Consider the following 144,179-nt stretch of genomic DNA (forward strand, 5'->3'; position numbering starts at 1 on the left):
GATGCCATTCCTGCTGCGAGCAGTCAGGAAGCTGGCAGCGCTTCTTGAAGGTGGGAGTGACCTCAGGTTCCCTTCTGCATCAGGGTGGCAGTGCAAACCTGACCTTTCATCAGCTTGCCAGCATAACTTAGAGGAAAAAAGGATGTGTGAGCCTAAGGAAGAAGAGGAGGAAGTGGTGGAGAAGTTTTAATCCTCCTTTTAATAAAGCCTTGCAGGAATTATTATGAATAAGAACAATTAATAAAAACATGGTGCACAGCCTGGGCTTTTTCATCAGAGTGGGACAATAGGGTCCTGAAAGGTCTCTGTTTTGTTTCTATAACAAATCGGTAATAAACATGCAGGTACCTAGAGAAAACTTTTATGAAGCTCTTATAGGAAACCCACCACCAATTAAAGTCCCAGCATGATGGACATCGAGTCCTTGGGCAAAAAGGGGAACTGTGGTTCAAACACTTTCCCATTTTGCAGAAAGCAGCCGGATGGGGAAAGGTAAGTGGGTATGGAAGATCATTGCCAGGTCAGATTTAGTGGCTAGATGGAAAATGTAATGACCTGGCTCTTGCTGGGGTGTTTGACACTCCCTAGGGCTTGGCAGCAATTGGGAGCAGCCTGTGAAAAGGAGCATTGGAGAAGAGGGAGATATGAAACCCCGTGTTCTTTTGCCGCTGTCCTGCCAGGGAACTTGGGTTGCTGCTGCTTTTGCATTTGCCACTGCTTCTGCTCAAGAATATACCTACAAGTGAAGGGGTCTGGGAGTTTAGGCCATGCTGAAATGGCTGAAATGGCTCTTAAATCGAGGAGTTTGAATTCAGTCATCTAAACTCATTTATTTGAATGCAAATAAGAAGCCAATATAAATTAATCTGCAGCCAAAATGGTGGCTGTTTGGAAAATGTTGCAGAAAACCAACATCAACTCTCCAATAAATCAAACCAGCATCTCTTCATATCCACAATTCATTCAAAAAATAGTCTAGCTTTAAAAAATGCTTTTTTCCCAAGTGTTGGGGTCTCCCCCCCTGCCATGGAGCCCTGAGAGAGGGGCCCTGGGGGGGAGGCACGGGGTTTCCTTGCCTCTGGTCAGCCTCATTCCCCATTGGTTGGTTTGTGTTCCCCTGTGTGGCCAAGGACCCTCGGGTCCTGTGATTGCAGAGTTCCTGAGCAGAGCCCCAGCCATGCGGCTGGAGAAATAAAGATCTCTGAAACATCTACCACGAATCTGTCCATATATACTTCCTTTCCACGGGACTCCTGGTTTGATATATGCGTGTTACAGTAATCCCCGCTGTAACAAACTGGTGGAGGAATGCGGGCAAGACACCGATCCCTGAGGAAGATTCATGAGTAAAATAACCACTCTAGACCTCTCTCTTCTCATCTTGGTTTGGATATTCTCTCTGGACTATGGAAGAATCGTGGGAAATGGGGCTCTCTGAGACACAGAAAAAAATGTATCTAGAAGTAAAAGGAATCCTTGAACAACAAAACAAAAAAGTAATGCAACCGGGAGATCTAGAACATTTTTTCATCTGGCTTTTCAAAAGGTTCTCCTATATTTCTCGAGACTTACTTTTTGATATCGAACCTCCTGAATCTTGTGAGGGGTTTTTCTGGGACAAGATCTGGGATAAAGTAAGGGATCAAAGAGAAGCTTTCCGTGCATACCTTATAATCAGGGAAGCTCTTGAGGAGCATTTGTATGGTCCCATTACCCCTAAAGCAGAGGATCATACCAATCCCGTGGCTGAGACCACGCGGCCGCCATCCTGGGAGCACATGACTGCAGCCGTGCCGGCGGAGGTGCCTGTGCTGGATGTGCCCGGCCCCCTCAGGAGCCCGCATCTTATTGCAGACCCCATCCCTGTCTCGGGGTCCCCGGCCATGCGACCGCGAGTGAGGGAGCGATGCCACAGGCGCCGCGGGTGCCGTGGGCCACGAGCAACCAGGAACCGGGCATCGGCGTGGCAGGCCGCTCTGAGCACACGGCTCGGAGAGCCCTGCGGAGGGAGAAGCGGCGGCTTCCACAGCGACACGAGAAGCCGCGCAGCGCAGCGCTGAGCCGGAACGGGGCCGCTCTCAAAGCAGCGTGGAGTTTGCGGAGCAGAACCGCTCACAGGGCACGGAGCCGGCGGCGATGGCAACGCGGGGCCGCGCAGAGCCCAGACACGCACCGGAGCAGCGCCGCTCGGAGAGCGCGGAGCCGCCGCAACGCGGGGGCCCGGCCGAGATGTCGGAGCCGGCGAGGCAGCGGCCACGCGGGACCAGCAGCCACGACGAACACGCAAGCACGTGATAGGAGGAGTTGTAGCCACGAAAGTCACAGGAACTGTGAAATGGTACAATGTAAAAAACAACTATGGATTTATAACACGAGATGATACAGGAGAAGATCTATTCATCCATAGAACTGCCATTAAAAGGAATAACCCTAAAAATTACCTGCAAAGTGTAGGAGATGGGGAAGTTGTACAATTTGATATAGTGCAAGGAAAGAAGGGTTTACAAGCAGCAAATGTTACTGGGCCTGGAGGTATTCCCATCAAAGGCAGCCGTTATGCACAAAATTATGAAAAATATCCATCCCAGCAATTTCCCTACCCACAGCCTACTTTCCCCTTTTACCCTATACCCAGTATGAACCTCTTCCTAAGTTTACCCTATCCCCAGTTTATTCCTAATCCGTTTTTCACCCCATGGCTTCCCTATACAATTCCATTTCCCTACAATTCCTCTCCGATGCTGAGGGGGGGATGAAAAGGGGGAGGGAAGAAATTAAACCCTCTCCTGCCTCAGTTTCCCCACAAAGCATGCCCGGAGAGTTCTGTCTCCCTTCTGTCAGCCCTAAGATGTTCCACAGAATCTGTTTGGACATTTAAAGACTCAGGAGGGTGGCTTGTTTTGTCTTGAAACTGTTCTTGTTACGTTTATCCAGTTGTTTTCATTCTCCTTTTATTAAAATAAAACGGGTGAGATGTTGGGGTCTCCCCCCCTGCCATGGAGCCCTGGGAGATGGGCCCGGGGGAGAGACACAGGGTTTCCCTGCCTCTGGTCAGCTTCATTCCCCATTGGTTGGTTTGGGTTCCCCTGTGTGGCCAAGGACCCTCGGGTCCCATGACTGGGGGAGTTCCTGAGCAGAGCCCCGGCCATGCGGCTGGAGAAATAAACATCTCTGAAACATCTACCACGAATCTGTCCATATATACTTCCTTTCCACGGGACTCCTGGTTTGATATATGCTTGTTACAGTAATCCCCGCTGTAACACCCAAGTACTGGTAAAATTAGTGAGAGAGGTACTCAGTGCTTTTGGAAACAGATCTGCATGGATATAGCAAAATGTAAGTTCAGAGCATAATGATGATTTACATCTTTGTCATATTCTGACTACCTTTGCTGTTCAGAAGCCTCTCTCATTTTGCATAAAGTGAGCAACCGCAAACCCCACAGGCCTTCATCTCTGCAAGAGGAGCTGAGTTGATGATTTGGAAAGCTTGAGTGACAGAATAGTGGAATAATAATATGTGATTGGAGGATGGCTAGTCTAGGAGACAAATGTATAGGTGAAATAGCCTAACTTAGAATGATTTATATATGTAAAAAGATGACTTCTTTAGACATCTTAGAAAAGTCATTCATCAATTATAATTACTGAACAGGTCTAGCTAATCTTTGGTTTTGTTTTAAAATAACCTACCATATTAGTGACCACATTGAAAGCAGGACTTTATAAGTAATTGAAAAAAAAGACTATAGATTAAAGGGTTTGGACTAGAGAAAGGTATATATATATACCTTTGTACCTAATATGTATATATACCTATATACCTAATATAGCTGTTTAGTTCAGTGTTTAAAACACAAGAATAGCAATACCTATTTCATATAAATGTTTTTAAAATCTTTCTTTGGTAAATGGCTGCAGAGACAAGCAGTGCTATTCAGAAATGTGTATCTGAAATTGTTGGTGAAAAAGTTGGTGTCTTAGAAGAAAAAAAAGAGAGAGAGACCAAAATTTAGAGCTTCAGATAAAGAGAAGATCTGGCAACACTGCCGTGGTACTGCTGTTATGGCAGACTCATCATCTCTGTGATGAATCACTGGCTTCCTATATTTTCTTTCTAGAAAAGTTTCACTGTGTGATTCTGAATGACATATACTAGGATTTTTTGGTGTTTTTTTTAAATAACTGGTTTTTTTAAATTTGGTATTTGTTAAAAAGTATTTAGCAGGTATGTATCAAAACTGTTTTGGTAAGATTGTATACATTACAAATGCTAAAATTAAAAGTACTTCAAGTTGATCAAATTATAGAATTATTGTTACCATACTGTAAATGTCACTGTGTCAGAGCAACAAATTTCAAAATACTGAGCCATAGACACTGTTAGTTTCTCAACTGCTATCATTATTTTGCTGCAGTGAATATGATTCTCATTTTTCTGTACCTTTTTAGGTGTTTTTTGTGCCATATGGTCATATTTGATATTTGGGAAAAACTTAAAATAGAGTTACTTTGATGCACAAAACTTGATATTGAATGTATTCTTTGTTCTCCCTTTATTTCTAATTTGCATGGAGTGTGATCCATGCATGCAGAAGGAGGACAGAAAATGGGCAGTGCTTTCTGTATTCTATATAAGGCACTGGCTTCTGTTGTACCTTGTACCCTTATGAAATTGTTTAGGATCTCCCTCCAATTGTTTGCAAACAGCAATTCCAAAAAATAGTTAAGAATCTCTGCCACTCTGGCAGTAGGGTGAGCAGGACTTTATCCAAACTGTACCGCCCTAAGGAGTATTCCTCCTTCTCTTGGCATCTCCAGTGCCCAGCAGCACACCAGCGCTGGTTTAAATAATATTAATTCTCCTCATGCTGGGAAGTGATGAGTACAAAAAGCTCCTCTTCCCTGATGGATAGAAAAATATTAGGATAAGATGCTCCAAGCCAGATCCTGGGCTTGTATTGGTAGGCACATTTACATCAGCTGAGCTCTTCCTTCTTGTCTTCACCAATTAGCTCTTGTGGAAATATCCTACCATAAAGACAAATGGCTAGTTGAGAGAATGGGGTGAAGGAGACAAGGGTCTTCACCCCCAAGATGTTCTCTGTGCCCCTACTCAATTCGGTGTCAGCCCATGTGAACGAGGGGGGATCAAATTTTGGGGACCCACTGGTCACCCAGCTCTTTTGAGGAGGTCAGAGCAGTGGCCTGGTGGACACAGGTGCTGGGCACTCGTCCTGCCAGGGCCAGAGGGGAGGGGTGGGACTCCTGCCCACAGCGGTGCCTGGAACCTGCTCTGGCCTCGCATTCCCTGGTCGCAGCTTTCCTGCCTGCTCTGTGCCCGTCCCACATCACACAGGTCAGGCTCATGGCTGGGTTGTTGTGATTAGTGGGCCATGAGCCAAACCTTCTCATAATTGTTAAATTAGTGTTTACTTTGTAAAATATTGGTAACATTCAGAAGTGACTGAAAGGTCAATTTTTCTTCTCTTCTATAGAGTCTTTGTTTAAATCTAGGTTTTTTTCTCAAATCTATAATGTTAAATTCTCAGAAACACATTTTCTCCTATATTCTAAGCCTAACTAGAGAGCATTGGCTTATTTTTTTCACAAGGAAATGTGCTTATTAGAATGCTTATCTAATATACACAGTTCATCAATGATTTCCAGTTGTCTGATTCATACGATGGAATCAGATTCCACTGAAGTAAGTGAACTGCAAAGCATAGCCTTCTTCCTACAACATGTATCTCCAGGCATTAGAAATGTCCTGACACTGAAACAAAAATATGTGTAAGCCCCTACTGTGAACAGGGGAGAAGCCAAGCATGTTTTTGCTCAACTGACAAGCTTGGGAAGTCAAGAGAAAACTTAACTGAACCACTGATTCATTGACTGGATGAAGTCTTAAGTTACATGAATGACAAAACTATCAATTATTTTTGTCAAAACACATGGTATTTCTTGTGGCAGAGGCAGCATGTAGTAATTAGGGGTTGGGTTTTCTTGCTTTCACAGCTCAAGAGAAGGGCTAGACTCCAATTCAACTGACACAGCATAAATGAAGTGTACTTTCTCATAATGTAACTTTAGAAATCCTTTGCATCTTACATGTGACTTTGTATTTTTCATGGGTTGTAAAGAACAGTTGGCAAAGAATAGCTGTCCTACTCCAGACAAAAAACCAAAAAAAATTCTTAGTCCTCCTCTCCATCTCCCCTTTCTTCCTTAGAGTTATTTTTCTTCTTTGTTTGGGTTTCTCTGTGGTTGACAGGCAGGACGCTGGTGAACGGATCAGGTAAGTTCCCAGCAGAGGTATCAGGCAGCAGCTGAATCTCAGCAATGGGTTATTCCAAGTGATGCGTCCTGAGTTCCTGTGTGCTGGGTTCCTATGTGCTGCCTTGAAAAACAAGACTCCCAGACTGCAGGAAAACCCAGGAAATGAAGGACTAGGAAAGTAGTGAGAGGGAGATTGGGAGAGTAGTGTCTCCTCTCAGTTCTGCCACTGACCCTCTGAGCTTCTGCCAGTTACTGCAAAGCTCTATCCCTCACGTGGGTTTACTTGTCTCTAGTGCTGCTTCTGACAGCTCAAGCAGTGCAACTCCAGAGCTGAGTCTTCAGCAAAATGAGAACTTGTCTTCGAGTCCACAGGTTTCTCCTTATCTACATAAATGTACCTGCTCAGTGTTACCTCTAATTATTTCTAAGGGTGAATAGAAGCCCTAGGCCTCTATTCTACCTGTCTTCTGATTTATTCTATACAAGGGCCTGCCCACAGGTCTCTAGTATCTAGGTTTATATCCCCTTGATGTATCCCAGTGTTGACTTCAGGCTCCACAGAGTAAACACTACTGAAAATAAACCTTTCAGACCCCTTGGCAACAGCCTTTGAGCTCTCTGTGGACAGCAAGTTAAAAAACCCACATATACTTAGTGAGATCTTGGGCTTGTTAATGTTATGATCCATGTGGTAAAGGAAATTCCAACATTTTTCTCTTTAAATCTTGCCATAAATACAGGGAGAGCTGTCTCACATCTCTCTGAGAACTCTGGATACTGGCGATAATATCTAAACAGAAGCACTTGCTAGTTCATGCACATAAATGAGACAGATTAGAACAGTATTTTTTTGTGAACAGGAAAAATCCTGAAATTTTGAGCAACACCCCCAGTCTACTTCCTGGCCTTATGCTCTTCTCAGTTTCAAAATTTCACCATTTGTAGTGGGTTGACCATGGCTGGACAGCATGTGCCCACCACAGCCACTCTTTCACTCCCCTCCTCAGCTGGGCAGGGGAGAGAAAACGAAAATGTCAAGGTAAGGACAGGGAGAGATCAGAGTAGGAAACTGAGAAATAAAACCAAATCTTAAAACACCTTGACTGCAGGCAATCTCAGCTCTGGTGCCTGGAGCACCCCTGCCCCTCCTTCTGCACTGACCTTGGTGTCTGCAGAGTTGCTGCTCCTCTCACATGTTCTCACTCCTCTCTTCTCTTGCTGCAACTGCTTCTGTGCAACAGCATTTCCTCACTTTCAATCTGTTCTGCAGTTGCTGGGGGGCTCAAGCTTGGCTGGCAGCAGATCTGTCCTGGAGCCAGCTGCTGTTGGCTCTGTTTGACATCAGGAAAGCTTCTAGCAGCTTTTCACAGAAGCCATCCCTGTGGCTCCCCCCCTACCAAAACCTTGCCATGGAAACCCAGTATACCAGTTACCATGGATTTGGGAAACTGACAGGCAGAATGAAGAGCACCACAACTTTAGCAGTTTATTTTTAAGGAAGTGGTGAGAACTGGGATGCAGAGATTATGTACACTACCAGTTTAAGCAGTGAAGGCTACTAACTGATGGAACATCACTAGGATCTCAGTATACTCTTATATTTACAAGCAAATGGAGAGAATAACAGTGAAAATGTTCACAAAAATTAGAAAACTATCCAGAATATTCTAAAAGAATTGATTGTGAAGAGCCACAGTGAGATCTCCAGGCCTCACAGTAACATGTCAAGAAAGGCAGATGATACCCAGTGCTGATAAGGGCAAAACATGCACATGGGGAAAAGGAATTTCAACTATATCCATGCATACTCTACTAGAAAGAGATTTTTGGGAAGCTGCTGTGATCTTGCAGAGTGTCAGCTCAGGACTCAGTGGTGATGCAAAAGATATGCAGATTATCAAGGGTCTTGGAGGCACTATTGAGAGATAGGCTTGTTTTCATTACTGTTATTGCTAAGCTGCAGAACTCTCTTTTATAGTGCTGGGGATGCAAATAAACGGCAGGAAATTCATCCATTCTGAAGCTCATGAGCTCTGAAGAGAGAAAGCCAAAGTAAAGTCCTTTGAAATGTTACTAGAAATCTGATTTTGTAAGCATATTGACTCTGAAATCTGAAATTAAATACCAATTTATTTCAATATCTGGGGAAATTTTATTACAGAAAAAAAAAATATCTCTTTTGGGACAAAGAGGCAGGGGCTTTTAGTGTCTGAAGTGGATCACAGTCTTTCTCAAGATAGATTGCAGCCCTCTTTAAAAGAAAAAAGAAAGGAAAAGGGGGAATTTAAACACTTGAGCCCAGTTGTAAAACCATTTTGGTTTTTGCTTGTCTTACTGATATCTGTGGGAGTTCTGCTTCAGCTGCAAAATCAATAAGCCAGTGGGATTAAGAAATAAATACATTATATGGCATTTTAATTATAGGTAAGAAGACATGAGAATAATGCATAAAGAAATGAAAACTGAATACAGGGTATCCTCCTTGTTGTTTATGTCAGAGTTGGTCTGACAGCAAAATATGAACTGAGACACTGTTTCCACATTTTTTTAAAAAAACATATTAAGTGTTCCTTGAGCTGATTAAACGGTTTCCTTTTAGATGTACAGCTTGTGAGCTAGAAGTCTGTATTTACATTATAGAGTTGCCAGCCCTAGATATTAAAAATGCATGAATCAGAACATTTAAATGATGATATTTTGAAATAGACTAAAGTGCTGTATTTCTTTTTTCTTTCTGGATTTTGAGTTTGAAAATACCATATTTTCCTTTTTTTTTTTTTTTTTTTAATAAAATGCAATTGAGAGGCTTCAGGAGTTAAGTCTCACTGTCTGGTCCTAGCAGATATGAATGAAATAGCTGTGAATATGAAATACCCCAAGACTTGCAATAGGAAAATGAGAGCTGACAGCTGGATGGTTGACACACAGGCAGTGTAAAAAGAAGGCAGGAGTCCAAAGCCTGAGAGGCTGATGTGGGGTTTGACATCTGGACTTCTTCAGCCATCTCCAGGCAAGGCTCAGGTAGATCCCAAAGACAAGGTGTGAATTGCTCCATTAGTGGCCATGACCCCAACATGCTCCTTAGCTGTTCTCCTACAGACTTCTCCTAAAAGTTCATATTTAACTCCACAAAAATATGCCTACAATAGTAATTAAACCTGAGGATTTGTATCCTCAAGTATCAATCTCTTCACTCTCGTGAGCAGTGACAGAGCTTGAGGAAAGGGCATGAAGCTTGGGGAGGACTGGATTAGATATCAGGAAAGGTTCTTCACCAGAGGGGGTTGGGCACTGGAACAGGCTCCCCAGGAAAGTGGTCACAGCACCAAGCCTGTATGAGTTCAAGAATTGTTTGGACAATGCTCTCAGGCACAGGGTGTGACTCTTGAGGTGTCCTGTGTGGGACCAGGAGTTGGACTCGATGATCCCGATGGGTCCCTTCCAACTCAGCATATCTTGTGATTCTGTGATTCTATGATTTTAAATGCTGTTGTTTTTTTCAACCCCTGCAGTCAGGAGAAAGCCATGGTTTATATTTCACTGTGGATGGACATTTTTTGAGAGATTAAGTGCATTTAAGTGCAAACTAATGGTAGAAATGCATCCAGAGAATGTTTCACTTCATCCAGAAAAAGGTGTTTTCAATTCTTAGAATGAGATGCCTGATGGAGAATCTTCTCTCTTCTCCTTTGTGTCTTTGGAAGGACAACTGACACCTCACTCGGCCTCAACTGCTTGGGCTATGGTGTTGCAGGCAGCTGACCAGACCTTCAGAAGTTGGGTACTGCTTTTCTCCCTAATTCCTCATACTTTCCCCCAAAGCTAAAATAAAGCTGGTCCCACTCTTCTTCCATTTTTGGGATTCAAAGATAAGCACATTGTGCCTCTTGGAATTAGTTTGAGGTGAAGCTCCCATTCCTGTTGAATTTTTCCTGTTAGCTTCCAGAAAGCCAGCAATGTAGACTTCTGTAGGAAGCTGGCAGTGTGCACTGGGAAATCAATCTGACATTGATTTACCTTCCCAAAAAGCACTCATTTTCTATTCCTTTTTGTTTGGTGGGTATTACCTTCGGGTTATTTCAAGAGAGCTATGAAAATCCCATTATATGATCCTGCCAGCCCCCACACGAGCCAACGTCCCCGAGCACTGAAGTGACTTGCAGCTCTGATCCCAACCCTCTAAAGCAGGAGCATGTTTATGTGCTGCCCAACTCAGACTGTTAATCTGGCTCAGCAACACAACTTTCAAAGCCTGGCAATACCAAGATTTTGATTCCTTGTGGATGTTTGGTGATTAACTGCTTGTGTCCCCAAGTGTGTTGTTGAACAAGGACTGCACATTTGATTCCAGGACAGTTATAAAGAGACTGAGCTGGGTTTGGCTGAGGTAGAGTTAACTTTCTTCACAGTAGCTGTTATGGAGCTGTGTTTTAGATTTATGCTGGAAACATAACACAGGGATGTTTTTGTTATTGCTGAGCAGGGCTTACACAGAGCCAAGGCCTTTTCTGCTCCTCACCCCATCCCACCAGCAAGGAGACTGAGGGTGCACAAGGAGCTGGGAGAGGGCACAGCCAGGACAGCTGACCCCTGACCAAAAGGATGTCCACACCATAGGGCATCATGCTCAGCATATAGAGATGGGGAAAGAAAGAAGGGAAGAGAGATATTGGGAATGATGGTGTTTGTCTTCCCAAGTCACCATTATGTGTGATGGAGCTCTGCTTTCCTGGAGGTGGTTGAACACCTGCCTGCCTGTGGGAAGATGTAAATTAATTCCTTGTTTTGCTTTGCTTGTGTGTGAGGCTTTTGCTTTACCTACTAAACCGTCTTTATCTCAACCCACAAGATTTTTGCTACTTTTACCCTTCTGATCCTCTCCCTCATCCTGCTGGTAGGGGTGTGAACAAGTGGCAGTGTGAGACTTAGTTGCTGGCTGGAGTTAAACAACAATGGTAGCAACGTGCTGCATTTTGTGGGAAGAGCATGATTTGGGGGCACAAAAAGACTTCCCACTGGGCATGCAGCACTGCCCAATTATGAGATGGATTTATTCAGATTTCTGCCTCTGTTTGTCTATCCCTTACACTTACCACTTAAATACACCCACTTCCAGAAAGTAATGCATCAACAGATTGAAAGCTCACAGCATCCTACGTAACAATTCTTGTCAAAAAGTACCAAATATCACATTAAGTCAAACCTGCTGCAAGAATAACGCTACTGTTACGTGCAGAAAAATTTTGGCTAACATGTATTCTCCATTTTTGGGAGCAGCGTCATGAGATCTATATTGATGACAACTGCCAGACTTCAGCGTGGAGTGATTGAGATTTCTTATCTTCAGCATCTGTTCCCCTTTCTTCCTAAGCAGTACTTTCATTCAAAGTAAGACATGGAGATCTGAGATATTTTATTAAGTAGCTTGATTTTTGCATTATATAGGAGGAATATAGAAAGAAAATGTTCAGAAGTTGAACACCTTAGAGGAAAGTAAAATTCTCAAATCACAAGCCCAGAATAAAACTTGATCAATGGTTTGCAAGATTTCTTTATCAGATGCTCTGTCACAAGGTACAGAAGAGATAGTACAAGTGACCTTTCAGCAAGAACCTCCTGCTTACTGGACCTGCTGAAAAACATCATCATAAGACAAGACTTTTTAACCCATCCTTAGCACAGGCCTGCTTATGAGGATGTATTTAAACCATCTTTCGTCTTGGACTGGTCATTTACTCTGCTTGAGTGCTCATTCCAGTGAATTTAAAGCAATCTCATCTAAAATGTGTGAACATTAATGAGTTTAGACATTACAAACACTGGGGAGGTTTGGGACCAGGCTGAGCAGATGCCCTGGAAGTAGCATAGGTGCTGCTAGAGCAGTGGGGTTGTAGCTGCAAGAAATGGGCATGAGCCTCCTGAGCTTACCGGAGAGATCCTTGGCAAACTGGTTTTCTGTGAGGCACCCTGATGGCATCACTTTGATGAGCTTAGAGATAGTAGCTTTCAGCTGAACCTGTCCTGGGTTCCCAGCACTAATCTCCGTGTTTGTGAGTGGGAGATGAGGGTAAAGGCACCTGTGCTGGCTGGAAGTCTAATTATGTTCCATCCTAGAGTGATTTGCAGGAGAGTTCAAACTACAAAACTCATAATTCTTTGTGACAATACCATCTGCCATGGGTGAACCATATAATCAGGGAGAGTTCACTTAGGACCCAGTCCTTTCTATAGCTAAAATTAAAATATTCTGTTTTATTCATATAGCAGTTCTTTTATTTACTTCATGGCAATACATATGGCTTCTAAAAGAATTAAATGTGTAGAGAGATTTTAGTTTTTGAGATGATACTGAGGAACTTTCTAAATTATGTTCAGATTGATTAGCTGACACTCATTTAGGAGGAGATCAAATAGATGGTAACTTAAATGTAAATATATGCTTGATGAAATGGTCAAAATTATAAAGGTTTTTAGATTCCTCTGGTCTTAGGATGTCAATGACTGTCCATACAAGAGGAATGATTTTCTTAAGTCTTGAAGGGACTGAAAATGTATGTAGTTGTTGCAAAGAGGTTCCTTGCAATTATTGTTTTCATGGGAAACAATTTGCTAAATATTATATTTAAAATGGCCTGATATTCTTTCTCTCTTCTGCTAGCAGCATGAGCTATTCAGCTTCCTGCTGAATACATATGTGACATGGATTTTGCCTATCTCATTTTAAATCGTGTCAGAACCATATAACTCAGAGACACCAGAAAAGAGCCTGCACTTTAACACTTGTGTAGTCATTGGCAGGACTACTCAAACCTATTCAGGTATATTTAAAAATCCAGAATGTAGAATATATAATTTGGTCTTAGAATGATAAACTTGGGCCTTTTTTTTTTGCATGATAAACTTAGTCCAAGTACTTACAGTGTTGTTATAGACTCTAAAGCTTTTATGGTTAATTTGCAGATCTCTTAGGATTTGCTTTTCATAGCTAAATGCAGACTTCCTATGAGGAGAAGAGACCGTGTCCAATCACATCATCCAGATCAGCTGATGATCCAATTTCTCATCTCAGTAATGGGAATGCCACTTCTCTGAAGTCCTTAATAGCCTTGAGATGAAAAACTGGCTTAACAGAGCTGCCTGTGGTTTGTTCATTTGCCTGAACAGTGCTACATTGTGCCTGACCCTCAGGATGCCTTGAAGTTAACAGAGAGTATCAATGAAGTAATGATAATTGAAATAGTGGTTTAAATTCACTAATTATTCCCAGTACTAGATAGCTATTTTGCTGAATATATGTAAACCAGAATGCAAACAGACAGTGCCAATTATTTTTTTCCTTCCTACTATAGCTGTCTTGATGCTGATGTAACTCTGTAGAATGATGATTCTGAACAAGCAGAATGAACAGTCTGAACTTACAAGCAGTGAACTTAGAGCTCTGGTATGGATATTGTGTCATCCTGTAGGGTCTCAGCCGGAAGATACTCTTCATGTTCCTTCTATGCCTGCAGAAATATTGAATTCAAATCAAACAAGTCCTCAAATGGGACCAGAGCCTGTTTCTGCATGTTCACTGTACAGCACCCTCACAGGGAACTGGGGAGCTGCAGGCAGGGGATCCACCAGGGACACATGTCTGGCCCCAGCTGGGAGCTCCTGTAGGGTGTTTGGTATATGCTAAGTATACTTTTTTCAGACAGATAAATCTAATGGCAAAAATACCCTCCTGACTCCATTATTTCTAAGAAGGGAAGCTGCGCTTCCAGATCCCTCAATGGGACCCCAGAGTGCAGTGATTTCAGGACACCAAAGAGCTTGGACACTAATTTCAATCTGCAATCTTTCCGGTAGAAGAGCTTCTTGGGTTTGGGAACAATGGTGCCCGTTTGCTTAGATCACCAGATTTACACCCTCCCCTCTCCCTGTCTCAGGGCTCCATCTGTTTCCCTGATTTCCTGCTTGCGTGCTCTTCTAGGCTGGGCCTTAGCCCTGCCCCAGCCATCCCACTGGGGAGAGCTCCTTCAGATGTGTTTCCTCCAGCTCAGCCTCGCTTTGCAGTAGAAGAGGTTTTGGGCTGTTTCCTGACAGCTTCCCATCCTTCTGGATCTTGAGGCATTTTTACAAGTAGGGTGGACTGGCAGTCTGGTAACAAAAATATGAATCCGTTGTTTCTCAGCTGGAAAGGGATAAAGCAAAATTCTACTGGAAAGAAAAAAATCTGCATCTCCAAATAGATGCTAAGTGATGACAACAAAGAAACATACATTATTTATTTGTGAGCTCTACAAGTGAAGTATATGCTGTACAAAATACAAGTATTGAGTCAGCCCCATCTTGTCCCATCCCAGAGAACTTGCCTCTACTACTGCTCTGCACATATGGCTGCTTAGCAGGGCCTCCAGTAGCAACAAAATCATCAGTGAGGTCTCCCCTTTGTCAAATATAAAACACCAGCACTCTGTACTCAAAAATCCAGTGTGCGTGCCAGCTTAGCAAGCACCCAGGTTTTTGTTGCTAGTTCTTAATATTTTTTTTTAATTGTGGTGCTGGCTGTGAGAATGTAGCCTGTCATATGTCAAGGGAACTGCACCCTTTTATAAGTTATGCATGTTCTAGCAATCACTAGTTGGCATATGCATTTGTCCCATTCAAATAAATAAAAGTAACTACACTCCAAAAACATCAAAGGGAGTTAAAGTACAAACCAATGTGGATTTCTCTCTTTCAGTATTCATCCTTCTCTTTTAAAATTTTATTTTAGGGCACAAAGTGAAAAAATTTACTGTTGGTTAGCTGGTTGGTAACAGCTGGTGATACTTTATTTCAGTTGTCCTATCATTATTAACCTAGCAGATAGTCACCATAATAGCATTCATCAATAAATTCATTAAATGTTTTCATCTTATATGCTTCAACTGGAATTTCATTGTAATTTAGCACAAATGAAATGTTCATTTGAGACAAAGTACTGTTAATACCCGAGTTAAACAAAACAATTCTCTTTATGCCTAAGCTCTGGGATATTATTTGCACTGTTGCTTTAAAGTTGCATGTCCTGAACTAAATATTCCAAAATGCTGAAGAACTTCAAAGGGTTCATAATACTCAAGTAATCCAACAAGTATTAACAGTCTCTCCTCCCTAAAAAGAGAATAATTACATAACTAATTAATTTGCCATAGTAAGTAATCCGCTGACATTTACAGTTAGCACCCCTATTGGAGATTGAAGTAAATATTAAGTTGCACGTAAAACTATAAATAGTATGAATTCTGATGCCAGGCAGTTTCAAAATACTATGGAAAATACACGAGCACTGGCTACATGAAATAAACTTGAAGGTCTCAGCAACATGACCACAGAAGAGCACAGCTATCTGCAAGTGTAACCACAGAGCAGACCTGCCCAGAGCCCTCTAGCCATGCTGGCAGGGAGCACTGGTCAGGATGTCCTATGAGTGACTAAAGTGGAGGGTCTAAAGTTTGGTTTTGAAAGCTTTAGCTTGTCTTAGCTGGAGGGAGTCTCAGCATGAAGTCTCCATTTAAAGGCTGAACCACACTTGTGTGTGTGATGGGGTCTCCCCCTCGACTGCCATGGATGGCACGGACAGCCCCTTGCAGGATGGTGGCAGAGTAGCTGTGGTGTGAGACCTTCTGGGCAGGGGTTTCATGCAGTTTTGGTTGCTGTCACAGCTGCTGCTCTCAGCTGGCCTGAGGCTGCTGGCCAAAGCTGCCCATTGTGCCCCCTTCCCTCCATAGAGGTTACGGAACCCTTTGGTTCCATGGCTTGGATGGGCTTGTTCTGTTACTGTGCAGTGAGTGCTGGAAGCAGGAGCCTCTTGGCTCAGCTTCAGGGCAGGTGGCAGGGCACACAAAGTGATTTAAAGTGCCAAGGATGGAAGCTGCAAGCAGAGAGTGGGATATGCTGTGCCAACTCCAGCGCTTTGAGGTGCTGGAGCAGTATTGCACCTTGACTACCAATTACTGCAGGTCTGGCACACGCCACGTAGAAGTTCGCAGCTCTCTCCTTGCAGTGAAGTGCAGGTCCCTTTGCAAATGCTGTCTCAAATTTGTTAGCAGAAGGGCTTCAGTTTCTATGTCAAGGATGAGCACCCCAAAGTTTACCACAGCATATGGGCTCCTCAGTGCAAGAAAGATAAGGAGCAATTGGAGAGGATCCAGCAGAGACCAAAGGGGGCTGGAGCATGTCTTTTATGAGAAGAGGCTGCAGGAGCTGGGTCTGCTCAGTCTGCAGAAGAGAAGACTGAGAGGGGATCTCATCAATATAAATACCTCAAAGGCAAGTGTCAACAGGATGCTGCCAGAGTGTTGTCAGTGGTGCCCAGTGACAGGACGAGTGTAGTAAACTGAAACACAAGAAGTTCCATCTCAACGTGAGGATGAACTTCTTTACATTGGGGGTGGCAGAGCACTGGAACAGGCTGCCCAGGGATGTTGTGGAGCCTCCCTCTCTGGAGACATTCAAAACCCACCTGGATGAGTTCCTGTGTCACCTGCTCCAGGTGACCCTGCCTTGGCAGGGGGCTTGGCCTAGATCTCCAGAGGTCCCTTCCAACCCTAAAATTCTGTGATATGCCCAGAGCCTTGGATTCTGCAAAGCTTTACTTGAATTTCACCAAATGTTAAGAAGCAGATATATTGAGGATTTATCTTACAAAGGTGCTAAAAAAACATTTAATAAAAGATAGATTAATTTTGTTTCATTGTTTCATCTTAATTGAGAAGTTGAAGATTGTCCTGCATATGTCCCTTCCTCCTGAAAAGACAGTGTTCCTGATTCTGGATGAATGTTTATTTACTCACTTGTTGCAATAACTCTATAACTAAGCAGATGTTAATTACATCATTAATGCAATTAAATTATTGTAATAAATGATCACCTATCTTTTTATTAGATTCCAAGTAATTATTTATGTGCTTGTGATATTCTGTTCACATGGTGTAAGAGCTTAAATTTCCTATTCTTCCTGGTAAAAACAGTAAATTCGTCAGTGGGAGAAGGTAAATCACCTAATGTGCTGGTCTGCCTGAACTTTTCCAGTGGGTAGTATTGATTTTGAAGTCATACAATACTGACAAGAATCATGTTTGTGAAGCCAAAGAGAAAAAACATGCAGCATCTCTCTGTCCTTAAGCAAACAGTACATTACAGTAAATATCAGAGATTTACTGGTGAGCCAGAAGGAGAAGAAGGAAAGGCTAAGGTTAAGACTACCATTTGCAAATTTTAAATCATTAATTTGAAATCAGGATGACAATTTGGACCTCTGAAGTCTCCTGGGTAGAATGGTGTGAATGTTCAACATCGAACCCTTCTGCTGCCTCTGTTTGGAGCTGTGACAGTGCAGCACATTTTGCACCCATATCCTGACTGAAATTTCCTTATCAGTGTTAAAAAGGAAAATCCATGTGGAGTGGAAACTATTACATATTCATTAATAAAATGTTACAATTCGGATTGCTGATTCACCTTTGTCTTAAAGACCAAAGGGCCAAATTGTGTGAATCTCCGAAGAATATGGAGATTCTTAGAAGAATAAAGAAAGCTCAGGTGAGACAGACAGACCTTAGCACGTCAGGAGGAAACAGGCAGCTCATGTTTCTGGCCTGGCTTTTCTACTTGCATCATTTATCCAAAGTTGCCAGTCAAGATTCTTTCAAGATCAAGTAATTTTTCTTGTAAGAAAGCAAATCAGCTTGTAAGAGCTCCTCTCCAGCTATACAGTAACTTTGTTTATTGCCATTGAATTTTCTACAGTTTATAAAAGGTATGGGTTAATCACCATGACCACTGAATTAGTATATTAACTATCTACCTTATGTGACTTGAGTAATGCAACAAAGGTAGGTTAAAATGGTCTCTCTGCTGTAGATGTGCCACAAGCAGCACCTGTGGCTTCCAGGAACAAAGTGTCTCATTTAAGACACACAGATCACTAAGGATTCAAAGGTTGTTCTGAAGCAATGTGTGACAGACTGCTCTATCAGATCTGCTCCTATGCTTGAGTTCGATTACCTCTGCTATGGGAAGTATTAAAGTTAGTTGGAGTGGCATTTAAAAAGAAAAACAAAACACAAAAAGGAAAAATTAAGGGTGGCAGAGAGCAGGGCTTACTCTATTCCTAGTTAAAGCAGGTCTATAAACAACAGTGGTAGCTCAGTTCTGCAAAATTTGTTCATCTTTTTCATCAATTCTGGAAATAACAGTTATTTTCACATTTTCTTACCTTGACTTTTCCCAGATTTTCCCACTGTCTCCATAGCATGCATTCCAGATCCATTTCAGGTCTCCACTGCTGTTACTATTTGGGAAAATATCCTATATGCAATCCTACTCTAGTTAAATATGTTAATAAAATTAATATACTGCAAATATATCTGTAACTACCCTCTTGGAATATTTGGTGTGCTCTGAAACAGGCTCCTGTTTAGTCCCCTGATACAATGGGAAGGTCTAGAAGAATAGGAAATAAAACACTGCCTGCAAACTCATGTCATGCCAGCTATTTCATGCCAAATGTTGTTCTCAAGCACCTGGCAAGCACAATTCATTCATTTTCCAAATGTCAGTGGCCAGCCAGCTCCTCAGGACGTTCCCTCCCAACACAGGGACACTCGATAGGCACAGTCGGGCAGTTTTGGCTGCCAGCCTTATTCCCGAGTCACGTGCGCGAACTGTAAGGACGGAAGCACCTCTTGTTTCTGTTTCTGTCTTGCAAGTGGCAACTTTTTCTGCTCTCCTCCCAATTTATTTTACTCTGCCATCAGTATTTTTGCAGTATTTTTGCAGTATTTCAACAGGGCTTTGACAAAGGCATATCTGGAATACTGAAAATACCCCCTAGGTGCCCAGATGCAACAGCTGGTTCCTGCTGTGACATTCAAACCATTAATGGCACGCTGCAAGCACCGAGCTCTGGGGGGCTGTGGGAGCCAGGCACGTGTGCAGGTGTCCTGTAGGCACCATCATTCACCACTGCCCTCTCCAGGATACAGGGAGTGCTCCAGACCCAGTGCTAGTGGGGCAAGTGGAGGTGTCAGGAGGCCTCCGGCTGAGCCCAGGGCGCTCCACCACCTCCAGCTTTCCAGCCGTAGGTCACATCACCAGTTCTCTGCCCTAAAGCTCGCAGCTACAGCTGGCTGGCAGCTGGAATTCTGTCCGAAGAGTGAACTGAAAGAAGCCTTGTGCCCACACAGAGGGTGTCCTCAGTAGGGTGTTTGTGTGCAGCCCGTCTCGCCGGCCTTTGAGACACAGGCTTGGCCCCTGTGTACATAATACCTCTGTACACAAATGGGCTTTGAGGTTCTCTGACTCATAAATGTAACCAAAAAGCACTTTTCATTTCCATCCAAAATAAATTCAAATTATGCTTCTTCTTATGCCTGAAAATACATTTTCTTCAGTGTTTTCAATTTCTCTCATTTAGTGTGAAGAATGTGAGATGTGTGAACACAGGGTTTTGAAATGTCAGCCAATTAGCTACTAGTCATAAGGTGAATTGAAAATATTTTGCTTTCTGCTTTTTTTCTTCACAAGATGACATCTCACCTATCTGAACACTTAGCAGTCCCTATTTCTGGCAGCCAAAGCCAGTGATTGACATTTTTTATGTCAATCACTAAAGACCACTGAATTTATGCAACCAAAAAACCTACCCTAATGCTTAAAATAATTAAAAAAAAAAGAAGTTTTTAGAAGTGGCCAGAAGCACTAATGATAGACTTTACAGCTGGCTATGTGCTCCATGCATCACATATTTTTATCTATCTGGCAGCAATGGACTATAGAAGTGCTCAGTCTCCTGGGTAGAGGATGAAGTTCACATGTCCACACTGAGTCTCTGAAATGTCTCTGCTACCTTCAGGCTGCTTGACAGAGAGAAATGACCAATTACTGGCAGAAAACAGCGAAACAGCTGTTTCTTGTGGCATGAGAAGGATGGACACCAGAAAACAAGTGCATGCACATGTGTGTGTGTGCAAAAACCCCAATGAACTCCAACCCCCTACCACCTGACACCACCTCCCAGGAAAGAAGTGGGCCTTGGATGAAGCCCTAAATCCTCAGAGGTGTGCAAGTGCTCACACAGCCTTTTAAGGACCTGGCATAAACTAATTAGCACTCAGGTATATCAGAGGAGATTGAGTGAAGTCTGGCTTACTGGAAGGGGTCTGTGGCTAAAAGTTGTCCTTGATCCTGCATTTGTTCACTTATAGGGAAAAGCCCATCTCTCCCCTCAGCGTGGCCAGGAAGGAGACAGGTCAAAAGCTGTGTGGCCAGGAGGGAACACTGGTGCTTTGGAGAACTGTTGTTTGTTTGGAAGGAGGGCTTCGTTACTGATCGTGCCTTTCACTGGTTATGTTCTCACCCTGTTCCTGGTGACACTTGCACTATGGAACAGCACTCTGGATGCAATTAAACCCCAATGCAACAGATAGCTTTGTCAAGGAGGAAGGGATGGCAGCACCTGATTACCAGCACATATGGCCATTGGTGTCAATGGAGCATTATCGTTTACTCTCTGGCTGAGTCATCTCCCCTTGAGGAAGTTGCATGAAAATAACATTTAACAAGGGTGATAAAGACTGTTGAGATAAGAGAGTGAAGAATCTGTGAGCAGTATTTCTGTAGCAAGCAGATGACTGAATGTATTTCCAAATGTTACGTAATTTCTTGTGTGACTCACAACACCACAGTCTATAGAGCATATGCAACATTTGGTACAGCAGCAAATCACTGTAAATACCAACAACATTTCTGTGCTCTGAGGAGATGCTCAGGGACATAAACCTGCAAATCTGCTTTAGGGTTCTTTTCAAATGGGGAGCTAATACGATTAAGCAATGGTTAAATTTTTTGTTTGGTTGGTTTATCACATCTTTAGGAACAATAGGAAACTCCCATCGTATGAAGTATTTTTCTTGGAGAAATTTTACACAAGTAGTTAATAAAATGTATTGGTACCATGTCTGCATAACTGACTCTTTTCAGTGGAACTCAAGCCAGCCTGCTGTAACAGCAAGCTGTTGTTTTCTGCAGGTTTTGGACACAGATGTTTCCCTGAACATTTAATTATTAAAAGGAGGCCTCCCGATAACTTCAATTATTCCCATGATTTAAAAATTGTATCAAAGTCTACTAAGTATCTTCAACTGAGAAAATGATGGACACCTGCGGTGCTGCTGAACACCTGGTGCTTCCTTGGTCTTGCTTTGTCTCCTAAGCCATCTTAGCTGTGCTTCAGTGTGCTGTTCTTGCAGGACTGCCTAGGGCTTCCCAGCCCACTTCCTGCCTGTACTCCTTCCTGCATTGCGACCCTGCATTTGTGGGTTTTGCCCATTTATTCCCTTCGCTCTTGTGTGCCCTTTTTCAACCCCCTGACACTCTTCTTCACTCTCTATGGCTCATGTTTTCTTGTTCCTCTCATCTGCCTTATCCAAACATCCTCCTGCACTACACCCTCATTTAAGTTTCTTTTACAAGTAAAGAAGAACTCATTCTCTTGTCTCCCAGATCTTTCCCATCCCACCTAATTTTCACATTCCATAATAATTATCATAGAATCACAGAAAATAGGCCATTAAGGGACATTCAGCAATCTTGCTTGTTCAGAGTAAACATATTAAATCCTCTCATTCCTGTGGTAATCTAATTCAAAGATATTATTCTTACAATTAGAGAATTTTTCTTTATGCCCAACCTGGATCTCAATTTTCATGCAATTTAAGTCCATCTGTTTTTTTCTTAATCCCCGTGGGCTTGGAACGCAGCTTTCTAGAGCAGCTGTTTGAGTACTGAGGATGGTTACTTCTCAGTCTTCTACCCCATTCATATTCCTATCTAACAAATGCCACTTTCTTCTGTACAATATTGTCTATTTCCTTAATATTTTTTCCCTATAAACAATCTCTTCCCCTCCCTTTTAACACATATAGGTTCCTTACGGCTTCTGCTTTCCCCTTCCTCCCTTTTCCCCATGCTTTCCTCTTTCTTCTGTTTTAGATTCCAACATGTCTGTACCTCCTTGTTCCTAAAGATTCATTTCCAATCCTTCTGACAATGCCTGTTCTGCTGAGTATCTCTGGTGCATGTGGAGGCCTGTTGCAGCCTATGCCAGGAATGTGTTGTCTTGGTATGGCAGGAATGCATGGAAGCCATCCACTGTGATGTAAATGTCTTTCAATTACCTTCTCTTTGCAGAATGTCTTTTTTAGTCCTAGCCCCTGTGAAACGCTGCTGGTGCTCTTCTGTTTTCACTGTTTCCATGGTAGCCGATCCCATCCCTTAGTGACTTTCTCATCAGTGGCCTAAACAAAATCTAGAACTGAGCTGTCGTAATGAAATGGAAGGCAGTTTACAGTATTTTTGAAGACTTGGTGGTATTACATGATTACTTTGCAGCTAAAATTGAGTAAGTAATTAAGCACCATTACCTTGAATGATGATAGTTTCTGAGGTATTCTGTGGAACATGTCCCGAATATAGTAAAATTGCAATGTTAAATAAAGTTAATGACACTGTTCCAGAAGTACAGAATGTAACAGTTTAATTAACCCAGAGTTACAGCAGCCTGGTTTTAAGTAACTCCCTCTCCCCCCAGCCTCTTCCTTAACAGCACTCCTGGTTCAAGTATTTCACTTGTATGCCTTTGGAATCAGATCCAGATTTGGATTCTGACTGAAATCCCGAAATCAGAGCCCGTAGCTCCAATGACTGATTCAAAACCCAAATCTAAATGCTTCCAACCTTTGGCATATTTATAGGCCAGATCTAACATTTACATACACCAGTTTTCAGTGTAGTATCTGATTTCCCCCCTCCCCTCCCACGTCTGAATAATAACCATTGGGTGTTCAGAAGTTAGAAAATTTTTACATTTAGATCATTAAGTATAGATGAAGAAATGTAAATATAGGCAGCCATTCTCAAAACTCTTGGTCAAGATCTGTCTTTTGTGGTCTAATACAGTCTCTGTCAAGCTGCTATTCAGTGAACCAGTCTGTAAAGTTGAGAAAGACACGTCTCTCTCTCAAATTCAGGTACTGTCATGGATTAACATACCTAATGTTGTGAAAGACAACACCTGAAATTCTACTCTTTGACTATATTCTGTATTTTCTTCCAGGCTGGAAAAAACAGCATAAAAAAAGAGCAGAGTTCAAACTCCATGGCTTAAAGCCTATGATTAACCTCTCGATCATTTATTGCTCTTTACTTAACTAGTATTGAAGGCACTCATGAACATAAAATCTAGTCCTTGTCTCAATGTATGTGCCCCAGCTTCCACAGAGCTGCCTGATAAATCAGTACAAGACATGGAGGAAGACATACGAAAGCTCAGGCAGGACAGCAGCCCCAAACTTCCAACACAGGATGTATTTTATTCAGTCCAACAATCGGCATGTATCTGTATCAGGTCGAGAAATTATCATACTGCACTGTCCCAATAAATCACAACCCTCAACAAGACTCCTTGCTCTTCTGATTTGAGAATCAGCTTCAGCTGCACGGCCAGTCTTTTTCACAGTCTTAATGTGGGCATTTGTAGAGCAGTTCCTAACCCAGCTGATACCAGATTTTGTTCTCAGTAATGTCACCACTACCTTGGTTTCTATGAATTCCAAAGAACCATCAGAAATCTCTGTGTATGGCATCACTTTCAGTATTTTTCTTTTCAGTTCCCACACACTGTATTTAAATCACTGTCCTGACACTGGAGACAATGACAGTAGATTTGAAATTATAATACAGTTGCATAAACCAGCATCGACAGTGCAAAGAGAATGGACCCAATGAAAACTGTGATATGACACGTGCAATTTGCTGTGGGGCAAACTGCAGCAGAGATGGGCTCCACAGCCACACAGAGCTAAATACACTGAACAAGCGCCCCACAGAAAACACAACTTCCTGGAGTGAGTGGCTGAAGTCTCAGGGAAATGCCCAGATTCAGGGCAAAACTGATTATGTTGAATTTGTCAAAACTGGGAGGTGGGTGGGCAGTGAAGGACAGAAGATAATTAGAAAACCAGTGATGGCACAGCAGAAGTACCACCAAACCCATTTTCACTGGTGGTAAGGGAAATCCTGTTTTTTTCATTAATGAGAAGAATTCAAAACCTACTTGAAGAAATGACATAAAATATACTGCCAGTTTGCACCTAAAATCTCCTAGATAACCAGTCCTAATGGATTGTGAAAAGCATTAGCAGAAGCAAGCACATACTGACATGATGAAATTTAGATTACTGGGTTAAAAAAAGCTGTCTGTTCCCTGTTCTCCCCCCCACCCCCTCTTTGTAGCAAATAAAAGGAAGAAACATGAGAGATTGTTATCAAATTCTGTTACCAGCTTTATTTTTGTTATTGGTTTTAGGGGGGGTGAAGGATTTGTTCTGCTGTTAGTCATGGTCACAACATAAACTTTTCAGATAGATGAAGTGGCTTTTTTCCTTCTAGCTTATAGCCATTGACATTTTTTCTGAAAGATGTTGAGTATGGAAATTATATTTATCTCCTAAAATAGTAGGAGGTGTAACGTCTCTTAGTTTGTAGTTTCTGTGTCCAGTAGAAAAAAAGCAGAGACAGATACTGTAGATGGCTCAGCTACAGCACATTGGCATGCACAGCTTCTTGCTCAGATTTAGCCTAATTTCTATTTTCTGCTGTTTCTGTGAATATTAAATGAGAGAATGAGAAGACTACTTCATTTGAAACTTATTTAATCTCCCTTCTCTTAATTTGCTTTGTTTACTGAATTACATTTCCATATGAGAATGGCCTGTAGAACCGTCTCCCCTGACTAAATGGTTCAAATGAGCTATGAGTAAAACCATTTAGATACAATTCCCAACCATGTTTTATTAATTACAACTAAGGATGTTAGTGAGGCTCAGTATGTGCTGAGTTCTCCAGGCTTTTATCCTTGCATCTATGTTATTGTCAGAATCTTTTCATACTGTGTATTTTAACAGAGCACTTAATAAATATGTAATCACAGAATGTCATTAAAAGTTATGTAAATAACTATTTCAAGGTTTTTAATTTAACTCTCATAAAGAGGTTCTTCTTTTAAAGTCAGCACTAGGCTGTATTAATGATTTTTTTAACATATGTCTGTATCTGAAGGGCAAGCTGTAGCCATATGTCACAGAATTTCTACTTTCAAAGTGAACCCCTCCTTTTGGGAAGCAAATGCCAACAAATCCTCACTCTTCATGTTCCTTATTGCTTTTCTGATGGAAAAGCCAACTAAGATATATACTTAGATATATATATACTAGGTAAAGCAAGGCCTTAAAAGCTATGACAGATGATTCTTTTTTTCTTCAGCCGATGGCACCTCACCCTTGTTCACTTGCTGTCTTTCTGTGTACACTGTACATACAGTTTAACCGGATAAATGGAGCTGTCCAAGAAACCAAGCCTCACATGAGTGTGGTGAGAGAGCTCACTGTTTACCTGTGGGCAAACACACAGCTGTGCCAGGAGAAACTACTTTGCCTGAGAAGCTTTCCTTGCTGGAACTGGGGTAAAATTTTTCGTGCTGGAGCAAATCTCGAAGCATTAAGTTGCACTGTGTGTGTGCATGGGGTTCTGTTCCTTTAGGCACAGGAGAGGCACGGCCACGTAACACCATTTCTAATATAAACCACTGGTAAAAACATCTTGGATGGGAAATGACTTGAAAATTATGGGAACTTTTTTCTTCTATTTCCATGCAAATCTTCTGCTTGCTGCTCATCAGATTTTTACATGCCTGAGTACATTATCACATTCATATGCCTTAAGAAATACTTCATGCACACTTTACACTCCTTACTGAACGTATAGACTGTGGATCACAAATGTCAGAGAAGACTTATCTCACTAAAGTTGACTTTAAAATTTTCTGGCATTAAAGTTTTTTCTGTTTATTTTTCTTGAAAATGCATTTTTCTCTCCTTAAAGAGTCAAAGATTTTCTTTAGGAAGAAGGTATTGTGCAGAAAATAAAAATTCCTGAAGTTAAGCTTCATGCTGGTAGAATTATTTTAAAGAACAAGACAGTAATGACTGCTTCCTAAAAATATATTTCCATTAAATAGGAACTACTAATAAAAATTGCTCTACTTTTCAACTAAACATTAGGATTTCAGTACAGCTGGCTACAAGTATGAACTGGAATCATGGAAAACAGTATTTTCAGCTGATTGAGTAGTTAAGCAAATGTAATGGCTTTAAGACAGTTGTAATGGCAAATTTTCTCTGCGTAAATACTGGCTCACAAATGTAATGTTAGTTTTGAACCTATGAAGACCCTGAGGAGCAGTGAAGCCTAAAAAAATTAATTCCCTTACAAGAAGAGCTGTTAAGTGACCACTCACTCACCAATTAAAACAAAATTGATCAGACCATCTTGCAGTGGGAATACAATTTGAGATATTAAATTGATAAAGTTACAAAATCCTGTATTGGAAGATAAAAGAAGACACAAAAGGAAGCTTGAATTTTTTTTTAAATTATTTATTTTTGTTTCCCAGAATCACTTTTGTTGAAAACAGTAACTCACAATTATTTCAAAGGGACTAGAATTTCACCCATTTTCCTGCTTCACACCTTTTTATTTGATTAGTTGTTAGAAAAGTTGCTTCCAGAGAGTGAACAAAGTAATTCATAAACAGGAAAAAGTAGTCTGAAACTCTATTAATAACCAACTTATTTTTATTAGAGCAAATACAGTTGTGAAAACTGTACATTGTACATTTTGGGTCAAGAATTATAAATAGAGAAACTCATAGATAAAGAGTTCATTCTTTGACAGCAAGAAACTTTAAATAGACAAAATGACATTTTTAAGTACATTGGCAGGCTTCATTGTGCTGTCCAAAATGTAGTGTACAGTATAACAACCAATTATAAATAGCCTTTCATGTAAAATACAGCTGTGCACATTTTAGAAAAATACCAACAATTTGTTTGAGCTTTGTTTTTAAAAAAGCTTATAAATCATACATATTTATAAATGGTACTAACATGCTTACTTAAATTTATAAACATTTTTCATAAGCTTTGTTACCCATTATTTCCAGAGCATAAAGTATTTTAAATAAACATTTAATAGGAATTAAATATGTCAGTTACAAAATTACCTCTCCATGTACGGAGACAGGGGGTGACTGAACGGTGGGATGGAACATTTCATCCATTAATTCAAGGCTTACACAGTAACTTTTAAAATTTTGTTCTTAATTAAAAATCACTTTCCTAAATTTAAAACACAATTTAAACTTTGTAGTTTTTTTTTTTTAAATAAATATACAAGTTTTATTTTCATTTGCTCTCTTTCTGCTTTCTTCTTTATCCACACTGGTCAATACACAGGATTCTCAACATATTTCTGTAAAAAACACCACGGTGTTACTTGCCCTGCTCGGAGCTGCTTCGCTGCACAGTATTTAGTCCATACCTACGGTGCTTTACTATGCTGCATCAAAAAATAGCTAATATATTTTGTAAGAATGTTGCCCATTAAACCATGCAAAAACTTAGAAAGTTTACAAACAGGTTCAAAAACTATACTGTACGAAAAGTTTTCTAACAGAGATAAAATAAACCGTAATACAAGCCCTTTGCTTTTCGCAGCTTTAAATTAAAATGTTTGCTTGCCAAATGATCACACCACATACCTTCAATAAATAAGCATGCATTTGATTAATATAGGGTACAATAATTACAGTATAATGGCACAAAAAAAGAAACGTGATCACATCGTTTGAACGAAGGGCTATGAAACTACTTAAGACAAACTTTCCAAATGAAAAATTTTGAGGCTTTTTTAATGCTGAGGTAAAATTATAAATGGACTTTAAAGACACTGAAGGCATCAAGTTGATAAACAATCACTTAACATTTTAAAATGCTCTACCTGAATGTATTCAACAGAAATCTAGCATTTTAAAATTATGATTTATGAGCATTAGCTAGCTTAACTGTCCTTGGCATTAATGTGCACCCAGACAAGACTTTATTTTAACTGCTGTCAAAATACCTCAGTGTTGAAACATACTAATTCAAATCACCAATCACCACAGCACCAGAATTAAGAAAAAAATAAAAAAAAGTCAACATGCAAACCCTGTATCTCACCTTTCTTGGCTTATTTTGATATTCTATCTCCTGTTTAGAATGTGCGTATACCAATGTAAGATTCTTATTTTTTTATTATGAAAAATTTTCCTTGGTATTGGCGTAAGTATTTGAGCATTTTAAGGAAGACACCAGTACCTTTAAGTTTTGCAGTAATGGTGTATCATTTACTGAACCTTAATGCAAAATGACTCTTCAGGTTTAAGAAAATGAATTTAAGAATTTTATCCTTGGACTAGGAAAATATATTTGATTTTCTGCTTCTGCTGCTAGGCAGAACTGGTAGCTTTCTCCAGCTTGGACTAAACACTACTTATGGCTATACATCAAATTTCATAAACAACAAATGAACAGAATCATGCACAGGCAAATGAAATTCGATCTCCCAGAACACTGCAGGAGATGTTAAAAGCAGCAGGTAATGGAATAAGACTGGTGACTGATGTTGCTAACTATTTCTTCTAATGAGATAGGAGTGAACGCTGGAATCACTTCCACAGCAACAGAATCCTCTGACCACATTCCTCTGGCAGTCGTTTTCCCATCTCCCCACTAAAAACATCAGACGGTAAAATAGTAAGGCAGCTGTTAACTTCCATCAACAAAAAGTGCAGCTCCGTACATTTCCAGTTTAGTCACACTCTGCTGGAACAGATGGAGAAGCCAACGCACTTCACTGGCAGGGCTGCTTCAGCAGATTATTTTGTTTGTTTTCCAACATGGCTGCTTGCTTCAGCTTTCAGAGGACCCCAAAGCCACGAGCCACCAGCAGAGAAACTGATCTGGGCCCCTGGCTGAATTTTCCAAGTTTCATCTCTCTTGCGTCCCATCCTAATTCCAAGCCTCCTTCCCTGTGTCTGAGTATGACAGGTGCCATTTAAAAGGCTGATGACACAACTGCAGAGAACTGTGGGCTAACACCACTAGTTGTCATGACTTCACTGAAGGGTCAAAACAGTTACAATATTAAATAACTATGTTGAATCACATTCAGGCATAGCTAAAGTGGGGAACATTAAAAGTATGTGAAGAAATTAAATCTTTATCATTTAAGGTGGGATGGATATGGTGAATTTAATACGAAAACAAGACCTTTCTTACCTTTCCTAATTCCAATCAAGTTAGAAAATGGACAAAAAGAATGGCTAAACCAATATTCAACAGCATTACCAGGGCGATCATGACTGAGTTAGGGCCCTGAAAATAAAATAGGGATAACAGAATTAATGCAACCTCCAACATATGCACAGCAACGAACAAGACCCAACTTCACAATTTCTATAGGTTTTGACCTTGTGCTGAAGGAAACAGACCCTGCTGCTGAAACACAGCCACTATCCTTGATATTCAGGTGAGATAAGTAACATCTGTGTGAAAATGAGCTGGATGAATACAGGAGAGAGTATATTATTCACTGTTCTTAATCACACTGAGATAAAGCCACCTGACAAATATGACTGCATAAACAAATGAAAACAAAACCATCAACATAAAAACAATGTCAGCCTAAAATAAAGCAAAACAAAGAATGTGAACTACTTTAGGGAAGCCAGAGTGCTGCTCTACATTCTTACAGTGGGTTCCTTCTCCAGTTCCAGCCCATTTCAAAACAAACATAACAAAGATGCTTAAGAATACACTTTTTTGATAACCCAAGTGGAAAAGAAAATTTACTTACCAGTGCACTAACAAACCTGTTTCCATTACAGATTAAAATCCATTTTACAGCTGCAAAATTAAACTTGTTTTGATTTACTTGACACTTATCTTACAGACCTCTGTACTGAAGAAATGAAAAGTCAAAAAACTCCTTCCATTCCCAGCTAGAGCTAAAATTGGTCAGAAAATTTACATCATTACAAATTTAGTCTTTCTGTAAAGCCAGAGAAGAGTTTTTAATTCTTTTTAGCAATTTTGGATATTTTTTTTTTTAAATGGATACTTTCTAATTATCAACTTGAAAAAATGTCCCAACAGATGAAAATTCTCAGTTCTGTTCTGCTCTTAATATACTTGATTTATTACAACATAATTTTACAAAGATTTGTATACTCTTTTATTTCAGGGTTGCACTGTAAGCAGAAACAGAGAAACTTTTCATTCAGACAATACTTTCCTAAATCAAAGATCACGAAACCCACCAGAAAATGTGTGCAGAAAACTATCTTCTGAGCTACACAAGAATCACTGGTTTGCATAAGACGGTATGTATTTCATCAGAAATGATATATTGTTTTCCACATGAGGCATGCCTTGCAGAAGTTTATTATGCTTCATGACAACATAATGCTAACATTAGCTATAATTTCTGGAATGCAAAGGTGTAAGAACTTGCTATTAGTAATTTGCTGCAACAGTGTAACTGGGAAGCCATGGAATAGTACTTGTGTCATTATTATATCACATGCTTTCCTGAAACAGTCTCGTTAAACACCTTCTACCAGAACACACCTTTACACAGTAGATCAGACGGCAAGCCAGAACAAAACACATTATGTCAGGTACTGCTTAAATCCCTGGTGAGTCTAAATCCCATCAGTGCCTCTATCCATAGCAGCCATCAAGCTCACTTAGCACCAACTCAGAGGTGTCTGTTCACATGCTGAGAACTAGGTGTTCAAGTTCAAACAATGATTGAGATTATCAGAATGCCAATTAAATGCTGCCACAGGGGTAATGGTATTGGCAGTAGCACCCACATTTTGCTTAATGGCAGAATGTCTAAAATATTCACTAGGAAATTGAAGACCAGGTTTAATGGCACCTTGGTCAAAGTGATTTTGAATAACAAGCTCCCACTTACCAGCGGTACATTTCAACCATCAGGTCACAGAACAGAAGTGGAACCATATTGCTTCCTCCTTAGTGGAAGTGACTCACCATGTGCCAAAGCATACCAGACACTCGGGGGCAGAGAACAGGCATAAAAGGAAAGCACAGCTCCAGATATGGTTACCACAGCATTGTGAGCAGCCTTGCTCTCTACAGGAAGTGTGATTTGATTACACTATTAATTTCCACTAAGATGTGGGTTTCTTTCTGGTGTTAGGCACTGGAACAGGTTGCCCAGAGAAGCTGTGGATGCCCCATTGCTGGAAGTGTTGGATGGGGTTTTGAGCAACTCGGGTCTAGTGGAAGATGTCTCTGCCCATGGCATGGGGATTGGAACTAGATGGTCTTTAAATGTGCCTTCAACTCCAAACATTCTATGGTTCCATAATCCTATGATTCTAATAGGGACTGCCCATGTGATTCAAATCAGGGTAATGGTTCCTTTATAGGCTGAAATCCCACCTGAAGATTTTGCAGTTATACTGCCCCAGGAATTGCAAGGAACTGTAAAAATCATTGCCAAGTACCATTAAAATTCTTTGGGATTTGGCTATCTAGTACTTTGCATATCTGAAAATAACATGTATGAAAATCACATTCATTTTTTCAACTAAAAAAAAAAGGAACCTATGGTGTCTTCACAGGAGCCAAGAACTTGTTCATTACCTGAAATACATCATGGAACAGCATCCTGGTAGGCTGCAAGACAGATTTTTGCTGATTGCAGCTCTAACGGCAGCTTGGTATCATTAGTGCAGTCTCATGGAATTAAGCTTGTTGGAGGGGAAGGGGACCTCTCTTTTGATGCATCTGTCAGTCAGGTTAGGTATAACAATCTCACCACAGCAACATTAGATAAATTAGGCTGAAAACCCCAGGGGCTACGCTCTGAATCAAGTCTCATTTACAAAGACAGAAGCAAGTGACACCTTAAGAACTGGGCTGTTGATTTTACATCAAGATCATAGAAAAATATGTTATTTCTTTATGATAATGAGTCTGTGCTTTATAAAAAGAAGTAAAGCTCATATTCTTCGATCTGCTATTTGTATTGTGTTTCCCATTCTGACAACTACACCTTTCAGCCCAAAGCAGGATTTCCTGATAAACTAAAAAATGATCAAACAACATTTATGAACACACAGTTATTATGCAATGAACTACTGCCTGTTTTGTAGACACCTACTAAATGAGCATTTAATGCTTTAAGGCAAATACCACAAGTAAGACTTTAGTGTCCTGCAAGGGCTTAAAATAGCAAAAGCCAAAATTAGTTTGAACAGTCCAAGAGTGATTAGAACAGGTGCACTAAAGAAGCTGTAGTAGAAAACCTTCAGTCCTGCTTAAATTTACCCTTTCAGCTTCTCGTAAGTTAGAAATTTATATAGTTGAAAATACAACCATATGATTAGCTTCCATTTGGGGAAGAAAGAAAGTTATTTTCCTAAAATGTAGTGCCAGGAAGTAAAAAGACTAGGCTTGTAATTCCATTGCATTAGGAACGTCCATTAAATTTAGCATAAAGTTCTTGCTCAGAGGTTTTATTTAGGAACAGGCAAATACTGTTCTATTTTTCTAACATCATGGTATTTACAGCCCTTACTAAATGAATGTTAAGTGAACAAAAAGATGAGAGTTGAACAAAAATATGGGAGTAGAATCCCTGGGTAACATTCAGGTAAAAGCCAGGCTAAACACTGTGTGTTTAAAAATCTTTACCTGCCAAATGAAAAAAGTTACAGTTTAGTAAAACACTTGTGCCTGAGCTTGTACTTGTTCTAGGGCAGCACATGGACACATATTAAGCAAAAAAAAAGGGTATTCATAAATGTACACTACAATAGTGTTTTGTGAAATTCAATCCTATTTTTCACTCAAATCCAAGAGAACCTCCAATCAGCTCATACTCAAGGTGGGACAGCAGCCTGCAAGCTGAGACTGGGGCTAGAGGCTGCTAACGACCAGTTAGAAACAACAGTACTGGTTTGTGGTCAAGTGTCTCTGAACACTTCACACTGTGGGAAATGTAAGGTAATGTAAAGGAGCGTGATTCTTGGTGAAAGAGGGGTGATTTATCTCTCATAAATGACAGGTAATGCCTGCAAACAGCTATTTTTGAGCAGCTGATGAACTCACAATTTGTCATTGTGCTTTACATATGATTTAACCTTGATAAAACTGTGACTCTTTCTTATGAGTTCTGGAATGATTTCAAACTTTGTTTTTTTGAACAACAGGGAGTAAGTACGCAGAGAAACACACTTATATGTGTGGCATAAGAACTATGTGCTGATATTTTTCAAGTATAATGCCAGAAATGGGGATATCTAGAGAATCAAGACTGTTTCTATATCTTTTTGCACTCAAAAGACATTCTTAAGGATGTAACACATTCACAGAAAGTACAAAATATGAATTTGATTACTAAAACAACTACTACAAGCTTTGCAAATAAAGCTGTTTAAAGTTCTTAATCCAAATTAAAGTTGATGTTTCATTCAGGTATGAGAAATGGCTTTGATTTAGACACATGGAAGGAAGAATTAAAAATCTTCCCTTCGGGATCTGTGCTCTTAATGTGTTATCACTGAAAACCTGGAAAAAGTACAGCACAACTTTATACAGCACTGTTAGATAATCTAATGAAAAGTGCTCAATAAATGTTAATAGATTCATTTTTTGCATTCCAAAACCATGTTTTATCATTCTCTTTTCATGAGAGTTCTTTTCTCTTTATATTCCTTAACAAATATATTTTAGAACTTTTATGGAGGATCTAAGGCAGACTTACTTTCAAGGCATAACAAAATCATTTGTCAGAATGACTAAAAAGCAACGGCAGTTTCTTACTAAAATAAAATAATTCCCCAATGCAACTCTAGAATTCTGAAGTCTCTCAACATTCAGAAGCACCTGGGATAAGGAGAAGTACATTAATTAGGAAAAGGGAGAATGGATTTAAACTAAAAGAGAGTAAGTTTAGATTGAATATTAGGAAGAAATTCTTTACTGTGATGGTGGTGAGGCACTGGCACAGGTTGCCCGGAGAAGCTGTGAATGCCTCATCCCTGAAAATGTTCAAGACTATGCTGGATGGCTCTGAGCAACCTGGTCTAGTGGAAGGTGTCCCTGCCCATGGCAGGAGAGTTGAAACTAGAAGATCTTTTAAGGTCCCTTCCAACCCAAACCATTCTATCATTCTATTAATCTGGCTGCTCCTCACTAACTGCACTCTTATCTTAGTCACTCCAACACGCTGTTGAGCTCGGTCCTGGAGCACTGCAGAACAGGCTACTGTTTTTCTGAAGCTGAAAGGTGATACTAAAAGTTAAAAGTCTCCAGGCAAAGTTAATAGTCATTCTGTACTGTTTCTCCCTCAGACTGCTAGGCCAATAACCTTCTCTTTTTTGCTTTAATTAGTTTAGCATTTTTACTCTCAGCATTTTGAAGAAATAAGCATGTAGGAAATTTAGCCTGTAAGGGCAAATTTATAGACACATAGAAGACATCTTCGAAAAACACCCACACACATTACATACATCTTAAGGTACTGATATAGTAAAACGAATTCCTAAAATCTACCTTCCTTCCATATTGGAATGCTGGTAATAAGAATAATGCAATTAGGGTGCTCCAAATGAAGTAGATGGACCTGGAGTAGAGCTCCCAGATAACCTGCAATATCGGTGAACAAACAGTAGCTAATGCACAATATCTCATCACTTTTACACCTTTCGTGATAACAGGCTGTAGGTTCATGGTCCTTAGCCTGATTATTCTAGAAGGTCAATAAACTGCTATTCAGGTACCCTACTTGTTAAGATGAAGCCTCCCTCAGCTCCAAAACATTATTTGGAATGAAGGAAAAATAAGGACTATTTCTAGTCACTTATTTTCACCAGAGATGAAAAACAATTCCAATTCAGCCTAAAATTTGTACATGCTCACCCAACATTTACAAGCCTGTCAGCTTTGTGCTACCCTACACAGGAGTCATATCTGTGAGATTTGAAAGGTTAAAGGGCTGATATCAGCTGTAATACAGATTTTCAGATTAAAAAACCTCTGTGAACATCTACTCTGATCCGCACTAAACAGAATAAAAGCTTCCTGCAGAACTAGAGAATATCATCTTGACAAAATGCTCATTATCAAACTTTTCAGTGATGGCTCCAAAACCCCAGCATCTGGAAACTGATGGCACATTTAATTAAGATCATTAAAATCAACTTGAAACAAGATTTTTATCTGAATCTTTCTAGCTGTTGGATCTTCTCACACATATGCTTGTTAGCCTGGGAAACTGTTTTATAAAGCACACTTACAGAAAGTGATTTAATATGTCAGGGCTTTTTTACCTTGAATCTTTCACTGTAAGATATGTTTTAATCATTCTTGCAGCTCTTTGTGGGACTTCCCCTCAAGGTTTTTTTTTTTTTCATTTTAAATCCCTGATTTACGGACACTCTATTTTATCCTGGAAGTGGTTGCACCCGTGCCAAAAGCAGACAGAACAGACTCCCATGTACTCTTGCTTAATCTTTTCTGTTGATAAATCTAAGGATTATATTAACATCTCTGAACAACAGCAGCAGACTGGGAGCTCATGTTCAGTTGCCCCTCTTGCTCCTGATCCACCAACCTTTTCCAGTTCTGATCCTGTGTGGCCAGGCTCCGTTAACTGTCTTTCACATACAGTATTTTGCTGTGCTGCCCATGGATAATTATACTTGCAGCCTTCTTAGCAGTTGATTTGCATCAGCTTGTATTTGCCTTCATTGTAGACCACTCTCCTGGTCTCTGTGTCTTCTATAAACTTCATGGGCAATATTCTTATGTTCTCTTGTATGTCATTAATAAGAATGTGAATAGAGTAACAGAATTAATGTAAGAATGACCTCACCAGAATAATATCAAATAACTAATGGTTTTCTAATTCTTGAGAACCATCAGTCAGTTTTAAAAAATTCTTGTAATGTGACATTTAGCCTTTGCATTACTCTGGTTTCCTTGTCAGAATACATCACCATGTAAAAGCAAATTAAGTGACCTTCTTGACTGAGGATGATTCTTCTGTCACACCTGAAGATGTCAAACTTGTTTGACAAGACCATTTACAATTCATGTTAGTTGGAAATTCCTCCCCCTCTTTATTTCTAAATTCTTTACTAATGAAGTCTGGAGTCAATTATTCAAGTGTTTTGCCTGCAATCTATACTAGGCTATCTGGATCTCTTTAAATAGGTCATTCTGTTTATCCCCTCAATAATAACACACTATTTGTTTTGTAGAGTACCACCAAAAATGACTCAAAGAAACAATGCTTATAAAAGAGAAATATTATGACAATTATCTCGACCTCTTCATTTACTAAAGATTAATTTTAGGATCTACAACTAATGCTTTCCCGAGTTTCTCTTGGCCCAAAAATCACAGAATTATCATCATAGATTCTGAATTTCATACCCTGGCTTTTTCTTCTACCATGGAATAGAAATGGTACTAGTCATCACTCCTTTTCTGCATAGCTATTGATAATTTTATTGTTTTTAAATAATAATGAAATTAAGATTCACACTGATCCGAAAGGGTAGTTTTAAAACTCCATTTCCTGATGAAAAGTAAAATTTTTCACATCACTGTAAAACGTAAGCATTTTTAGATGTATGCATTTTAAAACAGTATGCATTTTGGTTCAAATTCCCTGTTTGTAGAGGCCACAATCAACATGGAGAAGAAGCTGAAATTGGGAGGTTGTCTGGACTGGGTCAGACCACAGGCCAGCATCCTGTCTCCAACAGTAGTCAAAAGCAGACCTTTGGGGAAGAGCGTGTGTCTAACTCCAAGTACTGCCCAATTATCTACAGAAGTGCAACACTGTAGGACTTCTTTTTCTGAGTGGGAATATATACATATATATGTACATGTATAACTGCAGGTATGTATGTACACACATGTAAACCACACCTGTTTGTTTATACATACACACCCTAATACACACAGTAGCATGCTTTTGTGTTTATGGATAGGCTCTCATGGTCTCATGGTTCAGAAGTCTGTCAGTATCTGCCTATCAGCTGTCCCCTCCCAGTTTACAAAACAGATAATTTAAAGGACTGGAATATTTTTTCCTAACTCCAGTCTGGTGTAGTGGGTTTTAGCTAGCAGACCGCATCCAGATGAAGATTTGACAGAAGTAAGCTTTTCCTGTGCTTAGGTTGCAAAGCTCAGCACTTGGAGGCAAAAGGGCAGTGAAAGTGAAAAGGTTTCTTGCAGTACTTACCGAGCTGTTTCCTACTTCTTTCTCCATTGCTGAATGTGACTCATTATTAGCTGGGTTCTTTGGTGCAGCAAATTCTGGTTTCTTAATTTTTATTTCAGGTTTGTTTTCTTTGGCATCTGGCTTACCCCCAGATCTAGCAGGACTTGGCTTCTGAGAGGGTGGTACCCGTGCAAGTGTTGATGGTGAAGGGTTGGCATATTCATCTTCTTCCCTGAGCTCCTGTGGAAGCGCTGTTGGATTCGTTTTTACATAATAGCCATGGTAGTGACCATGCAGCTCCCCATTCTCTGTGCTGCTGGGATTGTGCTGGGCTGAAAACTTTGGCTGGTGTTTCCCAGCTAGCTCTTCCTTCACTGGTGCTTTTGAATATAAGGGCTTGTTAGTTGTGGGTGTTATATTCTCAGTGGCTAAAAGCTTTTGTTCTTGACTGAGTCTTGCCCCAGAAGTGGAGCTTTGCTTTTTCAGTTGTTTTGAAGGAGAAGTCTCAGAAGGAAGAGGAGGATTAATCCTTGGACTTGCTTCTGGGGTTCGAGGGGGTGTAGTACCTTTTCGATAAAAGTGAGGTGACTCTTTTGGGGTGGGTGGTTTCTCCTGACCTTTTTCTTCAGATTTTTCTTTTGCATCCATTCCTTCTTGAAATTTTTGTTTGATATAATCAGGGCCTGAAAAATAGTGTGAGAAATATTAAGATCAAAACAAAATTCACAGTAAAACTATTACATTGGGATGTCAGACTGCACTGCCTTGCTGCAATGCAGGCAAGGGTGTATATTACCAAAAATTCATTGACATTCATAGTGATTTACTCCAAATTGCTCAGTCACTGGAGTTACTGTAGTTTTTTGATAATTGTTGGGACTACTTATTAACTTGGCTCGGTTACTCTACATCTTCAGCTTTTCAAAGGGCCACAGGATGTAAATTGTTCCTGAGTGAAGTCTGAATGACTGAAGACTGACTAAGCTTACCTCATCTATCATTCCTTTTCTGAGAGGAATATTTTGAGGTATGTTTTGCTTAATTACCCTAATTGATTTAACTTCTTATGATCAGAATACCTGTTTGATATGTAGGTAATTAACCATCAAAATGAAATGTCTCTTCTGTTCTTATAAGCTACAGGAAAAAGTGCTTGAATCGCTTTTTTTCCCTTTGGGTGAATGTCAGCTTGTCTGATATACACATATATGCACCTTGAACTCTCACATGCTGGCTTTATCTTCCAGATCAAATAATTTCCATATGAAAACCCAGGTTAAGCACTCTAGTCAGTAATACAACTCCTACTTAGAAGGCAGAAATACAAATTCTCTTACAGTCACCAGGAAAATACTCACAGAGCAGCAAGTATTTAGAACATCCTCTACCTAAATTGTACCTAAACACCCACGTGCACATTCACTACTAGGACTCACTTATCAGAGTGCACGTCTATACAGCTGTTAACATAAACACAAACTGGCCGACATGCTCTGCTCCAAGTTTTGGTTGTCAGATTTAATTGTTTAATGGTAAGACCTGAGCAAACACTGTTGAAGAAACAAAATTGCTGTAAATCGGTACGTATTGCAGGCAGGGTTTTCTGTTTTACTTCCTAGAGGTCACATTTCAGATTCCAGGATCAGTTTCCCATAGAAGTCAGAAGCTGGAGAGCTCTGTGAACAAAGAACTGCCAACAAACTTTCGGTATTTTCAAAAATGGCTTCTGAAAAATATATTGCAACTATTTCTCCACTTCTATCCTTGCTAGCACCACAACTTTCCTTTGATTTTTTTATTCTTCTCTAAGTGAGCCTTATCTGTGCTTTATGTCGTAGAGAAATTCTGTGCCCAGGGAAGAATGTCTGCACACATTTTTCTGCTTCTGAGTTTAAAGGAGGCTGTAACTGTGCTAGGCAGATACAGTGTTTTTACAGATGCCAGAAGCATATGCATCACTACGCAGTGCGAAGATGAGAGGAAGGAAGAGCAGCATGAAGCTTTTGGAAGTTACTGAGTCATCTGGTAAGTAAGCACTGCTAAGAAGAAGAATTACTCGGCATGCAAGGTCTTTTGAGCAGGAAAATCACAACATTTTTGGCATCTCTGAAAACCAGGGGTGGAAACAGGGAGCTCTTAAGAAAGAAGGCTAGACACAGACAAGCCAGGATTTGTTCTCAAATGACATTTGAGGAGGAAGTTTTGAGGAGTTAAGCCTGCACAGAGGGAGAGAACTAGAGGCTTGATTCACAGCCTTTTATAATCTTCCTGGTAAAAGGGAAAGGCAGCACAACACAAATTAAGAGTTTCCATATATAAAGTTACAGGTATGATCGCCATTCAAAAAATTCTCCATCACGTGGGGGATTTCCTTCCATCTTTGCTGAGATACATAAGGTAATGCTGAGGGGTTTAACATCCATAAACTTTCATGCATAAACTTTCTTTTTCATATCCTTTCACATTAGATATAATTACAGGTGTAAAGAGAAAAGAATAGCTAAAAGAGCTCTGACTAATCTTTAAGCCCAAGTACGGAGCTGTCAAATTGCAATGATTAATTATTATGGACAAATCCACATTCACATTAGCTTGCTCTTTACAACTGCTGTGGTTAAAACATCCAATTGGAATATTATCTCTTCAGTCTTAAAATGCTGCTTTAACTCTGAAAATTCACATACTGTGACAGCTCTGCACTGCCTTATATATGTAGAGATTTGACTTTTACTAATATCTGACAGCACTTGACAAACTGAAGACACTTTCAGAAGGAAAACATCAGAAAATTACATCAGAAATGACCTCAGCAATGTCATCCCTCTCCATCCTTTCCTACAATCAACTAAAAGCCTCCCAAAGTTGGTCAGAGAAAGTCCCGTCTTCTCAAGAGACCTCTAAACTCTGTTGGATTTTTTGAAAAAAGAAGGGAGCCCATGGTCTCAGCTGCCCATGTCTCCCCAAGAGACTGGGGGAGCGAAAAGTAAAAAACTTAAAGCAAAACAAAAATATAATCTGGAGCTTCCCAAAGAAGTTAAGTTTCAACAGGCTAACAATACCACATTTTTACTGGATATTTGGCAATATTGGAAGCTATGTGACACTGAGATCCACCAGAGAATGCTGCATCCAAGTAACATCTGAGGGTGTCTGACCAGACATTCAGTCATTGCCTTAACACAGCACAGCAGCCCTCCCTCCCACCCCCAGTACATCACATATGGATATTAGAGATACATCCCTTGCCTCAAATCTTGTCAGGCAAGTCTTTCCAACACTGAAATTCTTGGCTCTATGCTCAAGTTAGCTTTGGAGATTGTCCAAATACTTCTAAAACATCTGTTCGCTGTATCCAATACAATCGGATTATGCACTGACTCCAAGCAGCAAGCAGCAAGAACTCAACTCCCACTCCCTTCTGAGGACTAAGAGCTGCCAGGATTTACCTTGTCCCCTTTGTTTAAGACACTATCTAACACTACAGACATATGTAAGAGAGTCCTTCTTCAGAGCAATCTACAGCACAGGTTTAAAGAAACAAGGGCCAAGGGAATTTGGAAAGAGAGTCACTAACATCTCTTCTTGTAAGATTTCTTAGCTGGCTGATATCTTAATGAGGAAGAGAATAGAACTTGAGGGTGGGAAGAAGGTAAAGGGGGACTATCTGACCAGGAAATAAACACAGAGCTCTGGTTTGCTTCAGTTTGCAGTTCAATCAACCAGTAGATCTAGACATGATACATGTGAGTGCCTATGGAGAATCTGGTCTGGAAAGCAGAACCAAGAAATGTTATCTAACCAAGTAAAGGTAAGATGAACCTGTGTGTTTCTTATGGTGACATGCTGGCTGTGCTACCATTGGTTCAAAATTGATGCACCTTTACTTGATAAAGGTCAGCCATGGGGTGGTTTTGGCTTGCACACCTGTTGTGATGCCAGCAACTGGATGGCACCATAAAAGTGTGAGTTAGGCAGTATTCAGAGGGAACAGCCTCTGGAAGCCAAAGGACTGTGTGGATGAGTGCAAGGTATGCACACAGAGTCTCATACAGTCCGATGGTTTGCTTGAACAGCATTTCACTGATGGCTGTGGGGTGAGGGAAGCTTTGATTCGGTTGAAGACACACACTCATGGTTGTTCTAAATCTACAATTTCTTGTGAAGTTCTTGTTTAATATGTCCTTCCTCCTGGAAGGGCTCCAGTTAGTGATGTGACAGCACAGCCAGCCCTGTAAATGAGAAGAGAAGGATGCCCTGGTTCTGCCACAGCATTTTTAAAGAGGTGACAGCCACATGCTTTCCCCCATGGCCTAGTGAGGCACACATATCGGTAGCACAGGGCTGTTGCAGGATTGTGGCTCAAGGAGCATCTGAAAATGTCATCTTGCAGGACACTGTAAATGCAGCCACTGTTTCCCAAGAAGACTAAGAAGAGACCTCACGCCTCATCAGATTAGAATGAAATGTGAAGCTTGAGAGGGATGGCAGAATATATCTAGGATACTGAGGGACAAGGCATACATGCAATTTCATCAGTGATTTTATAAATATCTTACCATTCTTACAACTCAGGAAAAATAAGCATTTCATATTACAATTTTATTAGTCTGTTGAAAGCAAAAAAAAGATTATAACACCACTAATGCAGGCTCCAGAACATAATCTTTTAAGAATATAATATTTAAAGTACTGTTGATGCTGAGTGATGTGATTCAATTTCAAGGTGTATTAGAAGTACTTATTAGATAAACATATGCTAATTTCTGCTTTTTAAACTAAAGTACACTTTATGTGATGTAACCTATCTTTAGTACTACATAGAGAGTTAACAAATAGACAGGGCTATAAAGAGTAATCCATAAGGAAAATAAGAAACAACATTATAATTCTGTCATTATGAGAAGATTTATGTTGTGCTTATAGATAAATTCCAAATGTGAAGCACATATTTCACTTCCTAATTTTGTTTACATGTATGAACTGTTAGTGGAAGCATGCTCCACTTTCACTGTACTGTTTAACAACTGTCTGTGGGGTAATGGAGACACAATCAAAGTTACTTGCTCAACCAGAACACTGCAGTCTATATGCAAACCTTCCAAGATTAGAGGCCCCTTTTTACTCAACTACTGAACACTTCTACAAAAACAGGAGAGAATTTCTGATTTGAAAAGTTCATAATCTGTAAATAGAATACTAAAGGTCATACCAATAGCTCATTTTAGTGATGGGGAGGCTAACCCAAAAGGAAATTATGACCCAAAGCACATGTTTCATCCAAATAACCTTTCTGAATTTAGTGCTCACCTGTCAATAAAGTACCAACATGCCTAAAGCTTTGGTAAATCTTTGGCAAAGCTAAACATGCAGAGAAAGCCGTTATCAAAACTAGGAATGGAGTGTAAGTCTCCTGAATAATCAAAACCCCACACAGCACTTTGGCCACAAGTTTGTTGCCTACCATAAATGCCATCTTGCTGAAAAAGCCGAGAGCCGATCTAACAAATCAAAATTCAAAGAGGAAACAGTAAATGATGAGTAAGTTTCTTACTTCAGATTATACCCTAAGACAAATCCAGAGCATGATATGGTTGAAGCAAAAGCTTAAGACTTTTGTATTTAAATGAACTGTACAAAAAAAGGAAAATGTATACTTTAGTGTTGGTAGAGCAGGTTGATATATGCTGTTCATGAAATAAGCCAGTGAAAACCATTTTGTTTATCTTCTGATGTTTTTCTAATGTGTCACTGTTAGCAACAATATGTATGCTCTCACAATAAGATTTCTTTGCTATTCTGATGAACTTAATAAAACTTTGGAAAGCCAAGCGATCGATCAGAAGATAAATTAATATAGGATCTTTCTTCCTTATGTTAGGATTTTTCAGGACAGGACATCCAGTTTAGAAGAATTCCTCAGGATGGTAACAGTAGGTGAAGGAAATATAAATAATCAATTATCAACCTCTTAAAATAAGTGATTCAGTGAGTCATTATGGAAGTGCAAATAAATATATTCAGTAAATTTTAGAAAGATATGGCTTATTATTATTTCTTCATTGTGGAGATGAGAAGGAATGGGGAAGAACTATAATTAATATCATTAGTACTTCCTCTGTTTTGTTCTTAATTTTCTGATGGTTCTACTGGTAACAGGGAACAAAAAATCCCTCTTAAGTGCTAGGCTGCTGGCTTGGAATTCAGCCCAACTGAATGGAGGGCTGTGCAATGCTACGTGCAAAATGTGTTGATGAACTCGCTGGAGGCAGAGATATGGTTACAGTTTTAGTAATGTCTGGCACACTGAACTGGGACTGAACAGGACTGGAAATTAATGGCTAAGGATTATTTCTACAGAGAAATTAAAGGATAAAAGGCAAGGTACTTAAAGAGCCATAGGACTCTGAGAGAACACTTCTGCCTGACTTAGGTATGAGTAGAATAGAACAGGACATTTCAGTTGAAAGGGACTTAGAACAATCATCTCGTCCAAGTCACTGACTAATTTAGGTGTGAACAAAAGTTAAGGGAATTGTCCAAATGCCTCCAGAACACTGACAGGCCCGCCCGGGGCATCAACCACCTCTCTAGAAAAGCCTGTTCCAGTGTTTGACCACCCTTCTGGTAGAGAAAGACTTCCTAATGGTATTTTAAGAGGTTATCACCCCAGGTGTCTGCACTACCCTTCTGATGGATGCAGTGATCCAGCAACAGGGCGTGGAATAGTGCAGCTCCTTCATGGTTGGGTCAATGTGCAGCAAGGTAAGAAATATCTTATTCCTAGTGATGCATATATAAGTTATTTAATAATTCCTTAATTCAGAAACACATATGTAGGCCTGTCTGCCCTGTTTCAGCTGCATCTGAAGTTGGATGCCAGCTGCAATAATGGCTTTCTTTAACTGTACTTGAGAACGCTTTACAGAAGAAAACCCCACATTATCTAAGGCTTAAAAATAAAGCATGTCACAAAAGAGAAAAAAGAATTGAAATGGAAGGGATTGTTGACACTGTTTTGTGAGGTGTAGAAGAAACCCAAGTCTGGATGGCTGATTTAACTTTCAGCCTCTGATGGCAACTGCATTTTGGTGAGGTATGATCAGTATTTTAAATGTTATTAAGCAGCTTCCCTAGCTAGGAGCAAATAAAAATATTTCCTGGATCATTTTTAAAATTCTATTTGGTTGCCTTAAAATCCCTTTTTTCTTTTTTTTCCAAGACTTAGTACCACCAGCATGGAAGTACCATGGCTGCCTAGGAAAGAAAACTACAGTGTAAACAAGAGGGACAGGAGTGCATTTTTTTGCATAACCCAAAAAACACTCCAAAATATAATGTTTATTATTTAGAATCTTTTGTTAACTTTTATTTGCAAATCCTAATTTCCTATGTTCCCTCCTTGAAAAAACCTTCCCTCTGCTGAAGTTTTCTCCAGCTTGCACTTTCAGGGCTTCTCAATCTGTTAGCATTGCTGCTTCCTTAAGTAGTATTCCTGGTAGTCTTCCTTCTCTTGCTGGACTGGAGGAAAGACCGAAGCTAGCACGTGCCAACAGCTACTCACTAAATCCACGAATGTCATGGAGATTGATGCCTACATGTGTATGGAACTGTTCTGACTTGATCTGGCAGCCTGCTCTCTTTGAAACCATGTACTACCAACATGACTGAAAAATATGACAGAGATAGAATATAATGTGGTATTTTACTATTGCCACAACCTGACAAAGCCACATCATCATTCAGCGATGCAAAAGTTAGAATACACCTATCTCCCTGAGTCCTCCTAGGACTAATTTTAAAAGGTAGCATCACTGGAAACAAGTGGGTTTCAAAGCAGCTTTAAATGCAACCTACACTTCTTGCTAAGTAAAGACCTACAGAAAGTATTCACTGGTAGAAATTGCTTATTAAGTGTCTTGTTCAGAAGAACCCTAAACACATAAATTTTTGCATATCAAGGTTGCTACTGTCTTTATACCTGCTCAGGAAACAGTTTTGTGCAGTATCCTAAACAACTTCTGCATAGTTTTGCTAGAATATGTATCTACCATCTTTAAAATATCTGCCAATGCTTTATTTTCCTGACTTTGACATCAATGAAAGTGACTCAGCCTTCTCAAAACCCCCATCAAATGCTTCCTGACACAGACTAGACCGAGATCAAAAGGCTTGAGTTACTTATTTACTAGCCCCATATGCAGAGACACACACACACTTTGGCCAAATCCAAGGCTAGTTTTTATGCCTCTGTGTTTATTCTGCTGTGATATTTACACAGCACAACACAGTTCTTGGTGTGACCTGTGTGACTACTTTAGTGCTAGTGTCTCTGCATTTTGCACAGGTATTTGCAGAAAAGCGTATGACACCATGTTATCTCACAATGCTTTTTGAAAATATCAAAACATCTACTCAAGCACACTCGAGTTGCCAGCAACAGCAATAGCAACAGAAAAGGAAATGGACTTCAGCCAAACAATTCACATCACAGGCAACGTCACAAACTTGTGAGTCTAGCAGCAGGATGATGAAACAGATATTAATGCAATTTCTACCAGCAAGAAAGCCAGACTGCCTCCTCTCTCCCTGTCAGTTCCTCCAAATCTGGAATTCATTTGAGTTACCCTACCATTAACACACCTGCATGCAGAACCTAAACAGTATTTTTGTAATTTGCATTTTTGTATTATCCAATAACTAGAGAATCATTAAGGATAAAAGAATTCCTAAAAATAACATTTTCTTCCTCTAAAGGTTTATAAATGCATCATTACAGAGCAGACATATACACACTGAAAGATCTGAAGTCAGGAAATACTACACCAATGAATCTCAAAAACTTCCTGCAGTCAGCACCAAGAACAATGAATTTATTCTGACTATAAATCCAACCTCTGCTCCATTTCTGTTACTGCTTTAGCAGGTGACTGAAGTAGCTGTGGTATTTCCAAAACAGGGCAACATTTCCTAACTGTATCTGCATAGTAGTATATAAGCCTTTATACTTCTGGATTCAACACCACCATAAAAATCTAGCAAATTTATCCTACATGGTAGAGGGCACTCTGAGTGCTGCATAACTACCTCTAACACCTCACTGGGACATCTGCTTATATACATAGAAATTGCTTGTGACCAGCAATCTTCATTATGGCTTGCCTTACTTACCCTACCTTTCTGTTGATGAATACTGACAGAACTTCAAAAAAATATCTGTCAAGATTACACGGTGATGCATATGACTCCTGTATCTAGGACAAGCTTCATTTTTCCAGGGTAGATAATATACACACATTGTATTTAATGTGAATGATCCCAGCTAAATAAAACATGCATTATAATCCACTTGAACACTTCTAAGCCTGCAGGCTGCTTAACAGGCAATAACTGAGAAGGTAAATTTTTAGCTTTTTCACAGAAAACCTAGAGACTACTGTACTTCATCCAAACTGCACTGGGGCAGCTGTTAACTGCGAAAGTAGTGTTCTTTAAGCTCCTAAAGCATGGGTAGAAGTGAAAGGCTGTAATCCAAGTCTCATTGCAACTGCATATTCTCTGAGAAGATGAATTTTAAATATACAGAGAGACTTTTAATGTGGCATAATAGCTGTCTTTACTCAGTAGAATTCACACTTTTTTACATTTTTCCCAGTGTGTCCACATCTTTCTGACATGATTATCCCCAAAGTTCTACACAGTATTTCAGACTCAGTGTCACTGGGATCATGCAGAGTAGGAACCATTCTCCATGACGTCCTTCTGTATATACAGCCTGGAAGGCTATGAGCTACTTCTCTTATCACATTTCAAGTGCATGGCTATCATCCTGCTCCACGGGAGTTTGGCACCCGACCTCAACAGGAGCAGGTTCATGTCTGCTCTCCAACTAGCCAAGTCTGTCTTAAGAACTGTTTTTTAGTAAATTCAATAACCAAGTGAAATTTTTCTCCAAGTCCTTCTAACTTTTGCCTCTATTAAAATCCATATTTTGTAAAGAAACAGTGCCTGTTTTTCTCAGAACACCCTTCTGTTCTTCCACTACAGAAAAAAGAAGAGCCCAGGATATGCACTCAGGGCTTGGGTTGATGATGTCAGCAGTTCTTATGCCTATGGAATATGTTCCAGTAAGGCTCAATACTGGGAAGACAGAAAATACATGTGTCACCAAACAACCAACACTACTTTTGAATATACAGGCATAAATATAGATAGGCAAAATAACATGGAAATAACTAGACAGTTTCAGACTCCACTGATTCTACAGATCTAGAGATGCATTACTGCCTTTTCTTAAAACTCCAGATATTTCTAAGGTATTAATGATTATATGATAATGTCAGATTTAATTTTTTTAGAAGTCTCCTTTATCCCCTTGTATTTATAGAAAAAACACTTGAAATTAGGAACTTTGAAAGATGCAAAATCAGGAGTAAAATAAAGAGACTCGAAATTTACTGCTTTTGAAATATATGGCTTTATGAATTTTCTTGGAGGGTTGAGGGTTAATCCAGGATTTTTCAAAAACAGTACTCATTAAGCTGCACCACACTTTCAGCAAAATTAATTTCTTGTATCTAGCACTGAAATTAATTATAAAGTGTAAGAGCCTGAAGTGACTGCTGCACTGCAAATGGCAGAACTGGAGAAATACAACAATCAATTTAATTCTGGAAAAACTAGGGTAATGTGAGCTGCTTGGTCTTTCATCCATATATCCGGCCTCTTTCCAATATGCTCTTGATCTTTTGTATGTTAAGAGAAACCCCACTCATCATGCAACTTACCATTCTGACCTCCCACAGTGTCATTTCTGCCCTTTCACATCAGTGCTCTAAGTTTTCATTTCTAAAGTCTAAATTTGCAGTATCCATTTACTGGTCCTCTTCTCCAAATCTATCCAATACTCTTCAGTTTGGCAACTGCCTCTGACAAAATACTTTCTGCTCTTCATCTGATACTTTTTGAGGAGCTTCTGCAATTTTCTTAGTCACATTTCAGTATCAGTACTCCACTCTCACCCTCCTTTGACACAGATGACCATTCTCCTCTTTTGGAACAATTCTCCTCTGTTAACATCTATGATTTATCTCTTTAATTCACCTGTATTTTTCTTCCATTTTTAAATTATACTTTCAAGGAAAATAACCTCCGATTATTCTGTTCTTGGTCTCTCTACCTTTCTTTTACAATCTTCATCCTGTTTAATTTCACCATACAAAAACTATCAATTCCATGCCAGCTGTGTTTCAGTTCCAGGTTTTACTCCTGTTCAGACGATGATCTGAGTGAATAACTACTACTGAACTAATAGGCAGAAATCTTCATCTTCTCCAAATTCTCAGCATGGTCTTCTACATCATACTCTACATTACTTAGCTCTATAACATGAATTGCATTTTTCTTTTTTGGATATCTCCCTAGAGTCTCTCTACTTTTAAGTAAGTCTTAAATTTTTCAGCCTTTCTTGGAATAAAAGGCCATGTATATTAGCCATCTATTTATGTGGCCTTGACAAACACAGAACGCAACTGCAAAGATTATTTTTCTCTAATGGTCCACATCACATGTTAAAAGTGTAACAGGAGAAACCTAACCTTTTAAACATGATTTAAACCTCCACTAGTATAATAAAATCCTTTCAAAATAGATCACCATACTCCACTGAAAATTAGCACTGTAAGGCAAGTTCTCAGTTCTTTGTTAACTGAATTTCAACATGGAACAAATATTTATGACGCAGTTATAAATAGGATTTATAATGGAAATTTTGACACTGTGATAATACTCCCATGTGATAGACCCTACTTCATCTTGTCCTTGGCTGGACACCATGACAGACCAATATAGAAATTCATTGGAGCAGGCCAACAGTGTCCTGGAAGGCATAATTCTTTTTCGGAGCAAATGAATGATTTTTAACAGGAGAAAGGAAGCACTGACCTCCTTCTCTCAGACTATACCTGTAATTAACACTTCCATAGTGCCAGATTAGATACGTACACCTAGGCTAGAATTTGAGAAGTTACTTCAAGGTAGCAAACACAACTGAGACAGCACTGAAGTTAGTCCAGGCTTCTGACTAGTTTCATAGTAAGATCCTGCAGCCTTTACTAAGCAACCATGAATTTCATCTGGATGCAAATTAACTAGCTCACTACTTAATGCAAGTTTGTGAAAATTACAGTGATTGTAACAGCTTTATCTCTCTGCAGGACACTGGTTCTCTGTTATTAGTTTTAAAAGTTAATTTGCTCAAAACTAATTAGGCATGTTTTTTCCTAAGCATATCATTTGATTATGTGACTCAAAAGTATCTTGGAGAGATTGAGAAAGCATCCTGAAGAATCAAGGCTACGCCCTTGCACAGTCTCTTTGCTTTGCTTTCTCCCAACCATGCTCTCCTGTCCCAGGTGCATTACAGGAACACTGTGGAGTGGGTTGAGCCAGCAGGTGTGTTTGGCAGTGTGGCAGGATGGACGCAGACTCCCAGCAAGCTGGATGGTCCTCACACTGGGCAAGAGGAAAGATGTGGAAAGGTGGGGGAATCTGTACTGAGGGCTTGGCGAGACAGGTCATAAATCTGGAAGTCAAGTTGTGAAGACTGGTATAACAAGAGCTCTAAAAAGAAAGGGGAGAACAAGAATAAAACTTGAAACTGACACCTTTTCTTCTAATGCACCTTATTTCTTTGATTATTGGATATAACAAAAGTGCATTTGGGTAAGTCTGTAGGCTCTTGCTTCTCCAGAGTTCTGTAGAAAGAGGATAGAAGCAATAAACTGTAGAGAAAAAAATGGCATAGCAAGAAACCCAGTAACAGATCTGTGAGGCTGATGAAGTCCTATGTAGAATAAATTCAGAAAATGAACAGGCTCTTGTATCACTAAGAATAACGAGCGAGCTTCTGTATGCTTTAAGGCACAAACTGATGGCATGGCTGGTAACTCTAATCAGGCAAAATGCTCATTGTAATTGGCCTTTTATATAAAACTATCTGGTCCGGCCCACATGCATTTAGCCAGGACATTGCAGTTAATTAGCATCAGCCAGAAATCTCTCTTTCCTGTCCATATGGAGTTTGCATTTTGAGAACTCGAGGAGGTGGTGATGGCAGAGAGGAGAAAGATGGGAAGGATTTTTTTTTTTCTTAAGCTACAGACATCTACCACTGGTCAAAAGAGAATGTAAACCACAGTTGCTCTTTAAGGCATTAGAGGCCATTACAAATTGCCTTGTAATAGACTTAAAATGCTTATTTATGAAACTAGTAATGTTCAGCATGTTAATACTGGTACTTTAACAAATGTTATAATAAAAAATACTAGTAAAACCTGCCAAATTCTTATCATTAGAAAGTCTTTGCTCATAAATTTCACCTAAAAAATTCCGCCCATCTCTAAATTTAGACAACTTTAATTTATACACTGCTACTTGATTTCTCTCATGCCTTGTTTAGGAGGTCAAGGCTGGATGAATGGTATTGGTGACCCATGTATGTTCATCTGGCAGCTGGCTGGCCTGACAAATAATCTGCCAGAAAACAAATCAGATCTGAATTTCCAGACCTTAACTGCTCTGTGGTAAAGTGCCCAGACTGCTCTTACCCTGCAGCAAAGTAGTTTTACCCTTCTTTTATTTAATCAAATGTTACTCATTCAAACTGAATGAAAGAGCAGTATCCATTTGCTGCAGGATATATATGCACACAGACAATCATGGCTTAGCTGTCCAGTCTGTGCAAGTCCATACTTCGGTTTACCTCCGGACAGTGTGTTTACAAGGCCACATTCTAAAGATGGTCTGTGGAATTTAGAATGAATGTGTCAGTCAAAGCATCCACTAATCTTGTGCAAGACTAGAACAATATTCCCCCTTTTTACTGAGTGTCAAAAACCTTTCTTTTCTGTTACACCTTCGATACAGTATTCCCATCAGTCATTTGTTCTTCTCTAGGTTTTTACAAAAGACACAAAACAACACTTATTTTTTTCTCTAAGCAAAAGCAAATCTCAAACTGTCCCTGGATGACTCCCTTGAATGAGGCTATGACTCAGGTTTCATTTGTTTCCTGTCCTGGTATGCTCTCTTTTGACACATCCACAAGTTTAGTGATGCCTGGAAGAAACAAACAGGTCAGAGCTGGGATTTCTCAAAATTTGTTCTATTTGTTGATAAAAAGACCTGTAAAGTATGGCCGCTGTAAAGAGTACAACATTTGTTAAATCTACAAAATGTACAGCCTTGTGGGTAGGACCCTGCAAAGATACACATCCTCATAATTATTAATCACTAGCCAAGTATCTGCTACAGCAAAAATAGAGGCAGAGTCTTGCCTGCAAATAGCATGAACAAACTCAGGGAAAACAGCTCCCTGCAACCTTTCAGGTCCTTATACAATGGCTCTGGCCTGTTCAGTCATACTTGGCTTTCCTTATATGCAAATACTAAGGCAATCAATCACTGGGAGACCTGAATCTTAAGACTTCTACAGTACCTCATTATTATTCTTACCTGCTGGATGCTACTTTGCTTCCTAATGTTTTGTTCTCCTTTTAGCCTCCTTTTAAACTACATTACAAAGGAAGAACCTCTTGGCAGCTTCTGATGATTGCCTTAATGAACATAAATGTGAAACATAAGAGAAAGTATTTGGGAAGTATGAACTGCCATGGTACAGTGAACGACGAATATTCACTGCAATTATAATTTGTGTGTAATACTAGGCTACATGGCCCAGAAAGCTGATTTTTAAGAATCTGAAATTTAAGAGCTTTATCCAGAGGTTTTCAAATATTGAAATGGTTTTAGGCTACAGGTAATTCAGAGATCACTCCTTAAGACAGAAAAGAATGCTTCTCTTATTTACAGAGAGGTATTTGTATTTCACTTCTTTTTGTCTCTGTTGTTGATATGCTACATACATTTACTGCTGACAGCATGCTTGTCTACCATACTAAGCAGTTAAAGAAATAAGAGAAAAATTACACTTTCTCATCATAACCTATTTTCAAGACAATTTAGTACAATGGAAAGCTTTCACCAAACTATAGTTTCAGAGAATGAGACAACACTTATCGATACCTTTTAGCAGTACTTACAGATACTGTAAAAATAAAAAGCTCAAGCAACAGAAGAAAACCAAGAAGTTGCTATTGGCAAAGAATAAGTTACCTTGTTTTCATTCTAATACATGAAAAATGTTATTTGAAAAGAAGATGTTTACTGCTGTTTGTGTGAGTGAATGTAAATACTCAGAAATATTTATCTATTTCACTACCATAAATGACAAAAGCTAACAGTAACACTGTCCAGTTACTCTTGGCATCACTCTTGGGAAATGCTTAAACAAACAAGTATGTATACAAGTGAGTGGGTTAACTGGTACCACACAGAAAAAGTGTATCTGAAAAAGGCATCACGTACACTGAGCCTGGAAAACATCTCAGACATGATAGCACTTGAAATCATCACAATGATGTGTGAACCTGGTGGTTTGCAGGAGTTTATTTGGGATAACTGAAATTTAGTTAACATCTTGGGATTTAAAAGTTGTTTACTCAATGGGAATAGATTTTTTTTTTCAAATGTGTACAAATATGGTGTATTTGGCTATCTTGAGAACAACTAGAGAATTCAAAATTTAGACTCCAGAAAAGGTACTTATTTTTGCTAAGAGCTAGCTAACTGAGAGACGTTTCTACACAGAGAACAGAGTAAGTAAACTTGAGAAATGCTTTGCTATGTCATTCCACATGTATCCAGCTACACCTGGGGAAGGGATACAAACTCTCATCTTCTGTAAACGGAATAGAAGTTTCAAATGGGAGGAAAATAAGTTCCCACACTTTCTCTCCCATATCTCAGCTGATTTGTCAGCAATGCTACTTCAATTCCTGTGGCAGGGAGTAAAAAGACTTCTGAGAAATTACTGATCTGGGTGATATCTTGGTGTCAAATTTCACACAGTCAGATGTTGGCATTTTCACTTGAGTACTCTAGTAATTTCTTTATTTGAAGGGTTTGGCAGCTTTAAAATATTTTCTTTCCAAATGCTTCAATTCTTTGCAAGGCTAAGGTTATGGATTCTTAACTTACGAATGGCAAGATAACCTGCTGCTGTAAATTGGGATTTGTTCAGCTGGTGGAGGACAAAATAATGAAAGAAGAAAAAGACTTGAGTACGACAGCAGTAAGTATGGGCCAAATATATAAATCCACAGGAGAGGTAGTAGTGAGGTAATTCTCAACAGTGAAAAGTACATATTTATGCTGTTTTAAAGCTAGTAAAGTCTTACTACCGGAAATAGTTGAGTTTTGCCTACAGTTCTGGACTGCCATGTTCAAGAAAGATGAATTTGCATCAGGACGTGTACAAAGAAAGTCCGCAAGACTGATGAAGAGAATGAAAATTCCAATCAGGTCAACAACCCTTGACTTAGGCACTAAATGAATACAAAAAGAGCTCCCCAATCCCCACAATCCCAAAACACATTCTCTACAACCAAACACTTAGGAATAAAGAAAAAAACAAGTATTCTATGAGATAAGTGACAGTAAAGATTTGGTAAAAAGTTACACATAGTGGCCACTTGAACTAAAAAATGAAGTAAATAGGTGCAATTTTAGAAAATATTGCAGAATGTTGTTCTTTGCTTTTGTAGGTCACGATAGCCTGCATTCACTATATGGGTACATTTAAGAATAAGTTTGTGTCTGAAACAAGGATAAGCAGAAAACAACTGTAAGTGAAAATGAATCTGAGAGCTATAATCTGTATTAGCATACAAGTACAGGCAAATCCTTGAAAAGTAGTAACAAGATATGACTCAACTCAATTTGACAGGTGAAAGAAAGGGCAGACACGAAAAGACATTAAATTGGCAAATGGAGTTCCATTTTATCTACCAATTTTAAGCTAAAGAGCAGTACACAGAAATATTAGCCTCATGGAAAGACAGAAGAAAAACAAAGTAAAACCAACTTTGCTTCTTCCTACAGCAATTTTCTAAACCCTGTGACAGATGAAAATGGGCTGCAATGCTGACATAAGTGAGACAGACTTAATTCTATGCTATCATGAATATGGAACTAATGTTCTACAGAGCACCCCAACCATAACAGAGATGATTCCTTTATAGGTTATGTATGCTTAATGGTAAAGCATTCTGCAAAATCCAGACCTTAGCTAACCAAGACTGTCAGGAATTTTACTGGACAGTGAAAAAGCTATAGATCTTCCCACTAATAAACACATTACAGAATTCATCCAAATTTCTGTTGATTTATGACGGCTGAAGTCTGTCTCTGACACTGTCCTGAATAAACTATTAATCTGAGGCAAAGTTATATGCTTTTTATCACTCAGCTGTTTTCATACAAAGAAACAGTCACCAAATTATTAAAAATTGAAAATAAAATCTTGAGCAATGTATACTCTTCATGACATACACGTGACTTATTTCTGTATAAATGATAACATTCAAAATGGAATCAACACTTAATAACTTAACACAAAATCTTTTCACTGCAATAAAACAAATAGTCACACAAAACCCCAATCTACAATTACCTGGTTGGTAGAAATTTGGTGAAAGTTCTCTGGCAACTGCTCTTGCAATATCACATTCCTGGCGAGCAGCCTGAGCAGCCTGATCCGCAGCATCAGCTTTAGCTCTTGCATGTGCGGTTCTGTACAAAGTAGAAAACAGTTTATATGCAGAGGAGTCTTTTATCAGTTGCACCAAGCATCTGAGAACACAGGACCTCAGCTACCATACACTATCCTGTACAGTGCACTCTTAGGACAACCTGTTGTGAGCAACTGCAAATCAGCAAAGTATTTCAGGAACAAATCACTATTCCTCTCAGCTCTTCAGTCCTGTTCATCCTTGGATCACAATTACTTGCAGGAACACAATATACAGCCTCAGCTTATCATTAAAATTTCTAAATAGAAGGAAAGAATAGTATCTTGGGAATGGGATTTAGGATTTATTTACATGTTACCAGAATGTGTACAGAAGTGTACAGAAGGTCAGACTGGGCCACCACACTGATTCCTAAACAGGGTTCTGGGATTCCAGGACACATGGTATTCAAAGGGACTGAGGAATGCTACTACCTTTTCCACATTGCAAAGTTAATGCTGGGTCAATGCTGAGTGCCATGTAAAAATTTTTGAAGGTCAAAATTCAAGTATATTGGCCCAAAAAATAGGAAATGTCTTCCACAATCAGATCACGTTGGTAAGGAATAGCCTGGAAAACGTGTTTAACACTTCAATAGGCATTTGTAGAAACAGGGACTTAACTGTACTAAATTCTTGTAACTCACTGAATTTCAAATCCAAAAACAATCTGAAAAGGCAACTTTTCTGAAGTCAAGACAACAGTATGGAATACTTTGGTAAAGTAATGTGCACTCTGCTTCCACTTTTTTCCTCTTGCTATTTCTCAAAAAGCCTCAAGAACAGCTTGTGCAAAGGCCTCTGCTTCCAGACTGCAAACTGATAGCTGTGTTGCTGCAGGTTTGCATCACTGTTTGTCCCATCTTCCCTCACCACTTCATTTTCCAAACAGTAATCTGTTTAAAAATTCCTGATGGCCATGATCTCTCTGTGCCTCTACAGCATTAGCACATAGCCTAGAGCTATGAAATGGCTTGTTAGAAGGGAGGGGAAGCTAAACATGGCAAACCAGCAGAATATTTTGAGACTCTAAGGAGATTAATAACATTTCTAAACCAAATAAATTAAATTTCATGATCTCATCACTTTTCTTGTAACATTCTAGTAGAAAACTGACACAGAAGTAAGAAAAGAATTAGTTAACAGGACAACAATAACACCAAACTTTATCCCATGTGCCTGGTAATAGTAATGAATAGCAATTAAATAAATGAAAACTTCTAACAACTTCACTGTAAAAATTCTGTTTTGTTTTCAAGAAATAAAGAAGGGTTCTATGTGTTTTAGACAAAGGAAGAATTAAATGTTAGCATTAACCAGAATGAGCATCAGGAGATTAACAGTATGGCAGACTTTGCATTTCTGTAAGGATGTTTAATCCCGTAGGGTACCAGTATAAACACAGACATAAAAAAACCACATAGACAGTTTCATCTGTGGTGCCTGGAGAAGATTTATTTAAGTTACATCCTCCCTAAAATGTGTGTGGGGATAAATGTTGAATGTTCTTTCAAAGCTTAGCTTGTCATAATTTACTGGATAAATATTAGCTTCTGCTGCCTTTTTGCAGGTGTCCCTCGGTCTGTGAGAAAAAAGACAATGAGGAAATGAATTGTAACACCTTTGATTTGTACTCAGGATGGGGGAAAGAAACTGTTAATAAAAACAAATACACCGTATAATCCCATATGTGTTCTGTGCAGTTCATGAATGGGTGTATGGTACGTGCTTGCTTAGAAACAGTAATCAAACCCGTTCTTTCTCTATAATCATTATTTTCAATTAGATGAGCTATTCTTAGCTCCTGCATAATTATGTCTATGCAGCATAAACTTAATGAAGCAATCCCAGCACTGGGACATTGTTTTGTGAGACAATAATGTAGTCTGCTCATAGATAAACTAGACACTGGTCATCTTTTTGTGATGAAAGAACAACCAGACTACTCTCATAGAAAAATAGTCTAACACTATCGCTACTGCTACAACAGACATTTTAAAAGCTAATATACTAAATGACCAGCACCAGGAAAACATACTGCCAGGATAATGCATTTATTTATTGATGCCTATGAATTTTCTATATTATTATATCCAAGAAGCAAAACAGACATTCTGTAGAAACGTACAGTATCAATCAGTTAAGGAATTAAATGGTGACATGAGTAAGAAGCTGGTGTAACTCTGTCACATGAAGCGGGGCAGAGCAGGTCGCAACAGGAAGAAGCCAAAGGAACAGAAGGTAAATGAGCACAGCTTTCCTTGGCTGCCTTATCTCACACCTCTTTTTTCAACTCACACTTCCTGCTATTCTGCCCCTTTTGTACTCTCAGTGAGGAGTTCCAGCAGACCAGAACAGGAGGGAGCACTGCCAAGGCATGTTCTAGCAGTGACACACAGGAGCAGAGCCTCAGTGCTGAGAGACGATGCAGCAAGAGGAACTCACCAGCACAGGAGGGCAAGGCACAGGGACATGTTTATGCTCCTCTGCAGGCCTTCGACAGCCAGACAGAAGTGTGAGCACATGCCTGTGCTGAGATATTTTCTTGACAGCCTCTTCAGCATTGATTAGCAGTGACAAAAGTGACAAGAATGGGATAAAGTGGCAGAGCTGATCCTTCTGCACAGAACAGCAGCTCTGTGCCCTGCCTGGGAACGCAGGCTCTTCTCTATGTGCAATTACTTGCTATTTATCACCTTGGCATTTGGATGCTTTACTGGCTAACTTCAGCAACATGTACTTTATCACCTCCATTTGCAACTGTGTACTTTGATAATTTTTTAACTTCTTGCACACTTTTAAGCATCAGACTCAAATAATTTTTCTGTTGCTATTTATTTTCCTGTTTTGTTTTTTATTCTGATTTCCACATTTGATCTGCCTGTATGTTTTCCAAAGGACTTGCTTCCAATTACTGCCGGTTTTATTTTGCCTTGAACTGACCCCTCCCACACTATCAGACTATTAGTATCAGAAACTATGAAGAAATACGTTAGTTTTGAATGATAATGTTCGTAAAGGAGAACTATCAAAGCAGAAATAGAATCCATTTGCTCCATTTATGCTTCACACAGTTTTGGAAAGCTTTCTTTACCTTTCATTTCTGGGGTACTACTTGGAGACCACTGTAAGGTCTCCAAGTTTTGTTTGCTATCAGCAGTTATTCATAGAAATTGAAGTCTATGATGTATCACATCAAAATGACCCACATCTGAATGACCACCATCTACTTGAGAGCTCTTTTGTTTCTCCAGGGAACTCTATGTCCTTTGCTATGACAAGAGATCTTTACGAGAACTCTTGAAAGAAAAACTTAGAAAAAAAAGCCTCCTTTCCTCTTCCCAGCCAAGAAAAAGACTGCGGTAGGTTTTTTCCAGGAAGGATTGATCTCAAGTTTCAGCAGCAAAATAGAAATTATGCAGGAGAGAAGGCAGCAATCCACAGACTGCAAAACAGTACAAAAAGATAAGTAACCTGCTTTGCAATGCTGCATTCAGGTTCTAATCCATAGCAAAGGACCTTTAATGATTTTTTCATTTTAGGTGAATAGGTGTTTCTTTGTAGAAATTAATTCTGAGCAACCGTAATACCTAATACACACTAGTAACTTTTGAATTGCTGTGTGGTTTTATGTGTATTTCTCCTGGAAAGTATCAACACTACCATTAATATTCCACATGATGTCTCAAAACACATGCTTGAAAGGTTTCAAATGAATATAAAAATTGAAGTAATTACCAAAATCAATTCATATTTAGAGGGACAATCTACTCCTCCACTAATGAATGCACAGAGGTGGTAAATTCAATGAAGACAGGGGCTTCAGATTAAGTTGTATCTGTGGCAGGAATCAAACTGTACTTACATTAAAAAGGAATCTGTAGCTATAGCTCATGGAGAGTCTTGGTACCACATAGCAGCATGTGGAATCCCTATAGATACTGTGTAGATACCAGTCTCTGTTGTCAGTGCGTGAGGGCTGAGGGACCAGTGCCTGACTGAAAGCCTGGTACTGTGAGAAACTGCGTATCAGGGTCTGATTTTTAAAGCAGCCTAAGCTTTCTAGACTGTGGGACAGCTGGTATGACTACTGATAGCTTTCTTTTCTGTGTTTTACAGGGTAGGTAAACAGGAACACATCATATTAACTACACTCAAAAATTATAAGCACAGAGCCAGAGGCTTCTTACAAGCAGCTCCCCTTTCGGCAATACTATGGTCAGGTTTCTATCTATTTATGTATGAAAAATAACTTGAAGGAGGAGTGCTTAGCCTTGAAGAGCTTAAAACAATATTATCTCCCTTTCTGCAGCAACAATGCTTATATATAATGCCATGTGCCTGGAATGCATTATGTAATGTTTATCTAAATTTAAAACCCATTTAGAACTGTCCATTACCCTCCAGATTATTTTGTATTTCCATGGTATCCTTCAATGCACTTGTAATGCTGCCTCATTCAGAGTCAACTAAAAATGTTAGCAGCATATGTTTACTTTGTTTCATTTTTCAAACTTTATTAAACACAGTGAATCCAGCATAAAGCTTTCCAGGAGCTTGCTTTCTATTTCTTAAAATTATAGACATAATTTTGCTTTCCATTTGCCAAATATATGACACAGAATTATGCTCTTATCCCATTATCCTAAACTATTAATATCTACAATGTTAAATTAACAGATTTCTATATTGTAAGAACAAAAATATCAGTAGTGGCCAAACCTACATGAAGTTCTCAGGAGATATTTTTTATTAATGACAGCTATCAGGTTTATCATGTAACATTACATATTGTGGGTTACTACCCACTACCATTCTTCTTGAAACTGGAATTCTCTATAAACAATCCTACCTTCCTGAACTTTAAAATGCAGTGATTGTTCTAGAAAACAGAGAGTGCTATGTTTTTTTCCAGGTATAAAAATTTCCAACATTTTCACATTTGTTTCTATCTGTCAGAAAAAAGCTTTGCAATCTGCAAAACCAAGTTCTGGTAAAATTGGTACAGAGATCCATAGCATTTCCAGGTAAAATGAGCTGGAGAGAAAGAGAAAAACTTTAATCAAAGTTCTTTGGTAGACAAATATTTTCCTTGCTCCCATTTTATTTCCATATTCTTATGATAATTATATATCAGTAATGAATGCTCAATATATATAGAACATCTATGCATTTTTTAACACTGCAAGTGAGAGACTTGTATTTATCAAGTGTGCTAGCCATCCTTCTCAGCTTCTCTCAGTGATAATACTGAGTGAAAAACAATATTCTGCTATGGTAGAATCAAAAATACATACATGCATGACTGTGTAGAGTACCTAAGAACTCTAGGCTTCATAACTCCCAGCAACTCATTGCTGTAACAGCTTAGAAGTGAGGGTAGGTCACTGAATACCAGCAAGAAATGGGAGTCTCTGAGAGAAACAGAAAGAGGAAAAAGACTGACTTATAGGTAATGCAATACAAGAGCTTCATGTCAGCAAGAAACTTAAAGTGATCCTAAACTACAGATTGAATTAACAAAATGAGACATATGCCTTCAACTAAACTTTACTTTATCAATCTCCTTTGTGCTTTACTAAATTTTAATCTCAACCAGCCACTCCTTCTTTATGAACTGACTTCACTCAGTAATTGGGACTAGCTTGGTACTACCAGTGAAGGTTGAAGCAGTAAAGCATGAGCACATCTATCATGCAAACACTGCTGGCACATCAATCTGTATCATCTTGCCTAATGGATTTTGCTTCTGAAAACTCCTCCTTCCCAGCCTAAATTAATTTCTCATGTTTTTCAGTCCTTACTCATATTAGAAGAACTTGAAAAATACTAACTTTTAGTTAATGACTCCTGAAAAACTGAGGAAATTCCTTACACTTGGTAAACAGCCAACTTGATTTCAGTACTTGAAAAAATAACCTGGGGCTAATGACTGGTAAGCCCGATGTCAGTTGTAGGCATAAATAATACCATAAATAAATTTGGTCTACTTCCACAGAGATTTGCAGGCTAACAGTGTATTGTGCCAGACATCATACTTTAACAAAGTATTTTGCCAAACACTTCATACACAAGTGAATATTATGGGTCCTGTACCTTATCTTGTTTGTCTTGATTTAACATACTTAGACTATTTTTTTAAGGCTTCTGATTTTGTACCCTATGGAAATATATTTAAACAACAGCATAAATTACATGGAATTAATAAAGTACATCAAAATGGATTGAAAGCAAACTCTGACACATTTCAAAGCTTAATGTAGAAGACACCAAAGAAAACAGCTGTCAGGTGCGTTTTACCTTAAGAGTTAGTTTTTTGTTCCAGAGTTGTTTAATATTTCACTTTTAGAATGTCTCAATACAAGCTAAAACATACTGTGGTAGAGCTGGCAAGTTACACAACTTCTGAATTCTGAAAAACCCCAAGGACAATTTCTGTAACCTAAAGTTACTGCAATCTACAGTTTACTGCAACATGAAGTTCAATCATAGCAACTCCAAATCCCACTGTGTTTAAGTGTACCAGAACAGAACACTGGGAAACAAAAATCCAGCCAGTATTGGAGATGGTCATGGAAAGTAGCACAAAGGCAGATGACATCCTGCTGGCTAGTCCCACACACTGCCGCAAAAGGAAGGGTTAATGTGCAATTAACACATGTAGAGACAGAAATCAAGTATGAACTAAGGAATCTGTTTTTGCTCTACTACATAATCCAGCATCCATAAAAACACTAAGGGAACAATAGCCAGCACATCCATGTCCCAAGAACGAAAAAGAAATGTCAGGACCACAGAATAACTGAGGATCTAAAGACAAGCTTTTTGATTTACACTTCTTAAGCCTTCTGTCTACTCATTTTTGAAAAAAACACTGAAAAGCCACTTATCGAGGCGTATGCACAGGTATCTGACAGAGGAATATGGGGAAGACATAATGGGGAAGAGAAGTGTTTCAGATAAAGACGTAACTGGTTCAACGACTAGAAGATGAACTTAGGCATAGTCAACCTTGAAATGTTATGGGTGTATTTTACAGCGAAAAAGATGGACATTTCTAAGCCTTTGCAATGATATTAGGCACTGTAATAAAAGTGCTCTTTAATCCATTTTCTGAGTAAAGAAGTACATAGTCTTTTGTTTACAGGAAGTGAGATTAGTTGATTTTGGGACTGTTTACATTAGGTATTTTAGACAGCTGACATTAAGGGCTCTTATCATCTCACTGAAGACACCCATCTTACTCCATTAAAACGAGTTTTCAGTTTGGAACTCTGAAGTGTACAAATGTCAGACTCCTGATGAACATGCCCTGCTGTGCTCACAAATATGGCAAACACCAATCTCTGTGCTTGTTGGGGAATCAGCTGCCTTCTTATGCCAAGATTTAGAACCTGGTTGCATTGTCCTTTAGGGTCCATGCCAATAAACCCAAGTACAGCTCAGCAACTCAGGAGTGCCAAGGTACTAATTTCTGTAACACCAGTCCCATACACACAGCAGTTCAGAAAGATTTTAGGTGAATGAAGGACATGATCCTCAACAGAGTATATTTCTGAAAATCCACTTTCAGCAATTGACATAAATTATTTCAATCTCCCTAGTCTGTCTTTCAGGCCCTCACTCTTGCTTACTTATTTGAAAAAAGACTCACATTCAGAGGTCTGAATTTACAAAGTTGTTTTGAATTGCTGTTAGCATCACTAGAGAGGCTGCTTTACGTGGTACTCTGCTTAACTTTAGGTGTCCCACTAGCCTAGCATTATTTATATGCACGTCAGATACTCTGCCTCTGTATAAAGGAGCTGGCTTATCATGTGATGGTACTCAGTTTTAACTACCACTCTGTCAGTAGTTTGAATGAGTTTTGCTTTCACATTGATTTACTTGACTACAGCACTGGCACAGAAATCATTGAATCATTTAGGCTAGAAAAGACATTTAAGATCATCAACTCCAACCATTGACCAGGTACCTACTTCCACATCTGCCACTAAACCACATCCCTGAGTGCCACATCTACAAGGCTTTTAAATACCACCAGGGATGGTGACCCAACCACATCCCTGAGCAGCCTCTTCCAAAGGTTGGTAACCTTTAGGTGAAGGAATTTTTCCTGATATCCAATCTAAGCGCCCCCTGTCACAGTCTGAGGTTGTTTCCTCTTGTCTTACTGCTTGTTACCTTGTGAGAAAAGATCAACACCCACCTCGCTATCTGTTAAAGATGGCACAGTCTTCAATTTCTGCAAGATCATCACCATCACTTCAAGCAGAATGCAAGCTTTCCTGTGGGAAAATTTACACTGCACAAAATACACTTTTGTATGCTACACTCACAGGAGGTTTTGCCCCATTTTTGCCAACGGTGATTCACTGACAGTTTTTCTGTCACATAAATCTTGATGTGTATTTATCTCTCCTACTTTATAGGACAAATCGTACTCTATTCTATTTTATTACCAACCCTCCTTGGTGAGCAGTATTTTCTTCCAGTTTCCTGACCCCACAGTATTAATTCCTGCGGACAGGAAGGGGCTTTTTTTTTGAAAGGGATAAGGGAATAGCTGCAAACAATTTGTTGTTTCCAATCACTAAAGCCAATTACATTGTTTGGCTGAAAAGAGCTTCTGAATCTAGCTGGAAGCATGAAAAAAGATACACACTTGAGCTTCAGCTGCTCCTGATGACATAGTTAAGTGAAGAAAAACAAAAAGGAGATAAATATGTTTCTCCTCCCTTCATTATAACGTACAAGCTTCATAAAAAGAAGAACTTCATCTAGTAATGATTCTGCACAGCGAAGGCATTCCTACTCAAGGAAATGGGAATACATGGACCACTGTGGTCATTTGCTTAGATAATTTGTAAGGTATGTTTAGTGCATTGCACTTCCCCCCACCACATATTTTTTTTTAAAAAACTGCTCTCCATCTGGGACAAATAAAATAAAATGGTGGGTATGATGACTGTATCATCAATGCCAATATTTGGAAGCTATTCTACACTCTCAAGTATAAGAAAGCAGTAACATTTCATCCCAGGGATACAGCTAGATGAAAAATAAGAAAATCTTACAAGAAGAGATTTGAATGGACTGTCTTTTCCATTCAAAACATTACCTTTTTCAGTGTTCTACTGATTTTTACCACTTTAAATTACTTTAAAAAATAAAATAAATCAGAAAATATGATCTCAAATATAATTATTTAAAAATTTTTTTTTTGTTAGAATAGTTCTAGTTAGAAAACTTTTGGAAGCTCTATTAATCAGTAAACTTATTCAGAAAAACTATGTCAAATGTCATCCAAGATAATGTCTGTATTTCTTAATCTCTCCCTTATACGGTTGGTGTGTTTTTTTAACATTTTTTAAAATTTCAAGGAAAAAGAAGTCCACAGTGTTAAAAGATATTTTAGCAAAGAATACCAGAGCTTTTGGAGAGTCGTATGTGTAATATAAGAACAGCATCTGATCTCTCTTAACATCAAAATACATGTAACTCACAACATATTTGTTGCATGAAAATTACATTCCCGGAAACCAGAGGGAAAATTTGAAAAATTAGTTAAAATTCTGTGGGTTTTACTGGCTTCAAAAAATGCAAGATAAACTCCCCAATCATAAGTACTTCTAGGAGCATACTTCATGCTTTTTCTAAGTGACTTTGGCAGTCTGTAACTTACTATATTGCAGTTTTAGTACCTGAATCCAAAGCCTTCATTACTGTGCTTGATGGAGGAAAACATGCTAAGAAAGAAGTCCCTACTACACACTTACTGTCTTGGTGCTTATTTGGCTTTCTCTATTACAAAAGCTGTAGCACACACACTTATTGCTTATATTTTCTCAAAATAAAATAATATTATGAAATTAAAATCTTCATAATAAATGAGAACAGAAAAGATACACTGACCATAGAATAAAGCTTAATCATAGTAGAGCTTTGTGCATTGCACAAAATTGTCTAGAAAATAATACAAAATGAAAATACTGGCTAGAACTTAGTGCCAACAAAATAAATTTTTTGTGAGATATAATAGTGGCATTTATGCACTTATTACTAAAAAAAAAAAAAAAAAAAGTGGTGTAATTAAACTATTTAAATGATGAACATATTGCCATGAATTCAAACACTCTGTGGCAATATTATGGTGTTTTTTAACAGTCCTTTTAAAACCTTTGGGCATTAAAATCTAGTTCAATACTTTCAGCATTTTAAAGGCATTAACTATGTGTATTTAAATTTACTTTTTGTGTCTTTAGCAATCTTAGAGCCAAAACTAAACTGGGCTTATCTTTCTTTGCATGGTTCATTTCTGTTCCCTGATTAGGTGTCAGGTGTCTACAAAAAAAGTATTGATAGAAAAATGTCTAGCAAACCACACTGGAGTAAGTTCTTCCTTTTTTTGTTGTTTAAAGATAACTGTTACACAATTCACAGAAATACCTGAATAACAGAAAACACTGACACATTACAATTGAGCAGCTTAATTAAAAAGGGCCTAAGCTCTCCACGAAAGACAAGTACTCAAGTGTAGGGATGGTTTAAGTAATTTGCCTTTTCTCCACACTGACTGATATGAATCAGGCTGTTCATATTATATATTAAACATCAAGAAACCAAACAGGTTAAACAAGCAGAGGAAAGACTTTGATGATCCTTCCATCTGTAAACATGTAATTGCTCTTAACTAAAGAGCACTGCAGATTGAAAATAACACCAGATCATTTCAGACATTGGGCAGCTGACAGCTATTTTACAGGTTTTGCTATCTCCAGCACGAAGGAAAGGCAAAACCTGAGTTTATGACAAATGCAGTTAACAGCTTTAAAATAATCTTCTCTCATATACATACCCCCCTCCAATGAACATCTATGCCTATGTTTACCCTCTATAGCTATCTATAATGCTGCCAATAACACACACTTGGAATAAACAACCACCATGTCCTATCAGCTACCAGAAAAACTGAAAACCCAGGAATGTTGCTCTGTTCTGGTTTACACAGGGCTGATGACCTTGCCTAGATGCCCAGAAAGGCTTTTGTGGCATCCAGAGACTGCTGAAGAGTTTACAGCAGCTTATTTGTTCCTGCTTAGAGCAGTCCTTGACTGCTTTGTTCAGCTGAAGTCATGCAGATCTGCACAGTAAAGTTGAGGATTGTTGTATTACATATTTAGCAGTAACCATTCACGAGAGCAACAACTTACTGCAGACTCATGAAAGTCTACTGTTTTAGACCCTCTGAACAGAGCTGGTCATGGTCTATTTGCTCCTTTTTTTTTCTTCTTACCACAGGCCTTGTCTGGAAGCCCTGATATTCTCTTCCAGTCTCCTCTAAAAAGCAAGCACTTTCTTTTCTGAGTCACTAATAGCAGAATTTTAGTGTAAACACTATGGCATGCCATTAAAAAGAAAGCAAATCCCAAAATAATCAGTCCTATATCTCCTTGCCCTCTCTTCACACAAACGCAGATTTATCAGACTTTCCAAGAATCTAAAGGTTGATGGCTTTTAGTGACACTCACGACTGACTGTGATACTGGAACAGCTGGTAAGACCAGAATCTTCTATTAGGCAATACCATGTGCTCCCTCTCCCACCAAAAAGCTGTTCCTACTGAGGCCCAATCTTGAGATCTGGTGCTTGACATCAGGATGAGCAAGCAATTCCTGAGCCTCAAGAATGAGTCTCCTAGTAAAGTTACCTTTCTGAACTGCAGGTATTTGAGCTTTTAAGTGTATCAGAGAAGGGCCACATGTTGCTCCCTCTTGCACAGCAGCACTACCACAGCTTGCCAAAAGCACTGGATCTGCTCTACCTGCACTGAATAATGGTGCTGCATGCACACGGCAGTATTTTCCAGAAGTGCTGGGCATGACTAAATACACACCCATCTAAGTCCTGCACTCATCATGTCTTCAATGAATACCACTACAAGTGTAAGTGCTGCTACCACAGCAATTCATGTTGCTGACAGCCAGTGGTAACTGCAAGGGTCTGAACACCAGGGAGTGACAGGAAAATATTTGCACCTGCTATTTTTCTTGAGGACATTAAAGGAGCCTTACCATGTCAAGGGCATGCATCTTGGCAGGGAAAGCACTGATAAATCCTGGGAAACCAGTGTCCTGGAATAACCCTGTGGGCTGGATGAATTATCCTAGGATCACAGCATCATAGAGTGGTTTGTGTTGGAAGGGACCTTAAAAATCATCCACCTTCAACCCCCCTGCCATGGCCAGGGGCACCTTCCACCAGACCAGGCTGCTGAAAGCCCCATCCAGCCTGGCCTTGGACACTTCCAGCGATGGGGCCTCCATAACTTCTCTGTACTACCTGTTCCATCATCTGACCACCCTCACAGTAAAGAATTTCTTTCTAATACCTAATCTATATCTACCCTAAAAATACCCTACATAAATCTCTTGAAACCCTCTGTCTTATCACTATACTCACTGACATAAGAGTTCCTCCCCACCTTTCCTGTATGCCCCTTTTGGGTAGTGGAAAGCCCCTCCAAGATTTTCCTGGGGCCTTTTTTTCCCTGGGCTAAATCACCCAAACAGCAACTTATTTTGTCAGGTTGTATAACAAGATGGTCCTTCCTACAGTCTGTAATGATCCGCCTTCACCTGAATATGTGTCTTATTTTATGAATCCCATGGGGAAATATGAAGGTCATCAACTGGGAAGGCTTCAGTCATGCCTCAGTTCTTCTGCTGAAGCCTGCATTGCTGGGGGCTTAAGGGAGGAATGGAGGACATACTTGAAGAGCCACTGGAAGGGAAGGGAAAATGAACACATGCTTTCTTGGAGAATTTGGTAATTCAAGATCATCAGTGCAAGGTAATTCAAAGATTAACCAGTTTTATGTAATTAGCAAAATAATAACAATAATAAAAATCTCTCCCTCAACAAAGGACAGAATTCCAGCTAGATATATGGATGCAGTGCATGTCTACTGAACATGGATATGACCTCATATTATGCTTAGCTGACACTATGTAACAAAATGCTAGGGTCTGTTCCATACAGCAGTCTTGCTGCTCTGGCATGAACATGCTCCAGCAGCAAGTGGATGCACATGGAATATGATTTCTCATTGGAAAGGCAAAGTCATTTGGTAACAAGTAAAGACTTACTCTGCAATCCTATTAAATAAATAAAATTTTCACTCTCCGTGAGACAAATGAGCAGTTAAAGTCCTGCTGAAATTAACCAGACTTTTGCTACGAACTCCAGTGCTTAGAAGACTTGCTGAAATACTGCAATGGGTTAGTTTGCAAGAAATTATGTGAGAATCCTTCAGCAGAGGTTGAAATTTGCTTTTGGCAGTTTCTTCTTCTACCTCTTATGCAAGTGAGTCTAGCTACAAAATCTTGCAAACTACTTCTGCTTGAATGGTTGACCTGTCTAGCAGCAAAGCCCTGTTTTGAGTATTCAAATACTGAGAAAATAAGATACAAAATGACCTCTTTTTGGTCAGTATGGGAGCTAGATTTCTACCTGACAATCAAGCTTGGCATTCCACAGAATGGGCAGACATAGAAAGAAAGCTTTTAGGAATTCTCAGGTCTAGAATCTTCATGTACTTTGATCAGAGTTTATACGTGCAGAAACTCAGCCTCTCTGTAAGTTTGTTAGAAAAGCCCTCACTGCAGAGAGAAACTATATCCTTTACTCATGTTTAATAGGTTTGAATAACAATTCAAATGGCAGAGCTGTTCAATTCCATAATATCTGGACAGAAACATACAGGTCACAGCATATATCACTGCACCGTATTTCTCTCTTATCACCTAGCTGACTGGGCAAAACCAGGAGTTCCTTATTTTAAACACATCATATGTTTTATAGAGAGTGAGAGCCTCATGGAAAAATTCCAGATGCAGCATCCTTGATTGACATTTTCAGGTATATCATGCACTATATCTCTGTAAAAATGCCAAAAACAATGCATTAGTCTTACACGTGTAACGTCCTATGATAAAATCATTACCAGCCTACAAGTGAGATAGCATAGGGAGAACTTTAGATTTTTCTGGGAGAAGAAAGAAATTGCCTTTCTTATCTACCTTGAGAAAACACATAGTTTCCAGTGCCAAGAAAGCAGGACCCTCATCTATAGATCTTACATGAAACAAGGTCAATTTTGTTTGAAAAAGACTTCACAGAGAAAAAAAAGTCTTTGGAGAAGGAAAAGAAATAAAACTGTCTCTGGCATGGCAAATTGAGACTGAACGGATTAGTCAAGAAAAACAGCATTTTAAGACCCAGCCATCTGAGATCCTAACAATTAGTCTTGAGCGAACAGGGCAAGATAGAGTCTGAGAGATTGTATTTTCTAGTGTTGGTTAAAAAGAGTTACCTGCTTTCTTGTCAAATCTATCAAACAAGAAGTAGTGCCAAAGAAAAGGGAGGCTGACTCCCACAGCAGCAACCCAGAAACATTTGTCATAGGATTCTGTTTGCAATGCAGGGACAATTGTTTTGGCAATTACAGAGTCTATGTTAGGGAACGTGTGTGTGGGTCCCCCACTGCCCAGGGTAAGAGATCCCAGTCCTTTTACTGAGCCTACACTACCAAACCTCCACACTGAAGAATTCTGACCTCTAAAAAGGTTCCACTTCCTCCAGAGCACCTGAAGCTACAGTTATATGATAAATGGTCAGGATATCCAGTGTGTCCATTTCATCCAGCGAAGCTACTTGGCTAATGCTCGACCCTTTTGTTTCACCAAAATTGAGCTCTTTGCTGTCACGTGAACAACGTGTTATCCCACTCTACATGAAATGATGATTTCTTGCCTCCAAGACTTAGTCAGCCAAAGAGCTGTAGCAAAGCTGAAGTACAGTTTTCATACAGAAAGGTCAAATTATTTGGGGTCCTTGTCCTTAGATGGGCTTCTGCTTGTCAGAATGCCTCTAATGCCGCTTAGGAGGCTCAACTGAAGTCACTATAAAAATATTCAAGCTCTTTCTTATTGCCTCGCTCTACAAATCTCATCTCTTTGGCTGGTGCCTACTACACTGTTTTCACTGAATCTAGCAGTCACCCAATAATGTGGAAGATGACCCTGCATGAGTAAGACTTCCCTGATGTCAACCATCCATGTATGCCTCAGTCTTCTGAATCTCTGCACTCATTAATGATGTGCCATGAGACCCAATTCTTCCATACACACATTCCTCAATGGTAAAGCCTCAGGGGATGACAGGGTAAGACTATTGTCTCTCATTGGTGCAGACCAATTCTCAAAAGACAGTGCCTGAAAAAAGTGAGACAGCAGTTGACACCTGAATTGTCCACTTTCAGTCAATCCTAAGAAATACTCACAAGACACTCTCATAAGATGCCAAATAAGCTGGGGCTGGGTAGAAAACTTAGCACAGGGGAACAGCTCCCTGTTCAGGGGGGAGGGCAGAGACCAGAGAACCAAACCTCCTCCAGGAACATCGTACAGATATAAAGTGCGCTTGGTACTACAATTTTTATTTGGGCTAGCTGCTACCTCAGATTCAGTGATGGACCAGATTAAGTGGACCTATCTCCCTGTAACTGGGATCAGTGAGACCCATGTTGCAGTAACTACGGCTACTGATGTCCATGTTGGGAGTATCAGTGGTGCTGTCACTCTGAAATTTTTATACCTCAGCAGGGTGTAAGAGCATCAGTACATTGTTAACTGTTTATTATTCTGTGACATTTTGCTCTGGCAGTCGGGTATTAGTCCTCTCAGTGGTGTATTTAATGGACAGTAATTGCTTGCAATAGAAATGCTGGAGCTTGCTTAAGGTTTGATGAGGCCATGAGCTGCTGCAGAAGACAGTTTGTCATCAACCTCACATACTGTGAATTAAAGCAGATAAGGGCAGACATATGAAACACCTGAACATGCAGTCTCCCTAGCAGAAGAATTGACAATTTTTTATTTTGTGGAGGAAATATATTTGTTGAAAGGTGGATTAAATTTAAAGTTTAGGATTATCTAGCTGGGGGCATCTGAATCAGGCAATAACAGATCAGGGCAGTCAGAATTCTGTATATTCTGGAAGGTTTTGGGAATGTTTGAGTTAGTAACAAGTATTTTCAATAGTCACCACATTCTCTCACAGTGAGAGGGAAATAAGGCCCCTTCTATGCTATCCTTCTACTTGGAAGCTTTATACATCTTGTACTTTGCTATCCTGAGTGGAAGTGTAAAAGGGCTAGGCTGGGTGTAAGTCCAGAAAATATGCTGCTATTAAAAACAAACTAAACAGCTTCCACTGTCTAACCTGACTGAGGTGTACATGTGCCTACAATGACATACACCTGAAGAAGAAATGCCATCTGGTGAGACTGGAGCATGATGTACTGCAGTGCTGCTGCTGTGTGAATGAGATTTTTGCCAGAGCATGTCAGAGCTGAATTTAGCCCTGTTGGAGACGGGATAATTAAGCAGAGTCCACCTCCAGCTAATTACTTTTCCTCCTACAATATCTCTGAATTAAAGAGTATGAATTACATCTAACACAAGCTTTAAAAGCTTTGACAAAGTGAACTTTGGAATTCAGAAACTTTAATACCCTTACCTATTTAATTCTTTTAAAAAGAGTTATTTGGTATCCATCTGTCCTTCTGAATTAAACTAAAGAAAAAAGCTATGTTATTTGAATCAATTAACATGGCACAATGCCTAATAATCAGTACTAATGCTATCCTTCTATTCTCTTCAGTGGTCTTTTTTTCTACACCTGAAAATTATTTCAGAATAAGGTTTGTTTTCATTGTAAAATATAACAGTTAGTTAGAGTAAATCCATGAAGCCAACTACCTTCTCTGCATCAAACAGTTTCAAAACACTCCAGGAAAAGGCACTGTTATTCTGAAAGTGCATGAGAGAACTGTACATAGTTAATCCAGAATATTTTATACATAGGAAATTTTACACAGCTAAAAAATAATTTAACTAAAGAAAAAAATCTCTGCACTGGTGTTGTAAAGCAATTTCTTCTCTGGTGTTGTCTGTTGATTTACTTACTTCAAGTCAGATTTTTTTTTTTTAAATTATAACACTTATTTTCTTTCCCTTATTACAATACTTTTTGTATGGAGCAAATCATGTTTCTCTCTCAGAATTTGCTGTGATGAAAGGCTGTGGAACACAGAAGCAGTACCAGTCATCTCAGATAAAAAATATTTATGAAAGATCTGACGATTTTTCCCTCTGTTATCCTTCAGACGACATTTTTTCGGAGCGCTTAAAAGGAACAAAGCATATGTTGTTTAAGCAAGCTCCCTGAACAATGGTATTGCCTCTCAACAGTGTCAGGATTGTGTCAGAGATCAGAAATGTTAAAAGGCAAGAAGACAAACAGGTTAGTAAGGAAATAAAACATGCTCAGCAACGATTAAACTGTGAAAGCAGCTAACTGCTACACACGGGGACAAACAGCAGAAATGAAAGTATTTGAGAGAGAAACTGAGTCAAGGTGAAGAAAACAAAAATTGCAAATCAGAAAAATGTAGCCTCAGATAAGTTTTACCAATAAATCTAAAAAATAAATAATAGCGCTTAGAAAATTCCTTGGTACCCATATGATCTTTGATATGGGTCATTTTTGTCTTTATCCTTGTGAATTATGGAGGCAAGGAAAGCATTAAGTAGAGTCTCTGAGTTCTGGAGTTGAACTACATCCACTCAGACAGAACACTGCATCCTTGACACGTACGGTAGAAGACAATATTCAATTCTTGACAAGGGTCTAGAGGGAAAGAAGTTTTTGTATGTGTTTGGGGTTTTTTGGGTGGTAGTGATTGTTTTTTATTTTGGGTTGGTGTTTGCCTTTTTTTTTTTTTAAACACCAAAACTTCTGGCTTAAACTGTTTTTGAAAATATACATTTCAACCTATAGAAACAGACTTCTCTATCAAGCATCAACAGCTTCTTTGTCTATCTTTCCCTTTTATGAGTGGCAATGAGAGAACACTGTCTCCTTGCCAGCACATTCATCCTTAAGATGATCAAAATGGTAATTGTTTTAAATTTGTACTTTTTAAAAACAGATATTAAATTAATATATGGAACTTTTTTACTATTATAGCTGTATTTTCTAATCTATTTCAATACCACCAAGAAGTAGATTAGAAATAATATTCTTTACATGTCTATAGCCACAAAGTCTATTTACCACTATATCCATGAGAATCTGAATTTGAATTAATGAATAGCAAAATAAACAGAATATTGGCTATAGAAACCAAATAGAATTTACCAAGATTAAACAGGGCAACCTTTCACAATTCAATTAGAATGAAGAATAGTTCATTATGGCCTTTAATGTGGCAAATGTGAGTTTGTTTTGATTTTCAATTATATTTGTCTTTTATTGAACTAATCTTATACAATAAAAACGTGTACATGGTTTTAGAAACAATATCAACTGAAGCATTAAAACACCCCCTGCTACTGCTATAAAGGGAAATCATATAGAAAGAAATACTAGGTCCCATGTGCACAGCCCTACTGTTCAGAGGATTCTCTTCTCTGGCTGGCATTTTGCCTGAATACATTTTTTCCAGGTCATCAAATTCCAGATTACATTCATACAACAAAGGAACACACTAGATCCCTTTAAGAGACTCTGTAGGAAAAAAAAAATCAGGTAAAACAAGGCTATAGTTGCATGCATGCTTAAATCTAAGGAAAAGCACAGCTGAAAGGAACCATCTTCTCTTCCCCCAGTCTCAGTCAGTCATTCCGCGGATCAGTCCATGTCTCATGTCTGCAGCTGATTCCTGGTACTGGTTCCTGGTACTGCAGGCAAAAACACACTTGAAACCACAGGCTTCAAGAAAGAAATACGGAAGTGAGACGCTTTAGCAAATAAAAGGGCTCGGTATAAAGAATACTCAGCTATTTTTTTGGCTCTGGGGGCTACTGAGTCTTGGGTCATACAGCTCCTGTTCAGAGAATTATTTCTGGTTTTGTAGGAAATGTTACCCAGGAAAATGCAACAACAAAATACGGAGCAGCTGCTTCTCTTTCATCAGTTTTTGCTCCAAATGCTGGATTTGTCTGTATCTCTCTGCCAACAAAACAAAAGGATCAGTACATGACAACTAAGTCTTTCTGTGGTCTATCTGTGTGATTACAAAATATGTGCAAGGACTTAGTACCTCATAGGGTATATTCTTTTGCAGATGCTCAGTTTGTACTATTACACAGATTTGGTGAGGAGAAGTTAAGGAATGAGGTAGCTCATGAAACACAAAGATGAGCAGATCCACAAACTAAAATACCATACTACTTTATTAAGACAGGCAAACCAAAACGATGACTACAAGAACCCTGTAATGGCTGTTTTGGCTCAGGCAACTGTACAATATGCTTTCTCGGTAACTTACTTCTTATCCTCTGCAGCTGGAAGGAAATATGGCACTCCTCACTTCCATGGCATACTTTCTCTTGGGCTACTTAGTGAACTGTGTTTTGGCCAAAAGGATCAATACTTTGGGAGTCATGCAGTAAATACTTCCAAAAGATCTAAGCAATTCAGAAATTCAAGACGTCATCCTCTAAACTTACAGTGTGCACAGTATCCTTCTTACTTGACATATCAATCCAGCTCCTAGTCTGCCTCCACAGGTAGTGCATTTATGTTTATACTACAACTCTCACCATATCATTTTTAAGAGACTGATCTACTGAGAGATGATCTTCGACACTATTTAGCAAAATATCCCCCATTGCAAATATAGGTCAAGAACATCTAATAGAAGTTTGCCTATGGCAGCACAATATTTTGAGACATGAAAACACTCTTTCCTATAGAGAACCCAAAAAGACCACTAACAGAGAAACCAAGATTCTACCTGCATTTTCATCTAAGATAATTAAGAATTCTTTTACATGAAATTACATACTCAAATACTTCTCTGTTGCTCAGGTCCTCTTGTGGACCTTAAACCCAGTAATAAACATAAAATTTCATTTGAGACAAGATATGATCTTGCTCTTTTATTGATCGTGACACACAACTTAAAACAGGCATGAGCGATGCAGATGAAAAATAGAGGAAAAACTTTGCATAAAAAACCCCCAAAAACCCAAACATAAAAAAACCCCCAAAAAACTGCAACATGAGTAAAATCAGGAACACAAGAGGTGTTCATATGCTGTCCAGCAATGCAGGACACGACATGTTTACATTTTTAAAGACTTGACATCTTAGAAGAAAAGGAAAGACTGACTGTAATGAACAATACATAAGTTTAAACAGTCTTTTAGAAGCATTAACTTAAGTTCAAAGAGGTTATTCTAAAATCCTTGTCATTCTATACACCAGTGTCCTACTTATGGCTCCAAAGCTTGCCATAACACCTGGCCCATTTTCTGAAAAACCTGATGGTGGTGGTAAGAGAAGGCACATGTAGCTTCAAGGCAGTATTGTGACAGCCCACATGCTCATTCTGCCCTTTCTCTTGACACAAATCTGTTGTATATATGCATAGGATCCCATGCAGACCATAATAATCCATTTTTACCTTTGGTGACTCTACGACAGGTCACCTGGCTTACTCTCACCACAGTGCAGGTGTCCCCTCTGCATTTAAGCCATATGTACCAATTCTCACTGCAATAAAATACAACTGCTCTGTGAAATTTTACTAAAACTATCCTGTTTCCATCACCTTAGATAACAAACAACATATTGCTTAACTGAGATATTATACAGAGATTTACCAAGTTTTCCACGTATTTACTACAAAAGCTTATGGACTTTGAAATAATGAAAGGAAAATAATCAACTATACGCACCAAAAATAAGCTTCCTTTAATAAATCTACTTTAAAGTTCTTGGCAGCTACATGAAGATTGTTTTAATGAGTGCACAGATTTACGTACAACAAAATTAGAACTATCTTGCTTACATTCACTGCATCTTGATGCTGACATTAAATCCCAAGACAATAACTATGAAGCAAAATAATATTAACTGATAGATATAAAAAAATAAAGATCATGCATTGCTTGAAGCTATTCAGTTGATGTGGAAAACCAGGTTATAGCTGATGAGATGGAAAGAATGATCACCATAGCAACAATTTACCACTTAACAATGAAGGGGGAAGGGTGCATCATTTCTTCCTACTCGCACATGTAAACAGGATTGGTTCAAAATTCTCAAGTTCAGTGACTTACTCCGTTCTTTCAGTAAAGAATGCACTGAAAAATTGTATTAAATAGTACTACATTGTACTATGCAATACAATGTCTAATACTAGTACATAGTACTAGCATTGCATTCAGCATCATATGTCAGTCCTATTGGCAAAGATAAGAAATTCAGTACCAGTAAAAAATATAATGATGATTTTAATTAAAAGTTTCCTTATTAGCATAAGCTGTCATGGAAAAGCTTTTCTCACTGAGGAATAAAACATCCCAGTGAAGTAGTGAATCAAAAATATAAATTGCTTGGTTTTAGCAATGTAATTTATGTTTTAAAAGAAAACCTGAATTATATTACCAACTTATTTTAAAATAGATCTTTTGGTTAAAAAAAATACAGACTACATATGTACCAACATAACATTATCTATTACTGCTCTGGGTAATTTAAAATATATGATTTAAATGCACTTTCCTGCCATTTTTTGGAATTATGTCATGTGATAAAGAACGTGTATTGATGAAATACACTTGAACTGTTTTTCCTGCGTCTGCTCCACCACTCCTCTCCATGCACACAAGAATACTTCAACACCTGTAACTTGCATCACCTTGAAGTTTACCTCAGTCATCTTCAGTATTGTTTATACTGTTCAGATATATTAAGATGAAAAGAGCACAGCAAGCAATGAACTGTTCAGCTGTCATTGAAGCAAACTGAATGACACTGCAGTCTTCATTAGCTGTGTTGGGTACTCAGCCTTTGAGGCAGGCACTAAGCTCATTCACCCACTCATTATTTTAGCTTTTACCCCATCTCTGCAGCATGCACACTTTATCCTCAAAGTGCCTTGGTAAAACACGGATGTTTAAACTGCTCACATTTTACACTGCACAGGGATCAGGAGCACAGCATTATGAAGCTCAACAATGCTGTGTTTAGATATGAGGAGTAAAAATCCTAATGCCTAGAAATAATACTTATATCCTCTCACAGTGAATGGAGGAGAATCTGGTGTACAGATTAGGTACTGGGCAGCACTTTAAACACTACAAAGCTTCACTTGCCTAAAGAAAATTCTCAGAGACATTTTCAAAATACATTCTCTCATCCGTATTTATGCAGCTCTGTGATAATGAGTTTCAGGCCATAAAAATTTTCAAGAATTTAAGCTCTAAATTCATGCATTTAAATCCAGATGAGTGGCTTATGGTCAGTATTCAGAAAACACTGCCAAAGGCAGAGTCTGTAGTCCCACACATCCTTTGTGTCTCTGCTGATAATTAGGACACCAACTCAGGAAGTGTGAAATATGAATTGTGGGTGCCTGCTTCCAGTTTGAATCTGTACTACCTACATACCAGAGGGTGTGTGGAGAACAGTAAAGCTTTTGACAGAAAAAGCTTTACCTAGAAATGATCCAAAAGTGGAAAAACAAGTCTTTAAACTTTACATATGATACACAGGATGTAGAAGTCTAAATTCAGTTACAAGAGAATGCAAATCTATGCAGAGTCAGTTAACTACTCTGAAGACAGCTCAGAGGAGTCAGGAATGATGCAGCCAAGAACAGCAAAAATGGTAAAGGATTTCTTAAAGCAATCTCCCTACAAGAAGGAGGTGCCAGACTAGTCCTGATGATCAAAGTGCCTTAAGAGAAAGCAGAAAAAAAATGCTAGCTAGCAGTTCTACATCAGAATCATAAAGGAGATATTAATGTACAAAAAGTTTAATCACTTTCAAAAGCTAAAGAAAACACTACAAAAAACACTACATAAAAGAACCAACATAAAGCACTCATGAGTGTCAGTAGCGTGGCTGCATAAAAGCACCCCTGGGAAAAAGGGATCAATGGTGCTCATGCTGTCACACAAAAATTGCATGCAAATAAGTCATTATCTGCCACAGCACTCAAATATCCAGAACCATAGATACAGATATGGCTGCAGCATAATAGCTGAGATCTTCCAGAATAAACACAGCCACATTACTTATGCCTGAAGCCCATTCTTACTTCTGGGCAGATAGCACAGGCACAGTTGAGGCATGGCATGGCACTTGGCCAAAGGACACGGCAGGGCCTCCACTATGTGTGCAGATGCAAGCTCCTTCCTGCTTGGCAACAACCTGCTGCCCACCACTTGATACTCAGGAAATCAGAGAATGGAAAAGCAGAGAAAAACACCTTTCCTGCTCTCCTATTGCTGCTAAGTAACTCTGTCTGCCATGGACTAATGGTGTCTAAATGCCTCACCGTTGCAGGGCAGGGACCATGTCATCAAGGCACCTGGCAGTAGTGGCTCCTCACTCCACTACTCTGCTGGATAGACAGAGACAGTCACTGCAAAATGTACGTATCATCCAGTCTGATGTTTCCCATCCACATTATTTCCACCCAGTAAATCCCTACCCACTCTCAGCTGGAGTTGAGAACCCTTGGAAGTCAGGAGTAGGCTGCTATCAGCAAGACAATCCATTCAGCCTACTCCTGAGCCCTCTTGTTCAAGGACACTGCAGAGGCAGCTGCAGACAGGCTGAATGGTCACCCCCACTCCCAAGTATATTCTTAACAACTTCTAGCTTTTGCATCGCCAAGACTTCGGCACATGATCTTACAGCGACAAAGGTAAAAAACTTGAAAGTGAAATACAACACTGAAAGAGAAATTCCTTTGGCAGATCATCTTTCCCTCACCCCTCCTCACCCCGCATTTTCAAGAAAGGACAAGATGCAAAAGAGGTGAAAGATTTAGAGGAACAGGTGCACATTGCAGTACCCATCTTACCAGGGTCTACAAATAAACTAACAGAAACAGTGACAGAAACATAGAATGACACTGCAATGAATCCTTAAAAATTAAAAAATTCTGGAAAACATAAGCAAGCATTTCCCCAGTTACCCTGGTTATTTAAAACCTCTGCAACTGAGAGAGCTTGCAAAATAGCCAGGCAACACACACCAAGACTGGAAGGGACTACAAAAGACAGGTAAGGAAGTAAGGCTCCATAAAAGAAAGGCCATTCTCAAACATGAAATATTATAGAAAAAGCACTGGATTAAACCACGGTAAAGAAATAATTATAAACAAACTGTTGCATTTGTGTGAAATGCCAGGGCAGAGAAGCAAAAACCCCTACCATAATTCGTTATATGGTTAGTCAAAACCCAGCAGCAACTAACACAGCCACAACTCACTTGGTCTGCTCAGCCTGGCAAAGAGGAGACTGAGGGGAGACCTCATGAGAGGAAGAGGAGGGGCAGACACTGATCTCTTCTTTCTGGTGACCAGTGACAGCACTCAAGGGAATGGCCTGCAGTTGTGTCAGGGGAGTGTTAGGTTGGATATTATAAAAAGGTTCTTCCCCCAGAGGGTGGTTGGGCACTGAACAGGCGCCCAGGGAAGTGGTCACAGCACCAAGCCTGTATGAGTTCAAGAAGTGTTTGGACAATGCTCCCAGGCACATGGTGTGACTCTTGGGGCTGTCCTGTGTAGGGCCAGGAGCTGGACTTGATCTTTGTGGGCCCCTTCCAACCCAGTGTGTTCAGTGCTTCTGTGAAGCCTAACTATGAGATGGTGCCGTGGCTGTTTAAGTGCTAAAAAAATTTCCCAGAGACACAGGGAAAGAATTAGAGACAAGGAGCAGATTATGATTATCAGTATCTATAATTAAGGTTTATTTGTTAGGAAAGGAGACAAAGAGCTAATGTATGGTATTAGGATACAAGGAGGCAACTAAGGTGGTATTTGTGAGAGAGGCAGGAAGCAACCAAGCTTCCTGGTTACCCAGGATGTGTCAAGTGCAGTTGCTGACATTGCACAGCCTCTGAAAGATCTGTTAATAAATATTTGCTTAGCATATTGTAACTTGAGCATAGGAGAGAAAAAGTACCCCTCCATATTAGCACACTACAGACAACCCTTACAAACCTCACATACTTTTCATAGCAAAGGAGAAAGTTGCTCTTTCTCTTAGGAGGAAGAGGCTCTTCACAGGAATTACCTCTCCCACATACATTTCGAAGAACTACCCAAGTTTCTTAATAATCTTTCTTTAAAGTCTTTACAGAAAATTTTGGAATGTCCCCCCCCTCAGTATAAACTGTACCAAGGAAGACAAATAATTATAGATGTTTAAGATTTTTATCACAAAGGCAATGGGATTTCTTCTGGTAATTTCAGCTTTAGCAGAAACAGACAAAGTATTTCAAATTAAGCCGGGTTTTAAGAGAAAATAATAACAAGTCACCATACATTTGGAGTGATTTCATCTTTAGAAAATGTACACATTTACACAGAGAAAACAGACCTCAGCCTCTTTATTACACAGACCATACACTCAGGACCTGTCCCTCTCTTTTACTATAGCTTGCAATATATGCAGCAGGACACGTCAAGTCCCAGATCTAGCTAGACAAAAGTAGACAAAGTAGCACTAGGGCACCTGTGAGAAATCCTTTGGTGCCCCTAACCAGAATTTCTGCTTACAACCTGAAAACTGCATCCATCAAAAGCTTAGAAGTTTCATTAGAGATAATAATGGTCCACAAAGACCATCAGAGGGCTGGAGCACGTCTCCTACAAAGACAGGCTGAGAGACCTGTGGCTGTTCAACCTGAAGAAGAGAAGGCTTTGAGGAGACCTCATTGTGGCCTTCCAGCACCTTTAACGAGGCTTATAAAAAGGAGGAAAGGGGACTTTATATACTGGCAGATAGTGATAGGACAAGGGGGAATGGCTTTAAACTGAAAGAGGGCAGGTTTAGATTAGATACCAAGAAGAAATTCTTTACTCAGAGGGTCGTGAAACACTGGAACAGGCTGCCCAGAGAAGCTGTGGACGCCCCATCCCTGAAAGTGTTCAAGGCCAGGCCGAAGGGAGCTCTGATCAACCTGGTCTAGTGGAAGGTCTCCTTGCCCATGGCAGGTGGGTTGGAACTACACGACCTTTAAGGTCCATTCCAACCCAAACCATTCTATGATTCTAATATGGTGCACTGAGCAGCTGGTAAAATGTGTTGAAAGAGATTTATTTCCCATCAAACTTTATTTGTTCTATCCAAACCCATAAAGGAATGTGAACTAATGTTTCAAAAGTATAAATCAATTTTTAAAAATAGATTTCAGATTGAAAGCCTTCAAAACACTCATTTTAAGAAGATGAAGTCACATCTGTGTATCACAGACTCTGTGCTTCCGGAGTTGCAGAATGAGCAGTAAACACTGCAATGTAATGACAGAAATTCTGAATGGATTATGTATTACACATGCGGGACTTCACTTCGCTAACGTATAATGTGATCCAAAAGATAAATCATAGTTAATGAACAGTAAAGTTAGAATCTCCGAAGAAAAGCTAAAATTTATAATTCACTGGAAGCTACACAGTTATACAGTAACCATATAAAAGTACAGAAAAAACTTTAATGAGATGTTGAAAATATAGTATCATTATAGCAAAGTTAAGTGCTTCATCTCAGCTTAAAAATGTCTTTCCACAGTTAAAAACTGTAATTTTATGGGCATCATTCTCTGCCGCTAACTTTCAAATTCCAGTCTTCCCAGCAGAAGGCTGAAAGTTGGGTCGCCTTTTGGTTTGTTTTTTTTTTAAGATTAAATAATTCACGGATATTTTCCATTATATGCATTTGGCTTTTTAGTAAAAATATTTAGATTTAATCCTGGAGTAATTATTATGAAGAAAATATGATACTGTGGGTGGCTCTGGTTGACCATCTCTGATGACTGAACTCCCTTCTCAGGGGCACTTATATTTTGAGTTACTGTTCAGCATAAAACTAGAGTAAATACATCTCTAAAAACCACTAAATTTAAGCTCTTTATGAGTTCTTGATGTATGCCAAACCCCACCTACCATGAAATGCACTGGAAGTTGACACAGGCTAAGAATTTGTTACCAGCCCATAGCCCAAGCTGATGCATTTCTTAACTTCAGTGTAGACATTAACTAAATTTCTACAAAGGCTGATCACGTTGTCTCATTCAGCAATTAAAAAGACTGCTATTGAATGAGTTATTCCTTAAAGTCCAAGTATTATTTATCAGTGTTTAGTTTCCATGATAATGTATAATTAATAATACATAATACAGTAATATAGTTTGCCAAACACTTGCTGTTATATAGAAGCATATTCAGGTGCAACAAGGCCCGTATTGTAGAGTGCTGGACTGCTTCAAGCTATTTTTAACTGATGAACACTTTGTTAAATTTGTGTGCTATGAAAACAGGATAAAATATTTATGAAGAGTAGAGTATGTTTAAAAGAACCAGAAAACATGAAATTGTAAGTCTGCATAATTAGTATGATTACAACAATTAAAGCATTTTCAAAATGCATTTTCAGAAATTAAAAAGATGGAAGTCATTAATAGAATTTCTCAAAATAAAGCAGCCCTGAATGACTAAAGAATTTTAATAGCTTTACTATGCTTTTCTGCATAGTCACGTAACTTAAATTCATGGCTATACAGCTTCTCTATTTCTCTGGACACATCATGCTTTCCATGCAGATCACACAGGCATATGACAGACACATACCAGAAAACTAATGGAGTACTTTGGGCATAGCAGGAAAGTGTCAAAAACGCAGCCTGAAAGTGTCCTTATTTGCACTGTAGAAGTGCTCTTATTTTGGAGGGGAGCTATTACACACATGGCAAACAGTCCATTACACTGTGCATGTCCTGTGAACCCTCCCAACGTGCTCTAATGGCAAACATCCCAATGAACTGCTTATTCTCTCAGGACCATTATCAGAGATGGACTCAGAGCAGAGAATGACATCTCTGTTACATATATTGCATACAACAATGCTATTGATGTGTGAATTCACATTAGGGCATTTAAGCCAGCTTACTGAACTGAAGAAGATGGATCTCAAATTGCAGGTTTGGTTTTTTAAAACACTGCACTGGGTAAGAAGAAAAGGCACTTTGAAAACCAACTTTCAAAAAAGCAAGGAGTGCTTGCTGTGCCAATAGGATTTACATGCACAACTCCCGATTAGGAAATGGTGTATTGCATTTTTGTGACACCAACTCGTACACAAGAAACTAACACTTGAGAGACTACAAGAGGTAAGCATTCTTCCCATGGCAGAGTTAAAAGTCCCTTCTTTGTTCTGACAGGAAAGTAAATTTTGAAGGAAAGAAACCTGATTCTTCATTCCAAGCTTAGAGAAGAGATAACAGGAAGAACAAACCAAAACAAAAAGCCTCACTGTCCTTTTCAGATTTATCTGTTCCACTTTCCCAGGACTGTTACCAGAAAACTCTTCCCTAGACTGTTATGGAAATTCTAGTCTTTCTCTGATCATTTTGCATATTTAAGTGTTGAACACTTAAACAAAATGTGAGGTTCCCACAAAACCAACCTGGAACCTTCTGAATGCTCTCAGAATGATGCCATGCACTCTCCACTCCTCAGTAAGCTTCCTGTACAGAGGACAAGTGGAGGGTGAATACTGACAATGCTGTGGTGAAAAGAGGAAAACAGTAACGGAGGGCTATGGAAGAACAAATAAGCAAGATATTGAGTTATCAAAGTAGAGTACTGGGTGGTAGAAAGTACATACAAATGTATGTAAAAAGGTAGAATCTGGATCTGATTTTATATGGAGAAGTTTATAAAGCCTGTTTTACATTTACAGTAAAATCAGAATAACTGTGATTTATCAAGACTACTTTTACCCGAGTGTGCAAAAACCAATTTGGGGTACACATCTGATAGGCAGGTGTAAAAGGATTAGTGTGAAGAGACTCAAGTCAGCACCACAAATAAAGATGATAGTACATCATCCATCCATCCCTTCCCGCCTCTTTGCTTGACTTGGGAAGATAGCACAGAACGACAGTCAGAAGGAACAAGAAATTAAAAGTGTGCTATAGAGAAATGAAGAAGATTTTTCACTATTGTCTTAAACTCCTGCTTGATCACCTTTGTAACAGAAACTTTTGCCAGAAATTCAACAGCCTTGGCCCCGCAGTTTAATGACTTGAATTTGCAAGAAAAGGAGGAATTCTCAAATCACTGACCTGTCCTCATAGTAAGGAATAAGAATTTCGTGTCTGATATTTTTCAGAAATTCCTTAGAAAAAGGCCACACATGCACACACATTTACATGCACTCCCAGTATCAAAACACATGGGCAGGTCACCAGTTTGACTGTTTTGGGACATTCTGTAGCAGGCCAGGTGCCAACAAATCTTAAAATATATTTACTGGCCTAGTAACTTTATGGATAAAATTGTCAGATCCCGAACTCTTGCACAACACGAGGACAAAATCTGACAACCAAAACTCAGCACAACAGGAAAAATGATACTGAGACAGTGTTAAGGGTATTTTACTCTGGATTTTTTTTAAAAGCCCCTACAAACATTCAAGGTACAATACTATTTCCAGAAAGATCACTGGGAGCTTAGACACTCATCTGAGCAGTATCAGACCCTCAGAATGAGGAAGGCACCATCAGTCAGGACTTGCTTTCATGAAGTTATGGATACTTTATACAAGCATTTCTTAGCGCACAGTAGTACCGTAACGGCACAAAAATGCATTAAGTTTCCTATTTTTTATTTATATTATCAAACAATATTCACAATACTCCACACTATCTGGTGGTAGAAGAAGCAAAAGGCACAGCATACTTCTCTAAAGTTTGAAAGCTGACAACTCCACATCCGTTTTTATATAGATAAAAAAATATTTAGCTTTCTAAGGGTTTCAGCTCACTTGTATTACTTCCAGCATATACTAACTGAAAAGAAAAGGTGGAGGGCTAAGTTTTGAACACTATCAGCAACCGAGCAGATGATAAATGTACATCTGTGTGCAATGTAGGGAGACGATGATAGCACAGAAAAGATGGGCTACTGTATCAGCTGTTAGTGGACTATATTCCTGTCAAACCCTGATAAGCTCTACTCATGCACTGCCTTATTTAGTCAGGCTCCTCTGCTGACACACCAATGCACAGTAACAAGTGCATATGATGATTCCAGTACAGACTTCAGCTCCTTCTTTTACTCAGAGCATAACAAATATTAAATGGCTTAGTGTCATTTTTTAAGGCATACTGGAAAAGTCATATTTTCTCATTTAAGAATACACTGCCAGTAATAAAACTGCATTCTTAATAGTACTTAATGTGGAACATGATGTAGACTGAAATAGAATGGTCAGAAAAAATTGAAGACTTTTTCATAATAAAGACAGTTACTCTCTATTTTGAAGACTAAGGAATTTACTGGAACATGTGATGTTCCATAAGCCTGTTGTTTGGGAATTACTATTTTAAGAATGAGCATAGGATAACAGTTTAGGTCTCCAGAAGTAGTTCAACCAGAAGATAAAAATTTTTATAAACTTTTTATTTACATATATACCTGTAGACTATTACTGTGATAGTCAGGACAACTCTTTTCCCAAGTAACTCTAGCTACGTTTATTCTAAATGACATGACACATATGAGGAGAGAACATTTTCATTAATATTAAAAGCCAGCATCTGTTACTTTCAGAACCATTTCAGTGGCCTCACACTCACAGAACTAGTAGATTAGTCCTGTTTCACTGAAACTATTTAATAATAGGCTGCTGTAGTACAGTGTCCTTTCAGGAAATCATCATTGCTTTAACTAATAGTACTACTGTCCATTAACTCATCTATTACAAATATATTTACAGCATAACTGCTGCTATAGAGGTAAATTAGCAGAGCACATACTGTTAAAGTGTGTATCCCTGAAGTTTTGTCATCATGTTTCACTCACTTGCTAAGTTGTAAAATCAAGTAATCTGTGATGGGTCTTTTAAGTCATTAGCATGAATTAACAAGATTCTGCTGTGTATTATTTCACTGCTATTGCCAAAAGGTCAGCTCTTGAATACAGGAGATCCACTCAATGTCACATATTTTACTTCCTTTGGAACAAGGACAATATATTCTATTAAAACTCACGCTGCATTGTACAATGCCATTAATCATGTCAGCTAAAGCACTCAGTTAATATCCTACCTTTTTAGTGGAGGCAATATGCCTTTCAACGCTGCAGATGAACACCAGTCCTCATCAGATTTTACCCTTAGAAGAGATCATCTAGACTAAGCTGTAATTTTCTTGGTACACATGGAGAGTTGGTGCACAGCTTGACATATAACAAAAACCTGTGCTTATACACTTACCACATCCCTCTGGCTCTTTCATACAGACCTAAAGGAGTACTTGTTCCCAGGTCAGGTATTTCTAACGTGGTACCCCACTGTAACTCATCTGCTGAAAGGTCACACTAAAGTTTAATGTCATGCTTGGAAAGCAAACCCACATAACCAAGTTCTGCTGTGCACCAAATCCATTGGATCAACATCCCGCCTGTGGCCTGGGAGCATATGCAGCTCCTATCACTAGGCCAATTCACCAAACCCAGGGCTGCCTTTTGACTGGACAAATACATGGGGAGGAACAGCACAGGTGGACTGCCACCTAAATTACTCTGGAAGTAACAGCAGCCCACTCCTGATCATTATCTTTCCCAGAGCTGCTGCCTCTACCACAAGGCTGTCTGGCTGCCTCTACAGAATTTCACAGCACATTCCACACCCGCTTCCAAAGATCCTTTGGGAGAAAGCACAGGCGGGAGCCAGCTGTCAGAATGGTTTCAGCACCCTATTCTCCCTGGAAGCCTTGGATGTACTGCACATGCAATAAGCCACCTAGCTTTCCCTGCCACTAGGTAAATGATACATGCATCTAGCCAGGGAAGTTTGGCACCACTATCTAGATGACCTTCCAGAAATGGGGCTAACAAAGCTGAGGAAAACAAACCATGATTAAAACTCTATTAAAACCCACTCACATAAAATGCTTTTACATGGTTAGCTAGTACACTGAGGATCTTTGCAGCACAGAAGAAGCAGTACTGCAAAAAGAAGAAAGAAGCAGTAACCTCTATAATCAGCTATTTCCACTGCAAACCATGTAGTCTGTTAGCAGTATTTCTTACATGTAAGTAAATGCAGAGACCAGATTCACTAGTAGAGCAATAAAGCACAAAGCTATATTCCCAGTTACTTTTCAAAGCAAACCCTCACTCTGATTTCCAGAAATATGGATTTCCTCGGCAAGTGAGCTGACATGTCTTTCTAGAATAAATTCTGTCTGAGCTGTACCATACTGAGCTGTACCATACTCAGATCTCAGGTTTTGAGGACAGTATGCAGAACAGCATAGCATTCAGCATGAGTAACAGCAGACTGAATGTGTGTGACAATACGGATTCATTACAGAAGCTTCATTGTTTGCAAAGGGAAAAGACTAAATCTCAGAAGGTACTATTAGTTTCTTCGGAATTCATAAAAGCACTGAATTTTAGTTTTTCTGGAAGTTAGGAGAAGTGGACAGCATACTGAGAACCTAAAAGTTTCCTCCAGTGGTAACTGAACTGTCTCTGTATTTGATTATCCCTTCTTGTTCCAGCTGGGAACTTCTAGTATCTTGACTTTGGCCTTTCAACTGCCCGTGACTCCCACAAAACATGCAGCTCACAAAGAGCACTGTTCCATCAGTGATATCCTGCTATCACTGGAACCAGTGGGAGTTTCTGCTGTTGATATCAGCATGGCAAACATTTCATATTTCACCAGCAGACTATGTAAAGGATAAATTAAAAGCCATGATCAGCTCACACTTTTATCCTCCAAAGCAATGGGAGTAAGTAAAGTCCAAAGCAAATAAGCCATTTGTCTGTTCTTTGATTAGAAAGGGATGTTTTCTCTGCTCCTAAAGAAAGTAACATCACAGGAAGTATTTTAATAGCAAGTTGAATGTTTTCAAAAGTCTTGACCAATTTTCTCCCTTTATCCACTGAGCAGCAAGCCACATGCACCCTTCCAGCTTCTCTTCATTTCAGAATTTGCCAAGTAACAGCAATGAAGAGTTGCTGATCAGAACATGAAATGTCGGCTCATTCCTTCAGGATAACAGGCGCAATAAAAACCAGCAAAACAAACACTGTACATTACTACTATAATCTCACTAGAATTTTATTTCATAACTGCCCTCTAGGTTAATTAAGTACACTTTAAAGTATCCTTCAGGGTTATGAAAGGGTAGGCGATTTCAAATTATAATATCAAAGTATTTGCATATTTTCATATTAAAATCCCACAACATTATTGCTTTTCTGGTTGTTTTAGATCAATTTAATAAGAAAACAATTTTCTCATCTTAATGTTACTAATACCCTCCTATGTATGCAAGGATCCCTCCTACTGAAACCCTCCTGCTTTCACTCAGAAATACCATAATCTGAATCATGCCAATCCTTCCTTGTTCCTCCTATTGAAGAATGTAGGGCTTTCGCTGTAATATGCTCACTCTTGAAGTCCCTGCTTTATTCATAAGATTCAACATAATGATCTTATCTAAGTTTGGGTGTTTTTTTTATAAAATCTGTGCCTATTTTCCTTGGCGTAAATATTAAGCCATATTTCAACAGCAGAAAGACAGACGAGACCAACACAATGCCTCCATACCATTCTCTCCAGTGGCTAGAAACAATTGTAAACATTGCAACATCCATGGGCTGTGGCTAATTATTTCCTTTTGAGAAGAAACTAGAGACTTGAAGACTAGAAATCTGTAATTTCTTTCCTGGTAAGTAGTAGGGAAAAGTGGGAGGAAAAAAAAAACCACAACAAACTTGTTTACTCTTACCAGCACAGTGCTCATAAAGACAGTATTATTGAACTTAAACAGAACAACAGCATTCCAAAAACCCCCCACAGCAAATCATCTTTTCACTGCTCCTCTTATTATTAGTGAATACATTTTGCTAATAATTGCGTGATCACAACTAGACTAAGTTCCACCATTTCAGTAATTTAAAACATGTATGATGAAAAGGCCCAAGAGTCTAAGCAACTCAAAAGATGAGATGAAACATGTGGAGAGAAATATTCCAGACAGAATGGAGTAAAAGCCAGTAGAAGAGCAATAGTGAGTTATCCCATCAGAAACAACTGGTACCATCTTCAGGTCTCCACTCTTCAAGAAAAATGACTCCAGGTATGAACTCTGAGAAGGATCTGAAAAAGCCATACATTTCTCCAACTCACTTGTAAAGAACATCAAAAAAACAGACCACGGAAAGTTTGAACCCGTTGCGTACATACTCTTCCAGAAGCAGTACATGAACAGCACCAGCTTTAAGATGATGCCGTACACTGTGATAACTGCAGCTTTTGGCACTGAACAAAGGCCCAGTAATGTGCCTCTGTCCATAGGCATTGTTTCTGAGCAACACCGAACAAGTTAATGGGATATATCAGAGTATTTCAACAAAAGGTGCCCAATTACCTTTCAGGATGTTCTCATGCCCTTTAGCCAGCTGATTATATGTAGTCTTTTCCCTTAGATGCAAAGTGATTGCTCTGATGGCATCATTTCCTTTTTTCATGCATTCAAGTTTTTTCTTTTCAATTAAAGCTACACAATAGAAAAACAAACAGCAGGAAAGGATGTAACTGCAGACTAAGGTGACACTTGGTTGACCTTAGGATACAAGAAGACTTGTCACATTCACAAGGAACAAAACCTTTCAGCTCTTTTGCAAGGAACCTGACCACAGGCAACAGCTCCACTGCAACACAGTATCATCTGTTTGACACAGAGAAATAAAATACTGCCATCAAACAAAGTTATCTCACCACAAACATTTATGATGAGAATTTCAGTCAGTTATCTACATGTTTAAATTGAGCCTCTTTTTTCTTCATTCACTCCTGCTCACTAACAAAGTGAGTTACAGCATCAACTTACTACTAGTCCTATTTGTGCAGTCAAATACTGCAATAGCATACTAAAAGATAAATCACTTTAGATCTTCACAGTAAATTTAGAGAAAAAGATTGGAAATATTAAAAAAAATTAATTAACGTAAGGGAAGATTAATAATTTCAGTCTCGTTCTCTCCTTACAAAGGTCTCTGGGATGGATTAACTCTGGAAAACCCTTTATTATGCCTGATACAGCAAGTGCAGAAAAAGGTGACATTCAGTTTTAAAGCGGGTCATGGTGATCAAATCTGCTCTTGCATACATAAAGAACTTTCTAGAAAAAGTACTCATCCTATTTCAGAGTACCACGGCCCTCAGTAGGGCATCTGATCTAAATTACTATTCATTTAAAAATACCCCTCTGCCAAAACAAGCAACAGACTCAAAGCAAATATCAGACATACCACCCCAGAGTGATCAAAAAATAGAAGAAATATATGGTATAAAAGTAGCATCACTATCAAATTTTGACGTGAGCATAGTTATCAGAAGCTTTCAGTACACCCTACTTGTAACCTTCTGAATAAAGAATGTTATCTAAAAAAAGATATATTTGATAGTCTGAAAGAAGATCTGATGTTAATCAAAAACTTTTTTCACTTGATGTAGATTGTAAAATGTAGATTTCTAAACTGTACAACTGTACCACAGCATGAGACCAGCAGACAAGAGAAATCGGATGGTTATATAATTTGGTGGTTAAGCAAGATATTTTTAGTGCTTTGCTAATCCATCTAATGCATTTCTTTCCAAGAGAAGAAAATGCATTACACTGATAGCAATAACAGGGTCAAAACATGAGGATATTGACAAGGAATTTAAATTTTCTAGAAAATCAAAAATTATCTCAAATTATTCTTAACAGCATCCATTCCTAAGGAAGGCTTATCAGGGATTAGGGACACTTACACATAAGTAATTGAAGAGAAGAACCAAAACAAAGCAGGAAAACTTTCACAGAAACACTTCAAACAGGAATCTCATAATGCAAAACAAGCTGGTGACACCTCAAGAGAATCAAACAAATAGAAATTTAATTGTGTAGGCAGTTTCTGAGTGGCACATAGTTTATGCTACCTGGGAAGCCTGAAGCAACTTCTGCTTTTTCTGAAAGAGTATTTTTTTCAAAAATGAGAGTAGAGACCATAAAGGGATACTAACAGAATTTTGTAATAGCTCTAAAATTCAAGATTTTAATTTGTTCTCTCAGCTCCTTTTTACCATACTGTTGCTACATTAATGTTAAATGCTTATTGTATTAAGTAATAAATTCTTGAAGTCATATATAAAACCTTCCACAGAAAAATCTCACTATGAAAACAAAGAAAATGTGGGTTTACAATGCATGTTATTTGGGATAACAGAATAGAACTTTGCTATTCATTTCCCCTTGCATTCTATTTCATATTAATCTTGAGAGGAACAAAGCATATTTAAACTGAATGTATGGGAATAGGACCACCAAAGGACAACAAAAGTGTTTCTATATATAGTAAATATTCTTTTAAAAAGATGAGTTAAACCACTCCTTAGTGTAATCTGAAACATACTACACTGGACTTAATGTTAAAAGGTCTCAATCTACCTTAAGGTTTCATTTATTAAAAGATGGAAGTGTCAAAGTTGTGTACAAAATGTTTCCTCAGCTGACTTGCACCTCGGCAGGCTCGATTTCTGACTCCCTTGAAACTTTTACTTGCAAAATGAGACAAGTCAGTGTCAAAGAACAGAGAAAAGGATTCAAAGGTGTGAATTAGCTTTACTAATGAAAAGACAATAAATGGTTTCAGAGTCAGACAGATGATAGGAAATGGTTTTAAGAGTGAGCATATAAAAGCAGAAAATCCAAGAGGGAACTGTCACCCTAATTCTGCAAAGTGAATTTCTATACAAAACCAGAACTATTTTCTTGAATGGATTAAGCAATGCTAGGTTATACATCTGCTCAAAAACACATTTTCAGGTACCAGCAAATTGCAGGCAAATTATTTACCTTTTTCAAAGAAAAGTATCTTTTTAAGTATCACTTAGATACACTAAAAGCAGAACAGCATTTCTTAAATTTTCAGGGACCTTGACCAAGCAGGCAGGGTTTCTGAACATAGCTTAAGCTGAGTTTTCTCAGCATGACCTATGAAGACACAGTCAGTATGTTCTTTGAACCATCAACCAAAAATGCCTTCATTGTTACAAACAGCTGATTAAATATGTTGTGAAATAGCAAATAAATGGGAGAACTTTTGCTATGAGGAAATGATCTCACACATTTCACAGACCCAAGTCTTGTGCAACCCCTACTCAAATATCAGGGCACAATTCAACATTTCTGAGGACTTTTAACAATGGTTCAAAATTTAATAGTATTTTATACTGAAAGGATTCCAATCTGGCTTCATCCTTGCTGGAAACAGCAAAAATCTAGGTGTGCAAAGAAGTGTGTGAGACCTCTGATGGTGTACCTATCTGTAGTACCTTCCGGAAAGAGACACCAGCTTTTTTATACTGCTCATTCACCACGAAGGTCTGCAGCCAAAATTCATCATGTTATGCAGCATGTCACGTCTCAGCAGTTAACTCAGAACTTAACTGCTATACAGACTCATGACCACTTCTATAATGGTCTAATCATAAGTGTAAGGAGCAGGTGAATTCAAACCAAGTATCTATTACATCACAAAGATGGAACTAATGAGTGAACTGTTAAAACCCATTTAAAGAGTATTCCGATCAACTAAAATTCGAAGAAAACATGAAATTTAGCACAAACTCCTTGATGAATTTATTCAGAACCATAATTTTGACTAATTGCTCTCTGAATTCATTGTTTACCAACCCAGCAAAGCTCAAAGCTAAATTCTATGTACTTTAATCCTTCTGCTGAAAAAGGTTCATCCTCAGAGCTCCATCAACAATTTTTCCATCAGAAATGCATCGTACCTGTGCATGTCACAGACACAGATACAGACTTGGAGGTGAAAATGCTCAGCGTCTTTTCTTGACAACAAGTAGTTGTATGAAGTTCAATTATGAGCAATTTAACTAGATCTTTTGCAGGCAGCCTAAATTTTGAGTGTACAAAATATACACTAATTTTTATCTGTCCCATTGCTGTCTTAAAATAAATTTCTGGATCAGGTATAAACTCTGCATTAGGAAATAAAACTACACTCTTTACCGATATGGCACAGACTATCAAACACTGCTTGGGATTGTAACACATCATTATGATTTTTTTCCTCATAATTCATTATCCACTGAGAATAAAGAATAGTATTTATACCTGTATGCTGAACCATTAAGAAATTGTGAATGCTGGGCAATGTTAAACCTCCCAAAATGAATTAAGTTTTGCACAAGGAATCTAGCCACCACTGGAAGAGAGAGAAAGCCTCTTCACCAGAAACCACTGACTAATACTTCAACAGATCTGTACAAATGAAACATTTCTGAATATCAGAAAATGTCACCAACTTATCTGTTCTGTTGATTTTTATGGAAATTATAAATGCCATTCCCACCTTTGTTGCTAATCTGCAATTTCCAAAATTGAACTCTTCGCTGAAGCAGAAAATGATATTATGAATGTTAATACATTTAGAAATATTTAAAACATGAAAAATCATTGGAATTTTAGCAAAACTGAAAATAAGCCCTTGGTCAAGATGTGTTAAGGTAAAGGCAGGACTCCTGACACATGGAAAAGACACCCATATGCTTAAGGTGGTTCATGACTGCATCTTCACAAAGCATTCTGACAACCGGCACCTGTTGGGTTATACTCTTAACTTTTGGTTATAGAACCACAGAGTTGTTTAGGTGTCAAAAGACCTGTAAGACCATTAGCTCCAGCAATTAATCCACCACTGCCAAGTCCACCACTAAACCAAGACCCTAAGTACCACATCTACATGTCTTTTAAGCACCTACAGGGATGGTTCCCTTATTTTTCCTGAAATACATTTTGTATCTTAGTGCTCGGCATTATACTGTTCGTTTTTAGGATACTCCTAAGATGCTTATACAACTGACATCACAAATTCCTGCAAGTGAAGGAGCTTAGAAAGTGAACTTGGGCTGAACACACACAGAGCCAGATCCTATGAATTCACTTCAATTTAGTGATCACCAAAATTTCTTGGTCTTCTTTCTTTTCCCTATGGAAGTCAAGTTTTTAACCAGCAACAGGTATGAAATCCTAGCTCCAGATAAGAACAAACCAGGGCTGTGATGCATGCCTCCATCTGCCAACAGACCACTTCAACAGTGAGTTTCCTTGGAGTCTTGCTTGTTTCCACATCTGGATTTTAAACTGTTCTGCAAAACTAAGAGTGACATGATCCAATGCCCTTATTTATGAAGCAGTCTAAAAATTCAGAGAAGAAATATCTTTGAAATGATTCACCCCAAAGCCAGAAAGGAAAGCTAAAGCAGCAGCAAAACGACCTCTCCTTATGTATGCCAGTAACATCTGAAGCAAGCGTGGAGATGCTACATTATAGCAGTAAGGTAGCTAAACAAGCCTTACCCACCAGATTCAGAGTGGTAAGAGAAAAGAGATGTAGCTACCTTTCTTCTTCTCCTAGAACAAGATAGCTGAGAATTCACATTTAACAGATTTCAATTCAGTCAGATACTAGGAGGAGATTTCTGGCTTTTAAATGCAAAACAGTAGTACCATCATTTTCATCAATCCCTACTTTTAATGTAGTAGGACCAAGGTATAGCATTCCTCACTGAAAACTCTGGAAATAAAGATTAAAAAAAAAAAGAAAAAAAGAGAGCAGAAATGCTTAATAGAATAAAAAATTAATTCAGAAACAGAATATAACAGGACAGACTAAAAGACTGGTTCTCCCAACTGTGGTTTACCACTGGATACCCACAGGGCTCATGGCTGAGAACCCATGCCATTCATAAATCCAGAGGAAAAGCTGTGAACAGCTAAGTGACTGAATTTGTGAATGTCAGTGTCAGAGAAGTCTGAGGGACAACTGCAGTGAAGGGCTGCACAAAACTCACTGGTCACTCTTATTGGCGAATGAAGTTCAATTTAAGAGTAAGAGTGATTTGCAAAGCAGAACAACGCTAACTTTATTTAGAAGTGGCTTTAGGGTGACCTTGGGAATGAGCTCTTGGGAGACTACCTCCACTCAGCAGATCTGGGAATACTAAATCTTGAGAGGACTCCAGGAATAATCAAAAGGTTGTTTCAGATGTTGAACACTTACATGGGCTTGAGGGAGGCAAACTTGTGTGGACAAATTTATTCCTGGACACTAGGCACAAAGAGACTGTGCCTCTGCCTCTGCAAAAAATGAGAGCAAAGAACTTCAAAAGAACGAAAAAGCAGAAAACAAAGCACAGAGTACTGAAAGAGGAAGATCACAGTAAGGTAGGCAAAAGAATGCAAGTCAGTGTACGCAAGTATGTACTAACATCTGTTAAATACATAAAGCAGAAAAATGTATTAATCACCAGAAACATGAAGAGAAGTCATAATATGTATCACTGATCCATTAGTATCCAAACAAAGAGCACTACTCATTGAACTACCTCAGTTTTGAGAAAATGAATCAATTATTATTTGGGAAACATAGAATTAGATCAATGTAGGGGGCATAAATTAATCACTTTAATGAGTATTTTTCTGCTGTAGTTTTTCAGAGAGAAGCATCCTACTCTGTAGAATACTGATTGACAATGTTACAGTTGGATGACGGCAAGTTTTCCTATCTCTGAAGAAATAAACTGGGAATGTTCTATATGAGTTGATTTAGTCTTTAAGCAAAACATCAAGAAAATTATTCAAGCTCCAACTAGTATTACTGGACATATGTATGCAGTTGTACTGGATACAGCAGAAATACAAAATATTTTTTTGGTTTTGAGAATATTTTTATAGCAATCAATAACAAACCTAATTACTTTACAGTTTGTACATGACTAACAAGTACAAACGATCCAGATTTTTTTTTAATGGGTATTTATTTCCATCACACAAACTCTCCTGTAAGTCAGTAGAGATGGATGCTATTTGCAGCTTAGCTTTTGAACAATTGTTGTAATACAGATCAAAACTGACATGCTGTGTAAAAACTAAGGGGAGAATCTGCATAACAGAGCGCCTTCTGTGGCTACAAAAAAATATTAGCCTCTTTGTATACCCCAGTATAATTTAAAAAAAGCCTTAATGTTGTCACATACATCTGCTGGGCTACCACTGCAAAAATCCTCTCTGCTCCAGAATTAAGTGTTCTGGAAATTGGGAAAAAAAATCCTTATCATCTGAATAAAGAAACATTTCAAGAATGTTTGCACAGTAGAAAAAGGCTTTTTAAAAAGGTTATTTTAGAAGCAGTGGTGCAGCATTGTTTCATTTATGTTCTGAAAGCACTGAACATTTTCAGTATTGTACTAGCAATCTCCTGATTTTAAACAATTTAGAAAAGCAATTCTCATGTAACAATTCTGTGTCTAATACAAACACAGAAGGTAAGACTAGATACACACCAGAACCACTTTAAAAAAAACCAAAATCCCTGTTCAAGCTTATGTCTGTAGATACGTATATTTGGATATAGGTAATAAAAAATTTAATACTTGAGGTTTTTTAAAAGTTCAAGCTGAGGGATGGTACAAGACTAATTTTGCATATTTTCAGCCAGATAATCTTGGTGCATTAAATATTAAGAAAGTAAAAAAAAAAATCTGTGATGTTTATATTATTTGTATATTTCAAACAGATGTATTATTCATTCCCCAGCAAATAACTGAGGAACAGTCCAAGATTATACTCTTTTACCAACAAGTTGTTTGTGAAATCTGAGTAAAAATGTGCCCCACTGAAGTTAGTGGTATAACGCCGACAGGATTCAAAGAACATATGGTTTTCTCTAATGAATGAAGAATTAACTTTAAAATTACTATCTATAGTAGCTCAAGACCTATTTCAAGCTTCACCACAGCATTTCATTTGTTATCTTCAAACAAACTATGTAGCAAAATGATTAAAAGTGATTTCGTTTTGAACTTCAGGCAGCTTTTTGTACTGAGGCAAGCAGTCTTACCTTTGGTATTTGTTGGATCCTATTCCTAAACATAATGTTCATATTTCAGCTATAATAAGTAAAGCATCTCCAAGGCGTGTGAGGCACCAGTCTTGCCAGTGTCCAGTTTAGTTTCTTGAGTAAAGTAAGAGTGCTAGAGTCAGCTAAATCCATCATGGAAAGCTGTGTGTGACACACATAATTCAGTGCTGTTTGGAATGATTGGCAGCTGCCTTCTAGCATGGACACAAACTGTACTGTCACATGCATATAATTTCAGCTCTCCCTAGAAATCACAGTTTGTTCAGGTCAAGCTGAGCACACTGGTCACGCAAGGAAATGAAGTCAACAAAGGGGCTGGCTAATAAACCATTTAAGAATCCTCCTTGAGACTTGCATGCTTCATATAACCCCATCATGCAGCACAGCATACTGAAGCTTACTCTGAAGCAAGGTTAAGAGAAATAAAAGCAGTGGGTTCTTACGTAACTGCTGTACTGTGGACATGGCTGCGCTGGGGTGGACAAGTGAGCTGGAGGTGCTGCCCAGCGACCTGAAGCCAACACTAGGCACCCAAGCCCAGGCTGGGGCAGCAGCAGGCCACGACTCAGGGTAAACTGGAGTTCTCTGAAGCATCCTCAGCGCTGAACATTACACAAGCCAGCTACTGGGTCCAGACCATGATGACTGCTAGGAATAGCAGGGACCCAAGAAAGCCCAGGTTGTGAAGGTGAGTTCACTCCCAAACAAAATTGTTATTCTGGGTCTCCACTACCAAGTCAATCCTGGTGCACCTTCCTCCTGCATCCATTTCTAACAATTCAAGACTCCTTCCCAGCCACACAGAATGAAGCAGCCTGCTTGTGAGACAGGAACACAGCCAGAGTTTCAGTAGTTTCTATTAAAAAATAAAAGCTGAAATTTAGCTGTAGCATCTGTGGACTTGGACATAAACATGTTAAAAATAAAACTGAGCTGTCTAAAAAAGCTGCTCTGAAAAAGAAATTGCTGCAGAAGATGCCAGTTAATCCCCCTTCAGTGCTCCACTTAAAAGGTCTTCCTGACTAGAGGCTTGGTAGTCACTGCTGTCTGAGCACAGACAGCTAATTAACAAGGAGGAACTGCTCCATATTATTAGTAGCAAGATATTGATTTTACTGTTATCTTGTTCTCAGATCCAGTCTTTTGCCAGCTTCTTTTCATCTGTTGGGCACTGCCATTTTCCCAGACTGCAAGGTCTCCAGACAGCATAATTTGTTTGTGCAGTACCTAACACAAAGGTACCATTATGCTTCACCAAATCTCAGATGCTCATGTAATGAGAGCCCATTACAATACTGCTTTTAAGGTGGTCTCAAGTTCTCATGGCATATTATGACAATACATACACTTCACTTAAAATTCACTCAAAACTTTAAAGTAATTAGAAGTATTTAGCTTCTGTGAAAAAGAGAATAAAATAGAAGTTTAAATTCTTTAACCTGCTTGTTTTATGACCTGAAAGATCAATGAAATGTAAGGAAAATATCAACAAGGAAGTATTTTTTCTTTTGACTTCTTTCTCCCTTTTCCTTCATACACTATCTTCTGGTTCATATTTCTTACCCTTACTGTACTTTTATCATGTCCCTCTGTGTCCTGCAAAGTTTGCTTTTCTTCAGAGACTCAACACTTAAAGAAGAAGATCTTTTAAGGGGAGAATTAGCTAGAAAATATCTGAAGGGAGGAAAAAAGAAAAAAAAAAAAAGAAAAAAAAGGCCTGGCTCTGAACACTCAATTCTGAACCCATAAAATTGACTTTTCTGAAAGAATATGGAACATGAAGGGTTGTTAGTAAACAAACATCATTCCTTCTGCTTCCAGTGCTTCATGTTTATTTACAGGACTGATGTATTTTAAAAGCAACCAGTGACACTGACTATTGCAAAGTAAGTTTATGTTCAAACTCTGAAAATGACGTCCAGAAACGTTACAGTTTTATACCATCATAAGTATTGATGAAGGCAAAGTTAATATAATACAGTAGAATGAGAACTTAAGTAATTTTCATACTAGGAAAGAGTGCTCTAACGTAATTCCAGTTTATACTGAACTGCAGAGGGTTATCTCCTTCAAATGAGACGTATGAGAGTGATGAAAAGGGAAGTTCAAAATCCCTACAGTGAAAATTATGGGATATCCTCAAAGTGAGTTCCCACTTGACTCTGGGTTGAGTCAACATTTGGGGCTTTTTAGTATCTTCCAACAGGGTCTTCCAAACGTACATCTTCCGGCATTTAAAGCACTTCACATGTGTAGAAAAGAATCAAACATTTCTGGAAAGCAGCTTCTCCTTTTAGACAGGAGGATCCCATATAAGACACATAAACCTGACTGCTTTTAGCACGAGTTAAAGATGAATTTGAATTAGTTACTCCCTATAATAACGATATTTTTAAAAAGGCACCTTATAAAGTTTTGAAAAGGGAAAGTACTGAACATACTTTTGAAGTTTCTCAAATTCTGGGATTTTTATATTTATGCTGAAATACTTTTCCTTAAATACATGTTAGTAAAACTCTAATACACAGTCAAATCTATTAAGCAGCACTGCAATTTTAAAAGCGTTTTAATTCATTGCTAATTTATAAACTGTTTTGAATACACATCTGTGTAGCAGAAACTAGTAATTATTTCTCTGATACAGCAGCTTTTTATACATCACACAATGTTGCAATCTGCTATCTTTTGAGAAATGCTGCTATCATTTCCAAACCACCACAGTACAAATGCCTCAAAAACCCATAAGATAAGTCAGGAGAGCCAACATAAATTCAGGTTCAGAGAAGCACTATTCATCCCAATTTTTATATTTTTCTGTGTATACAAAACTGCCATTTTAGACAGCAGAAGATGACACAGATTACTAAAGAGGACTTTTAGACACAAAAAGACATCAGGAATATAAAGCAAAACAGTGGCTGGTCTCATTGAAGACTGTGCGGACATCTGTCACAGGTCAAGCTACCAGCCAAACCTGTCATGACCAGCAGGGAGATATGAAGAGAGTATGATCTGTTTCCATCTGGCTGAACAAACATTTTAAGAACAAACAATGCAGGAAGAACAGCATGTAACTCCAAGCTGCATTGAAAAGGAAGGTATCCCGATGAGAGTAAGGATTTCTATATCTTTGGTTTGATGGCTTTTGGGCAGAAAAGGTCTACCTAGTGAGTTCTTCAACCAGTGGAATGGAAATCTACAGGAAGCAAACAGTGCTGGTGACATCTGTCCAGTCTGAGACACAGAAGGCCACTGTGCAGTGAGGTTATGCCATATGGGCAGAATCACGTTTGTATTACACATTAGAGAAATTATAGAAGGCACTTCTAGACTTTTTTGTGCAGTAGTAATCGTTGGGAAACAGACAAGACCACCATCTTCATATTCATGTAAGACGACACTGCAAGAATGCTACTGTCTAAAGAATTATCATATTATTAATATATCAGTTTGCTAAAAAATAACGGTCACAAACCAATACTGGTCATCAAGTTTCAGTGAGACAGAAGTACTTTCATCATTAAACCATACCAATCCGGTCAGCCTAGATTTTTAACAACTATTTGAAATGGAAGTTTTTCACTCAATGCTGCTCTAGAATCTATTCCAGATGATCTGGCTCTCAGATACTGACCCTGCCAGTATGACAGTTCCTTAGTTCACACAGTGCCATGGTCTTGCTCCCACTGGTTGATACTCAAAGCAACTCTGAAAACCTGAGAGACAGGAAGACTCCTGTCTGTTGGGGTCCCTCCCCTGCCGTGTAGCCCTGGGAGAGGGGCCCTGAGGGCACAGACACGGGGTTTCCCTGCCCCTGCTCAGCCTCGTTCCCATTGGTTGGTTTGTGTTCCCTGCGCGGGCAGAAGGACCCTTGGTCCCGTGACTGGAACAGTTCCTGGGCAGAGCTCCGGCCATGCGGCTGGAGGAATAAACATCTCTGAAACAGCTATCAAGAATCTGTCTGTCCATATATATTTCCTTTCCACGGGACTCCTGGTTTGATATATGCGTGTTGCAGGATCCCCACTGCAACAAATGGTGGAGAATTGAGAGCAGAACGATCCCCGATCCCTAAGCGACTGATTTGTGTGAGTAAACCCTGGAAACTTTGGATTCCTCTTCTTGGTTTTGCTTTGCTATTCCATATCTAAACTATGGAGGAACCGTGGGAAGACTCTTGGCTCTCAGAGCCGCATATGGACATTTATCTTAAAATGATTCTTGAACAACGATTTGTAAATTTTAGCTTGATTCAAGCTCAAAAAGAACTGAAACACTTCCTGGCATGGTTGTTTAAGAACTTTTTCTATGTTTCTTGGGATTTAATTCTTACCAAGGGCTTTTGGAAAACCGTTTGGACACAGTTAATACTGGAGTCAAAATATATGCCGATGGAAGAATATTTTCGTGAATATTATTTAGTTACCGAGACTGTTGAGCAATGTCAGCTGTGTCCTGGCGAAGGGAAGCCTGGCGCAGGGACCGTGCGGCCCAGGCCACGTGCACCGAGCGCTCTGCGAGCAGCAGCGAGGCAGTTCCCGCGCGCGGGCGGAGCCACGCGAGCCGCAGTGTCGGTGGCGGAGCGAGGAGCGGCGGGACCCGGCGGTGCCCGAATGGCCCCGTGCAGCGCGTGGTGGAGCGAACCCTGTGAACGCCTGACCGAGAGGGGCGGTGCGCGGGCGGCGGCTGGCGGCGATGGCGGTGGAACGGAGCCGCGCCCAGCCGAGACGCGCGCTGGAGCAGGGCGCGGGGGAGTCATCGCTCGGGGGCCCGGCCGAGACGTGGGTGCAGCGCCCGGCAGCGGCAGCGAAGCTGCGACCAGAGGAGGCGACGCACGGAGAACTGAGCGGCGCGGCCCGGCCCGCGCAGCCCCGAACGCGACCCCGGGAAGAGCGCGCAGGCACGAGCAGCCCCGAGAATTCCAACACGGGAGCGACCGAAGGAGAGAGCAAAGACGCAGCGAGACAGAAAACAGCAGCCACTCGGAAAAAGGAAAAAATCATAGTAACTAAGATCTTAGGGATAGTAAAATGGTATAATGTTAAGCAAAATTATGGTTTTATAACAAGGTGTGACAACCAGCAAGACATATTCGTGCATAGAACTGCTATTAAAAAGAATAACCCTGAAAAATGGATCCCAAGCTTGGGAGATGGAGAGGTGGTGGAATTTAATATTGTACTAGGGAGAAAAGGGTTACAAGCATCGCAGGTCACTGGGCCTGATGGTGTTCCTGTAAAAGGCAGTATATATGCAAAAAATCGTAGTCATGTTAGACAGTATCTCCATTGTAAGCCCCCCCTACAGTTTCCCTTTCCTAATCCCACCTTTCCCTTTTACCCTATGTCCTATTACCCCCAGTGTATTCCCAATCCGTTTTTTCATCCATGGTTTCCCTCACAAAACCATGCTTTTGCCAATTGTTTCCCCAAAAATCCCTTTCCAATGCCGAGTGGGGGATGAAAAGGGGGAGGGAAGAAGTTAAACCCTCTCCTGCCTCAGTTTCCCCACAAAGCATGCTCAGAGAATTCTGTCTCCCTTCTGTCAGCCCTAAGATGTTCCAGAGAATCTGTTTGGACATTTAAAGACTCAGGAGGGTGGCTTGTTTTGTCTTGAAACGGTTCTTGTTATGTTTATCCAGTTGTTTTCATTCTCCTTTTATTAAAATAAAACGGGTGAGGTGTTGGGGTCCCTCCCCTGCCGTGTAGCCCTGGGAGAGGGGCCCTGAGGGCACAGACACGGGGCTTCCCTGCCCCTGCTCAGCCTCGTTCCCATGGGTTGGTTTGTGTTCCCTGCGCGGGCAGAAGGACCCTTGGTCCCGTGACTGGAACAGTTCCTCAGCAGAGCTCCGGCCATGCGGCTGGAGAAATAAACATCTCTGAAACAGCTATCAAGAATCTGTCTGTCCATATATATTTCCTTTCCACGGGACTCCTGGTTTGATATATGCGTGTTGCAGGATCCCCACTGCAACACCTGTCATTCTTACTACAGGAGTAACATGCACTCACAAGTGAAGTTAATATTATCTTCATGCCTGACATTGCCTGACTTGGTATCAGGTCTCTTGGCCTTTGAATCAATGCCAGTACAGTTGGTGCAGTGGCTACTAAAAAGAGAGAAAACCTGAATCTGCAATCTTGCTGTCTATACTTGCAGTCATAGGAGTGTTTCCGAGAGATTTTTAGCGGAGAAACCAAAGGGAGAGATCGCCCCTGGTCACAGCTGCACTACAACTGATTCCTTTTGCTGCACTTTCAAAAATGTATTTTCATGAAATAAACATTGTTTTGATGAATGGTTCCAAAAGAAGCAATTTGAACTCTGTCCTCCACCTAAAAATCAAAGGGAAGGAAAAGCAAACAAAACACTTCAGAGACACTTCTTGGAGAGGAAGCGCATACACTGTGCCTTGGAATGTAATGGTCTCAGACTACAGCTTTTTAATAGCTTTATGTAGACTCCAAATGGTGACTCCCCCTTTCCATACATCCCACTGCTCCATTTTATTCAGAACTAGGGCTTATTATGTACTGACAGAACATGAATGGGATCCAGTACTTTCTTAAAGTTAGGTATTACTGATCTGTGTTACTAATATGGTATGCTGTCATATAATGCCTTACATATATTTATAGAAGTAACCAAGTATATACTACCCTTCAGTTACTTACCAGTTCTCAGAAAGGTCCTTTACCAGTGTGCTACATTCTTCATGTTAGTGTCTCAACTACTTTTTGCTATGAGCATTTATATATTTAAGCTCTCCCACTTATGCAGTTTTTGGTATTTTCTGTATTCCTTATCACTGTCAGGAAAAGGGTAGTCACTGAGGACACGCTAGTGACCACACTAAATTAGGAATCAGTTGTTCAGCTCTAAGAGTAACGTGACATCCTCTTTCTAAAATAGCATGAAGATTTTCTTTCACACACATTTCTGGACTCTTTTTTTTAATCAAAGCATATTTTAAGAGAAGCCTGCCTGAGGAAACAAACTAAAGCCATCAAAAGAGAAACCACCACAGAAACTTATTGGAAGGCAATTAAAATTAAATAGCTTTTAAAGAGCACTCAAACTTAACAATAAAACCTATTAAAATTGTCTATACTGATTTAATTTGCAACAATTCAATTTCAAACAACTTTGCTTGGTTGCTGGTTAGGAGTTCAAAGTGAAAATGACGTTTTTCTCCACTACCAATACCCATACGCTTCTCCCATCTCAAACACTTGGCAAAGGCACAGGGAGAAGACCACCACCTCCACCTGACGTGGTGGTCGTATGATCATATGAATTGAGGAAAAGCATGCCAAAATGGAAGAGTCCTCACAGAGAACTCTTTTGTCAGATACTGCCCTGGCAACCAAATCAACAGTCTCTAAGCACAACATCCTTGACCATTATTCTTATGCTGTTCATACCAGTTTCTCAGATAAACAGATGCATCTTAAGATGCCCACTGTCGAATGGGCAACTTCAGTGAGTTTCAGATGCTACCAATAAATCAGCAATACAATAAGCATAACTGGAGCATGCTTACAGAAAAATATTCAAACTTTACCTCATATATTCAAAAATATTCAAACTTTACCCCCAAATCATTCACTTATTTCCTCACCAGTTTTATTCTCCAAACAGGTTTAAAGGCATAATGCGGCACCTTTCCAGACAAAGCAGAAATGTATCAAGAATGGAAATTTACTTTCACAGTATATTATGGAACATACACAAACTCTTCACTTAAATGAGTTTAAGTTCTAAGTTTTACATGTGTAATGCCACTAAAGACAATGGAGCTACACATGTGAAACTAAAAGCTGAGCAAGTGCTCACTAACGCAGAGGTTTACAACCCTACATTTGATAACTTACCTTGAGGTTGCAATTTCCACTTTGGTTCTTGCCATGGCAGCTGCTCGTTGTGCACCCTCTATTGCTCTATCCACCTTTTCTCTAGTTTTTGTGTTTCGTATTGGTATAAGTTGCTTTCTTATTCCACGGACCAAAATGTTATTTTTATACTTTCCCTCTTCTTTGGTGCCATCTGGAAACATGGTACATCCATACCCATGCCTCCTGTTATTCAGCCACTCTCCTTCGTATTTCATACCATTTGAACGCTCACTGATACCAAAACCACTGCGCTTGTCATTCTTCCATTCACCCATATAGGCTTCTGTAGTGGTAGCATCAACGTGGTCTTCCAGAGGGCTATAATCACAGTCACCGTCTCCAAAACTAATTGTAGAGTTGGCGTCACTAGAACTAATTCTGCTCATAGCAGCATCACTCCTGACAGAGCTCCGTTTGCTAGATATCGATGACCTAGACTCCGATTTTCTAAGTTTTATACTACCAAGAAGGGATCCTCTTCTGAATAAGCCTCCTTTTTTCTTAATGCCCATGGCTTCTGGATCACTGTGAAAATTGAGCACAAATCCTCCTCTTGTTCCAGCTGGACTGTCTGAAGTGACGTCATGCAGAACAGTGCCATTGCTCTGCTCACTTCGAAGTGACGCCAGAGATGTTCGGAGAGGTGAACGGATCACAGTGGCCATGCCATAGGGTACACTCTGACGTACACCATATCCATGTCTCATCCCTCCTGTCCACTGCCCCTGGTAGGTACCTTTTAAAGTAATAAGAAGTTAAATTTAGGAAGCTGTAGAAGACCTAGCCCTCTCCATCCAATATGCTACATGCAACTTTACATTGTCAGTTCTGGTTTTGGAAAGAAGAGATGCACATGACACAGACTACTTTTGTTACTTGTTTTTCTTATAATTTTTTTTCCGCTTAGCAAATCCTTCACTTTCACAGCTGACCTGACTTATTTTGGTAACTACGACACAGTAGCTATAATCATAGGCGTTTTTTTAATGGATCTGTCCAGGGTGAAAAAAAAATTGAGAGAAATTTCTAAAGCAGGACTCCCTCAACATTTTTTAAGGTGGACTGATGGGAAGGTGGCCAGCAGAAACAGAGTCACATTATATGTAGTCAGCTGAGGAGGAAGACAGGGCTGGAGAGAAGGGAGAGAGCAGAACACTTACAGCTCTTGTGCCCAGCTGCTCACATAAAGAGCAAGCAGGAGAAGTACCCGCCCTGTTATTGTGGGTTTAAGGTGACTATAGACCTCTCCTTGTCAGGAGCTATTTGACAATGCACTAGATTGTCTTCAGACAGGCCTTTGGATCCACTGTCATAAACTTCTACTGTAAAATTATATCTTTTAAAATGTTTGTGTGGATTTGAATGAAAGAACAAAACCTTAGGATTCCTTTCTCTTTATGAACTCTTCATACCAACACTTTCTGGTATCCCTGGTACATAAACATGCACTGCAATTCTGCTGTAACAGAGGGATCAAAAGCATGAATTCTTTAGCCCTTTCTTGCCTTTCATTTGTTTCACAGTACGTAAGAAAGGCAAGGCAGTAACACAATATTGCACAACATTCTAGCAAACATTTAACCATAACTACTCTTGTAAAAATATTAAAGAGCAATGTAGGGAGGAACACAGTATACAATATGAAAAGTCATGGATGTCCATGCAAAGCTGTATTGGAGCCAAACCCCACCTTTATCAGATTACTACAGCAGACAATTATTTTCTTGTATTCTCGAAAGGCATTTTTATTTTGACACTTGCCAGTGTCTAGTGTCTGAAGGCCATTTCTACCAGAGGCTACAAAGGAAGGTGACAGGAATGCTGTAACCAGCAAATAGAAGATAACTTGCTTTCTGATATATTTCGCTCTAATTCCCATTAAACGGCTTTAAGCTCCTCAAAATGAAGTCTCTCACCCACCTAGTGCTGGTTCTTTTTTTTTTTTTTTAAAAAAGCTGCTTTGAATCTGAATATTTTTACAGAGGGATGAATAAGCAATCTTTAAAATATTTTTAAAAATTTTGATCTACCTCAATTGGAACACCTATTAACTATTCAGGGAACTAAATATCAAATGTTAAATTCAGGGATTGATAAAATTTTTGTGAAAATATTTTTTAAGTATCTGCAGTTGTAGATGTAGAGCCAAGATTCATTTGCTTTGAGATTCAATCTCTTTCATGTACACATACTGTTTTGGTTATATATGTATCCACCATCTATCAAGTGCTGCCTTGCTCTTTACCTCTTCTGCTATGTTATATTTCAATGTTAACACACAAATTTGGTAAGTCTGTTTTCTTTATTATATAATACTAGATAGGTTCCAAAATATAACTGGTGTGTGCCGTAGAAAATTCTACGAAGTGGAAGGTTTTTGTTTTAACAGATGGCTGCTGACACAAATAAACAACTTTCTTAGTTTCTTTCTCATTCTCTGTATCCTGGATACCTACTGCTGTACTGGTTGTAAGGGTGCTGAATCTAGGAACATGATTATTTTAAAAAACTCAGCATATGGGGAAGAACAAATAGAAACATGAGCACAAAGCACTGGTATGACTGTAAAGCACTGGTATGTTCTGTAAATACTGCAAATATACAGCCACATTCTAAGATTTTTTTTTTTGTTGTTTTAAACAGAAGATTCCCAGAAATACATTAATATTTTATGAGCATTAATTACTTCATTTTGTCCCTAACTATTTCTGGGATCTGTAATGATATGCTGGAACTAAGAATCTGTCTACATATACTTACTGCTACACATTATAACCCCTCTAATGTTTTGCACCAGTTAATTTAATTTTGAAATAGTAAATCTAAGTCTAATTTTGATTATACCACAATATTACATTAGAGCAGCATCTCATAATTATGGCTCTCCATGCTGCTATTACTATGTCAGACTTGAAGCACAATCAACTCATTTCAGTATGGAATTTTATAGAAGTAAAAAAGGTCAGCCATTTTTCTTACTAATATTTTAATTAATAAACATGTGTTTAATGGAAAGCTCAAAAACACTTAATTAATTTAGGACTTGTATTTTCACTACTATAGAAAGATGGGTAGTGGTTGCTGCTGCCCATAAGGGCATTAAAACAAGAACAATTGCTGTGCTGCTATCCACTAGTCCAATTTTCCTTTCTATTGCAGAAATAAAATCAATGCCAGCTTCTTCTGAAGAGAAAACAGTCAAAAAGGAAATGGAAGATTCATACTCATTTCGTCCTTAAAAAGTATGAGATATTTAGGTTGAATTTTATGCAGTGTAGCAGGTAAATATTATATCTTCTGCCATTACAAATCCTTTAATGGAAAGGCTTCCTATACTAATGCTAAAAAGCCAACTCATTTTCCTTGGTTTTTCAACTCATACTTTAAAGAGTAAGTATTTTAATGGCATATGGAAGACAGTGTCCAGACTGTAGATACGAGAACCTTGTACAGTAATTTGACTGACTATATCAGATTTTAACGGCATCACCTTATTCAATAAATTTTAGAAATCTTTAAACAAGCAAAACAAGGTATGTGAATACTGCAATATAATTAAACAACGTATGATATAAGACATGATGAAAAAGCTTCTCCCATATACAAAGACAAAAACATATGCAATATATGCAATATTTACCGATCTCTCTAGATAAATATGAATACTACATCAACAAGAACACCATATTGTTTCACCTTATACCATAGTTGACTGTTCAAAGCAGTTCCTCTAAGGGTTAATTGTTAAAATTTTAATTACCATTGTAATTACCAATCTAATTTAAAATTGTATTTGACCATGAAACAGTAACATTGTTTAGCATTAACTTTCCAAAAGCTAGGCTCACTATCCTTTGTAACTGAAGAAACATTCGGTCACAACTACTGACCATCCATCTGACTTTTAATTGGTTCTCTTGAAAAGGTGTTCATATTTCGAGCCTGAGAACTATTAGGAAGTATTTTTTTTCCTTTTCTTTTTGTTGGCAAGTAGCTGTAAGATATAATTTCATAATCTGTTTCCTTAGTTACAGTATGCCATCCCTTCTAAAACACCCTTGGTACATCTTACAGCTGTAAATGTCATTGCCCACTTGCAGCTAAAATTTAAAACTACACTGTGAAAAAAATGGAGAGGCCAAGGAGCCATTTAACTACTCCACTTGCTCTTATCCTTTACTTAGATACTCTGTGGTTTGAAAAATTTGTTGTTGCATCAAGATTTTTGCATGGTTTTCTGACTCAAATATTAATAAAGCACAGACCTAGAAAGAAGACCTCTCAGAAATCAACGAACATATGTGACCTTCGCTTAGGCTGCTTTTGCCACTGATCTCCCTCTCTGGAATGACAACACGCAATTGCTTTTTGCTGCTGTTGAAAGGACCACAAATAACCAATTCAAACATACTGAAGTTTCAAATTAGGCCACAGTCCCTCCTCCAGTAGGTTTTACATCTTCACAGATCAACAAAACCTAGGGAATTTAAAGGAGGCACAAAAATCCAGATTGCTGCAGGGGACAGACTGAGGGGCCACTTGAAGGCCCACTGTAATCACGCACAATGAATGAAGCATCATGGTTTATAATTCACAGTGTTTTCCTCAGAGATTTGACTGAGTGACAATTTTAAGCATCTAAACACAGCATGACATATATTACTCATGTCATGAAAAGTGTTGTGTGCAAAAACACTGAGGAACACTGTCAATGCTTATTTTCCTTTTCCCTCCTTCAATGATATCTTGTAATACCACCAATACACCTTAAAGGAACATACTGGGGCTATATTTAAAAAACACAAAGAAACTAGCAGTAAAGAGGCCTGGATCATAGTGAGTTTGAAAACAAACTGGAAATTGGCATAGTCTGAAGAATTATTTCTCTATGCTGGTATTCTCGGGTAATCATAAAAAGAGCTTTCCTGCAACTGTTTTAAATTATGTTAAAGATACATGTGTAAATCTGGTTTCCTTATAAACCCATTTCAGATGTTCTTCTGGTGTGCAAATACATCTATTGTCCCCAGAGCATGAAAATGAAAACACATCTGCTCTGCTTCATTCATGAGTACTTTCATTAAAATCAATGGGACTTCACACTCTCTGTTCGTATGAACTGCAACATGCAAAAGACTGGAGTCATGACAACAGATTTCAGCTAACAGTATGAACTGGATCCTTCGTGTGTTGTTCCAACTCCAAATATTGAGAGAATTTACCTCCAATAATCAGTACTGTATTAAGATTTTTTTAAAATCCACAAGAAGCCTAAAGAAAAAAGGATAAAAACAATTTTGAGAAAATAATTTCTAGAAGATTTATTAGAATGGCAATTTACTCTTCCAGAGGGGGGGGGGGGGGGGGGGGGGAGGGGAAGTACTGCTTGTAATATATTAGCCAAACAAATAAAATAAAAATCGAAGAGTGCATTGTGTGAGGAAAGTGAAACTGAAATACTGATCACTTTCATACCTTGATTTCAGTGCTCTTTTCCCCTCTTCCTTTTTTTTTTAAAATCCACAAACACATAGCTGTCTTTGAATATCAGAACTTTCCACACCAGGAAACAATTTCTGGACAGCTACAAATATCTATAAACCAGGGGACAGAAAGGTACAAAACCCACCGTGTATTTCGTTTTCTGAAGGAATTGCATCTTACCAAACTTGCCACATTTTGTATCTTGGAAAAGAAAAAATAGGAGCTCAACTGCAAATATTTCATCTTCCGCATAATACAAAAACACCCATTCTCCTGAAAGTTTGACTAGAGATCTTCTGAAAAAATTCTTTGAAGAAACCAGCAAACAAACATATCAATAGAGAGGTAATACATGGGTTAGTCCTTTAGTCACATCACGTGAACAGTACCTCTGATTTTGGTAAATTCTATTTCTTGCATGTTAACTAAACACGTTGTTGAACGCTGAAGCAAGCAGCATGTCTGTAAAAAAAACCAACAGCTCTCTAGTCCTCAAACTGAGACCCGTTTTTCGCCCTCTTACAATAGAACAAACCTTTTTTCTTGTTCCTAGCTGAAAACCAACTCTGCGGAAGTTGCAGGTGGCACTTCCACTGAGGCAAATGACATTACAGCAGCTGAATTAAAGAGTATCAGGCTTATTTATCGCGCAGAGCATGAAATGACAGAGGTGCAAGAACTGTAAGTGAGCACTCAAGTAAGCTCCAGTCCTCTCTGACCTCACTGAACCCTGACTTCTTGACCGCTCCCGACTTCAGCAGGACGGCGGATGCCGCGGTCCCTCCGCACGCCCACCGCGAGCTCAGCCCTGGGACATTGGCTTTGTCGTGGGGAAGGATGTGAGAGGCAGGTCTGTGTGACTGCACTGCACACCTCGTGCTTTGAGCAGGATGCTTAAAACTATCCCGTATCTTGATAATAACAGCAGTTATATGAGGGTGGACCCAAGTTTCATTGATTTTACGCAAGCTGCGTACCCACTCCATTAGCTCCAGCCTCCTGTTTACAAGCCGAGCGCACCAAGCCATCCCTGCCTGCACATCAGCGCGACACAAGGGCTCTATCAGAACAAGTTCTTGCCGTTTCCGCACGAACGCGGTGCGCAGGGGGCGAGGCGCCGGGATTCGCTCCCCGAGCCAGGCGCGGCCGCCCGGCCATCGCTGCCTCAGGCAGGGAGCCCAGCAGCCGCCTCGGCGGGGAGAAAGGAAAGCCCTCTGCAAGCGGCCGTAATGCGGATTTCTACCAGCTGGCCGGGAGAAAGCGCCGAGCCCGGACAGCTCAGCGCGCTCGGAGCGCAGCCGGGGCCAGGCGGCTCCTCGCAGAGTGGGGCGGGGCGGGCGTCAGGCACCTGCGGCGCTCCCCGGCCGCCAACGGGGTCTCGGGGGCGCCGAGCGAGCGGCGCCGGGAAGGGTGCACCGCCGCGGCCAGGGCAAGGAGAAGACACCCCGGTGCGAGGGCAGCGATAAGGGCGCGGGGGTGGAAGGAGGGGCCCTCCCCGCGGCGCGCCCACGCAGGCGCGCGCCCCCCCCACCCCCACTCCCGCCCGCCCCCCGGCGCTGCCGCGCGCGGGGCGCCCCCCGCCGGCGCCCACCTCCGTCCCCGTAGGTCTCCACGCCGTATCCGTCCTGCAGCCCGTTGCTCCAGGTGCCCTCGTAGCGGGCCGGCGTGCTGAGGCTCTGCCGCACCCCGTAGCGCCCCTTGAAACCGTGGGACCACTCGCCGCGGTACATCCACCTGCCCTTCGTCTCCACGCCCAGCCCGTGGCGCTTGCCCTGCGCCCAGTAGCCCAGGTAGGTGTTGCCGCTGGGCCAGGTGTAGCCGCCTGCCACCTCGAAGCCGTGGGACCAGGAGCCGGCATACTCGCCCTGCCCCTTGGGCCCGGTGCAAATGCCGTGCCCGTGGGCTTTCCCGTCCTCCCAGCCGCCGCAGTAGGTGCCGCCATCGTCGAAGTCGAACCGGCCGCCCGTCATCCAGGGCAGCGGGGCGAGCGCGGCGCCGCCGTCGCCTCCCGCCCGCCTTCCGCTCCCTTCCCTGCTCTGCCTGCCTTGCCTTGCCGCCCGCCCGACAGCCCCGGCGCTCCCCGCGACTGCGAGCGCTCCGCCGGCCGGCCGCCCGCGCCCAGCCCAGCCGCAGCCCCGCGGCGGCGAGCGGCGCCCGCCCCCCGCTCCTCCCCGCCCGCCCCTCCGCTCCCGCCCGGGTCCGCCCCCGGTGTGGCCAAGCCGCTGCCGCGGGGCAGGTGCGCGCCCCTGGGGGACGAGCCCGCGGCTGCCGCGCCTGGGCGGGCTTGTACCCCGGGAGCGAGCGGGCGAAGGCGGCTGCTCCCGGGGCGGTCTCCGTGTGCCTTCTGCTCCCGGGAAAAGGTGCCCCCCGCTGGTCGGGGACGCGCGTGGCCCGGGGCGGGGCGAGCCGGGAGCGCGCAAGCCGGGCCGGGGCCCCCGCGATGCCCGGAGGGCGGTGGTGGCTCCGTGCTCTTCGCTGCCTCGGCGCTGCTCGCCCCTCGGGTTCCCGAGCAGGTTGCTGCTACACCTGCTAGCACCTGCAACAAGTAGGCAAAGAGAGAGGGCTTCCGAGTGCTACTTGTGATTCTTAGTTTTGGTTTTGTATTTTTATTTTATCCTTTACTTGCCCTGAGCTTCGAGACGAGGTTTAAGCTGAAATTGTGCATGAAGAGCACATCCGAGTTGTGTTTTTGTCCGTTTTCCAAATCATGTGGAGCCCACCAGGTTCCACGGGTGGAGAAGTACGGGGCAAAAAGAACTTTAGTGATATCGAGGCCTTTCAGGGATAGCACTGCTGGGAACTTCATTAGGAAGCTCTCATTATGCCATGAGCTCCGTGGTCATCAGGTGACCGAAGAGCTCTAAATCCTGCCAAGTACTTCTTTGCCAGATATTTGATAAGCAGATAAAAATTTGTAAGGGCAAATGACAGGAGAAACACGGAAGCGTAGAAACTGCAGAGAGAATAGCAGGGAAGAGATTGAAAGCTGCTGTCATTGCATCTTAGGTTTTTGTTCTTTCACAGTTACAGACCAGGACTGGAAAAAATATGAAAGAAAATGTTCCTCTTCAATGGGGATTTTGTTAGAAGCATAAATCATATTTGTTAATCATGGGTAGTGGTACTATCTGGACACAGATGATTGGAAAAGTGAGGAAATAACGGCTATGTTAGTAGTGATGAATAAAAGCAGAAATATAATTGCAAATGAAAGATTTGAACACAAAACATTAGAAATTGAAACAGTTAAGCTTCAGAAATCTGCCAAATTCAGCCCAAATGTGAGCAGTTTTGACATAAACCTAAATGAAATTGAAGTATTGCACATACTAAACATACCCATAGAACTTGAATAAATTTTCAAACTTTGTGCTCCACAGCACTCTCTTCTGCGTGCATTTTTATGCCACAATTACACCGTTTAGTGCCAAAGTATTTCTACTCTTTCTAGGGGAGAGTTGGGCACCATAACTGATACTGTTGTCTCCTCTCATCATTAGAAGTGTGTGCTTCAACACCTTCTTTCGGTGCCCGTAAGAGGATTTCTAGTTCTGCTTGAACATGTGGAGGTAGAAGACTCTGCACACACATTTGAACACATACATACAAAGAGAAAAAGACACAGTCAAAGACTTGTGCCTTTTCATGAGGAGATGGAGAAGCTTTCAGTGCCCTTTTGAGCCCAGAAAATTTTCTTCCATAGTTTTGGAGTGTAGAAAACCAGAAAAAAAATGTTTCTGTAGCACAGACATGCAGTCTTTCAAGTATCATTGGACAAGGCTATGAAGTGTGCTGAAGTTAAGGACTGAGACCTTCACTGCAATGTGATATTTTTGGAAAGCTGTTATTGAGAATGGAGGGGAAGTCTGAAAATGTTGGAGTGGGTGGGATTGCTGAAGAAGATGCAGTGCAGTATTCTCTGAGTATTGGTCGAACTTACTGGGTTTTATGCCCTACATGTCTTGCGTTTCTTCCTCAAGAAAAAGATTGGAAACAATAGTGATGACAACACGTGCTTTGAGGAGTTTACTATTTTCATTCTATTCATTTTTTTACTAGTTTACTATTTCACTCTATTAATTTTTCACTACTTTCCTATTTCACTCTATTAAATTTTTTTCCTGTTTTCTTTATTCTGACAGAAGATAAAGCCCTGTGATGTTTGAACAGAATTACAGAAGATTGAAACACTTTATATGGTTGTGGGGAACAACCTGTTGGAAGTCAGCATGCATAATAGCTGATACTGGTATACAGTTAACTGGTCATTGAGGTTGCCTGTTCATAACTGCATATTATTATATGACCAGACTTTTTTGAAGCACACAAGTTGTCGTGGTTGAACTGGAGCTGCTGAGCATTGGGTGTGTCTGTTGTGGGGCTATTGTTGCTTTACACGGTGTTTCTTGGTTCTGTGTGCACAATTGAGGTGTCAAGCCAGTATTGCCTTGGACAACACTTCTGTGCCCTGTGCACTGCTGGGACACAACCAGCACGGAGGGGAGCAGAGGTGGGCTGTGAAGACAGGTTAGCAATTCCAGACAGTGCTGCTGCGACTAGGCAGTGGAAGAGGTGTGTCTCACGAGGGAATGTGAGATTTTCCCAGCTCCTCTGTGGATCTGAGTTGTTCCTTTGAAGAACCAGCTGTGTCCCTCTGCCTGATGGCTTAGACAACAATCACAGTTGTGCAAGTCCTTTGCCAAGCTGGGTATCACTTTTGGCTCAGTATTGGTGAATAACTGGATTTGCTGTTGTAAAGACCTGGGTAATTGCACCCCTGATGTGTTACTGTACTGTTATGTAGTGATGAATTGTTTATCCCTAAAGCTGTTGATGTAATGTCTCTTATGGTATCCCAAACCTACAGCTATATTGGGGCTGCCTTAAGTTCTTACATCTGTACAGTAGAAGATGTTGCACCATTGCATAAATTTTAAATAGGCACCTATTAGTCCTTTGTTTTACCTCCTTGATTTAAATTTTCCAGGTTTTAATACTAGATTAGCTGAACCAACAAGACCAGGTGGGCCAGAGATGAACAGTGAAAATTTCAGGAAGGAATCGTATTCTTTTTCTTTTGTTATCACATGTGTGTTAGTAGGTCCTTTTTTAGTGACCTGCAAATGATGCTAAAATCAGTGGTAATTTTGCATGTGGTTGATATTTCCAGGTGTACTCATTTAAATGAGGTAATCAATTTAAATGAACTTGATGCTTGATGACAAGATGAATTCATCACTGCCAGCCTTCTCTTATTATATTTTCAGCAGGGGATAAATTTTAATAGATATGAGAATAGAAGTGCTTTGCAGAGAACTCTCAGCATCACTTAGCCAGGTCTTGATGTAAGAAGCCACAGGTGTCTCATTGCTGATGAGGTTGTAGATTCATTGTTTGTTTTTTTGGTTTGGTTTTCTTATTTTGCTGACAGATTTTGCATTGACAAGTCTCAGCTGTAGTTCATGCCACCTCATATTTGCTTCTGGCCACGGTGTAAGTAATGCCCATATTCAACCTTTAGCATGTATGTGTTAAATACCTTAGATCCACAGATTTGTTTCCTTTCCTTCTTCCCACAATTAACTTAAAAATTATTCTACAACTCCATAGATGCAGGAAGTAAGCAGTTACAGATAGATGAATGAGTTTCTCTTTTGTCCAAAGTAAACGGAATTACTTCCACTACTTTTTTAATCTACATTACAAGGGTTCTTTTCTGAAGTCTTTCATGCATGTAACACTCAGAAAATACAAGGGCCAGGTGCGGTTTATTTATTATTTACAAAAAAGTCATCACAGTACTATGTCTGATGACACTATATGTATGCAAAACATGAGTGCCTGATGACACAGTATGTATACAAAAACTGTGCTGCAGGGTTATATTGAAAAAGGTCCTTGCTATAGGGATGGCAGATGCAGCAGGTGAAGATACACTAACTCCAGAGATTTAATATTGACTGGATACAAAACTGCTGAGTTTAAACTATTAGTCTATAGATATCTGATGCATGAATAAAAATTAGGCACATTTATTCTTACTTTAAAAAGCCTGATTCAGCAGGGAATTACTTTAAGTACTTTAGTAATCCCATTTACTTCAGTGGGACTACACAGGAGCTTTAAATTAAACATCTGCAAGATATCTGTGCTCAAATAAAGCACAGCTCCGAAGACTGTTCTCAAGTGTTTTGCAGAATGGAGGCAGGATGTTTCACTGATGAGCTCCATGCCTCACACGTTGTATTGGAGGAGTTCACACACAGGACTGCTGTGTGGGAAGCAGAAATACAGAAGTAAAGGTAGTACAAAAGCCACAGTGTAGGAATTTCAAAGGCAAATAGGTCTTTTCTGGCTCCATAGGAACAGCCACAACTTTTATGCCGATTTTTGTGTCTGGAGTCTACGTTAAAATTTTTAAATATAATTCTGTGTAACTCTAACACAAATAATTTTGTCTGACTTCTAGAACAGGAACATACCACTTTTGCCTTATACACTGTAAATCACATAAGTTAGTGTAAATACTGAAACAGTAATTCTAGAGGATTTTTTTTTTCTTTTCAAAAAATCTGCTTTAATATTTGAGTAACATTGTGTTATGAATCTGCTCTCCTGGGCACATCAGTAAGTGTCAGTTCTACCTCACACTTGAAGCTGGGACCTAGCCAGTACGACAGTATATTTAATTCCAGAGATATTGTGCTTGCTCAGTGAATACAGTTATTATTTTCTTTGCAAAAGTGCTGATAAAGCTTACAAAATCAAAAATACAGATCCTCTTCTAACTTGAAAACAAGATGAGTATGTTCTGTACCCAGACTTCTATTTTCAGCATTGTTCCAAGCAACTGAATTAGATTTTAAATAAAAATGCAGTTTATTTGTTTTTTAAGAAAATGCAGCATTTTTGTTGAACATCTTTGTCTCTAGAGTGATTTTAACTGTAACAGAACTCTATGCAAATAAGATACAGTGTGTTGGAATATTTTTTTTAATCTATAAAGATATTACAATATTTTATAATAGTGCAAAAATATGATATATTGTTTCTGGATCTTGTCAACATTTGGAGTTGTGTTGTTGGTTGGTTTGGGGTTTTTTTATATATGTCTACAGAACAAAAATGAGTGGGTCACTATACCTTAATCAATTTAGAAAGAAAAGAAACTAACTCCAAATGTGTTTGATTTTGCAACACTTGATTTGAACAAAAGTGTAATATCAGTGATTACCCTAAATCAGCATTCAAATTATATAGGTGGAAAAGATCTAGAAAATCAGATTTATCCCCAATAAATTTTTCCTGAATGGTGATAGGAATTCTGAACTGCTGTAGTTCAAGTCTTGCTTCCTTGGGGAAGACAGGAAAGGTTTATGGATTTCCTCTTTGTAGCACATTCCCACTTCTGAAGGTGGCTTGTCTAGTCTTACTTGAGCCTTTTTCTTTAGCCTAAAGAGGCTCTGTGATTCATTATTTTCTTGTAGACCTCATGATTGTCACAGCTGTGGTTGTCTGAACTTCATCTAATTATGTTATGTAGTTGCTAAAGAGTGATTTCAAATACAAACCATGCTATTTGGCCAATATTGTGTCATATTAAAGTAGCATCATTCTGTGTGACTCCCAAATGACATTATTCTTTTTACACTGGTGCCAGGAGTCGGCAGTATGGTGATTCTGTTCTCCTCCACACAACAAGATGATGTGTAAAAACTGATCTTCAGTTTGTGATTTGCTGTTGTCCTAATCCTTTCCTATAAAATATTGTTTAACTAGTTGTACTAGTTTGAAAACAAACCAGTGGGAGGCACCAAGTCAGAATAACAATTTAATGGAAATTAAAGAAAAGGAAAAAAAAAAGTAAAAGAAAACACTGGTTCAAACTGACAGAGTCAAGGTACAACCTGAGTCCCTGTTAGGCAGGGTGGTGGTAGCAGTCTGGTAGAATGGTGGCTGGAGTCCTCTGAAGCAGTGATCCTGTAGAAAAAAAGGTCTGCTCTTCCTCAGAAAGTCCAGTGGTGGCTGTGTAGCTCCTGTCCTCTGGAAATCCAGTGGGAAGAGTTGTCTCTGGTTGTCAGAGTCCCAGATTATATCCAGATGGGATGCTTGGTTCCTCCCTCTGGGTGGAGCATCTCACAATGGGGTAATGAGTCATGAGGTCAAGTGTTGATGAGGCTCATTAACAGAAGATGGTCTGGAGGGAGTTATCTCTGAGTCAGGCAGCAGGACAATGATGGGCCATTAACAGAAAGATAGTCTGGGGGGAGGAGGCAAGGAAACACTGCCCCACCTGATTTCAACAGCTCCTGAGGATGGTAATAGAATACACTGCAACCCAGGACACTAGTTGCTTCCCACTTTGTACTAGCGAAGTTGAGTTTCACTTAGCAGGCTTTCACTAGCACACTCTTTTTTCCCCCTTTAAGATTATGCTCCCAAATTAAGTTAATTTTGAGTTTTAATCCCACATTGCAGTTCCTCGCAGGTTTTTAACAGTTTTCACATTTGCATGTGCAATAACTGAACTCTTCCAAGATTACAAAGTTATTCATGAAGGTATTGAGTATTAAAGCATTTGATACAGATTTAGCATTTCATACATCCTTCAGGCTTGGGACTTAATAATTAATAACCATTACTTAGTAACTATAAACAATGTGTAGTCTCTTACAGCTTTACTTAGATCACGTTTAACAAACATCAGCAGCTTTGCTGAAGTTAAAATACATATCTCTTTTAGTGAAGGCTGAAACAGAAAAGCTTTTAGCACTTTGGTTTATCTCAGTGGTGCGGCTTAAAGCTTTTCCTCCCTTCCCTTTGCCGTCCTCCTCCTTCTCTAGGGCTTCTCAGTTTCCCTTTCTGTTCCTAGCTAAGATTCATTCTATGATTTGGCCTTTCTGATTTTGCCCATACATACTTGCACTCTTCCCTAAAATTCATCCTTTAGTAATCTGACCTACTTTTTACTTGCGTATGCTTCCTTCTAGTGTTTCAGGATCCTCGAAGAGCTCTCCATTTAGTCAAGTTTATCTCATGATACTAATTTTCTCTTTACATTGAGGCAGTTTGTGTTTATGTCCTTCACATTATTTTCAAATTATATTCACATTTTATTTACAGATTGCTCTCTTTGGAGTTTATAATCAAAATAAAACCTACTAGAGAGCAAATCTTAAGTTTGTGGTTTTTACAGGGCAGTCTTGGCAGACACTGGCTTGAGATATTCTCATGCCCCCAGTCCTCTGTGCTGCCAGCACAACTGTTTCTTCAGTGAGCTGTGATTTGGATCAGGAAACCAATCCATCTTAAAAATAATCCAGCAAAAAGATTTATTTTTATTTTGCTCTTAAAGCTGAATCCTTTGCTCTTTTTGCAGAACATCTATACAAACTATTGCCCTGATGCAATTGAAAGCATACAGAAAAGCTGGCAGCTTTACTGTTCACCTTGTTTGTTTGTAAATCCATTCTCTTTTTCTAGGAATTACAAGTAACATTTTCCCCATAATCTTTCACCCAAGTTGCCCTCAGTCTTGCACTTGCAGTCAGTTTACCCCCCGTTGATTAAAAAAGAAGAAATATTCCAGATTTTATGTAGTCACTTATCTGCTCAATAAAAAAACTTTTCCCTGCACAACGACCTTCCAGTACCTGAGGGAAGTCTACAAGAAACATGGAGACTATTTAAAAGAGTATGTAGTGACAGGACAAGGGAGAATGGCTTCAAACTGAAAGAGTAGGTTTAGATTAGATATTAGGAAGAAATTCTTTACTGTGAGGGTGGTGGGGCACTGGAACAGGTTGCCCAGAGAAGCTGTGGACTCCCCATGCTTAAGAAATGTTTGAGGCCAGGTTGGAAGTGGCTCTGAGCCACCTGGTCTAGTGGAAGGTGTCCCTGCCCATGGCAGGGAGGTTGGAACTGAATGATCTTTTAAGGATCTTTCCAAACCAAGCCATTCTGTGGTTCTGTACTGTAGTGATCCTGTAGTACCTTCCCAACATGTCCCTTGGTTGTTGAAGTTCCCCACGTTCACCCTGTTCCATGCTTGGAAGAACTAGCAGCAGCACCCAAATCTTGAGTCCTGTATTGGCACGTCCTACAGATTTTCCAGGTGCCTGAGGAGGACCAAAACCTGACTGAAGATTTTCTAATTGTTTGGAGGATTCATATTAACTCCCACATAAGGTAAGAACTGGGATTGTTTAATATTTATTTGTTAGTGATATGCAAAGCATCTCTCTTCTGCCTGGATGTGTACCTTGTGGCTTTGATTTTTTTTAAGTTGTAAGAATGACATTCTTTTGAGATCTTAATTCCTCTGGAATTTTCATGTAAATTAGCTAGTGAATTAAATAGTTTTCATACATGCTGCTTCAATGCTGTAGGAAAAAAAGTTCAACAGCCTTCCTGCTCACCATGGTGCTATTTTTCTGAATACCTCTATTGAGAACCACTTATATCTTCCCAGAAATCTAGGCCTTTTGCCATGCTTTAGGCCACTTATTAATTGAAAATCCTCCTTTATTAGTTAGCATTTTCATCACCAGTGATTACAAACCTTCACAGAGCTCTGGTAAAGAGAGTTCCTTCATCAGACAGACAGCTCTGCAGTGTTTCTGTCTCATGTGACTCAAGTGAAGGAGACCAGAGCTCTGCAGGTCACACCAGGGGACCTTTGCAATGGTGAGTGCCCCTCAAAGAAGGCACCCATCCCAACTTCCGTAGGGATCACACCTCTCCAGCTGCCCCCTGGAGCTTGCAGTTCCTTATAATCTGCCTTGATTTTATCAGGCCAATTTTATCAGACATAGGGATGAGGCTGTATGTCTGCATTCATACCTAATTTTATCTTAACATGGGATCTGTCTTGTGAGTTTCTTCAGGTTTTTTTTTTATAAAAATGTAAATGTATTTTTTTTTAATTGAATGGTGATAAATTAATGTTAAAATAGCAATTAGATATAATATTTCTAATTTTAAAAGACTTTTTGATGGCCTTGGCTGTTGTCACGCTCTGGTTTTGCTGTACTGGATCAGAACAAAAATTGCATTTCACCAATGAATTAGTGTTGGTGCTTGTCACACCCCAGATAATTAGTTCTTCTGAGGGAATCCAGTTGTGAAATCAGTTGAAAATCATTGTCATTCTAATATGAAAGCGTTTGGGGTTTGTTGGTGTTTGGGGTTTTTTTCAGTTTATGATGGAGAAAACAAGGTAAATGCTACCAGGATGCAAAAGCTGAGGGTTTTGCTGTTTGATACTGAATGTAATACGGATATTTTATGCACAGTATAGTAACTTTTGAGATATGTTTCCATTAACAAAGTCTGCAATAGAGGAATTGAGCTTTAGAGGACATTACCACAGGGCTAAGCAGGCTGCACTGCAAAGACCATTAATAGAAAGCCACTCCCTCAATCTGCTTAAACTTTGGTGAGGATAATGCGGCTTATTCTAACTGATTTTTGATAAACCAGTAAGAGACAAACAGATGCATGTTATGCCTGAGTTCAGAAGTGCACCATATTGGTAAGTTTCTTCTGCTTCTCCAGGAATATTTGTCCTGGGGAAGAAAATTGTTCTCACCACAGCTAACATGCAAGTCAAACACCTTAATGTATTTTGATACTTAAGTTTTTATGAAAGAATATAGCAAGGGTTAGTGCATCATAATCAGCCTAACCAATGAATTAAACCTCACAGCTGGTATGATATTTCATTTTTTCTTCATTTGCTTCTCTTCTGCTGGCTTTTTGCATGATCATAACATAATGTCATGATGTTTTTATATGATGAAGAAACCTGTTCACTGTGTGGATTACAGTATCAGCCCCCTCTGCATCTTGAAAACTGGCTTTTTTAGCAAATGCTCTTACTGTAATATCACATTGCTGCAAAATAGTTTTCTATTTGTCCACTGAAATTTCACTTAGAGATTCAATTCTGCACTCTGGAACAACCAATCACCAGTGCAGAATTTTGAATGTCTCCCTCTGTGTTGTGCAGGTGCAGTACAGTTTTTATGCTCTTGTTTTGGTGAATTCACATGAATTTAGTGTTTGCAGCTCTGCATATGAATAAGTTAGAAGAAGGTATATCTGTGTTATGTGTTTCTGGCAAGATACACATTGGACAAATTAGTATTTGCAGTATTTTTTTCCTAAAAACAACCTGTATGATTTGGAGAGTTTTAAGCCTTACTTTTGTTTAAAAGTAATCTTTTCTTCTTTTTTTTTTTCTCTAGCTGTGGAATCATAGTGCTTTTTATCAAAATATCATCCTTTAGCAACTGCAGTTGTCATAGTAAATAAAATCCTTTTATGTAGAAGTTTATGATCTTGTACAAAATGATCTTTCTCCCTTTATGAGAAAGTATTCATTATTTGAGTTTTTCTAAACTACCTATACTTTGTATTAAGTATGTAATGGTGGAATTTAATCTAAGATTTCTGTAGAAGGTAAAAATATCTCTTCTCTGAGAGTGTCTGCTCTAATCATGGAATGTATGTCTTCCTAATAATACAGTATATTTGAAAAACAATTATATGCTATTCTCTTATGTCTGAATGCATAATAAATGTAATTGACTTACAGAATAATTTATGTTTAGTTAGGCATGTATTCATCACTAAATCTTTCACTTGTAGGTATGCCTAAAATCACCTGTGCTATTAAGTCCATTGTGGCGATCACCTTAGTTTCTGTTTTAGGTTGTTGATTTTAAAATTTGTCATTAACCTCCATGGTATTTGGTTATGTTAGGTACAAAATATTTGCATATGTTAGGTACAAAGGTTTTTTTCAGCTGATTTGAAAAGTGAAATTGATTTGGAAATTCCCTTATTTCATAACATAGCAAAAAATTTGTTAATTCACCCACAGTTACCTATCTGCTATTTTTGCTTATAAGAAGTTCTTCCATGAAAAAAAAAAATTAATAGAGCTGGAGGACTGTTTCTGTGATACAACATGCTAAGACTGGGGGTTGCAGTTTTGTTTTCATATGTAAAGGGATATAGTTTTGGTTTTATGTAAGTTTGAGACTGCAGTTTTTGTCTAACGAAACTTTAAATCAGATTTTATTATTACCAGCTGGTTGCATATTTGCAAAATTGAGCCAAATGAAGTATTTAAAAAATGTCAGCCAATTCTGAAAATTTATGATGTCAGGATGTTCTACCTTAAATTTCAGTATCCAGAAAGGGAATGAATCCAGTACTATGCAACTTTGTGATTCTCCAGTTTTAGTGCTGAAAATTTCATTGTATAGGCTTAAGAGAAGAAAAAGAAATGTGGGTCTTTTCTGTGCCATTTGGTATCAGTGGCATATTTCTAGATTAAAAAAAAATAATATTGGCAAAATGATAACACTTGAAGTGTGAAAAATGTGCATGTCACTTCAATCTGGGAATTTTGTTAGGTTTTTCATTTGTTTGGGTTTTTTCTTTTTTTTTCCTTTCTCTTACAAAGTCTAGCACAGATCTTGCTCTAGGTTGGGTTTAATCAATGACTGGATGTGCCTGGCTCATTCTGCAGGCTATTGAGTGAGGTTCAGTTTGTAAACTACTTGCCTGATTTTGCAAGAGGTGATCATATGTGCACAATTGGTTTAACAAATACAGTATTTTCCCCCTACTTTCACAGTTTTTGGGAGACACAGCTGCTGTCCACATTTGGAAGTGTTGTGCAGAGCTGGAGCTAGTGTTGCCACTGTCCTGAGTTAAGAGTTCATTTATGGGGACAAATAAGCTTGTGCCTCCATAATAATTCGAATTATTTTATGAGGTAATACTTTTCTTTTTCTTCTTATGGTTTTATTTTTTTTAATGGGACCTAAAATCTTATCTACCTACAGTACAAAACATATAACATGATTATTGAAATAAGACTATGTGTGTGCATGAAGTTGTTAAAATGGAAGTCTTCAATATGCAAGTACGCTTGCTCCCAGTAAATTTTGTTTTATTTCATCCTGTCATGCTGGGAGTGAGTGTTGAAAGACAAACGGGCAAGTGTTGCTCAGCCAGAGGGGAGAGGCACGTCATCCAGCCCCCAGAATAGCATCGGCAGTAAATACGGTCATGCTGTTCTTCCCCGAGATAGACCCAGATCACATTCGTAGCACCCACCGGTTCTGCTGCTTACCAGACGCTCAGGGCCTTTGATGAAACATTTACAAATGCAGCTGCAGTTCAGAGAGATCTTCTGCCAGCACCGAAGTAGCTGACATCAAGAAAACGGGAGGAAACGGGATCACAAGCCATGGAGTTCAAACAAAACGCAGTTTAGTGGGAATTCAAATTTATTCACAGTATTAAAACACTGCTCCAAGGTATGAACCCTGTACTTGTTAGACTCCTTTTTCATGTTAGCTTATGTTTTCCAGTGACTTAGAGCTGCTAAAGCATGAAGCTTTTGTGGAGGAGGAAAGGGCAACTGAAAAATAGCTCTTTGTTCAACTGTCCTGGGTCAGACACAATGTCAAAACTGGAATTAAAAGATATTGTAAAGTGAAATCAGAGAGAAGCTGAAATTAATATTTTTTTCCAGTTTCAGTTATTTCTCACTTTGTGCAATATATTCAAATGAAGTAAGATAGCCCTGAAGGTCTGTGGCAGTGGCCTATCTAGCATGTTAGAGGGGAAATTTTAATTATTCAAGGACAAGAAAAAAACCCTGTTAATTTCTTCATCTTGAAAAGATAGATTATTCTCCTGGGCCAAAACAATGTTTTCACTTCCTTGTCCCAAAGCTCTGTTCATACTGACTCAAGTTAATATAACTTCTATGCATTTATGTTTGTATTTTGCTCTGAGGACTGTAACATACAGGTCAAATTCTGCCTTTCTGTTCTGCTCGATGGACTTGACAGGACACTACAGGAATTAAGCCAAGGCACTGCATCTTCCTCCACCCCCCCCCCCCCCCCCCCCCCACCAGTTTGCACGTCTCTGTAAAATTTGAAAAGCTTGTTTCAGCTTCTGCAGCTTCTCTCCTCTGGCTTTGCCCCTGCACCGGTGCATTAGCTCGGGTGTTAGTGGAAAGGGTTTGTTATTTCAGACACATACCATCGCCTGCTGCCCTCACTTCTCCCATGCACTTGCACAGGGCAAAGAGACAACTTCATACTTTCATTTATATCAGTTACACACAGAGGATTTAAATTCATCCCTTTCTCTGTATAGTGCTTTCTTTTTTTCCCCTGCTCTCTCCAGATAACTCGGTAAATGCTAAATAGCAAGTATTACTGCCTTCTGCTGGCACAAATATCCTACCTCTGTTTTTCTTAAGAAAATCTCAATGGGATTTCTTTAGATGTGACAGAGGAAGTGTGTTTTCAGAGCAGTAGCTCTGGTATTTGTTCTCTATTTGTGAGTGACGTTATGCAGTTGAGAAAAAATCATGCCAGCATGTTTCAGTCAGTGCCAAAAGAACATAGACAGTGATTCAGTGCCCAGATCTATTGCTGCCCAAAACTGTATCTTGTCCTATTTTTACTTTCACAAATGAGGGTCTTGCTTATGAGAGGAGTTAGGTGAATGTTATGTTTGCATGCTATTTAATAGTGAATTTAAACAGCTGTTTTATAGTCTGCTGTTCTTACATTTCATGCAATAAGGATTAATTAGTTTTCAGAATTCAGTAAATACACACTAAATTGATGTATCATAATTGACCACTACAATTTCCCTTTTGTTTCTACTTTAATTTGAAAAGACAATCCAATACTGATCCATAAATTATGTGATTTAGATTGGGGGGAAAAAAATTTTAGCAAGAGAAAATATTCTACCCACACTCATGGCTCCCACCCCTCCATGAGCGTTTGTGTGCTGGGTTATCCAGACAGCAACCATGATTTTCTTGGGGTGGTGTGGAGCCCATGGTGGGCCAGGACAGAACAGCCTCCATCCCTGCTGCTGTGCTGGTGCAGGGTGCTCTGGGATAGATGATGACCTAAACTCTTCAAAACACTTTTTTTTTTTACTTCTGTCTAACACAGATATCTGATTATCTCATGAAGTGAGATTTCAAGGAGGCTAATTGAAATATTTTGTCTGTTACTGTTTTAGTCCAGTTTGCACAAATGTAATGAGCAAACAGCAAAAATTAGGGCTGAAGAAACAAGTATTTACTTATTTAAATGAGAGCTGTATTTCTATCTTGTCTCAATGATGAATGTTGTTAAAAGAAATTGCTCTTCCTTAGTGGCCTCTATTTTTTTACTTGTCAGTGTCAAGGGTGTGGAAGTACATGGTTATGCTTTAAAGCATCTTAAAGCTATTTTTCTGAACAGTTTGCTGGAAAATGATTAAATGTTTAAACTTATTTAAAAATTAACTTAGTGAAGTGTTCACATTTCCAATAGAAAGTGTAAAAATATTTTTAGAATTTTTTGAAAATTATTAAACTTTGCGTTTGTTTCAGGGACGGAAAGAATCCAATTTTTATAATTTTTCAGGAAATATTTTTAAAACTGTTTTCCAGTCAAAGAAAATACTGCACAAGACTTCAAAGGACATTTTACAAAATTGTATTTAACTCCTTAGATTTTATTAAAGCTTTCTCTGTTTGGGTGTCACCCCAGTTACTGGATATTTTTTTTTTTTTGCAGTGTGATTGCAATAGAATTTGAACTGGGCTAAGACCTGCTACAGGACCCATTGAAGTCAGTACAAATCACCCCTCTAATGTTGGTGGGCTTTGTTTCAGCATCTGTCCAATCTATTTTACAAGGTCAAAGTTGTGCACTCTGGTTTTGGCCACAGGCAATAGCTGAAAGGTACTATTTCTAACATTCATTGTTTGTGTTGTGGTAATATGTGAATTTTAATGGGCAGCCAAAGGCCAGTGTGCCAGACAGTGCTGTGCAAACAAAATGTCATCACTGTTAGATTAAACCAGTATGAAAATCAACACCTGGATGCTATGCACAGAGGTGCAGAGCACAGGAGAACTTTTAAAAGAGTTTTCACTTGTGTGGGTTACTCATCTAAGTTAATGGGAGGGAAGATGAAGCATGTGAAGTGATGATACAGAATTGTTTCTAAAAGCTTGGTAATGGTCCAAGTTTGTGAGCCAGCATATTACACGTGCACAGAGACAGCAAACATGGGCAAGTATAAAAAAAGTTTAAAATCTTTTGAATTTGCCTGATATGATAGATTTTATGGTAAAGATGCTATTTATATAAAAGCTTGAGGAGTGATAGACTCGATAAAGCTTTAATGTTAATACCTAGATTTTAAGGTTTGCAGCTAAGAAACTGCACTTTTTCCACCTTATGTAAATATATTAAATATCTTTCTGTGTGTGATATAAAAGCCTGATATTTCAGGAAAATTCATTCCAATCATCAAAATTGTTGAGTTTTATATCTCGTTAGAACAACTGATATTTTTGTTATATCGCAGTTACTAATAACTATTTTGAAATAGGCTTATTATAAATCTTCTAAAAATTTTATATAAGAATTAATTATTAAGTAGTGTTTCTGAAGTATTTACATATGAAACTCCTGCATGGAACAGGAATACTATAGTATTTACAGAAAATTTGGCAGAATTTTGTGGTGAAATCCCTGAAGAAAACCTAGTATGATATGTTAAGTAACTTTGAATGTGACTAAATAAATTCTATTTTAAGTTGATTTTGTTGGACATAAAATGGTAATGACTAATTATATTTCCTGAGTACACGAACCAGCTATCTAGAATTGCCAGTTTTATATGCAGTTAAATTAGATAGTCTCAGCTGTGACTATCAAGACATAACATTGCTCTCACTCTTTCTAAATAGTTGCATATCTAATTTTTCAGTGATGCTAAAGTAAGTTCTTGTGTCAATATTAAGTCTCAACTGTGTACCTGAGTTCAATGCTATGTTCTTTTGACTCATATCATCGCCAGTAAAGCAGCATCTGCCAGAGGAATTTAGTCAATAACCATTGATGACAGAAGGTCCAGAACAGAACCCGTCTTACTTTCCCAATGAGTACTCCTGCAACACTGTCAATCAGGCCAGTTCTGCACTTGAACTGAACCAATGCATCTGTTAGTGATGCATATACAAAATCCAGCTAATTTTCAGCTATAATGGCTCTGGCTGCTTAGGGAAAAAAAAAAAAAAGTTTTTTTTGCTCCTGTAGTCTAATAAATTTGGGTTTGGGTTTCAATATGGACAATTAATTGATCTGATAAGAAAAAAATAGGGTTTTTTTTAACTTGCATCAATCTTTAATGACACATCTGACCTAGGTGTTTCTTGTTAATATCATGGAGTGAAAGGTGAAGTAAAGAAGTGTCTTGGGGGGACTTTATGATGTGTATCCCATATCTCTGCCCTATGCCCAGAAATTAATTCTTGTGCCTTTCTATGCCTTTAAACTGAGCCTGAGAGCAGGGAGGAATAACTGAGCAAAACTTTTTCAAAGCAGTTTGCAGCTTGTTCAAGGTCACACAGAGATAGAGACTTTATTTTCAGCTGTGGCAGGAGAGCGAGAGGGAAGGGAAGCACCCAGCTTGCTTTTCTTTCCAGCCAGCTTTCGGCAGTTTTTTTCCCCAGCTCCTTTTCCTCTGGAGAAGTTGAACTTTTGTTTTCCTGGGACTTTGTTTTTTTCCTTTTCTCTCTGCTGGACTGTTTCAACATCAGAATACATTGGGAGGACTTTCCACCGAGGTCTTGGCCCTGGAGGTGGGCCCACCACCCTGTCCTAGCTCCAAGGAGGGGGAGAGAGATCTATAGAAGGACTCTGAAATTTCCCCCAGGTTTCTCTCAGCAGAGCAGGAGGCTTTATCATTTAGCATTATTACCCTTTTCCTGTGTGTTTGTTAAATAAATAGTTTTTATGTCTTTCACTTTCCCTTGAGGAAAATTTATTTTTTCCCGAACCTGGCGGGGGAGGGGTGGTTGTAGCCTGCCTTCTCTCAGAGGATGTATCTCTAAATTTGGCCAAACTGGAACAAGAAGAAAATTGATTACCAGAATACTGATTTCCAGATCTTTGACCCATTTTATATAACTGTTTATCAAATTGATTTTTATTTTTTAGCATTAGATGTGAATGTTGTTTTCTTTCCATGATGTGAAAATACGTGCATTAAAAAAACTTGCAGAGGGGCATGCTTATATACATATATTTTTGTAAACATATGTAGGCTAAAAAAGGCCTGAGAGGCCATGTAGAGAAACACGGCAAGAACGTCAGTGTGGTAGGAAAATGATTTATCACACAGAGCTAGGGGTCTGCTTGAAGCCACAAGATGCCAAGATGCCAGTAAACTTTGCATTTGTGCTGCTTGTTTAATCACGGCACTTACACATTAAACGTGCCTTTAAGGAGACTTTTATTTAAGTTGTGTAAAGCCTTGTGTAAATGCATGTGGAACAAGGTTTTCCAGGACGTGGTGAGCTTTTTCACAATCTGGCCCTTTTGCTTGCTTTTCTGAGGGTATGAGAAGGTAGAGGGGCAAACACAGGTGGATGGATACGTGCTCATCCTGAAGAGAAAGGAATCGTCCCTGTTTCTTCATCTCTGGAAGAAGGTTCCACGCACCGTATTTTGGAAAAGGGAGGCCTCGTGTGGTCCGGCGTGGTAACAGCCCTGTCGGGCTGGGGGGATCCCGGCCGCAGGCGCTCCCTCCTTCGGCTGAACCAGGACTGTAAACAGGGACACCGGGGTGGGATTTATCATAGACTCATAGAATGGCCTAGGTTGGAAGGGACCTTAAAGGGACCTTAAAGATCATCCACTTTCATAACTCCTGCTATGGACACACTAGACCACATTGCTCAGAGCCACTTCCAACCTGGCCTCGAACATTTCTCAGGGTGAGGAGTCCACAGCTTCTCTGGGCAACCTGTTCCAGTGCCTCACCACCCTCACAATAAAGAATTTCTACCTAATATCTAATCTAAACGTACCCTCTTTCAGTTTGAAGCCATTCCCCCTTGTCCTGTCACTACATGTTCTTGTAAAAAGTCCCTCTTAGTCTTTCATGTAGGCTCCCTTCAGGTACTGGAAGGCCACTATTTGGTAACCTGTTCTTTTTTCCAGGGTGAACAATCCCAATTCTCCTAGCCTTTCCTTATAGGAGAGGTGCTCCATCGCCCTAATCATCTCGTCCTCTGGACCCGCTCCAACAGATCAATGTTCTTCCTGTATTTCATAGCAATATGGATGTCTAGGTTAGGAATAAGAAACACCTGTATATGACTGCAGCTGCTTATCTGAACAAGTCTGAAGAAGGAAATACTGTTCTTACTGGTCTTTCTTTCTTTGTTATAAGATAGATACATTTCCTTGCCTTTCTAGACATCTAAACCAGGTAACAAAATAGAACTCAAATACAGAAGTCCATGTGTGATATTAAATTAATGAGCTGAACCAAGAGAAACGGAGTAGTGGTCTATGTGGTAATTGACAAAATGACAGCATTTTGATTTAAAGGCAAAATTAAGGAAAGAAAGCAAAACAGAAACCTGAAAGAGTGCCTAATTCATGTAAATTTAAAAACCAGTTCCCAGTTCTTTGCCTTGAGTTACTGTAAGATCTAGATGTGAGGAACAGCTGTACAGCAGCCTAGGCAGGGACCCGTGAGAATCTCCGTATATCGGTGAGTCACAGGTTAAAGCCCCAGTGCATGAGAGGATATTCCAGCATTCTTACCTTAGACATGTATCTTGAAGAGAGGTAAAATCCAGTGTAACGTATTTATCTCATGCCATCGACTGCATTGTTATTGTCAGTTCTAAGCACATTCTCCAACTTTTTGAATAATAAAAATTAAATTAAATTCCCCCAAATGTGGAATTTACCATCAGTAACACTGACTGCTATCAGCTGGGATTTGTGAGAAGCCTCTCATCATGCATAAAGAAATTATTCTGGCTTGTGACTCTACCGGGGAGTAGTCTCTGAGGAAGGCATGGGGCTGCCCTTGTGCCCACTCCCATGACCAGTACAGGGCTGGAAGCTGGCTTTTTGTTTCTTTCCTTTTTATTTATAAGATTTGTCCATTACCTTGTCTCAGTGACTTAAATCCATTCCCTTGCTTAACATTAGTCAAAATTACCCTTAAATATTATTGGGATAAAGCTCTCAACATACTAGGTTCAGGTCTTTAAGATACTAATAGTGGGGTTTATCTGTTATACAGAAATGGCACATGGGTCTGAGTTATCAGGCTTACCTGAAGCAGTCGCCCTTATTGGGAACTGAGCAGTCAGAATGAAGAGAACAATATTCTGGACTCTGTAATCTCTATGTGTTTTTTCACTTTGCTAAAATCTGCCTGCTGCTGCTGATAGAGTCTAATGTACTATCAGCAATTGCATCTTCTAAACCATCTCCAGTGTAAGATACAGAGGAGGCATTTCCTGATGATGTAAGCCACTGATTGTTATCAAATGCTTTTCAGAAAGGACCTTGCTTCACACAGGGAGAATGAAAAAAGCCCTGCAAAACTGTTCAATTTTCTAATTTTGTCTAGAATAAAAAAGTAAAGAAACATTCTCTCTTGAGATTGAAAGAGCTCATCTGGAGGCAAAAGAAGTTACTCGAAAGCTTTTGTCCCTTCTTGCTATGACTCATTTTGCACTAGAGGATCTATGCCCACAGGGTCCAATTCAGGATGACTTACGGTAGTTTTTTTTTCTTCTGTCCCAAGCGCATGTTGCCGTTGTCCCTGAAATTCATACGGGAAGCACTGGTTCAAAAAAAAAAAAAAAAAAAAAAAAAACAACCAAATATAAAAGGGAAAATCCTGCCATGTGACCTTCCCTACTTGCGCATCCATCTTCCTGCGCTTCCTTAGGGGATGCTGCAGACGGCTTTGCAGGCGGTTTCCCCTTCAGAAGGGCTGTCCTCCGAGCAGTGAGGGTGGAGGGCAGACGGGGGTGTTCCCCCAATACCCCGGGCATTCCCTTCGGTTAATTTCCAAGCGCGGATCGGCGCGGGGCGGGCACGGCCGCTGCTCCTGGCCCGCGCTGCCTCCTGCCCCGCCCGGCGCCGCGGGCCGAGCCGGGCCGAGCCGGGCATGGCGCCGCTGGTGCTGTACCACTGGACGCAGTCCTTCTCCTCGCAGAAGGTGAGGGGTGGGCGGGGACGCGGGGCGGCGGCCTGCGGGCCCCGGATCGCCGCTTCCCGCCGTGCCCACAGCCCCAGCGCGCCCGCGGCGGGATCGGGCGGGAGGGATGGAGGGATGGGGGGGTGGAGGGGAGCGGCCGTGGGTGCGCCGAGGCGGGGCGGGAGAGCGGCCGGGCCCGGCCGTGCGGGGATGCTGCCCGGGTGACCCGGGCCGTGCCGTTCCAGGTGCGGTTGGCAATAGCCGAGAAGGCGCTGAAGTGCGAGGAGCACGATGTGAACCTGCCGCTGAGCGAGCACAACGAGCCGTGGTTCATGCGCTTGAGTTCCTCTGGAGAAGTACCCGTCCTGATCCATGGAGAAAACATAATTTGTGAGGCAACGCAGATTATTGATTACCTTGAAGCGACGTTCGTAGATGGTAATCCCACAGGCATTTCAAATGTGGTTCTTCCCCTCACCCCTTAGCTGCAGCAATGCTGGGAGCAGCTCTGTCGCTTCAGGACTCTTCTTCATTTGGGGCAGAAGATGTTTATGGCCTCACAAGTAAATGGGCTCTCCTAATAATTAGCAGTGTGGGTTGAAAACATGTTCCTGTAAACTGAACTGAAGGCTTTCCAGCACCTTCATGAGTAAGCCTTTATAAGTAAAACCTACCACTCTCCTTCTTAGCCCTTCATGAAGGATGGAGACGCCAGGAATGGCAGCAGCACTGAGTTGCACTAGCCCTGGTGTGACACTGCCATAAAAAATAGCATACTGAACAGAGCTGCACAACTGCCTTTCTCGAGCAGGTCCATATTCTCTGTGAGATAAGAAGAAACATGCTTAATTCCAGTATAATCTTCAGTGGAACAAGGGAAGTAGAATGAGCAAATTATTTTTGGAGCTAAAATGGAGTGAAGAGGTAAAAGAGCAGGAAGGGAAACCTTTAAAGTGATTGTGTGCAGGCTTTTGAAGTTCTTTGTGCCTGTTCTGATGAAAACCAAACCAAAAAACCCCAAAACAACAACACTCCCCCCCAACAAACCCAAAACAAACAAAAACACCCTGTCTCAGTTTTTGAAGGAAATGCAAAGCTGTATTTTGTAGAGGTGTGAAGATGGCAGCATTTTGTATTTCAGGGATTTAGTGCTGCGATTTCTAAGGCATGAAGAAAACATCAGTGTATAGTGAACATAATTTGTGCTGCCTTTTAATCAAAAAAGGAGTCAGGGCCCAGGTAGGTTGAGGGTAGGGTAAAACTCAGTGATGTGTAGGAATACTTCCAGTCATGCTTTGAGCAGGATTCCTGTACTATAATTTTTACATCATTGCAGCGGTAGTAATGTTTCAGCCATAACAATATCCTGGAATTTTGGGTGTGCCCAACTGTGAGAGCATTATAGGGCTGTATGTCATGGTCACCGATTCCTAGATGTACGTAACAGAGCTGAGTCTGGTTTTCTGATTTGAAAGCCCCTTAAATATGTGTTTATTTGGTTTGCTGCATAGGAATTGGAATTATTAAAACATTTTAAAATGAACTATCCATTTCTCTGAGCTGCAATAACACTGTTGAGTTATGCTGGGGAACAGTGAAGCTTTCTTAACTGTGGCTGTGTCACCTGTCCCAGCTGGACATAACTGAATCAACTTTGGTCAATTAGATGATTCTTCTTTTCCTAACTTTGTTTTTAACTTTATTTTGCAGAGGGAGTACCAAGATTAATGCCAGAAGAGGGGAGCATGTATTATCCAAGGGTGCAGCACTATAGAGAGCTTTTAGACTCCTTGCCTATGGATGCCTACACACATGGCTGCATCCTGCACCCCGAGTTAACAGTGGACTCCATGATTCCAGCCTATGCTACCAGCAGAATCCGTAGTATGTACTGGTGTAGCTCTGAATGTCTATAACTTAGTAGGTTGCTGCATTACATTCATCTCCTTTCTTAAGTCCACCTTAAACACAAAATATTGAGCACAGTTGATGAATTTTAGTTGCAGTCCTTGATGATTTGTTCATATACTTTTTATTGATTGTGTATTCTGTTTTGATTTGAAAATGGGAAAGAGGAAGTGTTATTTTTGAGGTATCTGTGGAGATAATTTTTGTATCATGGCAAACTTTTAATTAATGCCTTTATGTTTCCTTCTATGTATCACAAAAGAACTAAGTAGTTCTAGGACAAGGATCAACTCCTGACAGCACGGCTGGATAATGATTTCCTGTTTACAGTTACATTCTGAGATCTCTGATCTTTTTGTCAATGTCAATGGTTTATATACTGTTGATTTTTTTTTGTCTGATGTTTTAGAATGCTCGGTAGAACAAAGTCAAATACTGCAGAGTCTCTGAAATATAATACAACTATACTAGTAGTAAGTCCATGATATCATAAAAGGGGTATGTATTAGTTTGAGAAATCCTATTTCCAAAAAAATGTCTTATCCTCCTCCTTAAAATTTTTGGCAAGTCAGTTCTCTTACTGGCCATTTTGTTATGGTGTCAGAAGTGAAGGCAGGCAGTTAATTTTCCATGTAGTTGCATGAGTGATGTTAGAATCATAGGATCATAAAGTCATAGAATCATAGAATGGCCTAGGTTGTAAGGGGCCTTAAAGACCATCCAGTTCCAATGTCTCTGCTGTAGGCAGGGACATCTTCCACTAGATCAGGCTGTTTCCATCCAGCCTGGCCTTGGACACTTCCAGGGATAGGGAGTCCACAACTTCTCTGGGCAATCTGTTCCAGTGCCTTACCACCCTCACAGGAAAGAATTTCTTCTTCATATCTAATCTAAATCTACTTCCTTCAGCTTGAAGCCACTTCCCCTTGTCCAAGAACATGAATTATTCTCTTACATCAGTGCATTGTCTGGTTTGGTGGTTTTGGTTTTTTTCCCACATGTGAATGCTAACTGCTTATTGAACGGTTGTGCTTTACTCGTAGGCATTGTGGATAGTTTTTCTTTTTCACATGTTAATAATCAGTGCTTTTGTTACAGTTCACTTTACAACATTGTCTTCTGCTTTCTTGGTGTATGTATTCTTCCCCTCTAGCTTCTAGTTGGTATAAATTGTTCTCAGTTTGCACATGTTCATACTGGTAGAGCTAACATGTAGAGCTCATCTTAGTTTTCCTATCTTTTTATGCTTAAAGCGTAGCCTACATTTTTTGATTTGAAGCATTTTTTTGGAAAGCCTGTAGATGTTTCTTAACAATTCCTTTGCATGTTCAAACATCTCCTGGATGGTTTAGTTTTCAGCTTGAAACACTGGGGTTTTTTCAGAGTGCTAGATATAATAAGGCATGAGCCAGTTGTATTTATGCATACCAAATCCAAGTAAGTAATTAACTGCATATGTAAGATTTTAGTTGTATGAGTACATCCTTCAATTTCTTCATACACTATATTAAAGGATGGCTTTCACAGTCATGTTGAAATGAATACATAAAACAGTGAGTTCATTATTCTCTAGAAAGAATTTTATCAGTTTAATTTTTAAGACTTAATTGTAGCTAAACTTTATTATCAAGTACAAGTGAGAGGTGATTCATGCTCTATAATTATTTTGTTCTTGGTTTATTATTAGAAATACTTATTTTTAGAAGAAGATTTATTAATCACTATCTTTTTGTATTCTAGGTCTGTAAGTGTGGTATTTTCAAGCAAAGCCCCATTTTAAGGAAAAGGCTATACCCATGTAATAGAAATCAGTAGAATTAACTTAAACTTTTCACATAATTCCTTCTTTAAATCATGTAATGAATATTTTTCTAGCACATCCACATAGTTCTTAATGAACATTTCCAAAAGGATCACAGACTCTGGCTTCACATTTTAGCTAAATGAAAACACCTTGGTCCCATATTCAGGCATTTAGGCTTTTGCTGTAAAATTATGCATGTGACCTATGGTGACCTTCAAAAAATCTCAATGTGGGCCTACCAGCACTTTAACATTGCAAACTGATGAGCTGAAGATGTGGTGGGTCAATTTAAAAAGCAGTTAAGTTTTACAAAATGTGATGTATTTAAATCCTAACTTGGTACAGATGGTGTATTGAAGTAGTACTTCCCATTTCTTTGGTATGGTAATTTTATGCAGGCAATTGATCAGTTCCTGTGGATTGCATTATGAGTATGTTTGGATATTTAATATTTGTCATTCCTTTTTTTGTTTGCCTTGGTTTTTGGTTTTGTTTTTTTTCATCAGGCCAAATAAGTAACACAGAATCAGAATTGAAGAAACTTGCGGAAGAAAACCCGGACCTCCAAGATGCCTATATAGCAAAACAGAAGCGCCTTAAGGTAGGAAACCCCTTGGTATTGGCCCCTTTATTAAGGGCTTGTTAGTGTTAGATGTTTTGGTCGCAATATAAACATTTGTTTCACCTGTCATTACCAGTAATGTCATGCAGTGGTTTAACCCTTCAAGGCATGTCCTCAGATCAGCTACACACTTCAAGTGTGTGCTGAAGTACTGGACTGGTCCACGGACTTCTAAGGTGAGTACATATCAGTGCTGGTGTTGGGCTGTTGAGCACCCTGCAGGGGGAGGCAAACCTTAATATCTGGCATCTCTAAAGTTTTTCTTCTGTTTTCTGAATTGTCACCAGTATCCATGTAGTATCTAGCTGACTATGTGGAGAAAATACCATTTTATGAATAAACACTGTAGTATCCTAAGTATAAGCTTCTCTGATAAAAGTAGAAACTCTGTATGATGATTAAAACACTAACCTGTATGTCTATTTAGTCTAAACTGCTGGATCATGATAATATAAAATACCTAAAGAAAATACTGGATGAACTGGAAAAAGTTTTGGATCAGGTTGAGACTGAATTGCAGCGGCGAAATGAGGAAACACCAGGTGAGGAATTATTCTTGCTAAATCCTGTTAATATTTCTGCTTGAGGATACTGAGTAAACTTGTTGACAGCACCATTATAAAACAATTTTTAATGTGTCAGATTTGATACTTCTAGTATATATTGATCTATACATCACAGAAGGGATCAATACTGTTTTAAGTACTCGCTTACTTTACTGTTCCTGTCAGTGAGTTCTCACTATCTCATGAGAGTGCTTGATCACATTTTCAGCAAAATGAGTATAATCAGCTGCACAATTTTTTAATATTTTATCAACAAAATCAGAAAAAAATTAACTACAGAATGTTGATGTTACAGGTATAGGCCTCAGTTCACTATAATGATCACAACCTTAATGTTTGACACAGGTTTATTATAATCTTGTGCAGACATTATGCTGATATTTGTGGTATATGCAGGATAAACAATCTGGATAATCATTAGGCAACCCCCTTCCCTCACCCTCTTGGAAAGCAGTCCTGTTTACCTGCCTCCACCCAAATGAAAGTCACATTTTTCACAGAATCACAGAATCATCAAGGTTGAAAGGGACTCTTAAGATCATCTAGTCTGACTGTCAACCCAGCACCATCATATCACCCCTAAACCATATCCCACTGTCCACTGCCCTGGGCAACTTATTCCAATGCCTCACCACTCTTTCAGTGAAAAACATTTCTAGTATCTAATCTGAACCTCTTCTGGCACAACTTAAAGCCATTCCCTCTCATCCTGTTAGAAAGGACTGGCCCAAGTACTGAGCCCTGGGGAACCCCACTAGTGACCAGCTGCCAAATGGAATGTAACTCCATTCACCACCACTCCCTGGGCCTGGACATCCAGCCAGTTTTTCACTCAATGAAGAGTGTACCCGTCCAATCCATTTCTCCAGGAGAACGCTCTGGGAGACAGGTCAAAGGCTTTCAGATGTCTAGATAGACAATATCCACAGCCTTTCCCTCATCCATTAAGCAGGTCACTGGTCATGGAAGGGGGTCAGGTTGGCCAAACAAGACCTGCCTTTTGTAAACTCATGCTAGCTGGGCCTGTTTCCCTGGTTGTCCTGCACATGCCATGTAGTGACACTCAGGATGGTCTGCTCCATGACCTTTCCCAGTCAGGGAAAGGATGGATGAGGAGGTCAGGATGACAGGTCTGTAGTTTCCTGGATCCTCCTTCTGACCGTTCTTGTAGATGAGTATTACATTTGCTGATTTCCAGGAAACAGGGACTTCTCTGGTTAACGAGGACTGCTGGTAAATGATTGAAATGACGGCAAACTTTTGACAGCTCCCTTCTTACTCTTGGGCACATCCCATCTTGACCCATAGACTTGTGGGTGTCTGACTGGCATAACAGGTCATTAACCATTTCCTCCCAGATTATAGGGTCTTCACTCAGCTCCTCATGACCACCTTCCAGCTCTGGGAGCTGGATATCCTGAGGACCTTGGGTCTTGGTATTAAAGATAGAGGCAAAGAAGGCATTTAGTACTTCAGCCTTTACCTCATCCCCTGACACTATGTTTCCCCTTGCATGCAGCAAAGGATGGAGACTCCTTAGCCCTCCTTTGGCTGCCAATATATTTACAGAAACTGTTTTTGTTGTCTTTAACTGCAGTGCCCAAATTAAGTTCCAGTTTGGCTTTCTTTCTAATCTTCTCCTGCATAACCTCATGACATCCTTGTAGTTACCCCCCTCCTTCCGGAGGTGAGACACAGTCTTTTTTACTCTGAGTTCCAGCCTAACTTCCCTGTTTAACCAGGCCGGTCTTTTTCCCTGACAGTATATGGGGACCTTTAAGAATTCCTCCTTAAAGCTTGCCCATCCTTCCTGTACTACTTTGCCCTTCAGACTCTGCCAATCAGTCTCCTAAGCAGTCCACAGTCTGCCTGGCAAAGGTCCAAGGTGGCAGTTCTGCTGGTGCCTCTCCTTACTTCATCCAAGTAAGGATCCACTTTCAACTGAAAACTCCATCATTTCGTGGTTGCTATGCCCAAGACAGCCACTGAGCACCACATCACCCACGAGTCCTTTTCCAGTTGAGAGATGTTCTCTTCCACACACTCCAGGAGCCTCCTAGACTGCCTCCTCTCCACTGTGTTGTATTTTCAGCAGGCATCTGGCGGGCTGAAGTCCCCCACAGGTACAAGGGCTGGAAACTGAGAGACTTCTGCCCGCCTCTTGTAGAATGCATCATCTGCCTCTTCATGGTGGCTAGCAGGTCTGTAACACAGTCCTCTGTGGACATCTGCAATGCTGACCTTCCCCCTGATCTATACCCACAGACACTTAACCTTGTCAGCATCCTAAATTTTGTTAAAATGGGATTAGCCTTCTGCTTATTCACAGCGTGGTTCAAGTCCCAGTGGTGCTAATAGAAGTCCTTCCCCTGACTTCTCTGGGAACTGCATGAGGCATCAGTCAATATCAACTGCATCTGCTCAAATCAATAACTTTTTACATTTAGCTCTATAAATAGCTGTTGTAATAAGTACCGGTTACTATCGTAACTGTAGGTTTGAACCAGCAGTTGAAAATCTAGATTAAATTTTCTACTGACTCAACAGTGAAAGAATCAAAGAAAATATTTTACCTCATACAGGATGGAAGGATTTTGTTCAGCAAACTACATCTGCCATCATTTCCAGCAACCCCTGTCCTTTCTCTGCTAAGTAGCCTTTCCAAGGAGTCAACTGATACAGTATTGATGAGCTTATGAAAACTGCTGGGATCACAGGATTTTGTGAAACATAGGGCTATTGCCTTTTGGGATTTTGTCTGAGATATTCCTGTGATCTGTACTGCTCCAGGTCCTGGTCCAACTCAGAGCTCCTGCTTCTCTTGCAACTGCTTGAATCCCTCAGCTACTGCTGCTGCCACTGCAGGCATCTTTCTTTCACACAGGATAGATTCTTTCTTCTTTTCCATCACCTTATTTAATGCACTGGATGAGTTCCCAGGTATCCTTTCAGCAGCCTAGGATATGCTCCTTTTCTACAGAGGCCTTTCTTTCACACCTGCGTAAACAGTCAAAATGGACTGGTACCAGCTTTGTGCCAAACTGTAGCTTTTCTCTGGTGGCAAATGGATTGGAAAGGAAATTGCAAAATTTCTCCATTTCCAGAGAGGTGCTGCTAAGTGTTCATGCCAGTGTTTTTGCATGCCTGCTGTGTGGGACAAGCTGCAAAAGTTACAAATGAGAAGGGAACAGCATAGTTCTCCCTATTCAAGATCTAGGCTAGAGCAGAGTACTTATGCTGGCAGCTGTGATAGCTGTGCTGGCTATCAAGTTTCATATCCTGGGTTTCAAAAGCTCTTGGTATAGTCAGTACACGTCAGCCCTTTCAGGTGGTGGTGGTTCCGATCACTGACAACGAAGTGTGATGCTGCCTGGCAGTGCCTGCTCTGAGCCATCCCAGGAAGATTCACCTCTTTCCTTTGACTGGAGAGGGTACCTGGGGTCTCCACCTGTGCTCCTGACTAGTGGTGAGCTACGTGAATATTTGTCATTTCTCAAACATCTCAGTGTAAAACCCCCATGGTTTGGGGTCTGAGAGACACAAAAGAGTGACGAGTAGACAAACTCCGTCATCTCACTGAGCTGATACATTTGGTGCAAGTCAGTCATCTGATCCATTCCTTTTTGACTTGAAAGCCTCCAACAAGTTAGCTGGAGCTAGTTCTTGAGTGAATGCCATCGAGCTGAGTGACACAGGCAAGAAGACAAATCCTTCAGACAAGTGGTAGCTTTTCAGTAAAAGCTAAACTGCCTTCTTCCTTTCCAATTCTATTTAATTCAATCCATCTTTGAGAAATGTAGTAGTTGAGGAAAGTAAGTGTTTACTGTGGGTTTTAATTTATGAACCTGGAATGTGGATCTTTTTTCCTTAACAAATATAGGCCAGGCTGCTGAGCCTAAGGCTTTACAATATTGTGGTAAGAGTGGACGGGGATTAGTAAAATGTTGATTGATTAAAGTAATATTTTAGCTGAAGTGTTTTTGCTGTTTATTAGATGGTACTTTGAAATAGCACTAAACCAAATGTGCTTATATTCCATTGATTCCTAATCCTTTACGTTTTATCTCTGCTTAGAAGATGGAAATCAGCCTTGGCTCTGTGGTGATTTCTTCAGTCTGGCAGATGTATCACTTGCTGTCACATTACATCGCCTGAAGTTTCTGGGATTAGCAAGAAGAAACTGGGGAAATGGAAAGCGGCCCAACTTGGAAGCTTATTATGAGCGTGTCGTGAAGAGAAAAGCATTTTACAAAGTTTTGGGACACGTCAACAATATATTAATCTCGGCTGTCCTGCCAACAGCATTCCGTGTGGCCAAGAAAAGGGCTCCCAGGGTTCTTGGCACCACCCTGCTGGTCAGCATGCTGGCGGGAGTGGGTTATCTGGCTTTCCTGTGTCTTCGGAAAAGATTTGCCAACATGGTGCTATCGATTAGAACCAGGCAAAATTATTTTTAGACCCTGTCTGTCCCTGGTGGTGATTGGAGGACATCTCTACTCCCCAGGAAAATACCCTCAATAAAATATAAATGTAGAAGAACAATTATGTCTGTGAAGTAGAACATTGTCACACAGTAATCATCTCCTGCTGCTGTATAATTGGGTTGGCAATGCTGACATGTTTTTCAAAAATATATGTTGGGGGGAGGCAAAGGAAAGAAGAGACTTTTCAGCCAAGGGCCTATAACTGTGACAGTGCTTTCTTAAAGTGGTTTGTGTCTCCTTTACCCAGCAGCTGACCTAATTAAAATGCTTTTATTTAATAGATATGCAGCAATGTGACAGCTTTTCAATGTAGATGAAATGCATTACTGTGCAGAAACCAGCATTGTTAAAATACTGAAAATAGCTCTTACTTTAAATGCTCAGAGTAAGATTTAAGTGTAACATTGTGCCTGTTGTATACGGGAGCAAGTTTCTCTATACTGATTAATGTCTGTTGATTTGCAGTTGGACCTTTAGGAATGTGTTAAAAAGTAATCTTGTGAAGCCACTTTTGTCACTGTATGTTCATGCAGCAGTACAGGAAAAGACCTGAAACAGGTAAGAACAGCAGTGATTTGTGCACCACACAAGTGAAATTCTCCAGAGGCATCACTGGACAGCAGATACTAGAATTTTGCTGAAATACAAATGGGAGTGAAAAACCTGACACTTGTCTTTCAAAAGCCTTTTGGGCTCAGCTGCAAACTCTGGCAGAATCAAATCAAACTATCTTAGTGCATATTTGCTGCTTTCATTGGGGTGGCTTGATACAGTTAGCTCCATATGAGTGTCCCATGTACCCTTTCTTGTTTCACTTTGAGCACTGGCTATTTTTTGCACACTTCTTGGCAACATTAGCAATTGCATGTGCCTCTATAAAATATTTGCTCACAACGTGCCACAGCCAACTAGAAAACATATGCACAGCAATGCATTTTTGTATAAGTAATTAAAAATAGTTCACTATCTATCAGTCTGGTTAAATTGAAGGTAAAGCTCTAATTTAGCAATCTCTTTACTTATGGATAGGGATCGTGCTGATGGTAAGTGAAAAATACAGTACAGTTTGCAGACAGATGATTTGTACTGCTGAATTTTTGCAAAATTGCAGTCTTGTAGCATGGAGGAAAGGTGTAGAAAAACATTTTGATTACTTCCTACTACTCAACAGATGCTGTGAGTTTTATTAGTTTAGAACTGAGCTCCTGTTTCAACAAGAAATGTACATTTACCTGAAAGTAGACATTGAATCATTTTGGAGGAAAAAAAGCATTTGGAAAGGGCTGAAAATTCTCATGACTGTTTGGTAAGACTTTTGTATGCCTGATGAATGTTTGAAAGCCTCCGTTTTGTTTACAAGTTGTACACAGTTGCAACAAACAAAGCATAGCTTTAAGTGTTTGCCTATCAAGAATCAGTGCTAATGGGCCTAAGTACATTTTAGGTTCGGTGCTGGTGGCTGTGGTCTCTGCACAATTGCGTTTAGGTGTCAAGAAGATCATCTCAAGTTTGCTGGACAGAACTGAGGCAGTTTCTGTCTGGGCAGTCTCACCATCTAACACATATCAATATGGATAAAATTATTGAATACTCCTGCTTATTATTTAATACTGTACTAGTTGTCTAGCAAAAGTAGACCTAAATCTCATTACTCCTTTTCAGTAATAAGAAGCATCTTACCTAGGAAAAAATGCGCTTTTTTATTTGTTAAAAAGACACTTTTATATAATTACATTTCATGACCCAGTTGTTCTCAAGAACTTGTTGAATTAAATGTGCTCTATTTAGAAAAGCTTTATTATCTCTAGAGTGAGTTTAATCCAACAATACTATTAATGTACTGGCAGCTTTAACTGAGTTTGTTGTTTGTGTATTGCAGTTCATCTGCATTTACTTGTAGCTATCAAATTCCACTAAGTTAATAAACACAGAGTAAGACCTGTAACTTAATGCTTCCCTAGCATGTATTTCTGTCAGACCATCTGTAAAGTGTAATTTGATCAAGTCATAGCAAAATTATATGTATA

At 39.6% G+C, this 144,179-nt stretch overlaps 2 protein-coding genes and 1 long non-coding RNA gene across 6 annotated transcripts; 1 reads left to right on the forward strand and 2 right to left on the reverse strand.

Moving 5' to 3' along the window:
* Positions 1–26,986: 26,986 nt before the first annotated feature.
* JPH1 (junctophilin 1) lies at positions 26,987–112,798 on the reverse strand. Of its 4 annotated transcripts, none has more exons than XM_048329234.1 (6): positions 112,289–112,798; positions 105,193–105,949; positions 55,093–55,211; positions 37,545–38,206; positions 29,531–29,626; positions 26,987–27,680 (listed from the first exon to the last, which is right to left on the reverse strand). In XM_048329234.1, the coding sequence occupies exons 1-5, from the start codon at positions 112,665–112,667 to the stop codon at positions 29,546–29,548; spliced, it is 1,998 nt and encodes a 665-aa protein (XP_048185191.1). In that variant the 5' UTR covers positions 112,668–112,798; the 3' UTR covers positions 26,987–27,680; positions 29,531–29,545. The 4 variants fall into 4 exon arrangements, with proteins under 4 accessions (XP_048185191.1, XP_048185193.1, XP_048185189.1 ...); XM_048329236.1 differs by having other exon boundaries at positions 26,987–28,981; XM_048329232.1 differs by having other exon boundaries at positions 26,987–29,370.
* Positions 112,799–130,030: 17,232 nt separating this feature from the next.
* On the reverse strand, positions 130,031–132,399 carry LOC125338453. The gene is made up of 2 exons (XR_007208315.1): positions 131,893–132,399; positions 130,031–130,360 (listed from the first exon to the last, which is right to left on the reverse strand). It is a non-coding gene; the product is annotated as an uncharacterized LOC125338453 (long non-coding RNA).
* A 121-nt stretch (positions 132,400–132,520) lies between these two features.
* Positions 132,521–144,097, forward strand: GDAP1 (ganglioside induced differentiation associated protein 1). Its single transcript, XM_048329237.1, has 6 exons — positions 132,521–132,789; positions 133,014–133,206; positions 134,479–134,652; positions 136,987–137,081; positions 137,530–137,644; positions 141,743–144,097. The coding sequence occupies exons 1-6, from the start codon at positions 132,739–132,741 to the stop codon at positions 142,123–142,125; spliced, it is 1,011 nt and encodes a 336-aa protein (XP_048185194.1). The 5' UTR covers positions 132,521–132,738; the 3' UTR covers positions 142,126–144,097.
* Positions 144,098–144,179: the final 82 nt, after the last annotated feature.

This window comes from Corvus hawaiiensis, chromosome 26 (assembly GCF_020740725.1).
Source record: "Corvus hawaiiensis isolate bCorHaw1 chromosome 26, bCorHaw1.pri.cur, whole genome shotgun sequence".
In the NCBI taxonomy this organism is placed as follows: Eukaryota; Metazoa; Chordata; class Aves; order Passeriformes; family Corvidae; genus Corvus; species Corvus hawaiiensis.

What these genes read in the sequence shown, in the direction of transcription:
- GDAP1 (XM_048329237.1), top strand. Translation starts at nt 132,739, where the DNA reads ATGGCGCCGCTGGTGCTGTACCACTGGACGCAGTCCTTCTCCTCGCAG. An exon ending in AGTCCTTCTCCTCGCAGAAG is followed by an intron (nt 132,790 to 133,013) that starts GTGAGGGGTGGG and finishes GTGCCGTTCCAG; the next exon opens with GTGCGGTTGGCAATAGCCGA. An exon ending in TGAAGCGACGTTCGTAGATG is followed by an intron (nt 133,207 to 134,478) that starts GTAATCCCACAG and finishes TTTATTTTGCAG; the next exon opens with AGGGAGTACCAAGATTAATG.
- JPH1 (XM_048329234.1), bottom strand. Translation starts at nt 112,667, where the DNA reads ATGACGGGCGGCCGGTTCGACTTCGACGATGGCGGCACCTACTGCGGC. An exon ending in ACCAAATTTCTACCAACCAG is followed by an intron (nt 38,207 to 55,092) that starts GTAATTGTAGAT and finishes ACTATTTTTCAG; the next exon opens with GCCCTGATTATATCAAACAA. An exon ending in AAGAAGTAGGAAACAGCTCG is followed by an intron (nt 29,627 to 37,544) that starts GTAAGTACTGCA and finishes TTTTATTTTCAG; the next exon opens with GGCCCTAACTCAGTCATGAT.